General features: G+C 50.4%; 44 protein-coding genes across 44 annotated transcripts in view; 24 read left to right on the top strand and 20 right to left on the bottom strand.

Moving 5' to 3' along the window:
• Window positions 1-2,504, top strand: part of BU24DRAFT_429203 (uncharacterized protein) — a 2,698-nt gene extending 194 nt beyond the window's left edge. Inside the window, exons 3-7 of the mRNA XM_033529680.1 lie at window positions 60-123; window positions 191-553; window positions 617-857; window positions 927-1,061; window positions 1,116-2,504. Of these exons, the coding sequence (XP_033376943.1) occupies window positions 60-123; window positions 191-553; window positions 617-857; window positions 927-1,061; window positions 1,116-2,474 (2,162 nt within the window). The 3' untranslated portion in view covers window positions 2,475-2,504. The remainder of the gene's footprint in view (window positions 1-59; window positions 124-190; window positions 554-616; window positions 858-926; window positions 1,062-1,115) is intronic.
• Window positions 2,505-3,172: 668 nt separating this feature from the next.
• Window positions 3,173-4,712, top strand: BU24DRAFT_415659 (uncharacterized protein; the record flags this gene model as incomplete). Its single annotated transcript, XM_033526309.1, has 5 exons — window positions 3,173-3,246; window positions 3,298-3,481; window positions 3,532-3,696; window positions 3,751-4,192; window positions 4,246-4,712. 5 exons carry the CDS (start codon window positions 3,173-3,175, stop codon window positions 4,710-4,712), a joined length of 1,332 nt encoding a protein of 443 aa, XP_033376942.1.
• Window positions 4,713-5,214: 502 nt separating this feature from the next.
• Window positions 5,215-6,003, bottom strand: BU24DRAFT_468718 (polysaccharide lyase family 20 protein; the record flags this gene model as incomplete). The annotated part of the gene is made up of 1 exon (XM_033532548.1): window positions 5,215-6,003. The coding sequence occupies one exon, from the start codon at window positions 6,001-6,003 to the stop codon at window positions 5,215-5,217; it is 789 nt and encodes a 262-aa protein (XP_033376941.1).
• Window positions 6,004-7,324: 1,321 nt separating this feature from the next.
• BU24DRAFT_94016 (uncharacterized protein) lies at window positions 7,325-7,734 on the bottom strand. Its single transcript, XM_033534826.1, has one exon. It carries the CDS (start codon window positions 7,649-7,651, stop codon window positions 7,406-7,408), a length of 246 nt encoding a protein of 81 aa, XP_033376940.1. The 5' UTR covers window positions 7,652-7,734; the 3' UTR covers window positions 7,325-7,405.
• Window positions 7,735-8,172: 438 nt separating this feature from the next.
• On the bottom strand, window positions 8,173-9,290 carry BU24DRAFT_429202 (uncharacterized protein). The gene is made up of 4 exons (XM_033529679.1): window positions 9,176-9,290; window positions 9,091-9,125; window positions 8,704-9,026; window positions 8,173-8,648 (listed from the first exon to the last, which is right to left on the bottom strand). Exons 1-4 carry the CDS (start codon window positions 9,230-9,232, stop codon window positions 8,410-8,412), a joined length of 654 nt encoding a protein of 217 aa, XP_033376939.1. The 5' UTR covers window positions 9,233-9,290; the 3' UTR covers window positions 8,173-8,409.
• A 2,600-nt stretch (window positions 9,291-11,890) lies between these two features.
• BU24DRAFT_456136 (uncharacterized protein) lies at window positions 11,891-13,966 on the top strand (the record flags this gene model as incomplete). Its single annotated transcript, XM_033531420.1, has 4 exons — window positions 11,891-11,934; window positions 11,986-12,057; window positions 12,108-13,012; window positions 13,089-13,966. 4 exons carry the CDS (start codon window positions 11,891-11,893, stop codon window positions 13,535-13,537), a joined length of 1,470 nt encoding a protein of 489 aa, XP_033376938.1. The 3' UTR covers window positions 13,538-13,966.
• A 771-nt stretch (window positions 13,967-14,737) lies between these two features.
• BU24DRAFT_429200 (squalene monooxygenase) lies at window positions 14,738-16,938 on the top strand. The gene is made up of 2 exons (XM_033529678.1): window positions 14,738-15,400; window positions 15,458-16,938. Exons 1-2 carry the CDS (start codon window positions 15,058-15,060, stop codon window positions 16,660-16,662), a joined length of 1,548 nt encoding a protein of 515 aa, XP_033376937.1. The 5' UTR covers window positions 14,738-15,057; the 3' UTR covers window positions 16,663-16,938.
• A 287-nt stretch (window positions 16,939-17,225) lies between these two features.
• BU24DRAFT_93940 (uncharacterized protein) lies at window positions 17,226-17,673 on the bottom strand. The gene has a single exon (XM_033534825.1). It carries the CDS (start codon window positions 17,580-17,582, stop codon window positions 17,355-17,357), a length of 228 nt encoding a protein of 75 aa, XP_033376936.1. The 5' UTR covers window positions 17,583-17,673; the 3' UTR covers window positions 17,226-17,354.
• A 488-nt stretch (window positions 17,674-18,161) lies between these two features.
• Window positions 18,162-20,785, bottom strand: BU24DRAFT_402810 (CTP synthase-like protein). Its single transcript, XM_033525540.1, has 6 exons — window positions 20,640-20,785; window positions 20,546-20,555; window positions 20,320-20,360; window positions 20,205-20,266; window positions 19,678-20,149; window positions 18,162-19,622 (listed from the first exon to the last, which is right to left on the bottom strand). Exons 1-6 carry the CDS (start codon window positions 20,685-20,687, stop codon window positions 18,489-18,491), a joined length of 1,767 nt encoding a protein of 588 aa, XP_033376935.1. The 5' UTR covers window positions 20,688-20,785; the 3' UTR covers window positions 18,162-18,488.
• A 1,114-nt stretch (window positions 20,786-21,899) lies between these two features.
• On the bottom strand, window positions 21,900-23,746 carry BU24DRAFT_93849 (uncharacterized protein). Its single transcript, XM_033534824.1, has 2 exons — window positions 22,762-23,746; window positions 21,900-22,704 (listed from the first exon to the last, which is right to left on the bottom strand). The coding sequence occupies exons 1-2, from the start codon at window positions 23,619-23,621 to the stop codon at window positions 22,032-22,034; spliced, it is 1,533 nt and encodes a 510-aa protein (XP_033376934.1). The 5' UTR covers window positions 23,622-23,746; the 3' UTR covers window positions 21,900-22,031.
• Window positions 23,747-28,041: 4,295 nt separating this feature from the next.
• BU24DRAFT_93825 (S-adenosyl-L-methionine-dependent methyltransferase) lies at window positions 28,042-29,750 on the top strand. Its single transcript, XM_033534823.1, has 3 exons — window positions 28,042-28,360; window positions 28,545-28,703; window positions 28,793-29,750. Exons 1-3 carry the CDS (start codon window positions 28,327-28,329, stop codon window positions 29,470-29,472), a joined length of 873 nt encoding a protein of 290 aa, XP_033376933.1. The 5' UTR covers window positions 28,042-28,326; the 3' UTR covers window positions 29,473-29,750.
• A 4,718-nt stretch (window positions 29,751-34,468) lies between these two features.
• Window positions 34,469-35,461, top strand: BU24DRAFT_437735 (uncharacterized protein; the record flags this gene model as incomplete). Its single annotated transcript, XM_033530221.1, has 2 exons — window positions 34,469-34,738; window positions 34,940-35,461. The coding sequence occupies 2 exons, from the start codon at window positions 34,469-34,471 to the stop codon at window positions 35,459-35,461; spliced, it is 792 nt and encodes a 263-aa protein (XP_033376932.1).
• A 1,266-nt stretch (window positions 35,462-36,727) lies between these two features.
• Window positions 36,728-38,724, bottom strand: BU24DRAFT_360108 (carboxy-terminal kinesin 2; the record flags this gene model as incomplete). The annotated part of the gene is made up of 3 exons (XM_033524083.1): window positions 36,728-36,898; window positions 36,949-38,576; window positions 38,628-38,724. 3 exons carry the CDS (start codon window positions 38,722-38,724, stop codon window positions 36,728-36,730), a joined length of 1,896 nt encoding a protein of 631 aa, XP_033376931.1.
• A 2,318-nt stretch (window positions 38,725-41,042) lies between these two features.
• Window positions 41,043-41,981, bottom strand: BU24DRAFT_429188 (uncharacterized protein). Its single transcript, XM_033529677.1, has 2 exons — window positions 41,921-41,981; window positions 41,043-41,836 (listed from the first exon to the last, which is right to left on the bottom strand). The coding sequence occupies exon 2, from the start codon at window positions 41,494-41,496 to the stop codon at window positions 41,317-41,319; it is 180 nt and encodes a 59-aa protein (XP_033376930.1). The 5' UTR covers window positions 41,497-41,836; window positions 41,921-41,981; the 3' UTR covers window positions 41,043-41,316.
• On the top strand, window positions 41,972-42,490 carry BU24DRAFT_93739 (uncharacterized protein). Its single transcript, XM_033534822.1, has one exon. The coding sequence runs from the start codon at window positions 42,167-42,169 to the stop codon at window positions 42,446-42,448; it is 282 nt and encodes a 93-aa protein (XP_033376929.1). The 5' UTR covers window positions 41,972-42,166; the 3' UTR covers window positions 42,449-42,490.
• A 1,473-nt stretch (window positions 42,491-43,963) lies between these two features.
• Window positions 43,964-46,660, top strand: BU24DRAFT_93688 (NIF-domain-containing protein). The gene is made up of 5 exons (XM_033534821.1): window positions 43,964-44,420; window positions 44,589-45,808; window positions 45,859-46,008; window positions 46,060-46,158; window positions 46,214-46,660. The coding sequence occupies exons 1-5, from the start codon at window positions 44,312-44,314 to the stop codon at window positions 46,424-46,426; spliced, it is 1,791 nt and encodes a 596-aa protein (XP_033376928.1). The 5' UTR covers window positions 43,964-44,311; the 3' UTR covers window positions 46,427-46,660.
• Window positions 46,661-48,298: 1,638 nt separating this feature from the next.
• BU24DRAFT_415647 (uncharacterized protein) lies at window positions 48,299-49,504 on the top strand (the record flags this gene model as incomplete). Its single annotated transcript, XM_033526308.1, has 2 exons — window positions 48,299-48,329; window positions 48,390-49,504. 2 exons carry the CDS (start codon window positions 48,299-48,301, stop codon window positions 49,502-49,504), a joined length of 1,146 nt encoding a protein of 381 aa, XP_033376927.1.
• Window positions 49,505-50,009: 505 nt separating this feature from the next.
• On the top strand, window positions 50,010-52,045 carry BU24DRAFT_429184 (L domain-like protein). The gene is made up of 2 exons (XM_033529676.1): window positions 50,010-51,079; window positions 51,146-52,045. The coding sequence occupies exons 1-2, from the start codon at window positions 50,372-50,374 to the stop codon at window positions 51,668-51,670; spliced, it is 1,233 nt and encodes a 410-aa protein (XP_033376926.1). The 5' UTR covers window positions 50,010-50,371; the 3' UTR covers window positions 51,671-52,045.
• A 1,938-nt stretch (window positions 52,046-53,983) lies between these two features.
• Window positions 53,984-55,002, bottom strand: BU24DRAFT_429182 (uncharacterized protein). Its single transcript, XM_033529675.1, has 2 exons — window positions 54,053-55,002; window positions 53,984-54,005 (listed from the first exon to the last, which is right to left on the bottom strand). Exon 1 carries the CDS (start codon window positions 54,571-54,573, stop codon window positions 54,328-54,330), a length of 246 nt encoding a protein of 81 aa, XP_033376925.1. The 5' UTR covers window positions 54,574-55,002; the 3' UTR covers window positions 53,984-54,005; window positions 54,053-54,327.
• A 1,903-nt stretch (window positions 55,003-56,905) lies between these two features.
• BU24DRAFT_468705 (uncharacterized protein) lies at window positions 56,906-58,221 on the top strand (the record flags this gene model as incomplete). The annotated part of the gene is made up of 5 exons (XM_033532547.1): window positions 56,906-56,990; window positions 57,041-57,126; window positions 57,175-57,361; window positions 57,415-57,585; window positions 57,638-58,221. The coding sequence occupies 5 exons, from the start codon at window positions 56,906-56,908 to the stop codon at window positions 58,219-58,221; spliced, it is 1,113 nt and encodes a 370-aa protein (XP_033376924.1).
• Window positions 58,222-61,358: 3,137 nt separating this feature from the next.
• On the bottom strand, window positions 61,359-62,723 carry BU24DRAFT_381464 (NAD(P)-binding protein). Its single transcript, XM_033524741.1, has 2 exons — window positions 62,124-62,723; window positions 61,359-62,071 (listed from the first exon to the last, which is right to left on the bottom strand). The coding sequence occupies exons 1-2, from the start codon at window positions 62,411-62,413 to the stop codon at window positions 61,501-61,503; spliced, it is 861 nt and encodes a 286-aa protein (XP_033376923.1). The 5' UTR covers window positions 62,414-62,723; the 3' UTR covers window positions 61,359-61,500.
• A 393-nt stretch (window positions 62,724-63,116) lies between these two features.
• BU24DRAFT_429178 (uncharacterized protein) lies at window positions 63,117-65,106 on the top strand. Its single transcript, XM_033529674.1, has 5 exons — window positions 63,117-63,479; window positions 63,536-63,567; window positions 63,619-63,818; window positions 63,871-64,493; window positions 64,547-65,106. The coding sequence occupies exons 1-5, from the start codon at window positions 63,303-63,305 to the stop codon at window positions 64,952-64,954; spliced, it is 1,440 nt and encodes a 479-aa protein (XP_033376922.1). The 5' UTR covers window positions 63,117-63,302; the 3' UTR covers window positions 64,955-65,106.
• An 832-nt stretch (window positions 65,107-65,938) lies between these two features.
• On the top strand, window positions 65,939-68,153 carry BU24DRAFT_475023 (Di-copper centre-containing protein; the record flags this gene model as incomplete). The annotated part of the gene is made up of 6 exons (XM_033532882.1): window positions 65,939-66,212; window positions 66,270-66,288; window positions 66,340-66,460; window positions 66,516-66,779; window positions 66,830-67,301; window positions 67,355-68,153. The coding sequence occupies 6 exons, from the start codon at window positions 65,939-65,941 to the stop codon at window positions 68,014-68,016; spliced, it is 1,812 nt and encodes a 603-aa protein (XP_033376921.1). The 3' UTR covers window positions 68,017-68,153.
• On the bottom strand, window positions 68,153-69,586 carry BU24DRAFT_93577 (Metallo-dependent phosphatase). Its single transcript, XM_033534820.1, has 2 exons — window positions 68,953-69,586; window positions 68,153-68,902 (listed from the first exon to the last, which is right to left on the bottom strand). Exons 1-2 carry the CDS (start codon window positions 69,473-69,475, stop codon window positions 68,232-68,234), a joined length of 1,194 nt encoding a protein of 397 aa, XP_033376920.1. The 5' UTR covers window positions 69,476-69,586; the 3' UTR covers window positions 68,153-68,231.
• A 582-nt stretch (window positions 69,587-70,168) lies between these two features.
• On the top strand, window positions 70,169-71,002 carry BU24DRAFT_468700 (uncharacterized protein; the record flags this gene model as incomplete). The annotated part of the gene is made up of 2 exons (XM_033532546.1): window positions 70,169-70,297; window positions 70,382-71,002. 2 exons carry the CDS (start codon window positions 70,169-70,171, stop codon window positions 71,000-71,002), a joined length of 750 nt encoding a protein of 249 aa, XP_033376919.1.
• A 14-nt stretch (window positions 71,003-71,016) lies between these two features.
• BU24DRAFT_429176 (NicO-domain-containing protein) lies at window positions 71,017-72,651 on the bottom strand. The gene is made up of 3 exons (XM_033529673.1): window positions 72,304-72,651; window positions 71,411-72,248; window positions 71,017-71,332 (listed from the first exon to the last, which is right to left on the bottom strand). The coding sequence occupies exons 1-3, from the start codon at window positions 72,508-72,510 to the stop codon at window positions 71,064-71,066; spliced, it is 1,314 nt and encodes a 437-aa protein (XP_033376918.1). The 5' UTR covers window positions 72,511-72,651; the 3' UTR covers window positions 71,017-71,063.
• Window positions 72,652-72,812: 161 nt separating this feature from the next.
• On the bottom strand, window positions 72,813-74,562 carry BU24DRAFT_429174 (3-oxoacyl-synthase-like protein). The gene is made up of 8 exons (XM_033529672.1): window positions 74,465-74,562; window positions 74,240-74,406; window positions 74,085-74,192; window positions 73,965-74,036; window positions 73,829-73,915; window positions 73,505-73,771; window positions 73,086-73,454; window positions 72,813-73,029 (listed from the first exon to the last, which is right to left on the bottom strand). The coding sequence occupies exons 1-8, from the start codon at window positions 74,514-74,516 to the stop codon at window positions 72,862-72,864; spliced, it is 1,290 nt and encodes a 429-aa protein (XP_033376917.1). The 5' UTR covers window positions 74,517-74,562; the 3' UTR covers window positions 72,813-72,861.
• Window positions 74,563-74,906: 344 nt separating this feature from the next.
• Window positions 74,907-75,750, bottom strand: BU24DRAFT_468697 (uncharacterized protein; the record flags this gene model as incomplete). Its single annotated transcript, XM_033532545.1, has 2 exons — window positions 74,907-75,670; window positions 75,732-75,750. The coding sequence occupies 2 exons, from the start codon at window positions 75,748-75,750 to the stop codon at window positions 74,907-74,909; spliced, it is 783 nt and encodes a 260-aa protein (XP_033376916.1).
• Window positions 75,751-76,638: 888 nt separating this feature from the next.
• BU24DRAFT_429172 (homoserine o-acetyltransferas-like protein) lies at window positions 76,639-78,759 on the top strand. The gene is made up of 3 exons (XM_033529671.1): window positions 76,639-76,857; window positions 76,971-77,361; window positions 77,422-78,759. The coding sequence occupies exons 1-3, from the start codon at window positions 76,806-76,808 to the stop codon at window positions 78,521-78,523; spliced, it is 1,545 nt and encodes a 514-aa protein (XP_033376915.1). The 5' UTR covers window positions 76,639-76,805; the 3' UTR covers window positions 78,524-78,759.
• Window positions 78,760-79,237: 478 nt separating this feature from the next.
• Window positions 79,238-80,055, top strand: BU24DRAFT_475007 (uncharacterized protein; the record flags this gene model as incomplete). Its single annotated transcript, XM_033532881.1, has 1 exon — window positions 79,238-80,055. The coding sequence occupies one exon, from the start codon at window positions 79,238-79,240 to the stop codon at window positions 79,958-79,960; it is 723 nt and encodes a 240-aa protein (XP_033376914.1). The 3' UTR covers window positions 79,961-80,055.
• Window positions 80,056-80,271: 216 nt separating this feature from the next.
• On the bottom strand, window positions 80,272-81,970 carry BU24DRAFT_429171 (mRNA capping enzyme, alpha subunit). Its single transcript, XM_033529670.1, has one exon. It carries the CDS (start codon window positions 81,921-81,923, stop codon window positions 80,694-80,696), a length of 1,230 nt encoding a protein of 409 aa, XP_033376913.1. The 5' UTR covers window positions 81,924-81,970; the 3' UTR covers window positions 80,272-80,693.
• A 156-nt stretch (window positions 81,971-82,126) lies between these two features.
• On the bottom strand, window positions 82,127-83,473 carry BU24DRAFT_497780 (uncharacterized protein). Its single transcript, XM_033534301.1, has 3 exons — window positions 83,366-83,473; window positions 82,962-83,307; window positions 82,127-82,894 (listed from the first exon to the last, which is right to left on the bottom strand). The coding sequence occupies exons 1-3, from the start codon at window positions 83,432-83,434 to the stop codon at window positions 82,392-82,394; spliced, it is 918 nt and encodes a 305-aa protein (XP_033376912.1). The 5' UTR covers window positions 83,435-83,473; the 3' UTR covers window positions 82,127-82,391.
• Window positions 83,474-84,362: 889 nt separating this feature from the next.
• Window positions 84,363-88,519, bottom strand: BU24DRAFT_93484 (uncharacterized protein). Its single transcript, XM_033534819.1, has 3 exons — window positions 87,946-88,519; window positions 84,746-87,884; window positions 84,363-84,692 (listed from the first exon to the last, which is right to left on the bottom strand). The coding sequence occupies exons 1-3, from the start codon at window positions 88,200-88,202 to the stop codon at window positions 84,687-84,689; spliced, it is 3,402 nt and encodes a 1,133-aa protein (XP_033376911.1). The 5' UTR covers window positions 88,203-88,519; the 3' UTR covers window positions 84,363-84,686.
• A 4,680-nt stretch (window positions 88,520-93,199) lies between these two features.
• On the top strand, window positions 93,200-93,652 carry BU24DRAFT_93461 (uncharacterized protein). Its single transcript, XM_033534818.1, has 3 exons — window positions 93,200-93,233; window positions 93,291-93,360; window positions 93,414-93,652. Exons 2-3 carry the CDS (start codon window positions 93,294-93,296, stop codon window positions 93,569-93,571), a joined length of 225 nt encoding a protein of 74 aa, XP_033376910.1. The 5' UTR covers window positions 93,200-93,233; window positions 93,291-93,293; the 3' UTR covers window positions 93,572-93,652.
• Window positions 93,653-94,368: 716 nt separating this feature from the next.
• On the top strand, window positions 94,369-97,609 carry BU24DRAFT_429166 (YL1-domain-containing protein). Its single transcript, XM_033529669.1, has one exon. It carries the CDS (start codon window positions 94,770-94,772, stop codon window positions 97,482-97,484), a length of 2,715 nt encoding a protein of 904 aa, XP_033376909.1. The 5' UTR covers window positions 94,369-94,769; the 3' UTR covers window positions 97,485-97,609.
• A 755-nt stretch (window positions 97,610-98,364) lies between these two features.
• Window positions 98,365-99,203, bottom strand: BU24DRAFT_429165 (uncharacterized protein). The gene is made up of 3 exons (XM_033529668.1): window positions 99,104-99,203; window positions 98,749-98,996; window positions 98,365-98,654 (listed from the first exon to the last, which is right to left on the bottom strand). The coding sequence occupies exons 1-3, from the start codon at window positions 99,178-99,180 to the stop codon at window positions 98,578-98,580; spliced, it is 402 nt and encodes a 133-aa protein (XP_033376908.1). The 5' UTR covers window positions 99,181-99,203; the 3' UTR covers window positions 98,365-98,577.
• A 313-nt stretch (window positions 99,204-99,516) lies between these two features.
• Window positions 99,517-100,276, top strand: BU24DRAFT_429164 (uncharacterized protein). The gene has a single exon (XM_033529667.1). The coding sequence runs from the start codon at window positions 99,706-99,708 to the stop codon at window positions 100,150-100,152; it is 447 nt and encodes a 148-aa protein (XP_033376907.1). The 5' UTR covers window positions 99,517-99,705; the 3' UTR covers window positions 100,153-100,276.
• Window positions 100,189-101,261, top strand: BU24DRAFT_429162 (uncharacterized protein). Its single transcript, XM_033529666.1, has 2 exons — window positions 100,189-100,795; window positions 100,869-101,261. Exons 1-2 carry the CDS (start codon window positions 100,259-100,261, stop codon window positions 101,073-101,075), a joined length of 744 nt encoding a protein of 247 aa, XP_033376906.1. The 5' UTR covers window positions 100,189-100,258; the 3' UTR covers window positions 101,076-101,261.
• Window positions 101,262-104,228: 2,967 nt separating this feature from the next.
• On the top strand, window positions 104,229-105,986 carry BU24DRAFT_93203 (uncharacterized protein). The gene is made up of 3 exons (XM_033534817.1): window positions 104,229-104,790; window positions 104,990-105,049; window positions 105,125-105,986. Exons 1-3 carry the CDS (start codon window positions 104,591-104,593, stop codon window positions 105,795-105,797), a joined length of 933 nt encoding a protein of 310 aa, XP_033376905.1. The 5' UTR covers window positions 104,229-104,590; the 3' UTR covers window positions 105,798-105,986.
• Window positions 105,987-107,258: 1,272 nt separating this feature from the next.
• Window positions 107,259-109,527, top strand: BU24DRAFT_93162 (uncharacterized protein). Its single transcript, XM_033534816.1, has one exon. It carries the CDS (start codon window positions 107,280-107,282, stop codon window positions 109,398-109,400), a length of 2,121 nt encoding a protein of 706 aa, XP_033376904.1. The 5' UTR covers window positions 107,259-107,279; the 3' UTR covers window positions 109,401-109,527.
• Window positions 109,528-110,321: 794 nt separating this feature from the next.
• Window positions 110,322-111,166, top strand: BU24DRAFT_359882 (short-chain dehydrogenase/reductase SDR; the record flags this gene model as incomplete). The annotated part of the gene is made up of 2 exons (XM_033524072.1): window positions 110,322-110,542; window positions 110,623-111,166. Coding segments are annotated over 2 exons (765 nt in total), but the record flags the coding sequence as incomplete, so codon positions are not given.
• Window positions 111,167-112,961: 1,795 nt separating this feature from the next.
• On the bottom strand, window positions 112,962-114,236 carry BU24DRAFT_474988 (uncharacterized protein; the record flags this gene model as incomplete). Its single annotated transcript, XM_033532880.1, has 3 exons — window positions 112,962-113,724; window positions 113,781-113,910; window positions 113,966-114,236. Coding segments are annotated over 3 exons (1,164 nt in total), but the record flags the coding sequence as incomplete, so codon positions are not given.
• A 1,697-nt stretch (window positions 114,237-115,933) lies between these two features.
• BU24DRAFT_468684 (uncharacterized protein) lies at window positions 115,934-116,397 on the bottom strand (the record flags this gene model as incomplete). The annotated part of the gene is made up of 2 exons (XM_033532544.1): window positions 115,934-116,067; window positions 116,118-116,397. 2 exons carry the CDS (start codon window positions 116,395-116,397, stop codon window positions 115,934-115,936), a joined length of 414 nt encoding a protein of 137 aa, XP_033376901.1.
• A 3,034-nt stretch (window positions 116,398-119,431) lies between these two features.
• Window positions 119,432-125,110, top strand: BU24DRAFT_456109 (uncharacterized protein; the record flags this gene model as incomplete). The annotated part of the gene is made up of 11 exons (XM_033531419.1): window positions 119,432-119,743; window positions 119,992-120,157; window positions 120,469-120,487; window positions 120,568-121,019; window positions 121,195-121,669; window positions 121,726-122,586; window positions 122,620-122,714; window positions 122,772-123,848; window positions 123,969-124,483; window positions 124,547-125,032; window positions 125,085-125,110. The coding sequence occupies exons 1-11, from the start codon at window positions 119,614-119,616 to the stop codon at window positions 125,108-125,110; spliced, it is 4,302 nt and encodes a 1,433-aa protein (XP_033376900.1). The 5' UTR covers window positions 119,432-119,613.
• Window positions 125,111-127,376: the final 2,266 nt, after the last annotated feature.

Here is a 127,376-nt window from a genome sequence, read left to right as displayed (position 1 = left end):
AGCAGCCGAGATTAGAGAAATCAATCATTGCCTTTGAATTGTAACTAAATATTGATCAGGGCACGGAGACGCTGCGCGTAAATCATTCCAATGTCCGCATTGCCAAGCCAAGTTCGCTCGCAGGTGAGCCTTTGTAACAGTCCCTCGATGCAATGGAAGAAGATTTCTGGTTCTAACTTGGAACTCGAAGAGACATATGTAAGCGGCATGCAAACAGATGTCAAGAGAAATCTCTCCAGCAATCTGCTTCCTATCAGTCCGTTACGAGGGCATCGTCCGGTGGTGGCATCCACTCACAATCCGAGCCCCTACAGAGAGCTTCGTCGGAGAGCGAACCTTCTCCATCCTCAAAGGCTAATGACCACAATCTGCGCCGGAAGAGGCGGAGACGATCATCTTCACCAGGCATTGAAGCAGCCGTCGTTGGAAACGGAGATGCAGAGGGACCGGACGCTGACGCCTCGTGGCATTTGTATACCACGCCCCATCTGTCGGAGCCGCAACCTGCACGTAACTCAGAGGCACTTGTCTCTCCCGAATCGATCAGCCTTGGGTGAGTCATGATCAGGTGCTTTTGATACCGTAAGCAAAGTCACAGTTGCTGATTCTGTTTCAGTACAAGCAACAACTCAGTTGGCTTTCTAGTCGGGCTGTACTTTGCTTATTTTCATGCCTCGCTGCCAATCATTCACAAAGCGACTTTTGAACCAACGACAGCCCCTCGGCCACTGTTGAATATTATGGTGGCCATCGGTCACCTGTACTCCATCAAGGACTTTACGGACGAGCCAGCGGCCACCACTGTTGAGCGAAGCCGCAGGCTGTGGGCTCAAGGTGTCGAAGAGCTTGAGAAAATTGTAGGTCAATACTCTTGTGATATACAACACTCAGCATTTCCAAAGGGGCCAAATCGCTGATATCTGCAGAGGTCATCGGAGTGGAGAGAACTTCGGAAAACCTGGGTGATGCAAGCGTGGCTGTTGCATATTGTTTATGGGGTCTATGCGGATGTATCAGCACAGGACGGTACAGCGCGGCGGATGCTGCGGCATCTCGTTGATGTAAGAAGCAATGCCTCAGTACCCGTATCGATGCACTGACGTTAATCCGACAAGGCCGTTCGAGACCTTGGGCTGCTCAATTATGCAGTAGCAGCTACGATGTTCCCTCGTATAGATGATGAGATGATGGCATCTTTCAACTCAAGTGAACTAGGCTGGCTGGAGGATACCTGGAGAGCGTACCTCCACGAAGAAACCTTGAAACTCTCGCTCCAAGCATTGATGTTCTTAGACCATCATGTCTTTTCCTCATGCAACATGCGTCCCCTCCTTAGTCCGATCGAGTTCGTCTGGGAACTTCCACTGCATGAGGAACTCTGGGAAGCGAAAGACGCGCTCTCCTGGCGGATAATATTAACCGACAAATATGGCGAGTCGGCTATGGTTGGAACTACACTCAAATGGCCTATTCCTCTCAATCGGGGATCCCACACCATGTCAACATCCCTCGCCACGCAGTCACTCATGTCGGAATCGCCGTGCCCACAGCTGATAGAAACCCTCTTCGCCTCGCCGATGGCAACACTTGCCGTGCTGACCAACATCGAACTGCTGATCAAGGACTTCACACGCTGCTACTACCAACTACCACCCAACCCGTCCGATCCATCAGCATACCACATTTTGACGCAAGGTCAGAACCAGCGCATATTTGCCTCACTGAAAGTACTCATAGACATCACGTCGACACAGGTCGTGCACGAGACGCACAACGAGAAACCGCTCTGGCGAGCATGCGATATGACTGCGCGAGCAATCAAATTGAGTCTCTGCAGACCGGATGACTTGCTGATCTGCGGGATCGTAGAGAGCAACGTTATCGCGACTTTGATGACCGCGACCCATCTCACGCTCGGTAGTTATGTCGCAGCCAGACGGTCGACGCAGTCGCTGCTAAAGAAACGATCCGACGACGAGGGTGCGCTTGCCATCACAGAAGACCTGGTCTCAGCACTTACCAGCATTATGGGTGCCAGTCCGAGACTCGCATACTGTGAGGGCCCGTGGACGACGGCCATCAGCTACCGAATCCTCCTACTCATCTGGAAAGTCCTGCGCTGGGCCGTGGGAGCGATTCGTGAGAAACTCACCGCTCGCATAGCAAACGATGATATAATCAATTTACCACGCTCGTTCGGGTCATGCTCGTTGGTTCTGAACTCTCTTCTAGAAACGATATTTAACGGCGAGCCCGAATCGACGGCTGCTGCGTCTCGACAGAACAGCCTCTGGGCAACGGATCTGCAGAGTTTGACGGCCATTTTGGATCATAGCGAGGCGGATCTTACCAACCTTATCATCAGGATATGTAAATCGCGGCCTGTCTGGGCGATTGGTTCTGCTATGGTGTCGTCAATAGAGAACATCACAGCGACGACGTCGTCGAATGTGCCTTTGAATATATACCTATAGCAGTAGCTCTAATTCCAAACTCGATATCAGATCAAAAAATACTCTTTGAGCCTACAAGGCAGTGCTGTGAATTTTGAACAGGTCACTGGGTCTAATTTCTCATTCTACTTTGAACAAGTAAGATGTCATACACAGCAACATCGGATCTTTTCGTACGAAATACGGCAGGAAGACTCCAAATCAATCTTTCTTGGATAAATATTGAATCATTGTATGAGTGCAAATCCACCGTTCAAATGTTGTGACGTTATCCTTTCTTGGTCTATATGAAAAGAAATCTACAATAAGACTACCTATGTTTACGAGACTTACAACAAGAGACTAGACTAAGGGTTTTGCGAAAGTATGCTAACTCGCTGCTGATCATTATTTCACAGATATGAATTCTACAGCTATTCTGTTGTTATTATATGACACTCGTGTATCGCATCCACATAGGAAACTCTGCGTTGTTTGCTCACGTGATCCCAAAACAAGTGAAGGAGAAATGTCAATAGTGAGTACCTTTGAACCAACCACAGGTGACCATGGGCCCAAATGACCACTTTTTAATCACTTCCAACGCATAGACCTGGGCTGCGTCTGGTAATGGCACTGCAGTGGGCTTAGCGTATCTTTTCCGCCATATGCATTCATAGACATGGCGTAGACAGCAACGAGTGAGTCCACAACCTTACACCTTAGCTATAGTTGCAACTATGTTTCTCTCCCATGCGCACAGAGTTAGCCTAGCATCTCGACTTCAATTTTCGAACATGCCAGGGCCCATTTGGTAAGCCGACACAACTAATCAACCCAGCTTTGAGTTTGCTAAATATGCTAGGAACCAAACTCCCGCTCATTGGGGAAACATCGACGAGAATGGCGAATCTATCCTTGAAGAATACATCCTTGGCTACCCGAGCAAGCAAGAGCAAGAGAATCGTAGGCGACGCCCGGCATCCACCACGGAACCTGTCGGGTGCAGGGGATGCCACAAGATCTTCAGAACCCAGCGCGAACTAGCTGTATGTTATCAATCCACATACTAAGAACCACAGATACTGACATCTTGTAGAAACACTTCAGGTCCACTCTTTGTGGCCACTATCGTAGCGCCAATATCTCATCTACGCCTCGAGGGTCTAAGACAATTTCGCATCAAAGCGATCATCAGAAGCCGGTCTTTGATTGGCAGTGCAGGCGTTGTGGATCTCGTTTACATAGTCACTCCGCAGCTCTTGTGAGTGTTTCTTTCTCGTTGCTTCTTATACGACAAACTAATATGTTTCTTTAGCATCACATAGCCCAGAAGTGCCGGAAGTCTTGTAATGAGTGCAAAGCTTCCGGTCGTGCAGACAGCTGCAGGGCGCGATCGAAATCAGGACCTTGCGATCGTTGTGTACGGTATAGAATCGAGTGTTCCAAGCAAACCGCGCCTGTCGAGAGTTCCAGTCCAGTCATGGCTAGACAGCCCAGCACCATCTCTCGGTCATCGGAGGCGAAGACCTCCAAGAAGCGCAAGGCAGTGGATCAGCCTCAGTTGGGCCGGAATCAACAAGAATCAAAGAGAATCCGCGAAAGCATCTCCAGTGGCGAAAGTTCACGGAAGGCAGCCACACTTCCTCAAGCACCGAACTCAACAGTGCCCCAAAAGCCTAGGATCGTTGATCAAGCAGGCCTTCTTGAGAACATGGGACCGTCAAGGAGAGTCGAGCCTGAACACTACAATCGGCAAGGTAACTCCCACCTATCACCAACTTCATCGTGGATTGATGCTAACCATCTGCAGTCCAAGCTCATGACTCCACACCTCCATCCTTCTACCTAAACCCAGTCCACAAGGAGCCTCCATCAGCATCTACACCAGTCACAAACAGCTCGGTCCACAAAACTCCAATCGAAGCCAATATTATGTCACCATACGGCGCCATCCCCGACAAATTCAAAATGCCTTCGACAATGAATACACCGGAGCCGTCACCAAACCAATACGCATTCCCAGGACCTTCAACTGCCCTTCCGGTGATTTATTTCCCAGTCTATCCCTGGCATGTGGCTCCCCAACAGCCACCCGTCCAGGATCGTCAAGATTCTTCGGTGCAAACTTCCGGCGAGAAAGGTGCAGATACAAGCGTCAATGGTGCGGCCAATATGCCCCACGAACTACGCAACGAGCATTCGATCGACCATAGCGAGTTTCCAGACTTTACTCCAGAAGATTTGGGGATAGAACATCTATTTAGTGGACAGCCTTGAGGATTGTTCAGTCCCTTTCGGTGTGCATGGGCATGGCTGCTAAGCGTGGAGTATAGCCACAAAAGCACACGGGTCTCACGAGCGGATTGTGATCGAATGCCGGGCAGTGAAAAGAAATGATCATGAATAAGAGACCAACTAGACCATATCTATTATACAATAAAGAAAGGAAAACCTGAGCACTTGTGATTCATTGATCAGAGAAGTTGGTCTTCAATTTTGGTGATGGCATCAATTTTGGTGATGGCAGAAGGAATGATTTATGGCCTGTAAACACAATGAAACTTTCTAGCATTTAAGATTCGAAAGTTTTGTTTCGCTGATTTGGTTTGTCTGCTGTCTTCTCATTACATGATTATTTTCCAATAGACAACATAATTGACATTCATATGACATGAAATTTAAAAAGAAAATCCGGAAAAAGAAAAAGAAATGATTGAAACGTTTCACTAATATATTTACAGGAAGAAAATGAAGCAGCTTTCAGATACACCAATTTCCATCACCACTGAGCCGGATCAGCATCCTTAAACTCCTCACCAACAGCAATCTCATCAAACCAAATCTGCCTGAAGCTCTGCCCCTTGTTGGTGCCCTGATCATGCCACCCATTAGCATAGAGGCCGACCCTGAACATAAACTGCTTGTCATTGTCGACCGTGGTCTTAATTCCCGAATGCTCAACGACCTTCTCGCCATCATACCAGACCTTGAACAAGCCGGTCGAGTCCGACCTCCAATTGACCTGCATGACAATCTTATGCCACGCTCCCGCAGTAACAGTAGCCAAGTTCCTGAACGGAGTAGTGATCTGCGCAGAGGTCGGACAGACACTGCCGGTCTTGACGCGGGAATGGAGCTGGTTTCCCTCGAGCCAGAGCATGCTGGACGGCATGAATGTCTCCGAGCACTGGCCGCTGAAGTCGGCGATGAACTGCGCGATGTTGAAGGACTGGCCGTCAGAGAACTGCCAGTCCTCCGAGAGGCGGAACTGAAAGCCGTAGAAGCGGTTGTCGCCGCGCTTGTAGCCGCCGACGCTGGTGCCGACTTCTGAGTGGTAGCGGCCGGTCCAGGAGGAGTCGTAGGTTTGCGTCATCTTAAGGGCGGTCGGACCCTCGGAGAAGACGTTGGTGACTTCGGTGATTTTGCCGTTGCGTTCGGTTTGGAAGTGCGACCAGCCGTTGGTGCCGCCGTTTTGGTTGAGTACGCCTTTGTTGCTGAAGAATTGGGCGCCTTCAGTGAGGCCGGCAAGGCCAAGGAGGGCAGAGTACAAGAATGTAGAGCCGATCATAGTTGCTATATGTTTTTGAGGCTAGGAATTGGCTTGAAATGAGTTGTAGAAGCTATGTTCTGAATACAATGTTTGACGATGGATCCGCTGCTTCTTATATTGACATTTTGACAGACGTAGTGACCAAAACAGAGCACAGTGAGAACTTACAGATACCTATAATGGAAGTAAATAAAATCACACCTACATCGAGGTTCACAGCGGTACGAAATTGGTTGTTTCAATCAGTTCCACCAAACGTTGATGTCCCACAGCTAGGCTGGCGCCAGCACACGGGTAACCCTGCAATGAGCTAGACATTTGCACCTCAGAACGTGATTGCAGGGCGAGAGGTCACACGAGGATTAGGAACCCAAAGTAGAATATGAACACAAGTAAGTAGGGAATACAGTCAGGAAGATTGATAATACTACTTGAAGGTCTGGATGATGCACGGGATGGGACGGCTACCGCACCTTGCTGTCGGGTGTTGTCGAGCACTACGACCAATAGCCCATTACTATTGCCCTACCTTTTCGAACCAATAACAATCATATGGCTCAGCTTCAAGAAGTCTCGGCATTCAATTCGTGGATATTCACAGGTCACAAGCGGGGTTGACCAGGGCGCCATCTGTATCACGAACAAGACGTCGTGTAATACCATCGAACTTCCCAATACGGTTAGCACCATGTATAGGGTTGTAGATGCTGGCAACCACTATCTTACCGTGGACCCTGTAACCTACGAAAGGCATTTCCAAAATCGGTCTGCGATGTAACCTATTCTTCGGATTGAGTTGGGTGCGGTCTAGTTTCTGGTAGATTTTGGTCGGCCGAATCATCTAAGACAAGTTGGTTCTATGGAATGTGCGATAACCGAAATCAAGTAAAGCTAAACTGCAGTTTTCGAACATCTTTCGCCTCTCATTTCATACAACGGTACTGCATGAAATGATCAAAATTGCATTGTAACGTCGGAAGGTTGGTCGGGCTGGCAGCTGTGGAGATAAAGAGTTCTTATTCCCATGCAGGACATGTGAATGGCGGATGCAGGGGCGATACAACAATGGCCAATCCCAGGATGACCAGAGTGCCTCAAACATAAGGCTCCTTAGTCAAACATGGCATTTGACAGCTATTTCGAAATTGTGGCTTTGCGCATACACTGTCCGATTTGGCAAAGTCGTTGTTACGGATCAGCTAGGATCCGACGATTTGGCCTCGTATTCGTTCTCGTTTGGAGTCCAGCCCTTTCGTTGAAATGTACTCTCAACTTTGGGCGACATTGAGAATATGGCCAGAGTAATTCCAATCATAGACGCAATGTCGATCTTAGAATAGCCCAGTCCAATGTCACCCTGATGCGCAATTAGTCCGATTTGTGTAAGAAACGATAGGACGATTCGTGTTCAAAGTCCCCTTCATTGCCTTGTGACTTTGGTAATGGTACTCATAGATAAAGCCGATGATTCCGTCGTATTTATTATCGTCCTTTTTGGGCAACACCGCCGTCTTGTTCTATTCGGTGTGTGTGTATACACCAGATACGTGCAAAGAAGTGCTAGAAGCCTGAGGGGTAATTGTTTCAAGACCAGGCATTCTAGACTTAGCGCGAATGGCGAATAGGAAGTCCGAGCATACTTCGTAGAACGCAGTCGATTGCCCATAAGCCTTGAGGTGAACACATCAGCTGCGGCTCGCGACGTAGAAGTCTGTCAGTATATGACGCTGCCGAGGCACTCGTCGCGTGCTACATTAGAAGCGATAACGATCTCGGCTCGGGTTGACCCGCATACGATTAGTGTCTGTGGCGTAATCAAATCGAACGGCAAACACATGTCCAATCGTCAGCTATGTTACTAGAACAGCTTTGACACATCTGTCAGGAATACTCAAGCGGATTCGAAGTAGTATCCTGATGATAATGGCACCATCAATCAATCACACGTTAGCGGTATCATGTAGTCCGATCTCTCCCTAAATTATTTGTTCATGCGTCAGTTCATATATTCTCCCAGTGGTGGGAGGTCCCTAGCTGTGTAGGGTAACGAAGATCATCAATGATTACCACCCATTTGTCCTCAAAGAGGAGTGTCATGCAGCCTCGGGGCCGCTGACGAGGGCAAAAGCTCGCCGGCTAGCACAGGTCGCAGGTGTTGAAATATGAATTGAGAAGACGGAATGTCATTGCTGCGATGCTGTTGACTAGAGCACAACATGGAGTGCATGCGACCAATCTTGTGTCGGGCGAAACTTCCTTGCCGTTCCCGTACCAGTTACATATCAAACCCAACAACTAATCAATTGTTGTCCATCTAAATTCTATCTAGCTCTTCGAAACATTTCGTAATCTTTAGATTTCGCCATTCGCCAAACTGTAAGTGATTCAAACCAGCAAAGACTTAATTCAAAGTTCACGAAATCTTCAGAACTTCCATCGTTTGGCAAGCTCGATTCCTTCTGCTATTGTGCCCACGCGTGCATCAATTGCATATCCTTCGCTTTCGTATTTCTTGCAAAGCGCCCATAAGTCCTTGAGCGGGACAGCAAACGTCTCGATGAATTCGTTGTCTTCGAGTTCGGGTTGAGGATTCTGGTTTGCGGGGTTCGACATATCGACGGTGATGTGCACCATGCGGAGGTTCGTATTGCAGAACCCTGGGTCTATGGAGACAATTAGTACATTCCGTGCACGGGTCGTTGCATATTGTATTCTCACCATTGAACATGATGGGGCTGACGCCAAATCCGGCCTCCATGACAGTGCCAATGTATCCAGTCTCCTCCTTCAGCTCACGTATCGCACATGTTTCCGCCGACTCGTTGGGGTCTATCAGCCCGGCGGGGATCTCGATGACTGTGGCATCGACAGGAGGCCGCCATTGCTTCTGGAGCAGGATCTGAGGGTCCGCATCAGGCTTCGATGGGTCCTGTAGAATAGCTACAACGCCGACTCCATCTATATCGGAGCCAGCTGGTCGTGTCAAGCGCTCCCCAGACTCCCATGTTCTCTCCACGCCTTCAGGGTCGGAGTAGGTAATCCTGGTGGCATTAAGTAAGCATTAAAGACTTTTGGAAAGCCAATTGGGGGTAAGGGGAGCCATACTTCAGCAGGGTTGCCCATTTCGCATCTTTGTAGTCCTGAACGGTGTCAGGACATGGCGCAATCAGCGTGGAGCAATTGGACTGACCAGTGGCTCGGTTTTGAGGACTTTAGATTTGTTCGAAGACTTTTCTGGAGCTGTCATCTTTGAAGAGGGTTTCTGATTGAATTTGCTAGGTGAATAAAGTGTCAAGAGTAGGAAGATGGAAAGAAGGGAGAAGGTACGTTGCAGATGTTTGTGTTGTCAAATAGTGGGGCAGGAGCCAATGACGAAAAACATCACCAACGCATCGTTGCCAAGAGCCTCACAATTTCTTCTCTGACATGGCATTCTTCAATTGAACACTTCAGACGTCTGGTACAACAAGTCACCATCAGCTCGCTCGTCTAATATCGGCATCGGGATCGTCAGTCTTTCATCTCGCCGAGACGCGGAGATACGAGTGGCCTAAATATACTTGATCATCGCTCCCGAGTTCCCGCGATCCCATCATATTAGCGGCACATCAACGCACGCTTCCAACCTGCAGATCCCTACGATCATCGACGCACGTCTGTTTGACTATCTTTTAATGAAGAATGAATAAGTACCTTCGCAAGCAGCGCATTTCCACAGCTTTGAAGACCGTATGTCCCTGTCTATGCCCCCAACAGAGTAACGATCCATCGAGCACATGATGCACGACGAGGCCACTGGCGCGATAAATTCCAAAACGATAGTCTGTCTCGTTGCGCACTGTCGAAGTTCGACCTGGCCAAGAAATACGGAGAAAACAATAGTGGGGATCGCCATGGAAGAATGGTGTATTGGTGGGCGTGTTTGCACTACTCTGAGTTTCAGACGACTACACTGCCGGTGCTTGTTTTAGATCTACGCCGGCTTCTATCGCTAAACTCTGCTCGACAAACAAAGGTCAACAAACCGGAAAGTTGATGCCTCTACAATCGCATTGTGCAATCCGTGAGAAACATCGCAATGAGCACGCCCGATGACCGCGCGCGAATGTCAAAATAAACTGCTTCTCAGCCTCCTTTTCACTCTTATGAGTTGGACGCGTCGAACAGACATCCGTGGGACGCAACACAAGGAGCAGTAAGCTGCATACCGTCTCTTCCTTTCTCAGCTCCTTGCATCTGAATCCGTGACCGATGCAGCGAAGGGCAGGCCAAGGGGCAAATAGCCAGAAATTCGCGTGCAGGCTACCCTCGACCTCCTGTAACCCAGTACGAGAATGAACGAAAACCTACATGCCGACGAGAGTCTCGAATTATCACGCCGCTATGTATTGCATGAACGATCCATGTTCTTCGCGTGATTGATCCTGATGAATGGAAAAAGGCATGCAAAGGTCCCAACAAACCACCGTCATTAACCAGGTAATGTCCGCAGGCTCAGCACAACAATAAAAACCGCGTATATGCAGAGTTATCAGCTTTCTGACTCCTCGGGTAAGTAGATTTGTTCGCATCGATGTCGACGACTTCAGGGAGTAAACACAGAGTAAACAGGAGACCGTTTGAGTTGTAAAACATTGGACCAACCACATCCAAGCCACTTGGTCACGGCGCGCTCTACAGAAAACCCTTGGAAACTCTTCTTCTATCTGCGTGGGGCCCGCCTTGCCCTTTTACGACTTTTCAATGGAATTCTAAACGTCGGAGGTCTTCAAAGTTCCCCTGCCAAGGAGTGGATGGTCGGTGGAGACCTGGCAGTTAGTGGCTGCCGTTGCCAGCGCCTTGCCCGTTCCTGCATACATCCCCCGCAAAGGGTCAGGGCTTGGGGAGGCCTTAGACGAATCGCGCCCGTAAGCTTTCTAAGTTGAGCAAGTCGAAGGGCTCGCCGCCCAAAACGATGCAATCTACAGACCAATGCTGTATGATCAGCTTACCCGTCGCGATCGCATTGTGGACGGGCGATCACCATCATCAATTGCTCACACCAGGGGCATACTTGGATTCTGTTCGTAGTCGTCTTCAAGTATTCCGGACGTATTGAGAGCGCACTTAACAGAATGTCGCTAAGAGCTTCCCAGCATTCGAATCGCGACTCGTGAACCATGTCTGGCAACTAGAAGAACAGTATCCATACATACTATTGCTGCACGGGGTATACTGTTCAAACAAGTGAGACACCAAAGGGGTTAGCCCGATATGGGAGACGTCCAATTTAGGATGAATCCACTATAGTAACGACTCAGTTATTGGCCGGATTCGCTCGCTTCGCGGATGAGCATGAGCATACAGGCTTTGATTCCGCTTTTAGATCGAAAGCTTCAAGGTGCGCTCAAACGTGAGAACCTTGAACCGTCTAGATGGCGTCGGAGCACTGTGCCAGTACGGGTTTTTCTCTTTACACAGCCTTGCTCCCACAGCTCTCGAGTCCCGAATATCAATCAATCCCTTTCGCCTCAGGTGTCTTCGATTCTTACGCCAGTCACTCACTGTGTTGTGTGGTTTCACACGTCCTTTCGTTTCTCACCATTATCCAAGAACCTATCGAATCTTGAGCATTTCTCTGTTCGGTTGTTCACACAATCCTTTCACAAGTACACTCTACCTCTCTACAAAACGTCTTTGTCGAGAGCCACTGTGCGCCTTTCCGGTTCGAAACCGCTGGAACAATATTGACAGCTTTCCACTGGTTGGGATTTCTTCTCTCCCACGCCAAGTTTGAATCTGAGTCTCACACGAGCACTCTTCCACTCTCCTATCTTTGATCATATTTCCTTTACCTCGGGCTTGCCCTTAGGCACTTCAGTCACTCTTTTTCCTTTCCGCCTGCACATTAATAGTAGTAATCACAATGGGCAACTGGTTCGGCGATCTCGAGCTGGCATACAAGTACATGTAAGTAGTGAACCACCAAGTCGACCGCTCTTTGTACTGATGGGAATGTAGTGTTATTTTCCTCTCGTTACTTGTATTGGCCATACTTGCTGGTATCGTCAAGGTTCTCATTGTTCGCCGAAGGTAAGTCACTTTTCCTTGGTGCTGGTCAAGACTATACTAACCATCCTCAGGCTCAAGAAGCTCACGAAGAAGCAACAAGATGAAGAGACTGGACATATAAATGACCCAGAGGAGATGGACCAGCGACCGAGGGATGAAGGAGACCTTTTTGGGGTTCGTGCTATCGAAGCCGGATTCTACGCAGGCATCCCTCAATCAAGGCCGACTTCCAGAGCTGGTTCGTTCGTGGACAGCCCAGCGATGAGCTCGCAAACACTTGTTGGATCGATCCACTCTGTCAAAGCCAAAGGACACTCTCACAATGACAGCGCCGCCGGATCAATCCACTCCCTCAGAGCTCAAGGGCACTCTTACAATGACAGCACGTCCACCTTGCCGGTTCCGAACACAGGCCGCAGCAACCGCGATTCGGAAGCTCTTGGATCAAATTCTCCTGTGCAGATGAAAGAACGTCCAGCTCTTCGGCTTGCACCATCCGAAGCCGAACTCAGCGGACGACTCAATCATAGTGCCATTACCAACATGAACCTACAGGCCCCGCCGGCTCCCGCCGTTACCAGAGGACCTGAAATGCCTGGGTTCGGTGGTCTTGATGACGATCAGAGTGACGGCGAGATGTCCCCACGACTTAAGCCCGATTATTATGTGCCCGCTACGCCGTCGACTCCTTTCCGAGAAGCTCTCCGTGGGGTCGTTCACTCTGGAGAAAGTCACAAGTCTCTGGCTGGATCGTTGAATATCGCATCTCCTCTATCCCCTGGCTACTCCCCGGAAACGAGACTACCCACTCTCCCTGCAAAGGCATATCGCGAGGAGCCTCGTTCTTACCCCGACCAGAGAAGCGCATCGCCCGAGGCGCAACTACTCACTCTCCCCGCAACGGTATACCGTGCGGAGCCAAGGTCTCAATCCAACCACAGAAGCGCATCGCCCACGTCAGAATCGACACCACCGAGTATGTAAAGCCCCAGTCGCATTTTGTTTTTGTACATTAGGCACGAGATCATGAACAAGAATCTGACCACGCGAAGGCACGCAAGCAGAACAGCCACTGTCACCTATCCTTCTTCAGCCAAGAACCTATCAACCTAACTCGACGCACTACCGCGACGATAGCAATGCAAGCAATTTTCACAGCAGCGCCAACAAGTCGAAAACACACCGGCCGAAACGCAGCAACTCGACCGACTTCTCTTTCAACTTCGCGATCCCGAACGCCGGACTAAACCTCACTACTTCATCAGACCATGATGACAATCGCCGCCCGTCCCTATCAAGTTCGCTCAACGTCCCAGGCATTCCCCAACCTGGGCAGGCTAGTGAGTCGCGATTGAGCGGACTGAGCGAGTTCTACGATGCGTACTACCGACAGTCGCAGCTCAGCATACCTGCCAAGGAACAGATGCGACCGCAGCATCACAATGTCGTCGGAAGCCCCATCTTCGAAGTGGACTCTGCCCTTCCTTCGCCCGCCCGATAGATGTCTCTCAAGGTGCCGGATGAAAACGAGTGCGTCAAAGGGAAATGGCCATGCTAATTGTGAATGGCTAGCAGTAGAAACTACCTCTTAGGATCCGGGCTGTCCTCTCCTTGACCCGTTACCAGTCCGTTCGATAGTCTCGATATTGATCAATGCTTGTTCATGGTCATTGTCGTCTTCTCTTGACGAGAGACCCAATCGTGCTAGTCCACGATGGTGAGGCTACAATCAGGAACGCGGTCCGGTCGAGACTGGATTAGGGCTGAAAAAGTACTACTTAAGCTTGCCCGGAACGGGAAGGCGTCCGAAATCCATGACGCGACGATGAGAGAAAGAATCGGAGAACAGTTGAGGCGACTATTACAGAAGTAGAATCGACTCGGTGGAAGAAGAAGAACAGTAATCACAAAAAAACGAACCCATTTATCGATCTCAACACTCAGAGGAAGATGGAGACGACGGTAACGGTTTTTCTACACGAGCCATACACGGCTCGACCTTAGGACGACACCTATCTCCCTTACCTCGTAATGTTTATTATAATTATACCATGGTCGATTTGCTAGGCTGGGACGACGCGTAGGTGTATATCATTGTAGCATTATTGTAGCATTTCATTTTGGCTTACTCGTACTCAATCCTCCGTAGAGGATGAAAAGCAGAAATACCCCATTTTTATTCGTAGTATTACTAGCATTATTATATTTTCATTTATCCAATTGCTTTACCAAGACTCTAAATGTGACTTGCATGTGAAAAGGACATAGAGAGTGTGATAGGCAACAATATCTGTGACAGGCAACAGTTTAACATGAGGGAATAGTTGATACCAGGATGCAGTAAACATTACGAGTAGTACACACCGCAAGATTGGACTGACTGATCAACGGAGAGAGTAGGAGATGGAAGGAAAAACTGCAACTGTCCATTAGCATGTGAAGGAATCGCGTTGGAAGGATGGGGACGGGATGGTCTGATATACAGTGCAGTTAAAAGGAGTGAATTAGGGATGAAATGACCTTCACGTGTCGGTGGTGCCATCAATTGGACCGTTTTCTTCTTCCCGCTGTTGCCCCTGGCAGAAATTGGCCAATCACAGTCGACCTACACCAAATCTCGGCCACTCACCGCCCCGTCGATGAACCCCTTCTTTCCCTTCACTTTTCCTACTAGACTAGACTATTCCCATCCTTTGTTCTAGAAGAAAAGGAATATCACCGCATAGATACGATACTTATACAATAATACCCCTCCCCTCCATTCTACTCCTCTCCTCAACTCTCACGGGCTTCGTATTCAATTAAATCACATCTGTCATTGCAATAATCAATCGATTGATTGTTGCCTACTTGACCTTTAAATTCCCCAGCCCGGTTATATACGCAGCACGATTGCGTAGAAGGCGGCGGCGACGGCGAAACTGCGGTAGATAGATTATATTAACCTCAACCTCAACCTCGACCACTACCACCACCACCACCACCACCACCTCTCTCCCTACATATACCTCCTCATTCAACATGTCGTCGACTGCCACTACCACGACAGCCACCACCACACGAGTCACCGCCCTCGAAGACCGCCCGCAATCCATGACCTCCCGCCGCAACAAGTCCTCCTCCTCCCCCCTGCACAACCTACCCACCGACGCCGACTACCGCGAGTACCGCCGCCGCGTACACCATGAAGCCGACATCGTCATCGTCGGCGCGGGCGTCGTCGGTTGCGCGGCCGCCGTCGCATTCGGAAAGCAGGGGCGGAGCGTCATTCTGCTCGAGCGGAGCATGAAGGAGCCGGATCGCATCGTGGGAGAGCTGCTGCAACCAGGAGGTGTGAATGCGCTCGAGAAGCTGGGAATGAAAGGTATGCGACCAATTGGTAGATTTCGGAGAAGAGCGAGAGTACTGACATTGAGTTAAGACTGCCTCGAGGGAATTGACGCCGTCCCATGCTACGGCTACGAAGTCACATACCACGGCGAGCCCGTCAAGATCCCCTACTCGTCCATTGTGACGCCGGAAGAATACGCCCACAGCAAGCCAGAAGGACGGTCATTCCACCACGGTCGCTTCATCTCGAAACTTCGCGCCGCCGCGATTGCAACCCCCAATGTCACCGTCATCGAATCGACCGTGACCTCGCTCGTGCACAACACCTACACCAACCAGGTGCAGGGAGTGCAGGCGATGACCGCCGGAAAAGAGGACTACTTCTTTGGCTCCCTGACCATCGTGTCCGACGGCTACGCCTCCAAGTTCCGCAAGGAGTACCTTTCCCACACGCCCGAGGTGCGCAGCAAGTTCTGGGCGCTCGAGATGATAGACGCAGACCTACCCGCTCCCAACCACGGGCACGTCATCCTGTCCGACGCGCCCCCGATCCTAATCTACCAAATCGGCACGCACGAGACTCGCATCCTCATCGACGTCCCGGAGAACCTCCCGTCCGCGTCCGTCAAGAACGGTGGCATCAAAAACCACATGCTCAACGTCGCGCTACCCACCGTCCCCGAGTGCGTGCGCCCCTCCCTCAAGCGCGCCATCGAAGGAGGCAAGTTCCGCAGTATGCCCAATTCCTTCCTCCCCTCCTCCGTCCAGAAAACACCCGGACTCTTTATCCTCGGCGACGCCATGAACATGCGACACCCGCTCACAGGCGGCGGCATGACCGTCGCCTTCAACGACGTGTACCTCCTCTCGCAACTCCTCTCCCCCACCACCGTCCCCTCCCTCGAATCCACCGACCTCGTCCTAACCCAACTCTCCCGCTTCCACTGGGCCCGCAAGACCTCCTCGTCGCTCATCAACATCCTCGCCATGGCCCTCTACTCCCTCTTCGCCGCCGACGACTGGCGCCTCATGACGCTCCAGAACGGCTGCTTCCGGTACTTCCAGCGCGGCGGCGCCTGCATCGCCGAGCCGTGCGGCATGCTCGCGGGCATCATCTCGCGCCCCACGACCCTCGTCTACCACTTCTTCGCCGTCGCCTTCTACGCCGTCTGGATGCGCATCCGCGCCGCGCCGTGGTACCTCGTGCCGTGGGCGCTGTTCGTGGAGAGCGTGCTCGTGATCGCGAAGGCCGCGTTCGTTATTGGCCCGTATTTGCTGTGGGAGGTCAGCAAGTAGGAAATATTCCCCGCCTTTTTTGTTGCGTTTGACGAAGCGAAAGACTTGTTTTACACTTATTTAATCCTATTACTTTAATTCAGAGGACGAAGAATCAGCGCGTTTCGGCGTAGATCAGTTTTCCCTCGTTTTTTGCATGGGTTGGGCGATTTGGCGTTCGTTGATAGATACCGTTGTTCGATATGAGTCGAAATGAACGGTGTTGTTGTTTTCTATTTGAAAAATGGGGAGTGGTGGTGAATGGTAATATGACCACACCATGCGGGAGAGAAGTGGTTAGAGGGTGAAGAAGGGGAAGTGTATATCATGACGAATACAGTAAATATATAATACATGTTAGTGTATAAAACAATCACAATCTACAATATCTACGACATCTACGGCTTGACTTGACGTGACGTGCTCATACATCTACGCGGCCTACATTTTTCTAATTGTCAGAGTATACGATGGTGGTTCGTTTGATGGAGCGTGGTACGATGTCGTTCAGTTCGATGGAACATAGTCTGGCGTGGTAGTAATCCTGGGCTGCATTTGTTGGGACTGAAGTGAAGAGATGCAGTGTGTATACGACATTGAATACGTCAAACTAACCATAATTGTCTATTTATCAGTCTCCGTATTCCCGAGTTTGTGCTTCCTCATCTTATCTCGAGACATGGTATAACACATGGCATACTTTCTCGACCGTTTCAACCGACCTGAAAGACCTGACGACAACAAGAGCACAAGAAAAGATACAGCCAACCCCATAGCAATACTCCCTTTCTCCATATACTTGATCTACGTACACAATTCACACACTTTGATTCTCCCCCCGTTCGGCACCTACACCCGCCGTCCTTGTTTTCTTTTCTAGGGCTTGGGATATACCGCTCCCCCGTTACCTTCCTTTCGCGACTGACACGACATGACACCATAGGACTATCAGACTATCAGACAAGGGTGCAAAGTGAGGGGACGAACGTGTGGTTGTTGGGGGTTTTACGAGTTTCTCTATAGCTCACTGGCGCTCTGGTGTTTGGTGTTGGGATATCGCTCGCTTACATGGACCAAGAAATGGCGGATACCAAGATGAACATCAGTGTTAATGCTTGGACTTTTACACGAACAAATTGAAGTCTCGGGGGGCGGGGGGATCGAAGTAGCGCTGAAGAATTGCCTGCTGAGAGTTAGTTCTGGGAAAGCATGGTTTCACTCCTTCCAGTCTGTCGAGACGGATCTTTGGGAAAACAGTCGGTGATGCATGCATGGCTTTCACCACTGCTAATGATGAAATGACGTTTACAACCATAGACTCGATAACAACAGAACAGAACAAGCTGATGGGGGGTGGGTGTACATCAGAACCTCAACCTCAAATTCCCTCTCTCCACATTCCCACCGCATCTCCCCATTCCTTGAGCGAACCTCGCGCATAGATCCCTATGCATACACACATTGATACACGAGAGACGAAGGATTCATGACGTAGTGGTATATTCGTATATTCCCCTCGTAAAACACTGCCTCTTTTATATCTGCCTAATCTAATCTACAATACAAATAAATAAAATCTGGTTTGTCTAATCTTTCAAGTTCGTAGCCCTAAAGTAATTTTTAGCATAACTGCCGCCGCCGCCGCCCAGGAACCTTCCTCTTCTTCTTCCGTGGTTTTCCCTTCACTTTGTCTCCTCCTCCTCCCTAGATGCGGTGGTAAGGGATGATGATCAGTAATTAGATTTTGGTGTTTGACGTTTTGAGAGGGTTTCTGCCTCTGGAATTGACATTGCACATATTCCCCCGACTCCCTTCAACGTTCACTCGTCTCGACTACGTCCTGACGCCTAGAACTGCGAATCCCCATTACTCCCATTCACCGCCAATCCATCAACGGCCCCCCGCACCGCCTCATCCTGGTACTCCCTCGAAATCCTCTCGAGCTGCCCACTACTCGCGGCGACGAAGCCCAAGTACGGCCTCGAGGGGTCAAGCACACGCGACAAGTACTCAGGATGGAACTGCACGGCCACAAACCACGGATGATCCTTGATCTCCACGACCTCCATCCTCTCGCCCTTCTCGTCCTTGCCCACGAAGTGAAGTCCCCCGGTTTCGATCTGGCCGATGTAGTCGGGGTTGACCTCGTATCTGTGGCGGTGCCGCTCGAGAATCTCGTCGGAGCCCGCGTACAGCGCGCGGAGACGCGACCACTCGCTGCCTGGCTGGAAGAGGGTTGGACGCAGCCCGAGTCGCATGGTGGCGCCCATCGTCGCCTTGTCGACTTCCGGCATGAACATGATGACCTTGTCCGCTGCGTCGGCGTGGAACTCCTCGGAGGTTGCGGAGGTGATGCCGCATACGTTGCGTGCGTATTCGATGACTGCGACTTGCATGCCGAGGCAGATGCCGAGGTAGGGGGTTTTGTTCTCGCGGGCCCATTTCGCGGCTGCGATCATGCCTTCCGTGCCGCGGTGGCCGAACCCGCCGGGGACGAGGATGCCGGATGCGGTGCAGACTTCGTGCCAGGCTTTGTGGAATTTGGCGGGGTCGGACGTCCGGGTTTGGGGCTCGAGGTGCTCGGCGTCGACCCAGATGAGGTTGAGCTTGCGTTGGCAGCGCATGGCGGAGTGCTCGAGGGATTTGATGACGGAGAGGTACGAGTCGTGCAGTTCGATGTACTTGCCGACGAGGGCGATGGTCACGGTGTCGAAGTAGCGGTTTTCGGTGTTGGTGAGGGATTTCCATTGGTTCCAGGTGTTGATGCCCTTGGATTGGAGGGGGGAGGAGATGGTGAGCTTGTCGAGCGCGAGGATGTCGCGGAGCAAGGGGATGAGGCCTTGCTGCTCGAGGAGGAGCGGGACTTGGTAGATGGATGGCATGTCGCGGACGACGATGACCTGGGACACGTCGACGAAGCAGAAGTGGGCGATCTTCTCGACTGCTGAGGGTTCGAGTGGGATCTCGCAGCGGCAGGCAATCTACTCGATAGTCAGAATACTTTGATCACGACATTTTAAAACACGGTCAACGCACAAGATCCGGTATCAGACCGGCACTCCTGACCGCCCGGATGGCCTGCTGTGTGGGCTTCGTCTTCTGCTCGCCGTGGATGACGGGCACGTACGAGACGTGGATCTGCAGGAAATTGTCCTTGCCGGCGCGTCTCCTCAGCTGCGTCATGGCCTCGACGAACGGCATGCTCTCGATGTCGCCGACGGTTCCTCCCAGCTCGATGATGCAGACGTCGGGCTCCTCGCCCGTGTCGTCGACCGGCGTCCGCGCGACCTTCTCGATCCAGTCCTGGATCGCGTCTGTGATGTGCGGCACCACCTGCACCGTCTTGCCGAGGTAGTCGCCCTTGCGCTCGCGCTCGATGACGTGCTGGTATATCTTGCCCGTGGTGATGTTATTATCACGGGTCAGGGTGATGTTGAGGTAGCGCTCGTAGTTGCCGAGATCGAGGTCGACCTCGCCGCCGTCGGAGAGGACGAAGACTTCGCCGTGCCTGTGAGGAGTTTACTCAACAACGTTGTTCTTGCAGGGGAGCGGGGAGGCCGTACTCCTTCGGGTTCATGGTCCCCGCATCGACATTGAGGTACGGGTCGACCTTGATCGACGAGACGTTCTGGCGTGTCAGCAGGGTCTTGAGAGCTGCCGGTTCGAGGGTGCACCTATCTTGAGTCCAATTGTCTTGAGTAGCAGTCCGGTGGAGGAAGCTGGAAAGCGGGGTGTCAGTTTTGTTCGTGCTATGACTCAAACGCGCTCGTGAGGTTTGCGCTGGCTCAAACTCCAGCGATACCCAGGTGGTCAATCGTCCGACCAGGAATGGACTCTGACGCATTGAGGGACGTCCACTGGATCGCTGGAGTTGGTAGCCTTCTGTGAAAGTCGAATTGCGTACCTATAATACCCTGGAGAGAGTGTGACGCGGTTAGTCGAGGATCTCGAGTTTTTCTTTACAATTTCTTCTGGACGCGCGGGGGAGCAAGACATACCTTTCCAACGCCACTGATGACACCACCAGACACGAGAACGTACTTCATGGCTGTGTGCGTTCTGCTGCGTGGAGTGAGGAGGGTATTGGGAGGGGTTTGTGGTGTATATGATATGATATGGGAGGGAGGGAGTGAGGAAGTTGAAGATAGTAGGTAGGTAAGTAGTGGGAGAGAAATAAATCTCGAGAATAGAGTAACAAAAATTTGGGCCAATAGGAAGAAAGGCGGGTGGGGGACCAGTAGGAAGACGCCTCGAGGGTGGTCAGTGGTGGGTCTGCCCTATCGATAAGACGGGATTAGCGTCCGCCCTCGTCAAATTCTCGAAAAAAGGTGGATCCCCAATCTTCCATTTGATCACAAAGGAGAAAACATAAGGAAAGGCGGAAGGCCATTAAGAAGAAACCGGATTAGTCCCAAATGCCCAACCTCATCTCATCATCCTCCCGAGAATTGCCAATTCCAACCTCACCTCTACCTCTCCTTTGCTTTTCCTGTTATCCTACTGATCCAATTCGTTGAGTTCTTACAAGTACTGACATAGGAAACCTTGTCTCGTACACGGCGCTGTACATTCACACACCACCACATCACGTCACTACCATACACCTATATACGGTAATCCCGAGAGTGTAAATACTTAACAGCATATCAATTGGTATCGTGCTTCTGATGCTTTCTGCTAAACAACCTCTCACCTCGTACTCTCATATTCAGAAGAAGAAAAGGAACATGCATTACTCCATTGGCCGCCGCCCTTCGTTTCCTCCCATTTTCCCTTTCCTTCCGCCTTAGACATATCCCTTTCCCATCCTTCCACCCTAACAAAGAGAAACTGTTCAGGTCCAAATACCCCATCCATCTCCATCGTGAATCCTCAATTCTCCCTGACCTCCCACCTACAATTGTCGATGAACGGCATTGTACTTCCTTTTTCCTCCTCCCTCCCGCACGCCGAGTCGTGTCGAAAAACTAATCCGCAAGACTGCAGGATCAAACAAAAAGTGGTCGTGAATATGGTCGTGAAAGGATATGCCGGATGTGAGGAACAATATAAACCAGCCAGAAAAGACAGGAGATGAGTTAAAAAAAAGAGAAAGAGAAAGAATGATGAGAAGCCAACAAACACCATGATCGTCGGACATCTGGGAGAATACCGGCAGAAACCAATATTCCCTCCCAGATATCCCGAAATTTTCAGAGATGCCGCCCAGGTTGCTTTCTAATCGGAGAGAGAAAGGTAACTAACACAAGGAGAATTTCGATTACAAGTAGCGCCGCCCAAATGCCTTGGCCCTCACCTTGCTTGCTTGCTCCAGCTAGCGGGCTGAGGCCATTGGGTATTATGCAGGTTTTCCAGTCGCCCAGGGGCCCAGACTCGCGTGGGCAGGACCACTACTCCTTGCGCCGTCGCTTTCCCATTTCGTCGTCCTCGTCGTGCTGGAGGAGGTGTTGCGGGTGGTGATCATGCTCTTGGCTGGCCGTCAGTCGCTTGCGCGCCAGCGCCTTCTCGTTGCCCTTCTTCACTTGGATGTTGCATCCTTGCAGCTTCAACGCCCGCGTCAGAGCACTGCTCGGCCGCATGCCGGGGAAGTCCTTCGCAGTGTAGACGGTGAAGACGTCGCTCAGCACCTCCGTCAGGATCGGCGAGTATCCGCCCACCACTAGGCTCGCCGTGTCGATCCGCATCAGGACGAAGCGGAGTCGGTACTTCCCGTGTGTGCGGCACGAGAGGTCGGGGAAGCAGAAGAAGCAACCCTCGACGTCGTGCTCGTCCTTCGCGACTGAGGGCGAGGCCACGAGCTGGCCCATCAGTCGCCGCGTCGTCCGCCTGTCCGGTTGGATGAGCGCCGTCTCCTCATTCGTCCCCTCGGCATTCCATAATGTGCAGTGCACCACATTCAGCGAATACCGCAACTCCTCCTGTTCAGCCACGCCCGTCTTAGGATCCGTGACGAGCAGCTGGATGATTGGTGGCGGGTCGATGACTCTGCGGTCCCTCTCCCCGAATCCGCATGCTCGAGCGGCAATCGGCTGTTGGCGAACGACGAGCTCGTAGTTGAGATTCCTGTTCCAAAGTTAGTTCGGGGTTCCCCTTCCCCATTCAGCCCTCCGGCATGCTTACAGTTTCTCATTGAGCACTGGCTGTGGTATGGACCCAGGTAACGGGATCACTCGAGGCTCTTGCCGCGGCGGAGGCCCACTGGTGGGAGCTTCAGCATACGCCGCGGGTCCCAACGAAGCAGTTACGGAGCCCCGGTGCGATTGGGGGTGAGAGCTCACGGACCCTCGGAATGGTGTGCTACTAGACGCATAACTTGGCGTGTAGCTAGGTGAGGGCAGTGGGGCGTACGCCTTCTGCTGCTGTTGCTGGTGCTGGTGCTGGTGCTGGTGCTGCGAGGGTTCCACTGGCGACGCAAGGGAGGCATACGATTGCTCATGGTGGGTTGGGTGGGCGGCCCGAGAATCTTCGTACGGATAACGTTGCTCAGTTGGTCTCCTTGGTCCCCGATTGTCGAACTCGGAGCGGGGTGATATTGGCGGTCCATACTGCTGAGGGGAGTAGGGTGGATCGGACCTGGGAGGCGTGTAGGGATTCGAGTGGAGGAGCTTGTCGACTGGCGCTGCCCGCGGTATGGACGAAGGCTGATGCTGATGCTGGTGGTGATGCTGGTGATGCGGCTGTTGCTGTTGCTGATGCTGATGCGGCTGCGTGTATCTTGGAGGAGGAGGGCCTGGCTGGATGGACGGTAGTTGATTGATGGGCGAGCGGAAAGGGTAGTCCGACCGTGGTGGTACAGCGTCTGGTGGGATGTCCACCTGCAACGGCGGCAGCTGGACCGGCTGGGGCAGTCGTCGATGGGGATAGAGAAATCCAGGAGGAGAGAACACTGGCAGCTTCTGAGTTTCCGTCATGTCTGGAGTTGAGCGAGTTGTACTGAGCGGATGCAGCGGAGGCGGAGGAGGAGGTGGTGGTTGGGACATGCGTGTATAATATTGTTTGCCCGCGCTAGGACATCTGCACCCATCCACATCTGGGGGACTCAATGACCAGTTCTCTGTCGAAGTTTGGGTGCCAGGGAGTCGTGCAAAGGTCGGACAGGATGGCAGGAATGTGGGTTACTGCGCGATGCGGCGGCAGGCGAGGATTAATAGTAAAACGTCCCCTTGTAGAAGTCCCTGCACGTATCTGGATCGCCAGCAAGCCAGATCGCCCGCCCGGATTCTTCATTCAGTTACGTCGACGTTAGGCGGATGCGCTCAGACTCAGACAACAACCGGGGAGGGATGAGGGGAGGGATGCATAGTGGAGCACACTTTAACTTGCAAGCCTCAGACCAAACATTTTTGCGCGCGACCAGCCCAGTCGGACCATTGAACAGAGAGTCATAAGCGACCGGGTCTTGTCTTGCTGCCGCCATTGGAGATGTTCGATGCGTTGACCCGGGTGGGCTTGTGCGGCACAACGACAATATTCTTCTGGGAGGCAGTTTCAACGTGATGATGCTCCAAAGGCTCATGGCGGACGGGTTGCTGTGAGCTGTCTACTTTCAAGAACAACAACAGAGAAAACACATTACGAGCAGCCAGACATCTTGCCCTCGATCAGGTTGATGCCCGCCTAGAGCTGCGTCTTGCAGCAACAGCGGCGGCCTGCATCCTATTGCACATCGCCCATGAGCCGCCACCGCTGACACCCTGCTGCCGCTACTTCTGTTATAACAGTTGCTATTGCTTCTATTACTGCTCGTCCGCTAGGCAAGGCCTGGGAGCGGGAGACGCTAGTTCCCAGGGCTGCCGGTGCAATGTACACGCTGTCGTTGGGGTCTCTCGTGGGCGTGCCGAAAGAGAATAGGCTCGCACCCGGATAAAACAAACAAGCAGCAGTTTCGAATCAGGTTGCCCCAGGCGTGGTACATGTGCATCCGGCGGAGGGCCAATATCGAGAAATTTCGCCAGATTGGCATATGTAACTCCGCCAATTCAAGGACGCCGCCCAGCGTAGCATTTGGGGGCTTCGCTCTTTTGCGAGCGAGATCCCGCCCGGTCTACCTGGCCTGGCTGGGCAGGTATACCAGCAGCAGCGACGGTGGCAGCAGCAGCAGCAGCATGCAGCGGTGGAAGGAAGAGCACGGCGCGGACTGGTGCCCCCTCGGGGCCCCAGGGAACATCAGAGGCTTTCTTGTTTGGGGTGAACATCGCTGTAAGCGGATGGACGGTGGCTAGCGAATTACCAGGAATCGATTGATCTGTCAACGTTGCGGTGCCTATCGATGCTCTCCATTCGTCGCGGCTAAAAGCGATCACAGTCGCCCTGCCTGGCCTTTCCGCCATCCCTCCCACCGCGCGAGGCAGTTGTGGCGTCAGATCCACAGGCGCTCCCTGGGCCGTTGCAAGGGCCCTGGGAGCGAACGTTTGGCCGTGCGTTCGCTCTGACGGGAATATCGCCAAAAAAAATCCTCCTCGCTTTCACACCACTAAAGGTGCTCCACCAAATCCCAGGTCTCCGGATCCTGCATGAAACGGCGTTGATGCGCCGCAATAGTTGGCAGGAGACGATGGCTGCGTAAAGAGACAGCGGCATTTGCAATGCAAACCCTGGCTGCCGGTCTCATCCACCCCTCATTCCGCTGTCGGACGCGACGCAAGAGTCGGTCCAAGGACTCTGTGGCTGCTTAACTTTCAGGATAGGGTGATGTTGGTGTTCTGGTTGCTGCCCGTCGCGATGCTGCCATCCCGTTATCAAGGATGAGAGCATCACACCTGCAGTTTGCAGCCGCCCCTGCCGACGACCAACATGACAACCCGACCTGTAAATAACTAACTACGGGAGATTGGGAACCATTCGAAAACATCTGTAACGGCCATGTTCCGCTCGAGGGCAAGCGGTGAGGTCGAAGGCATTGGCATGGCAGCAAGGCAAGGCAAGGTAAGGCAAGGCAGGGTCAGGCAGGGCAAGATTGAGAAATGAGTTGCAAGTCATGGGGTATTGTCTGCGATATGGCTTTCGCAGGCATGACCCAGAACTGCAACCTGGAAGGGCGGTGGGACTGCCGATTTCAGCCGGGGCTGTGGGGAGGAGGAACGACAGCAATTATCCTCTGCTGGTTCTGTACGACGGCGCTTCCTGTACATGGCGTCCAGCCTGAAAGCAGGAAGCCATATTGCAGCAACGGATTTCTCCTTGGTGACACAGGCATCCTAGGAGTTGCAGTCTGGGTCTAGAGAGACTGATGCAATTGGATGTGTGGTGATATGATATTCGGGCCTGGTACAGATGATGCGGCGGGCATTGGCAGACATTACTATTGCATCAGCAGGTGGGGAGCAGATCCAAAAAATTGGAATGATTAATTGGAGATGCCACGATTAGATTGGTAGATTCCAATTTTGCGTTGGTAACCCTGGATGATGGTTGGCACATGTGCAGTGGGAGCGGTGCACAGGAGGAGTACGAGTTCGGGAGAGACGAAACCGGGGAGGCGATTGATGATTTCCAATTGATATGATACGACACGGGTACTGGTAGGGAGGTAAATTCGGGCAGCGGAGGAAGGACAAGCCAGCGTCATGTCCAGGGGTTTGGGCGTGTGGAATTGAATGGAATTGGAATATTGGGAACCGTCGTGAGTGTCTGTGTGTGTTGTGTATCTGCAAGTGTCTCTCCCTGTGTCCGTGTGTCTTCCATTTTAGGGCGACCGTTGACCGTTTGGTGGTGCACGGTCTCGGACTCTCACGCCTAATTCGAGACATGCAGATGGACGGTGAGGGTTGTCTTGATTCTGTAGACTGCGAGGTAGACTGTGAGTCTGTGAGTAACTATGTAGACATGTACGGAGTACTCCGTACTCCTTGATGAGATTGGCGTTATCTGAGGGGTGAGTTCGGACGGTTCGAGAATGGAGGAAGCCTCAGAAGGTACGGAGAACTGTGTACGGACTACGGAGTATTGACAGGCAACAAGGGTGGTCGAGATTGGGTTTGAGTGTTAACAGTTAGAGTAGACCCAGTAGAGCAGTGAGGATCCTAGTATGAGGGTTAGTATGAGGGGATGGTTTAGGATGAGGGTTAGTCTGAGGGGGTTAGTTTAGGGTTAGTTAAGGTTAATGAGGTTAATGAGGTTAATGAGGTTATGGATGTGGATATGGATATGGATATGGATATGGTAGGTGTGGACACTGTGGAGACCTGAATTAGGTCATGATGGTCCATCTCACCTGATAGATCGACAGAAGGATGAGTACAGGTACCCAGATTGGACGAATAGATACCTACCAGGTACTCCGGCGATTAGTAGTGCATAGTCAATGTTCTTTGGTAAGAGTGGAAGTGAAGATGAAGGTGAAGATGAAGATGAAGAGAAGAGAGGATGAAGAGGATTAGTGATCGAGTACGGGGTTGTTGTCATGTTGGCAGTGAAGAAATCCAGAAAGGGAAGGAACGAGGATGCGCCTTCTTCCTATTCCATCCACCTATCCGTTGAGTACCTACCATCTACCTACCCATCTACCTGACTTATCTAGTCATTGAATGTATCTGTCAGGTACTATTAACATCACCATCGTCACTATTATATACACCCTCGTTGTTCACTATACTGTGTAGGTAGACCTACTGGACGATTGACTGACTGACTCTTGACCTCCACCAACTCAACACACCACCACCTCAACACCAATCCCATCACTTGTCCATCATCACCATCGCATGATCCCAGCTACTTACTCACTTACTCACCTCGAAAGACGGTCGACCCCATCTCATCTCATCCCGTTGCATTGCATCGCGTCGCGTCGCGTCGAGCCAGAACTCTGGGCTCCTTCCTTCCTTTCTTCCTTTTCGGTTCCCTTCACCGCCATCACCCTTCACCCATCATCCATCATCCATCACCGTATGCATACATTCACTCAACACCACAACCCAAGATCATCCACCAACAACAAGCCACCTCAACAGGACAAAGACATTCACTCAGTTCAACACAACCTGTCGGGGCATCATATGGACTCACTGATTTATCCATTCCCAACGCTACGAAGCCGGCATCCGTACTTCCGACCGTGCACACCCGTCTTCCTCCTATCCTTCCATCCTTCTTCTCCCTTCTCTACTGTATAGGCGAGATCCATCCGAACTTCGTCACGTACATACATTTTCTCAACTAATCACAGCAAAACTCCCTTTTCCAGAACAGCCACCGCCGCTACACCTCACTAAACGGTCACAGTATCTACCTGCCTAGGAGCACGCTTACTACAAGCACTCATACGCTAACTGGTTCCTACTTTACTAACAGATGACAGACTAGCTACTCCGTACTAACTAGCACCTACAGACTAGACTACAGTACAATACGACACCGCCCGCAACAACACACAGACCTTTCACTCAGAAAAACATCCCGAGGGAGGATCTACACCATTGCCGTGTCCATCTTACCTTCTTTTCTATCATTTTTCTCTAGTCTCTCTAGTCTCTCTATTCTCTCTATCTGAATTTCTCTCCTCCCCTTCTTTCATTCGCTTTCAGTCAGCAGATAGAACCCGAATCACTCATTTCATACACACAAACACACTCCATATCACCGATACTACCATACCTCCTCCGTCACCAGCACGACTCAGGTAATACCATCGTACCATCGTTTCCAATCATCTATCCCTCTTTCGCCATTACTTCGGCTGATCTGATGGCGACCACAACGACTTGGGGCAACTATAGAGGTATATCCGCACCGTTATTATTGCACTCCATCATGGATGGCTCTTCACTGCCCCATCTTCCCTCCCGTCTCACACACACACCTCACGGTCCTCACCTCTCACATGCCCCCTCCCCCCATCCTCTTCCCTGCAACTTGTCACTATGATCGTCTACTAAGTCCGTGTTCGTGCTCCCACCCCCTAGATTATCAAGGTCCTGCAAACCAGAATCCAGGTTCGGCTCCATCTATTCACGTCCGTGATGTCCGTTTGACCCTGCTCGATAGCTTGCTTCCCGGTCTGTTCAATGCCAAGAATTGCCTTGACATCGGTTGCAATGCCGGGAGGGTCTCTTGCCAACTTGGTAAGCTCAAGGAGGGGGATCCCCTGCCTAATCCTGCAACCGATTATACCTCCACCTTACTGATATTGCTCCCTCTCTCCCTCTTCCAGCTCTCGATTTCGGCGCTGCTTCTGTCACTGGCGTCGACATCGACACTAAGCTCGTAGACCAGGCAAGCAACCTGCTGGCCCTCCGTTCCTCACGTGTCCGCCCTGCGAACGCTCCCGCAACCGCCCACACCAACGCCAATGTCAATGCCAATGACAATGCCAGCGGCGACTGCTCCGATTCCGTCGTCAATTACTTTCCAATGTCCGCCATTTTGAATCATGGCTATCGATTCGAACCCCAGGGGAAAGGAACACGCCACTCGACGGCTTCCGCGCCTACCTCTGGGCCTGAGACAAACCATCGCGTGCGATTCGTCTCCGAGGATTGGGTCGTGTCATCTAACCCGGCGACCGATGGGCCTTACCATGTGATCCTGGCCTTAAGTGTCATCAAATGGATGCACTTGGAACATGGCGACGAAGGGTTGGTGAAGTTCTTTCGCAAGTGCGCAGCGTCGCTCGCAAACGGCGGCTTCTTGATCATCGAGCTTCAAGATTGGCAGTCATACCAGAAGGCCGTCCGCTCGCAAAAGGGTCCACACTACCGCGAAAGCCTGGAGAAGCTGCAATACCGGCCGGAGACGTCTTTCACAGAGCTATTGCGAGAGCAGGGTTTCACATCCTGTGCGACCTCTGAAGAATTACCCCGCCGCATCAGTGTATATTGTTTGAAAAAGTGATGATGGCGAGTACTCTGCCTGCGGGGATGAGGAAGATCAGAGGCGGGAGGATTACCCTTCCCGCACACCGTTTGTGCAGTCACGGCCGTTGGCCCAACCCATATCCAAGAACTCCACCATGCACTTCATCTACACTCGTTCTGGGTTTGATTGACTCTGTCCCGGGGATTTTCGATACACCCAACCAATCATCGAACCATCCTTCGGCAATTCGACCAGCCTCCTCTTCTCTCTACCAATCATCTCCTCTGAAATGCATCATTCGGCAGTTGAAATTTAGTCCTCGTCCCCCGAACCAGGAAGCTCGCTGTCTGGGTGAAGTCTTGTCCAACTACAAGTCTGTCCATCACGAGACATGTTCAGACAAAGAGGAGCCATAATCTCCATAATCTAGTATGCGCCGTGCATGATCTGCAATTCGCTTCTGTGCGCTCCAAAGAGCATCCACTCATCACATACATTGAGTTGCACCTTCAATTAGCGTGGGCAACGGAGATGTTATTGACTAGCGCAGGCCAAGTCACTTCACGCGGGCTACCCAGCATTATCACCTAAATGGCAAAGTATAAGTACCTTACAACATGTCTCAATATCTGCTACATCCTTCGTTTTTACAAGCCAGCTCCTTGCTTGCACGACGTCTTCTGCTCTAGATCATGCATCGAACATCGCACCGGACCTCCAACCTGGTCCTTGCAGTTTAGCATGATGTGCGGTGTAAAATCTGCATTTCCATCGGGAGAAGCGGCCCTCAGCTGCCGTACGGGATGTGCTCAATCAATTCTTCCGTGAATTCGAATTATGTTGCACTGCTGCCACACCAGCGATGCTCCCAATTCAAATCCTGCATTCGAGGACAATGCATTTCATTTCCTCCCCACTATTATCTGGGGACGACTGAATCGGGCCGAATCGTAGTAATGACTTGCCTCGTCAGGCTTGGCGGATGTGCACTTATGCATGCATTCGATAATTGTCAACATAGCACTTGCGCCTGAAGGATCAGTTACGTTTCGTCACATGTATGAAATGTTCGGTTTGCAAGCGTCCGGATCTTCGTCGTGCGCTCTTGCTCCTCCACATCCAATCGCTGCCGATCTCCGAATTCATATCCGTAAATCAAAATGCTCTACTAAACCGTCCGGCAGTCGCCCTAATTTCCCTTTCTCAGATGCTCCGATCATCAATAGATTGTTGCAATATCGGACAGATGGCATCTTCTACAAGTGCCACGAGTTTGGCTTATGCATGTTATATAGAGGAAATCTCGGTTACCTGCGCGACCGGGAAAACCAAACACAAAGACGTCAATGTGGTGCGTTTGTCACGGGCTAAAGAAATTCAACCATCGCACGGTTTTCCCGTCCTATGATTCACTTTGTTCACCCAGACCGCTCATGCACAGAAGTCGGGTGTTTTCCAGAAGTATCCAAATGAGTGCACAATGAACGGTAAAAGTCTCTTGCTTTCAAAGTGATGCGTGCTCATTCGGCCTACGTGAGCGGCTCCGCATCAGTCATGTCAATTTCAAAACCTTGCTGATAGCATCAAGCAGGTGAAGCTGCAGATCATCCGAACGGTCGTGCATGGTATCGTTTACGGCTACTTTGCGTCTCTGCTTGTGACATTGCGCACGCCTCTATACATCGTCCCTTGCAAGCGAAAGCACATATGCAAGAATATTGACGCTCAATGCTGCTGCTGCTGCTTAGAGGATATGCATGCGTACATTTTTTCTTGAGAAGGTGTCAACATACAGCCGTGGACCAGGTGATAGTCCAACATGCGTTGAAGAAGTTCTGTCACCGTATGCAATTTACATACTACAGAGACATGGTACCACAGGGTCACATCGTGTTCGCTGTTGTGACTTGGTCTCTTGCTTCGTTCAGACTTCTTTCTGAAAGTTGCAGGAGGATAAAGCTATTGAATCCACCATGATGTTGTCACAGGCATACGACAGCGGCCCGAGGCTTGATCCTTCGCAACGTCAGACTGGACTAGGGGATACAATGCTCACCTGGCATAAAAGCAGATACCCCAATCTGCAGGTCCGAGTAAGTCCGAGTTCCTTTGCAGGACCAACTTCGAAGTGATTTCACAGTTTTGCGGCCATCCATGACTGCAATACAACAACATCGGGACTGTCGCAGCCGTGTCGTTCAGCAGCAGACCTAACATGGATTCATCCCGAATGTCGGATCGTGCAAGAAACATTTGGTGTCATCGGAACTCCTCTTGTTTTGGGTCCCGATTCTGCAAATACCTTGCGTACGCTAGATGCGCTGCGTCTGCGAGGATCGCCGGAATCGCTGCCCGAGGAAGTCCACATGCGAACTGGTCCAGCGCAGGAAATGCAGTAGATCTGTGCGTAGTGCCCTGAGGGATTTCGAGAAGATATTGTTTCCTGTCTGAAAGCTTATTCTTCGTCTTGTGCAGATACAATGAGGTCAACGTCCTTCCCCATCTGCCATCACGGAGGATGAAAACATCTGAGACAATCGGTCACCACCACAGCAGAGAAATGAGTTAGAGTCAGGCACGTTCATCCATATGCATGAAGAGCAAGCCTTCAGGACCCACTACCAGGCAGAGGACACCAGTGACCGTTACCTTGGACCGTTCCGTGCAAAAACCTTTTTTTTGAAAACTTTGCAACTTGAGAACACAGTTGCAACACAACCGTACCCATAGACTTTTATCTCGATCTTTCGATCCCGCCAGGGTTGTTCTAGGGTATTGTGAAGCCCTTACAACTGTACTCTGTACTGGCAAGGTTGCATCCCATATCCCGTGCTCAGGAACAGGGCGTGATTGAGCTAGTCAAGGCACACGTTACCCAGCTTTACAGTCGCCCGAAACATGCTACAACGGTATGGCATCGCAGCATTGAAATGATGGTGCAGGTCGAAGACGAATTCCATGACACTGTCCTCCCTTGGATAAGGGCACGACAGGCAGAATTCTGATATCACACCCAATCAGGGCAATGCTGGATTCCTTCGGAACCACAATTCTCGCTTGCTCCAGTGGTACGACATCAGATTTGTAACCGTCTTGCTGCAAATTCATAAAGGCAAGTGACGACTCTGTCTTCACGAGGTCTCATTGTACGGTGACCGGGGTACAAGTAACTCATGGCGGATGCGTGAACACGTACAAGGCCGTCATGAAATTTTGTCCCAGATAAATAGCACGCTGTACCTGAAAGTACAGAATTCGACCCAACCCTGAGCCAGTAGACCACGTCGGGTTGGCATACCCCGTCGTGCGTATCTCCGTCATACATTCTGTGTTGTCTACGGGTCACACGAAGGTCTCGCTCGTCTCATGATAAAGCCATCTTTTCATCCCGATCGATGACGATGACGGCAATTGAACAGACGACATGCGAGGAGTTTGGAAATGGATTCGTGCACACAGCATGATAAGGAAGACGAGAGAGAAAATAATGATGAAAAATTCTAATCAAGCTATGAATATATTTTTGCCATGAGAAGATTTACGGTGCCGTCGCTCAGACGCGGGAGGCAAACGTAACCGACATGATTGGCACCAAAACCTCCAATGAAGAGGCCTCAATCGGCTGCATGATGAACATGTTGCAGACGACCCCCCCTTGCGCAGCTGCAGAACATCTCTTTGCCCTGGTCGTGACACTGCGACAGCTCACCACTTTGGCCACAACTGTCCCTCTCCCGATGCACAGCGTCCAAATCAACCACCTTCGATGCAACTGATTCTGCACCACGCCCGAAAGACCGACTCCCCGCATCCTCTCGCGCAGATGAAGGGGCGGTTTCGACGCTCATCCTCGAGTGCCACGTAGTGGGAGACGGCAGCGTGCGCCGACAGGTATTATTTTCTCAGCGCCGCGGTTCCTCTCGCATCTCGCCTCGCTGGGCACGCGTCGGCAGCACCTCCTTGATGTCGAAGTCGACGACGCCGTCGACAAATACTCTTCTGCCATCTCAAGCCCTCCAGGATGGAGGCCGCACGATTCCAGGGACCTGACGCTTCCGCGCAGCGATGGGGACGCATGGCAACCAGTGAGCCCTGACGACTGCGTGGTGGCGGATCGTGGTTCAGCTTGGATGGAGCACCATTGACACCCACCGCCGGGGCCAAGGGTGCTGGCAGTCGGTCGCCATCACGAAAAGGAGTATTTATATATCACCCCAGGCCGGTGCTGTGTGTGCAAGTGCGTGTATGCGTGTGTTGTCGATAATTCCATTTCGCTGCGAGACAGAAAAGCACATCATCCTGCGGGACGGGGCGATTTGAGACACACTTCCCAAGTACAAACACACTTCGCAGGCCCGATTTAGAGCTCAATCAATTATCCTTCTGGTAAGTAAGCAACCGTCCAGCGCTGGCGTGCAGGCACGCGTGCGACCCTGACGCCAGCATTCCCCGACGAGACCAAGAACGTGGACCTGACAAGCCACGCGGTGGATAGTGGTGGTTGCGATGGCCGACTCCAACGTTCTGACTGACTGTGACTGACGATGATTGTTAGGGACTGGAGAGAGAACGAGCCGGCCCATGCTCGACCACGATCGTCTTGCAGATATATAATAATTAGCGGAGTGGCAGATTGGCCCTTTTTTTGTTTTCTCTTTCTGCAAAAAAAGCTGCGCGTGTCAGCTTACATGTGCCATCATCCACCATCCTTGCCGCGACTCTCACAGTCGAAGCGAATGACCTGCGGACCTACGTCGTACAGCCCGAACTAAGATACCCAACACCATTCGGCACGTCAAGCGGGGGGACAGAACGCTATACCGAAGCTACATATATTACTGAGGTGCGGAGCCATCGCGCGGCGAGAGCTTTCGAAAGAGACGGAACGAGCGCTTGCTCTCCCAGGGTCCGATCCAACGACGACCGACCGACGAGCAGAGCAGAAGCAGAAGCACGGCACGGCACAGGTCGCGTCGCAATCGCCGTCGCAGTCGCAATTGAAAGCCGCGTGCATTTTACAAAGAACGACGCGATGCCTCCGGACAGGTCGTCGTTCACGGCGCTCAACATCCCCAATGACGCCGTACCGGAGTGGATGGGATCGTTCACGCTTGCCGCGCCGCCCAACACCGACCTCTGGCGCAAGCCCCCGAGCCGCGACACGTCGACCGCGCCGATACTGTACACTGCGCTGCGCCATCCTTTCGTATTGGCTGCCGTGACGGTGTCGGCCGACTGGGAGCTGGAGTGGGATCAGGGCGGACTGGTGATATTCGCAGGGGCGCCGCCGCCAGGACGAATCGTTTCGCCGGGCAACAATTCCAATTCCACCTCGACCTCGTCGGTTTCGACTGCTGCCAGCAGCACGAGTAGCAGCACCTCCCCGCCCGTCAGCACTGCAGCAACTTCCTCTCCCCCGAGCGCCAGCTTAAACGTCGCGACGGCCCCATCACCGGCATCCATCACGAGTGCGGGGCAGCAGCAGCAGCAGCAGCAGCAGCAGACGGGGCAACCACACGTTACACAAAACGCAGCACCACCTCCCGTCACCTCCTCCTCATCACCAACACCCTCCCAACCTCCCCCCGCTCCCCCTCCCCCTCCAGCGTACATTCCCCCAACCCCCCCATCCTCCAAATGGGTCAAAGTCGGCCTCGAATTCTGCAACAACGCCTGCCACGCGACCTCCGTCTGCGCGACCTCCGACGGCGCCGACTGGGCCCTCACATCCCTCCCCCCGCACCACGCCCGCCGCACCGACCTCCGCGTCAAGATCGAACGCATCGGCTACGCCCTCTGGGTCTGGTACGAGGACGAGATGTCCGGCTGGCGCAAGCTGCGCGAGGTCACGTGGTTCTTCTGGGGCGTCGAGGACAAGGCGGTCCGGGTCGGCGTGTACGCTTCGAGACCCGCGAATCTGGGCGGGGCCACGATGTATGAGAGGAGGAATGGAGGCGGGACGGGGGGGCAGGGGGTCACGCAGAGGAATCTGTGTGTGGACTTTGAGGGGCTGGAGATTATGTAGGGGATGGAAGGGGGAGGGGGGGGTTGACTTCTTGTATCTTTGTTGTTTTGCTTCATATGAGTTCCTGTCTACGATTGATTCTGTTTCATGGGGTTTTTGTTTTCTCTTTGGGGATTTATTTTGGTGGGCGTGGGCGTACAGATATACCTTTCTTGTTCTCATTGCGTTATGTTGAAGTTTTGGCATTTTTATCGTTTGTATTGTTAGTTTTACCCTCTTACGTTTTTTTAAACTTACTTTTGGTTTTGGTTTGGTTTTTGTTTACATAGCGAGTTCAAGTTCATATCAAGCCCAATCGAAACTTTCAACACGAGATCCTAGACTTTGAGTGTTTATTGTTTCTTTTGAAAAAGGGCCCGTCAACATTTGATGACATGAGAGGAGGAAAGGAAAAACTTTTGCATCTCCGCATCTCCGTGCCCATACTTTCGAAGAAAACAGCCTCCGTGAACACGACTCAAGTACTGATAACATGCCTCAAAAGGCGAGAAAGCAAAAGCCTTGCTAACTCGCACATAGACAGTAGGAACCTACATACGTGCAAACGCTTCACAAGCAAATCTAAAAATCTAGTTGATAAGGGAGTGAGTTAAGTTTCGATTCGGTTCGGTTCGGTTCGGTTCGATTACAGTTCAACTTATATGCCTTGTGCACGAGGGGAGTAATAATTGATATTAAAGAGGAAATGGATGTTCGAGGGAGGAGTGGATGTCATGTTCTCGATATCCAGTCTCTCAAGTCACGCACGTCCATGGTTTTATCTTTAAACTTTGATTTGATTGGCATTTAATGCTCATGAAAACTCCCCCAATATACCGCCCATCCTTCCTCCAATCGAGGACATAGCTGGCCAGGCAAGGGAAGGGAAGTCAACCATACACCAAGACCATCAAGACCACCAGGTCGAATAAAAAAACCCCTAAAATGCCCCAATGTGTCCTTCCTGTCTGTACAAAAAACACCCAGGAGAAGACATGACCAGGGTAGGGGGGGATCTCATAGAAATTACACCAAAGAAACATTCGCCCCTTCCATACTGAACCAATCTCGTTATTCTTTCCCAGTCCCCACGTTCATACGCCCCCGCTCCTGGTTCAGATGGTTGCAATTGATTGATTGATTGATCCAAAAAAAAAACTCCACACACATGCAATATAAGCCGTACAAAAACAGATCCCCGAAACACCTCGTGTTGACATAACTTCGTTGATGGGGGGTCGATCCATTCGTTCAATAAAGGATCGCCCGGGTGGTCGAATCGCCTCCTCAGCCGGTCTTGGTCTGCTTCTTCGCGGTGCCGATGTGCGTGTTGTACACCTTGGTGGCGAACTTGAGACTGGTAAGGGACTCCTGGAGATGGGCCTGGAGAGGGCTGACCATGACAAACATGAGCGTCTTGGAGTTGCCGCCCAAGGAGTATTGGAGAAGGTATGTCAACTGTGTCATATCGTTAGTGCAATCACTTCAAATGATGGGCGGAGACAAACCTTGGAGTTGCGGTACGGGACGTGACCTCCCTCTTTCGAGCTTCCGAGAGCGTTGATGACGTCGCCCAGGCAGCTGAGACTCTTGTTGATGTTCTGCGTCTCCTTCAGACGGGCACCCTCGACCTTGGAATGCTCGAGACGCTCAGAACCAGCCAAATCGACCAGGTTGAGTGTACCCTCCGACCTCTCGCCAGTGACACTATTAACACCCACGAGCTTGAGGATGAAGACAGAGTGAGAGCGGGAAGAACGCGAGTTGGCCCTGGTGGCAGCGACAGAGCGGTTCTTGTCTGCCGTCCTCATAATCTCCGACACACGGTCCGGGCTGTCGAGCAAGACGCTGACGGCGTTTTCGATGGTGGTCGACTTCTTTGCGGAGTCATGTCGAATCTCAAGCTTCTTCTTGTCGAGATCTTCGGAGCGACCGAGCAGATCGTTGTAGGTCTCGTTGTATACTTCGACGAAATTGCCCTCGATCTGGTATCGCCAACCTTTCTCTTCGAGTCGCTCAGCCTCGGCGTAAATCTGTCTTGTAGCCCGGGGAATCATACCATCCTCAGAGGACATGGTAAAGGTCTTTCCGGATCCGGTCTGGCCATAACAGAAGATGCAGACGTTGTAGCCGTCAAGTGCGCTCTGCACAAGCTGGCTGATTTCTTCAAAGACCTCGTTGTTCTGGGACTTGGGACCGAACACACGGTCGAACGAGTACGCATAGTTGGCTGTGGTGACAGTGCCCATGGCTGACTTCTTATCCTGTCCCATGATGGTGACTTCCTTGCTGTCGGTATTGGAGTCTGGGTACAATATCGTGGCCGGGTTGTTCTCCGTGTCTGGGTTCGTTGGACGAACACGACACATGACTCGGATGTTTCCTTTGAGCTCTTGGACCTGGTTGTGGAGCCTGCGGCGTAGAGCCTCCTCCTGGCGGAGCTTCTCGTTGGCTGCCTCTGCCGCCTCGATGGCCTCCTCCATCCGTCGGTGTAGATCGTTGAATGCTTCTGACTGAGCTTGGCTATCCGATTCCAAGAAGTCGATCTTCGCCTTCATGGCCTTGTTGGACGCATCCAGTGTCAAGTTGAGTGCTGCTGCCTCGGAAAGCTGGTGTTGAAGGCTGGTTTTAACACCCCTCTCTCGGTCGAGCTCGGCTTTTGTGTTGGTCAATTCTCCCTTGACGAGCTGGTTCTCGCGCTCCTTGGTGTCTGCTTCGAGACCTGCATTCTGCAGCTTGAGCTTGAATTCAGACTCGATTGCTTGAGCCTCCCGTGACCTCCTGCCCTGTTCCTCCTCGACCTGCGACTTTAGCTTCTTCTGGACCGTTTCCAGTTCATCGGCATGCATCTTGAGCAACTTGTCGATCTGAGCCTCAAACTCTTTGCGCTGCTTGTCAGCCGCTTCTTCAGACTGCCTCCTCAACTTGTCAGCCTCTTTGCGGTACTTCTCTTGGAGATCCTCCATATCATTGCGGTACTTCCTGCGCATGTCGTCGACCTCGAAGGTGTGGTTCCGCCGGGTCGTCTCTAGTTCCATGTTCGCAGTTGCCATATAGCTCTTTGCATCCCTCAAATCTGACTTGAGTTCGTCGTTTATCGCCGTGATCTGGGAACGTATCGCCTCCAATTCAGCCACTGCCAAACCGTTAGTGCCAGTCAGACCTTACAAGTACGACGAAGACCCACCTCTACTCTGCAGAGTCTTGATCTCTTCTTTCAGGTTCGTCGCGTCCGAAGTGTCGCGTTCCATGCTCTGCTTAAAGGCATCGAGTTCTCGCTCCATTCTCGCCAATCGGTCTTCGGGGTCGAACACTGGAGCACGATCGTTAGTATCCTTTCTCAAAAATGGTGACTGAGGCGGAGGCTTGCGCTGACGGCGCTTTGGGGTGCAAGATTGAGGCCGATGAGAGACAAGAGGAGGCGGCTGGACAGGAGTCTTAGGCCGTGGAAGAGAAGAAGGAAATTGAGAAGAAGAGTCCGAGTCCTTGCCAGAAGCTATTCCACGCCCCGAGCGGCTACTACTGCGGCCATCAACAGCTGAGGCGCCCAAAGTAAGGGCGCCCAAAGCATCGGTGACATCGTCGTAGCTTGCACGGGTAGGGCTTCCGAGCGCGGGACTGGCAACAGGAATTGACGAAGAGAAAGTATGAAAGCCTGAAGTCGGCGTGGCAGAGAGAGACCTCTTGAGGAGCGCATCAGGGACAGAGGCGACCCGATGGAGTACAGGGCGAGGTTTGAGGGGCCTAAGAAAACCATCGTCGAAGATTTGACTTTCAACTTCGTCGGTTGAGACAATAAGAGAATTATATGCACCTTTTCGTTCGGGCCTGGGATCGTCGTCATGTTGTGCGTGCGAGGTGAGCGGGCGCTGGCCTTGGTGATGGGATTTGCTTCGAGCATGGCCGTACGCTGTTTTGGGTCGGCCGTTGGTGGCGGGCGCTCGAGCTGAGGGGCCCATGCTACTGCCAAATGAAGATGCGGATGTGTTGCGAGAGGCGTTGCTGTTGGCGGAGGGCACGCGGGATGTTGACTGTGAGAATGGGCGCGTGCCGTTCGCAACGACACCCTTCACTGCGCCATTGACGGGGCGGGTGCTCGAAGGTGCGGCGAGTCTCGAGTGGGCAAACTCCTCAGCGCGTTCCTTGAGAGTTTTCCGATGTTTGTTGGGAGGTTCCGGAACTGCTGGTGTTAGTAGTTTGCAAGGCGCGGATCTAGAGGTTCTCACGACTAGAGGGTTTGTGCTTGATTGAGCCGTTGGCAGACATCATTGGAACTCTTGAATTGGCTGTTGCATCGGTCATGTCGCCGAGTGCAGTGTTCCGTGATGGCGAAGAGGGAAGCTGAATCTTTGTTGGCGGACGTAGACCCGTTCGCGGCGCCTGGGAATTACTTTGTTAGTGGGCGGACGAAGCCTAAACAATCGCGTACGAGGGAAGGCGCCGGCGTACCTGATTTTCGTTGGTAGTGTCCATTGACGTGACGAATGATGGCGATGAAGAATGGGTTTGCTGTATCTTTTTCCTGCTGAATCAACTTGGTCAGTAAACCATCTCTTCGCGAACGCAAAAGGACGGCGTAGTTGATTGACGAGAGAAGTTGGGGTTGGCCGTGAGTTGCTATCCATAACGGGGTCGGAGCGGCGATCGCTGTTGCCCGAGCAACCACAGCAAAGAGGGCCGTGCACCATTATCACCTTTACTATGGACAACTTCGAATACTTGATCATTGTTGTAATCATTATTGTAGTTACTTGAATAATTTTCCTAAGTCCTTTTCTATGGTGGGACATTGGTATTGGTTTCAAAGGGTGTGGATGGGCTCCCGTTGATGTCATCTTTCATAAAAATCTCTCTCCCAAATACATCAACGTCTGCAGCAATGATAGTGAAACTAGTCTTTCGACTTATTAAGATCTCATATCACAATATCCATTCATATCCTACTCTTTACCTAAGAAGATAGGAGGAATCGGTCTACCAATCAACATTTTTGACATGCAGAACTTTCCTGCTCTGCTTCTATAGTGACACATTGAAGCTCATGCTCTGAGTTTCCCAGCTATCAGTATCTAATGTAGAATCGGAAAGGGTCGGAAAAGAGACAGACAGAGGCATAGGTAGAAGGCAAAAGCTACTGATTCACAAACAAAACTGTACACGACTACATCGTCGCCATTCTCTTCTGAGAACCCCAGGTTAGCAAAGTGATCCTTTTGAGGTATTGATGCTTAAATGGAGAGCAAATGTCTCACGTGCTATGTCTAGTATGTTAAGCATGCATGTGTATGTCAATGAGGAAAGGATGATTTCGCTGTTAGATTGTGCTTTGAGTTAGACCTTGGAGGCAGTACACCGTGTTGCGCATATGTAGACAATCATCTTGGAATATTCGGACGGAGAGGGGGCTATGTGCTTGCAAGAGAAGTAGATGACAGCGGAAGAGTGCATGTGTACATGGCTTATCTTGGAATGGTGGGTAATGAGTCGATTGGATGTAGTCTGTGTAGATAGCTAAATCCGAGAGAAAGTCTCTGTACGGAGTATAAGATGGAGGATAGAAAGGTGAAGATAGGGATGGAAAGGGTCTTCTTCCCCCGTACGCGGCGGGTATGCAAGATGGATGGATAGATGAATGGTCAGGGATAGTAGAGCAAAGGCGGGCGAGTGGGGTGAATCATGACGTTTGACCTGCCATATCCTATATCGATGTCTGAGAAGCGATCGACGTTTCAGACGGTACCATAGCGATGTAGAAAATGCGCATGTGACAGCTTATGGAGATACATGATGGCATTCTTCTGGAATGTGGTGTGCTGGAAATGGAAGCAAACAGGCCGACACGCGGGTCATTCATTGATTGAAGATGGGTCTTGTGGCTATTCTGGCTGCAAGGTACATGGTGGGAGAGGTCGACGAGTGACCAAGTGCACCGATTCGTGTGGCTGCACAGAAACGGCTACGGGGTTGAGCAGCAGACGGGCGGGTGTCGGGTGGCAGTTCGGGAGAAGCGCCCGCTGTGATGCTTGTTGTCGTACAGGTTCGTCGTTGTTTGTCATTTGTATGTGAGTGAGACAGCAGCTTCTCCGTACTGTGTATCTGATAACATCAACATCATTCAAGACTATTGTTAGGACATGGTACAAGACTACGAGTATCAGTCAATGGGTAGTACGGAGTACTGTGTATGCTCGTGGAAGCGCCAAGGTACTCGTAGGTACAGTCGAGTACACCTAGTGCAATGTAGTGCGGCAAAGTACATGAGGGATACTTGCAGATACTCCGTAGTTCCATACGGAGCCCCAGCATATTGTATCTCTCATAGGCGATCTCACTAGCCGGTACGTCGAAGCGCGCCGATGATATCGATTGCTATAATTGGTGCATCATCACATCAATCTAGCCCATCAGTCAGCACCCCTTTCCGATGGCGAGGCTATCGTTGACAAGTGCGGAAGAATGTAACTATTTGTATTTACTTACCGACATAGTCGAATAAGTGTGTGACGATGTGATGAGACTGTTCGATTGGGTTGGGGGAGGCTGGAGGCTGGAGGCTGGAGGCTGGGCTGGTCTGGGTGATGGATGGTTAAGGTGCAGTAGAAGGGTCCCGGGTCTGTGCGCCACCAATCAGGGTGGAGTATGGAGAACGGGTAGAGAGACTGTGGGTATTCATCAAGGCTCACGGCGCTTCAAGACAGGTCGGACGTCTACCATGTACTCCATACAATGACTGTCCTGTATGTCTCTCTCTTGTTAGTGGTCCATCATCTGGATGGTCGCGAGGCGGAGGTCAGTCTTCCCCAGGGTTCCATCCGGCCGCCTTCACGGCCACATCTCGTCCATGGCCGCATCCAAGGCCATCCTTGGACTGGGGATGGGGTGCAGTCTGCAGATCTAAGACAAATATGTGCTAGAGCCGAAGTAGCCAAGTCGATAGAGGTGGGAGACGAGATTCCATCCGCAATTCATCCAGAAGACCACAGCCAACGCTCTCTTCCTTCTTCGTAACTCGTGTGTGTAATGTGAGGGTAAGCCTGTGAGGACGAGAGCCACCCCTGTCGGCTGGGTTGGTGTGGGTGCCGGCCAGAAGAACTATTGATCAGCCTTGAGTACGAGGGGACAGGACTGGACGGTAACGACCAATGGCACAGCACGGCACTCAGGAGGTGGGTGTGTGCATGTATTCCTCGCTACCAGAGCTGTCTTCGACAACGAAATGGATTCCATATGTACGAAGTTCTTGCGTCTGGGTACTAGGTAGAAGGGAACTGTGAAATGACTGTCCATGTCACGATTTGAGAGTCGAGAGTCGAGAGAGTTCCGGCGGCTGGCTTCAAGTGGATACCATACCATTGATGGTGTTGTTCTTCCCGCTATGCATATGGATAGGATCCGTCCGTAGCGGCGTGGAAGGGTAGGGGACACACATTAGGGATAGTTCTGGGAGGTGCATCGGCCGGAGGCTGGTGTGGGCGTGGGATGGGGGGACAGGATGAGAGGGAGAGGAGACAGAAGAGGTGGAGTCTGGCAGTCCAGTCTGGCGCATTGTCGTGCTTGATTCTGTGAATTGGCGGCGCTTTCATTTCCGCCCGCTCATCGTCTAGTCCAATCCAAGTCCCAGTCCAGTCCAGTCCGGTCCATGAACCCCCTAAACTACCTCTACTGTCTAGGGACCTGAGACCTCTGTTGCGAAGATATCCAGGCACTTCACTGGTAATCCGTGGATACGAGTGGTGACAAGGACATGTACTCAGTACCTACGGATCCACAGTGCTGGCTATAACATACCTTCCACCAGGCGAGTAAATCAGATATAGAAGAACAATGATAGTTAGCAAGAGATACGGGTATAGTAAGGAGTGGTACTCCGTATTAGTGCAAACATAACCGGTTACTATTAGTGTGTTGTTGGTGTTTGCTTGAGAGTGAGAGGAGGAGTGGATTGTATACTGTACTCGGTACTGAATTGGAGTGTACAAAAGGGTAATAATTAATACAGACATTATTGCTCATCTCCCATATCCTCCATCCCCCAGCATCTTCTGTGTAGAAAGTAATACTGTAATAGTGCAGTCCAGCAGTCCAGCAGTGCAATCCAGTGTCCACCCACGCGCGCTTCCAGCGTCCAGCACCAAACCAAACCGAACTGAACCAAACACTCATCTCCCATCCCATCCCGTCTCTTTCTCTCTATCGCGCTCTCTCCATCTCTCTTACACCCTCACCCTCTCCTCCTCCTCCCTCTCCCTCCTTCATATCCTCCCTACCTCTCCAAACTCCGCCTCATTTGCGCGCCTCTTCCACTCACTCCCACTCTCGCGCGCAATCGATCTGTGTGTCGCCATCGCTTTATATTGCCGTGTCGTCCAGCCCATCAGCAAGTTGTCGCCAATTACCCATTCGCGTTCGCTGTCGCATACCACGATTATATACCCATACAAACGAGAGAATCGGGAAGCTCAGATAACGGCCAACCCACCATTATATTATAGTATCGCCCTGCCTCGCCTCGACTTTCTCTACTACTGTGTACCTACCCGTACGTAGGAATATATCGTGTTGTATTGAAGGGAAGGGAAGCCAGGACTTGTCATCGGATCGGATCATCCATCATCCACGAGGGTGACCTCCAAGTTGGCAACCAACCAACCACGCGAACCAACAAAAGTAAGGAGCCATCCACGTCCACTCCCTCTTTCACTCTCTTTCCACTTGCACTTCGCATCGCATCCCATCGCATACCATCATACCTCCTCCCCCCAACCACTACATCCACCACCACCATCATTCCCCCCCTCTCCTTTCAATTCTCCATCCCTTGCCTGCTCTGCCCTGACAAGGCATTCGCATCCAGGACTGCGCTGCGCCGCCATGAGCAGCGACCCAGCCGTCACCTCTCCTGCCGACGCTAGCGGACGGCCTCCGCCCCCCGACAAGTCTCTCGCTGCAGACGATAGGTTGGAGCAGCCAAACGGCACTGGTAAGTCAATCATTCGTGATGCATCATTGCGTCCATTCAATTCGGATGATGCAAATCCCTGGCATCTCCGTTGCTATTGTCGCCTTCCACGCCGCCGTCGCCATTGTTTGTTGTGGTTGTTATTGTCTTATTGTAATGGACCCGCCGCTAATTGAGTCGCCCCATTAGGTCTGCACCCTAATTCATCCGCCAACTCCAACTCCATCGTTCCCCCTCAACGCTCATCCTCGCGCGGCGCTTCCTCTTCAGACGACCCCCTACGAAACGGCTCTCGATCTACCCAAGGTGGCGAAGGCGCATCCAGCACAGAGCCAGAGCCCAAGAAGAAGCGATCGTTTCTCAGCATCCCCAGGTCGGGATCGCAGTCCAAGGACGAAGAAAATACCCCCACCGGCACAGGATTAAGCGGAGCAACCGTGGCGGACTCGGAGAGCATCGGACGGGGCTCCAAACGGAGCTTCGGCAAGCGAAGGGCTGGCAGCACCGCCAGTAGCAAGCGCTCGCAGCAACAGCAGCAGTCGACACAGCCCACTGGCGCATCCGATCACGCGGAGAAGGTGCCCCCAGTCCCTGCCGAGCATCGCGAGGGTTCGACGAGGAGTAGGTCAAAGAAGTCGGGCGGAGGTTTGCTCTCCTGCCTGCCCTGCTTTGCACCCAAGGTTGAACGCTCTGCGGACCAGGAAGAACCGTCACAGAACGCCAAGCAGGCAAGCAAGCCTCGATCGGTCAGAACCACCCAGGCAACCCCCACGAAGAAGTCCGACGCAAACGCTGTAGAATCGAGCACCGCAGACTCAAAAGAGCCCTTCGATGAGAAGGCGCCTGAGTCGGAGAAACAGCCCGTGCAGGGGGATGCAACGGTAGAATCCGCTTCCGAGGCTACGCCCAAAATAATAAGAACGCCATCGAAACGACATGCTGACGATCCTCTCCCACCTCTCCCACAATCTCAGCCCGGCCGGTTAGACACCAATTCCATCCCCCAGATTGGTGTCCAAGGCCCGACTCCCGGAACCACGCCCGTGCAGCCGCGACCGTCCGTCGAGCAGGAGCAAATAATACACGATCAGACGCCGCATCAGGCAGAGATTGATAACGACCTTGAGATGCGCGATGTTCCCATCTCCTCAAAGGACGTCCAGACAGATGAAGGTACTTCTACATCGACCGAGAGGAATGAGAAAGAGTCACAAAGGCTCCCCGACCTACCGCCGCCACCTCCGCTAGAGCAACGACAGATCGCGATCCAGGAGCAACAGGTCAGAGATCCCGAGGCGCAGGTACCGAAGAAGGAAATCAGCCTGCTGCCCCCCATTCGCCCCGAGTTCCAAGGAAAGAAGTGTCTTGTCCTGGATTTGGATGAAACGCTCGTGCACAGTAGTTTCAAGGTAATGCATCTCGTATCTCTTCTCAGGCGCGTCACGACTAACACGTTCAGATCCTGCAACAAGCCGACTTCACGATTCCCGTCGAGATCGAGGGCCAGTACCACAATGTGTATGTCATCAAGCGGCCCGGCGTTGACGCATTCATGAAGCGCGTCGGTGAGCTTTATGAAGTTGTTGTATTCACTGCTTCCGTCTCCAAGGTACGTCCATCCAGCCCCAATTCCCGTTGCTCTACTGACGCGTTCGTCTAGTACGGCGACCCCCTCCTCGATCAACTCGATATCCACGGTGTCGTTCACCATCGATTGTTCCGTGAGAGTTGTTACAACCACCAGGGTAATTATGTAAAGGTAATTTCGCACCACTCCTAGGTTAGTGACGGGACCTAAAGCTCATACTTCGTAGGATCTCTCACAGATTGGCCGTGACCTGCGCGACACCATCATCATCGACAATTCGCCCACCTCCTACATCTTCCACCCGCAACACGCCGTCCCAATCAGCAGCTGGTTCTCTGATGCCCACGATAACGAACTTCTCGATCTGATACCCGTCCTTGAGGATCTTGCCGGCCCCCAGGTCAGCGATGTTAGTTTGGTACTTGATGTTGCATTGTAAGAGGAATATACCACGCCACTACATAGTTTTGTCGCTCTCCCCGACCTTCCTCGGAGGCCCCATCGTCGACCGCGAATCATCAGGAGCGTTTCTACCCGTCTTTTCGACCTTCGAAGAAAGCATTCTCTAGGCTTCTTAGATGTACCTTTGTAATTCCACACTTGTAATCTGCATCTTTGAGCGAGCCCCGCAATCAGCGGTTCTGTTGAGTTTGTTCCTCTGCATCTCCCTCCTCTTCCTCTCTCCCACCTTCTCCTTCCCCTCTACCTGTCCAGATTTCCTCTGTCTCACACCCGGCTTCTTAAGGTTACAGAGAAGGTTGAATGTCATGTCGCGCAAGATTGTCTATACAAAAAAGTACCTAACCTTCTGGCCTTTCCCCCGTGGATGGTCCTCTATTTATTTTTCCTTGTTACTGTTTGAAATTTCCGAGAAAGAGGGTGGTTTGAAGAAAGATTCTGATCGTATATGGACGGTGCTGGGTGGGGAAACAGACGGACAGGCGCCTTGAACCGAAAGAAAACAAAAGGTGGAACAGAGGGCGAATACCGGCAGGACTCGAAAAGGGAGACTTACAGACTTAATTTCTCAGAGCATACCTATTCATACCCCCATCTTAACCCAGAACTCATTTCTTTTTCCTTTTCCTTTCCATTTCTTATATACACACAACTGGTCCGTTTGTTTGTTGCTCGGGAGACATTCTTGGTATAGCATTTGCCCGCCGGCGGAGGGGAGGGCTCAAATTCATCATCTGTTTTCGAACGCTTTTCGACACCCTGCGCGGTTTTGCTTTCTTTCTCCCCGGACCATTCGACATCTGTTCTTTCCTGCATAGCGGGGTCTGCTTCTTCTTGCAACCTTGTCCATGTCAGGCTCTCTGTTTGTCTGTTCTGTCTGGTCGATGATGGGCATCCACTCTACTCCTCCAATACATTTTCCTTTGTCTATTCTAATGCCGTTGATTCCCCCTCTCGTATCTGCCTGTTTTCAGCAGATGACAGTCTTCGAAAGCAAAACAGGCATTATCTGGTGGGCTTGGAGATGAGGCGAGAGATATGCTTGAGTCAAGCAAAGTACATTTCTATCTTTTCATTTCCTTTCTTTTCCCGGATCCCCCCGACTCAGAAGCATGTATGTAGTGTTGTAGTAGTAGCTGTTCCAAGGCGCGTGAGGGCAATTAGATGCAAATATAAATAATTCTTAACTCCATTCACAGTTGATGTTTACATATGTACGTGCTATCCGGTGCGGCTGTTTCAGCCATGCAGCAATGATTGTCTCAAAGAAGAAAGGCACAGCATTCTAGAAGGAGGATCGAAGGGGATCTTGCATGAGGAGCTTAAGCATGAGCATGAGCATGAGGAATAGTCCAGGTTGATAGCTTCTAGTTAAAGCTTGCTGGAGAGCTTGAGCTCGGTCCAATTGGCTATGACATATGACGATTGATGGATGGCCGTCACGCTTGGCGGTGGGCGAATTTCACATGCCACACAAACTCGCGTCCACCTCATCTCATCCCATCCCCCATCCTGTGACTTTCATCGACGATCAAGCTTCTGTGAGCTGAGCAAAGACAAGTCGTCCCAGATACGGTGACTTGCAGCCGCCCTACGCGTCAAAAACGAAGATTGGATTGGGAAACCACAGTCGCTTCAAGCAAGAAAAAGAGTCTCTGCCAGGGTCTTCAACTGCCGCCGCTAACCCAGTCCTGCCAACAACCTGCGACCACCGTCCGTCCAACTGAGGATTAAATATTACACCCACTCTACCTATACGGAGCACAACGACCGCTCCCCTCCACCCCACGGTTCCGTTCACTCCTCATGGACCGGTAGTACCACACTTAGCGTTCATTGCCATTACTACAATATGGAGAAATACTCTCAATTCAGGGACAAAGGTCAGTCTCCCCTCCTACGCCTTTCTAACCAGGATCAAGACTAACATAACATCATCGTAGGCACTGCCATCGCACCCTTCCTCCCCGTCCCCACGCCCACCTCCTCCGCACTCTGGACTCCCGTCCACATCCTCCTGTTCCTCGTCCGCCTCCCCGCCGTAACCTTCCTCTCCTTGTTCTATTTCACCTTCCTCGAATTCCTGCCCGTGGGCTCGTTCATCAAGACATGCGTGCTCTGGCTCATACTCGCCATCCCCGGCGTGTGGTGGGTAGACCTACAGGTTGACGGCGTCAAGCGAGGGTATGTCACTAACATCCATTCCTCCCTGTACGGCTCGACGGGGGCGCGGGCGCTCGCCGCGAACTTCTTCGCCGTGTCGCAGAGCACCAAGGCTGAGCAACGTGCGCGGGACAACAGGAACCTCGCCAACGCGAAAGACCACCTGCCCTACGCGGGCACCGTCATCGCGAGCAGCTTTACCAGCCCGCTCGACCCCCTCTACCTCGCCGGCATCTTCTCCCCCGTCTTCACGCGCTCCTACCCGGGCTACAAGAAGGTCGAGCAGATCTCGCTGCTCGGCGCCATACTCCTCGCGTTCGCGCCGCCGAAGCTCGAGCCGAACAACCCGGACAAGCTCGTCACGCTGCAGGAGCTGAAGAAGAGGAACCCGGGGTCTATCATCTGCGTGTTCCCGGAGAGCACTACGACGAACGGACGCGGCATCCTGCCGTTCAGTCCGAGCTTACTGACCGCAGACGAGAAGACGAAGGTTTTCCCGGTTAATCTCAGGTACACGCCCGGAGACGTGACGACTCCTGTCCCTGGAAACTACTTCTCGTGGTTTTGGAGGTTGCTGTCTAAGCCCACGCATGTGATGCGCGTCAGGATCGCAATGCCGCATTACATGGTGGCGGCACCGTCGGACAAGTGGGTGGATGATGTTGGCAATGACATGGGGTACGACACGAACATCTTCGACGACCTGAAGCTCAGAAACAGGACGGTGGAGAAGGACACGAGGAACGGGGAGAGCGAGGGCGTCGGCGAGGCGGAGCGGAAGGTGCTCGATCGCGTGGCGGAGGATCTGGCGAGACTTGGGAGGGTGAAGAGGGTTGGATTGGGCGTCGTGGACAAGATCGAGTTTGTGAAGGTCTGGACTAGCAGGCGGCGGTAGTAGTGGGGGAGGATATGAGGGTTTTTTTCGAGCAGGTGGCGAGATGTGTTGTTTTGAAGATAGGCACAGTGCTCGGTGGAGTTGCCATTCGGCGGAATACGCATCATTAATCATTCCAACCCAGCATACAGTTAGTCCTAGCATTAGAGGTACGAGAAAGTACAGCGTTGAGAACGTGAAGATTGGGGAATGGAGATTAGTGTTAGCAGTCACGATGTTCACAATTGAAACAATCAACATCCATCCATTCATATCTGTGTGTATGTTGAAATTTGAACAAGAATATTCACGATTGTTTACGACGATGAGATATGCTGTGTATTGATTGGTGCATGTGAATCCCCCACTATGTGCGTCGAGCACGAAGAAGCTGAATCCTTGCAGCGACTAATCACGAGCATTACCACTTCCCCGTAACTATTATAACTACTGTACTACAACTACAATGAATTACCAAAAGTAGCATTTGATTGCTTTTTCTCGACTGATCTGCATACAGAAAAGAATACAGTACTACCTCACTGCATGCACGTACATGTCCACGGGAACAAATAAGCTTTTCGCACTTCCGACACTTGTTTTCGTAGCAATCGTTATTATCTAGTGTCTTTCTCTGCTTGCTTGCTAAGCTCTTCGTCATAGTTAAGCGGGCGGATTTCTTTAATAACTTTCGAAACTTTTGCCTGAGACCACAACAACACACATTACACAACTCCACTCAAGGCTAACACAACGTCTGCCTATTTACGACACCCTTCCGTCCAAGACATTCGCCGACCACAGCCTACGCGTATATATATCTGAAGACTGCTCTGCCATAACGACCTTCTCCGGCCAAAGGATACCTCTCACGAAATCACCGCAGCCATGAGCAGTTCCGAACCAGCTGCCCCGCCGCACGGTGAAACCGACCCCGCGAGCACAACCACACAAGCACAACCAGAGACAAGCACAGTCACAAGCACAGATGCACCTCCTACCACGACAGCCCCCTCCTCCCACCCCGAAGCCGAGACCAAGGAAGACAAGCCCCGCGACAGCAAAGGCTGGGACGGCAAACTACGCGTCGTACGAGGCACGTTAGGCAACGGATCGGGCGACCCCAACGCCAGCGACGATGAAGGCCCCTCCGAAGACGAAGGCCCGCCACCGGAGCAACTCGCCGCAGACGAAGACCTCCTCGACGACGTCGAAGACGACGAAGAGCAAATCGACCTCGTGCACTTCCGCGTGTCGAGCATCCCGGCACTCAAGCTCGAACGCTTCACCAAGCTCCAACGCCTCTGCCTCCGCCAGAACCAGATCTCCGCCATCGAGATCCCGGACGCCCTCGCCCCGACACTCGTCGAGATCGACCTCTACGACAACCTCATCTCGCACATCAAGGGCCTCGATGCGTTCGTCGAGCTCACGTCGCTGGACCTGTCGTTCAACAAGATCAAGCACATCAAGCGGGTCGACCACCTGAAGAAGCTGAAGGACCTGTACTTCGTGCAGAACAAGATCAGCAAGATTGAGGGGCTGGACGGGCTTGACAAGCTGCGGATGCTGGAGCTCGGTGCGAACAGGATACGCGTGCGTTCCCTCCGGGAATATATCCCCCCCCTGTAGAATATAATAGATACTGATGAATGGTCTCAGGAAATCGAAAACCTCGACACCCTCACCTCCCTCGAGGAGCTCTGGCTCGGCAAAAACAAAATAACCACCATCACCAACCTCACCCCGCTCACCAACCTCACCATCCTCTCCATCCAATCCAACCGCCTCACCTCCATCTCCGGCCTCGAATCCCTCACCGCCCTAGAAGAACTCCACATCTCGCACAACGCCATCACATCCATCGACCCTTCATCCCTCGCGTCCAACACATCCCTCCGCGTCCTCGACATCTCCGCCAACCCGATCGAGCACCTGACGGGTCTCGAGCACAACGCGCAGCTGGAAGAGCTGTGGGCGTCCAACTGCAAGTTGTCGAGCTTCGAGGAGGTGGAGCAGCAGTTGGGAAACAAGGAGGGGTTGCAGACGGTTTATTTCGAGGGGAACCCGCTGCAGAGAGTGCAGCCGGCGCTGTATAGGAATAAGGTTAGGTTGGCGCTGCCGGGGGTCAGGCAGATTGATGCTAGTGAGTTTATGATTTCCTTTCCTTTTTTTGGTTTTGTTTGAGGGGTTGCTGATGATGCGGGGTTGTAGCGTTCGTGAAATGAACTACATCGACGAGGCGGAACGAATCGAATCGAATCGAATCGAAATGAGATAGAAGTCACGACGCAACACAAGAACTACATGACACACCACCGATAAGATAGCAAGAGATTTCCCAGTAGGACCATCGTACCATTTTCACAGACGACCATAGACCGGAAACAAGTCGGCAAAGAGGAAGAATGAAGATGAAGCAGAGGGGGGGAAGGGAAGGCTGGAAATATGGGTTCTCATATGTCATAGAGTGAAGGAGAGTAGAGTAGAGTAGTTATTATACCCCACATCTTACCCCCACAAAATCATGGAAACTGAAATGGAAATTGAAATCGAACAGAGATGAAGACTTCGTTCTGTAGATGAACTTTGTGTGCACTTGTGATGAAAACCTCTCCGTCTCCAGAATCCCCGTGAAACTCACACTCGTCCGGATCCAGATGTCCTCTTGTAATATGGAAATCTCCAAGAACCCTAACGTAAACTCTCCCCAACCCCACCGCAAAAATGTACACTTACTTGCCATTTCAAACTGGATGGGTTTCAGAATTTCATTCCGCTGCCTCTCTCTTTTTATCTTCTATGTTGCGTGAGACTGCTTGTGCGAGAGACGCGTAGCGCGTAGCAGGTGGTTCGTGTGTACATGTCCAGGTATCTCTGCGCAGAAGAGGGAGAAGAGGGATTGTAGAATCCTTCTCGCTCGCCGTTTTATGGGGGCGCTGGAGGGTATGTGGAGGGTTGAGTGTTTGACCTTTTTTTTTTTATCTTTTTTTCCCGTTTTTTAAGGGACGGTCTGATTTATTGTTCTTTACGTTTCCACGTACGAGTTGAGTAAGAGAGAGAGGAGAGGGGAAGTCAGGATAAGGGACATGGTGATGAGACGGAAGACTGTCTTGTATAGTTCGCCAATCTTGCTTTAAATGTTATGTTCGTTGTGTGTCTAGGTCTTACAAGGGAGAAACCTGATTCGAGATGGGCTTGTAGTAATTTGTATTTTGGTTTGATTTACGCGGTGATGGCTATTGATAGAACAGCATGTAGTTGAGATGCGTGAAGATATATACAGGGAGCTAGAGAAGGGGCGTCTGGTTGGTGGGTGAATGTGTGGTAAGTCTCTATCTATATCTAATTGTTCTCCCCGTACTGTGTGTAGACGAAGGGAGGATTTACAAGGCGTGTGGTTTCGACATGTACGACGAGTACTGGATCAAAGCTCGCCGGTGAAGAATGTGCCGCAGAGGAGGGGATTGAATGTATACGTTTGTATCAGGAGGATGACTACTGTTTGAGTGAGGCGGTTGGTGTTTTTCGTTTTTGCAGGAGACGACAGTGATATATCATAATATACGTTGGTTTTATTCAGTGGACTCAAGGGAGAGATACGCAGTATATATCATAGACATCCTCTGACAGGTTGGTTGTACAGTCAATCCATAGATACACTGTCCGTCTGGACGAGTATTCCTTTTTTTTATGTTCTATTGTCTCATCCTTGGGGGGTATTTCTCGCATTTTAACGGGGACTAGCGTCTACTTCTATCTAAGCTGTAGGTTGAAGTTCTTCGTTTCTGTTTAGAATAGACCCTAGAGTAGAGAAAGAGTTGTATCAGGGATGGGAGCTCTGGTGTAAGCTCATGATCTTGTATGTGTGCGCGTATCTATGTTTGTATAGGGCGTAGATACACTGAGCTTTTAACGAACTTCAGTGATGCCATGATCCGCGATGACTCCAATTTACAAACGTTGAGAATGAAGAATCTAGATCTCCGAATTTTGTTCAACTGTTTGTCAGTGCTCTCGCGCACATTGACAACCACAGCCTCGCTGTCGTCTGGACACTGGACCCTTGAGACACGAAGAAGAGGAAGAGGAACAGCAACATCAAATCGACTGCAACCCCCCCGACCCTGGGTTGGGTTCACAATTTAACTTTGCCTCCCTCGTTACGCATCGACGTCTATCCCGCAACGTCTTCTGGAGAACCGAACAGGGCAGGGTGGTCGAAGGATTAAGGTTTACATCCTAATGTTGAAAGGTAAAGAAGGTATGGGGGTAACGGGCTATTTATCACGAACCTGGACCCATGGAATGGCTGGAGATGGTATGCTTTGCCGGATATGTCTACAGGTAGATGGAAGACCCACCGTGCGTGAATGTGCTGAGTGCTGATCAAGTACGTACAAGTACATAGTACGGAATCCCCACCGCGATGCGAATTCCTTCTAGACTGTTAGACGGCACCAACCCTTCAACCCTTTACGTACATAAATAGTACAAAAGGTTGGTCACTCCATGCATGTCACTGAGTCGTAAGTACAGAGAGGCGCCACGAAGGGTACGATAGCGTACATGTGATTCAGGCGGGATTGGCATCGGCCGGTCGGCCGGCCATGGCGATGCGATTAATGGTTACGCCAGCGACCTGGATCTCGGTTGGGAGGGGACGTGGAGGCGTGCACGTTGAGATTTGGGTGATCTGATGGCTTTTGATTTGCTCACGCGAGTCTTATATTGTGAGCCTGCAAACTTGGGGGTCCTTTGTTTTGCAATCTTGAACTTTTGGAGTTCATGGTGGACGATTCGACTTAGGAATTTCTTTGATAGATCAATGCTGTTTGAGAAACCTAGGGTCCCATTTGGTCGTAAGGAAATGCAACGAACGCTGTAGATAGCTGACAAACAAGCGAGCCTGCAGGCATTCCTGTGGCGAGAAGAAAGGCCAAACCGTTTTCAAGAGTGATGGGAAGGATGAGGTCGCGTTTCGCATCTGCTACTGCAGTGTAGGTCGAACGGACGAGTGGAGTACATGGGACTGGTAGGTGGTGAGCACTACGCACGTGCGCAACCTTGGTACAACCTTCGGCGCACATTTCCCATAACCGTGCAATGCCCGAAACGGACTGGAGACTTATGCTGTAGGTTTCTAGGTAAGAATTGACAGAATTCGAGATGATTGACGGTGGCTTTGATTTGATGTGGCTCTCGAGACGATCAGTATGGTCTGTCAATGCTGCTTCGTTTCTCCCAGTGTTCGCGTCGCGTCCGTTTCGATAACTTCATGGAGACGTCAGAAGCGAAATCAAGCGGAGTCACTCCACCATTGTTCGATGGATCCTTCTGTGCAGAGAAACTATCGTATCGGATAATCCTAAGATTGAGATGGCGGCGGCAGGGCAGGAGAAACACATCCACCGTTCGGCGAATATCTTGGTGGACAATGCCGGCAGTAGACTGTAAGACGAGCTGGTGTACACGACGGATGCATGAGCTCGCCAGCACTTACACACGTAACTCTTGTCGATTATACCCTCTGAGGTATAGTACTACAGGCGCGCGTTCCTGAAACCACAGCTGCCGACGAAATAGAGTTTGAGGGCACGCCTTAAGCGACCTCAAGCCTGAGTTCAACAGTGCGGGCGTGCACTTGCCCTTACCCCCCATCTCCACCTCCCCACAATCTCGCAATCACCAGCTTGCAGACTTATGAAGTTGGAGAATCAGCCTCAGAGGATGAGGATGGAAATTGGTTTCGCTAGGGTTAGGTAATAATTGAAGCCGAACGCGTCTAGCAAGCTCGCCAATTGAAGACGAGACCTTTCAAGACAATACATAACGGTTAACCTGCATGGCCACAGCGTTATGGTTAGCGAAAGAGTCCCTGTCGTGTCATGAGTAGACGAGTCGACGAAATGTATCTTGTGCAGGTTGGTAAGTGTACGAGATATGGGATGTTCCGAGAGTATAGAGTAGGCTGGATGATATCAACTGCATCTGCGCCTGCGTCTGTCGCGAGTATGCGTTCTGAATCCCCGGCTAATTGACCTCATAATAAAGACAAAACAGTTAACGGCAGGCAACGGCGACGAGAAATCTGCGACGAATGGTCGTCATCGCCACCTGTACTGCCACCAATTCCTACCTTAGCACCGATGGGCAGCATTTACACAATGGACTGGCGGGCGACGACTTGCTACCGTATTCACGCAGCATACGAGCCATACAATAACGTACGTTTTATGACTCGGATCGGAACGATCCCTACCAAGAAGAACTATCAAGCGAGGGCGTGACAGTGACAGAATGACAGGCCATTGGAAGATCCACTTAGCACCCTCCAATTGCACGTGAATACCCACCGCATTCCTGGCCACCATGCTCGCTCTGGCATGAATCCAAACTCCTTTGAGCAATTCCAGCGGTGGGAATGATTACCACTGGCTGGTCAGCCCTTTGGCTTTCTGTGGGGGTGTCGCTCCGGATATAGCTACTCTCTTCCATTCTCCCCCAGCCTCTCTCCTAGCAGCATTTGCTCAGTCTAATGCATCGCAATGCACTTTAGCCTGATTCACAGTGCCTCGAGACTCGCTGTGACGCTTGAGAGACAAGCTGCGCTGCAGAATGTGCCATTGACCATGGCTTGCATCTCGGTACCAGAACAAGGTGCTCTAGCATCTGCGTCCTCTGGATAGACCACGGATGATGGATGATATCATGGCCATCAGAGCCTTCGACCACCTCCATGGTTGATGACGGAAACCGGCTTGAACTATCCTCAATGCGTCACGATCATCACCAGATTTTCGGAAGGTCTTCCCATCCCATGTGTCCGTTGCATCCACGTCGAATCATTGAAGCGATGTGGAGCGACTCGCCTTCTCCGTCCAGGCCTTGCGACACACGCTGAAGATTGCCCTACGAGCACCCTGGATTCTTGGAGAACTGAGGACAGATCAACGAGGGGTCCAGTCGATCAGCATGGGCTTCTTGATGCACGTTAAATATGCTCCGCAAAATAAGGTTCTTGCTTCTTTCCATGTCTGGTCAGATTTGCCGGCTCGCTCGCTGCGGCCTCAATGTGACGGGTGCAGGGCCGATAGCAATTGCATGGTAGGAGGGAACTCGGCGGAAAAAGGGCTGGCCGCTAGTACCTGGCAGATGGGATGCTCTAGTACCAAACTCTATTGCATCTTGATGCCCTTGAAACAAAGTACGCTACGACTCTGCGAGCTGGGGCTGGACTCAATCTTTCATGTCTTGGGCCTGGCGGCCGTTTAGCTTCCCCATATCCCATCCCATCACCCAAGTTTCTATTTAGATACTGGGAGAACCCTTGGACCGAACTGATCTTCAGTATCGGCCCTTTCACGCTATATTTGCTTCTTGTCTCCACCTGTTTGCCTCTCACCATAGTCGTCGTCCATTATGTCTGCCCTTCCAGGGACTGCGGAAGAGCAGAGGAATCAAGACGCCTGCACAGGCGTTTCGACCGCCTTCACCGTAGTATCTGGTCAGTGATTGATTCTGTCTGTGGACATTGTGAAGCTAACGAGTTGATAGTCACGATCGTGGCATTGCGAGTATATACGCGTGCTGGGATCATCGGCACGTTCGGAAAGGATGACTTTATGATGCTGGGCGCACTGGTAGCATTGCCCGTTCGACGGTTTGATATACTTGCTAACGAGTTGCAGCTATTCACACTCGCATATCTTGTCGATATCTTCGTCCTTCGACAGAATGGAATGGGCTTCAGTGGAAAGAGATTGAATCTCGACCAAATGACGGGCCTGATCAAGACCACCCTATCACTTCAGATCTTCTACTATCTTGTAGTCTATTTCATCAAGATTTCCATTTTGTGCTGTTACTTGCGTATAGGTAAGTCTAGGAGCTGAACTTTCTGATAATGATCGTACTGATTCGTGTTGTAGCCGTCGACAAAAGACTTGAGAAATCGTGCAAGTACACCATATACTTGTTGACCGTCTTTGTGGTTATCTGCATAATCGTATGCGTAACGCAATGTCTTCCTCTCCACAAGATGTGGGATCTCACCGGCCAAGTTCCAGGAACTTGCATCAACACCACGGCTTTCTTCTATTGTACTTGCCCATATCTATCGCAATATCGTTTCAATCACTGACCAGCCGATAGCCACAAGCACCTTCAACATTCTGACCGATATCTGGATCATCTACCTCCCCATCAACACACTCCTCAAAATTCAACGACCACGCCGCGAAAAGCTCGCTTTGATCTTCGTCTTCAGTCTGGGGGTGTTCTCCTGCATCGCCTCCATCGTCCGCCTCCACTCCATCCGCATCTACACCGAGTCACCCGACCCATTCTACGACTCCGTCCCCGTGAACATCTGGTCCATGATCGAGATCAACATCGGCATCTGGTGCGCCTCCATCCCCGCCCTCAAGGCCCTGTTTATCCGGAGTCAGAGGGAGAAAAGCAGGGCAGCGACCGGGTACCACTACCACAGCCGCGACAAGTCGAATAGCAAAGGGGCGACAGCCAAAATCGGCGCCGGCGCAAGCGATAGCGATCGCTCACAAGGCACCGTCATTGGCCATGGCGACCGAGACTCCGTCCTCCTCGACATGAAGCCCATCGCCTCCGTCGCAATTGGACCACGGCCAGCGAACTTAGAAACGCAGGCCGAGAGAGACCGCGAGAGGACGGGCAGCGAGGACCGAATCTACTTCCCAGGCGCGGATAATAGGGTATAACAGCCCTCGTACTATTGCGATTGGCGCAGCGTGCTGGGGGAAGACGTACTGCACATCTGTCTGTCTACATATGCGTTATGTATGTACCCCGCGATATGTCGGAAAATTTAGGCGTACCGGTTTCTGGGTATGCGGTGGTGTTATTGTGGGTACTTTTTCACGAGAGGGTTCGTTTTTCTGCAGGGCAAGACGTCGGGAGGTTCTGATTTTTCCCTCTTGGTCGTTCGGATGGCGGGTGATCCGATGTGGGAAATCTGCGAGGGGGTCTACCACTGGCAGAAGAAAAGGGTTGAGGTTACGATGAGATGCTTGGATGGGTCCTCATGCAGGTTGTCTTTGATGCTCTGTCACGCTAGATGACCCCCTGTCTCTGACGGTCTTTCTGTTTTATTGCTTTTATGCTTATGATATCCCCAATGCTCTAGCTATACCAATTAGGCGGTTTTCTGATTTTTAATGAAAGCGCAATTAATACCAATCTCATCTGATATTTTTCTGCAAGCTGCACAGTGACTACTTAGGCTGCGGGAACTTGGTAAGTACCACGGCCTCACTCACATCGATAATATCATGGTACAAGCCGGTCGTCCAACGACAGTAGTTCTCACCCAGCAAACTCAAAAGCTGAATGGAACACGCCGAAATACATGGTATCCCCCTGTGGCGCACCTTTTACCAGCAGTACAGTTCAGCAACCAAGGGGTGAACAAGAATCCAAAAGCCAAGACGGTTCAATTCACCCATAACCCTTCACGCCATCCGCCTCAGATCCCCAATACATCCAATGATGGCGTCCGCCACAACAATTCATCAACCGGCAGAAAATAATCTGCTGCAAACTTTGCTGCAAACAAACTTTCTTGAATACCCTTAAGCTTTCGACATTCGGATCGGCGTCGTGGGTTTACTTGGATACAGTGTAAGCAGTGTCATCATTGTGATATCCTGTATACACTGTTCCCAAGCTTCTCTCGGCTTTGACAGCTCGAGATTGGCTAGTACTCGGAAAGGTCGACGGGCATGCGTCCTCAATGGGACCTTCCAGCACCATGCGTGACGACCAAAAAGGTCACAGTCCGGGGGCAGGGCAGAATGCGGGGTGCAGATGCAGTAGGCTTTTGCTTGAATTGCTTTTCTGGCTCTTGTGCAGAGCTTGCGTTCGCACGCATTGAGGAAATGATCATCATAATTCAGCTGTTAATGCTCTCCCTCTTGTATGGCTCCAATAATGGGGAGTTTATATCCCAAGAATATGTGCATATTTTCAAATGAAGAGACTCAACAATATCTGATCCAGCCGAATGTTGTTTGGCAGTGAATAATGTCATTCTTGTTCAAACCGCCCTGGACAAGTGCGATTTGTTTCCTGAAACGTTATACACTACACTTTTCATAACGATAGTATCCCCAACCGGGATATTTCCCCCTTCGGCGCGGACCGAGAACTAATGCTGGCCCCCGTCGCTTGCCCCTACACAGGTTCGCACGTTCCCGACTCCCCGTCCGAGGATATATGTATTGGCTTTTGTTACCTACCTATCCTGTATGCTCTCTCACTGGCTTCTGTGCCTGGGGGTCGACTATGTAAGAATTGAAATCCGAGGCATTGAAGAACGTGCGTGTGGCTTAAGCACTTCAATCAGCCTTGATATTCGCGTATTCATAGCGATATGCGCACAAGTTCGTATGTCAAGTTCGAGAATAGAAATGCTGAATGAATGGGAGTTCTACACACAGCAATGCAAGTAACGTATGATACTGAACATAAGGTAAACTGTCGGTGAACAGATTCCCTTGGTCCGCGTGCGGAGTCTTTCTCGTTTCGTTCTTTTCCTCTTTTCTCTTTTCTTCGATGTATGTCCGCGTGGATTGGGGCGTTAGAACCTGCGTCTCGGAGACGAAGAAAAATCTTGTTTGCGGATGACATGTATGCGCGAATGTTTGGAGATATGGGAGGGGGAGGGAGTGAGCGAGCAGGTCGAGTTTACATGTGAGGTTCGGACGGCAGATTCTGTCAATAGCGGGGAAAACATATTGGTCAGGGATTAGATTTTATAAGTGGCTTGGGGGGAAAAGAAAGGGCGAGTTGACATTGGTTCGTTCGATCGTTGATTGTGTCTCGTGCATGGGGGCGGGGCAACCAGGAGATATCGACATGGTTGTTCGGTTTGCTCCCGTTTCATGTAGGGCGGGAGAGGTGTGATGAGGTTTTACTTGCAGGCGAGGTGGACTGGGAGAGAGTGATTGACGGCCCTGCTCATGCAATGCTGCGAGTGCGAACCAGATACCGGTCATTTTGGAGATGCGGAGACTAGCGGTGTGATGGTTCTTGTGATTGGGGCCGTTGAACCAGAGTTCGCCGTTGCCGATCTGATGTATGTCGTCAACGGCAGAGTGGTCATTGTTATGGTTCTATTAACTTGATTTTGAAGCCATGACAACACATTACGTTTAGTGATATTGCATTGCATCTAGTGCCTCGCCAGGACGGACGATGGGCACATCAGTTTGATCTGGTCAGACAAGCAGCATGATCATACTCAGATCCATGGGTCTGCAGAGCACATGGTCGAGTCGTTATCCAAGAGGAGACACGGCTCGAAAGAAAGCCGAACAACTAGCATTTACAGGCTATGGAATCGACTTCTATGGCCACATGCTATGCTATGTATGTGCTCGCTCAGTTAGGGCGACGAATGGTTCATAGATTGAATTATTCGTTGCCAGAAGTGTTTTAACTTCTCCGAGGTGTGGTTTGAGTGCAGACGATTAGCAATGATGACCGAGGTTGTCAGGAGCTGAGATAAATCAATTGCAAGTATTTCATAGACGACAGATGATAAGGAAGTTCAACCTCTATGGTAAAGATCCATTGATTGGTGAGCCACGGCGGGGATTGAACAGGAGTGAATCGCCTTGTCGATATGGAAAGTATTTCATTAGAGATAACGTAGTATGTGGGAGAAAGAGGTCGCATGTTGATCAAGTTAGTGTTGTCGAATGGACGAAGCCTCATCACTTTCAAATTAACCCTGACGTCCAATAACAAACATCTTTGGAGTTCTGTCTTTTGATTCTATAAATCCAATGTTAAATTAGTAGCTTCCACATTTAGTGCATCCAGCTAGCTTTCACTTGGTTGTAATCCTTTGTCAATTGATTGAAATAATTAATGTAATTGGACTTTTAAGGAGACTCCTATAACTAAAACGCTCCCATCACGTTCTGAAACGTTGACTTCCGCGTTTCAAAGCCGCACCTTCACTCTAAACGAAACGTTTATTTATGGTCTGTATCGGTGGTGATTGCGTTCCATTCCTTCAACAACGCTTCGGTTCTCTCGAGCTTGCCTTTGATGTAGGGTGGTGAATCGGATCCTAGAGCCACACGTTCTGGAATGTCCTTCCCTTCGGCTTTTCCAGAATGGGTCAAGATGTCCACTATCACTTTCGAACCTTTGATAACATCGCCAGGCTGGTTGTTATCGGTGGCGTCCAAACCGGCCCTGACCTGACCAACCAGAGTATCGTCGTACGCCTTGATGCGCTGCTCAGAGTTGACTCTCGCTCCCGCATTGAGAAATCCAGTCCTGAAGTATCCAGGCTCAATGACGGTGACTTTGATACCAAAAGGTTCGAGCTCTGCTCGCATAGATTCGCTGATACCGCTAATGGCCCACTTGGTGCCGCAGTACAGGCCATAGCCAGGACCACCAGACCAAGAGGCAATTGATCCGAAGTTCGAAATCGTCTTTTCGCCTTCCGTGGCGCGGATATATGGTAGGAAGGCTTTGCTGACATTCAATGCTCCAAACACATTGGTGTTGAAAGTGTCGTAGTCTTCTTGTGGTCTACGGCTCGTTAGTGACCAATTCTAATCCTTTTCATCAGTTTATTACTTACGAAGTTTCCTCTACTGCACCAGCGAGGATGTAACCAGCAGCGTTGACAAGATGTGTAATGTGGCCATATTTGTCATTGGCCTCTTTCGCGACTTTCTTGATTTCCGGCAGAGGTGATGTGACGTCGAGGACCACAGTATCCGCCCCCTTTTCAGCAAGGTCTTGGATCCTCGACGTGCTTCGTGCACTGGCGATGACCTTGTGGCCGCGGGAGAGAGCCTCTAGAGCAATGTACTTTCCGAAGCCCGAACTGGCAGCAGTGATGAACCAGACTGGAGTTTGCGAAGTCATTTTGATTGAAAGGTGAAATGGATAGGTGTATAGAACAAAGGATTATTGGATGTTGTTTAGATACTCTTGTTGATTGTTGATGGAAGTGTTTGGTATGAGTTTGGAATGAGACTACGGATACAAGTGCTGACGCTGTACATTTATACTTCGATATACGGCATTCTTTGTCCCCCGCCCCTTCAACATCCTAAGGGTCCTCCGTGACGTTAGGTCCGCCGAGAAAAGTTCTGTCGAAAGATATCGGACCCATGGTGGCACAGATTACGGATCTTGCTTCCCACTCGATCAATCAATCAATTCACCTTGTAAGGCTGACTTTCGTCGTACAAAGTTGGGGGTGTAAGGAGTGGTGATAAGCTTAACACCGTGCGCTAGTCCCAATTTGGCCAATTATGGCCGATTTTAAATGCGACGTCCACAATCCGACGGCCTTCGGAACACCAGATAGAAGTCGGATGTGTAAAATCGGCTTCGATTAGTATTTTCTTGATGGCCAGAGAGTTTGTAGAGACTGGTAAGGGAAAATCACTTGCAGAGACATATTACCTCGACGACGGAGTTAATTGCAGTGGAGGGTAAAGCTACGTCATCTACCTAAAATAGCATTTCCTACAGCGAGACCTATTCACTATACAGTTCGTTCATCGGTAGCAAATATCCATATTCATTGTCCTCAACAATGTACTTGGAAGAGTTCTCAAGCTACGCCTTCATTCTGTGTCTTCATCCTGCATCTTCGTGAGTAAGGCATCGACTCGCCTACCCTGGCCGCGCCACCATGCAGCACACGTTGTGTAGCCTCGTCCAGGCACCTTCGATGTTATTCAAACCTGTACTCCGTACAATATGTCTCCTAAACACTTTCATTCACTCGCAATAATCTCAAGAGATGGGTGTCGATCCATTTGACAATTGGTACGAACAGCACCTACGTTCCGGTAGAGATGTGAACTTCAAACCAGACGACTTCAATTTTGGACTTCTCAGGTGTGATGTGGGATCTGCAGATAACATCAGGAAGGAGGATGTCACAGCCGAAGAACTGCTTCAGTGGACGGCAACTCGTGTAAGTTGTAGAGTGGATTTCGAAGCCGCAACTCTGAATCGCAATTGACGGCGTAGTCTCCACGTCAAACGCCAGGCATAGACCTAATGTGAGCTTGAAGATATACGTAAATACAAACATTTTCAGCTCACCAAACTAGAATCTGCCAATATAAATTCTGCGGCCTCAGGGATTATTCCTACACATCGCTACCCCTGCGAACATCAGAGATGATAGACATCTTTGGAAAGTTGCACCTTCCCAAGCAATACCTTCATCTTCGTGGGATAGGCGGCGCGCATTCCGGCGCATTCACATCCTTCATCGATCGGGACTCTGACGGAAAGGTTTCACAGATTCGTGCGTAATACTCATCGTCCAGCTAAGCCACAACATCTGAAGATCTAGGTAGAGTTTGTGATTCGAGTCGGCCATGGCTCATCAACGGCGTACTCTTCGATGTGGTCATTTGCTCTCAAATGGGATGCACAAACTGGCCGAACTGACGGCTTTCTCGAAGGCTTTTCTCCAGCATCGCTCACTGAATTCACGGAACACATCAAGTCTTCTTCAACATATCTAGGCCACGGCCTTACTCTTCCAGAGATACTCGTGCATATGATCACAACACAGCTAAATGACCGTATGAGAATACCGTGCGAGGAGCTGTTCTACGATGAGGAGCGCCGAACTGACCTCTCTAACTTGTCATATCTTGGGTCTAAACGTCCAGCTGCGCTCCAGACGTGGAGCTTGGATGAAATTCAGGGAATAACTACACGAGCAAACAGATATATAACGACAATGGTATACCTTAAAAGAAGATTTCGGTCCACGGCACAGATCACGCACAGGCTGTTGTCAATTTTGGAGGAAGTCAGCCGCATTGATCGCACAGATTCCGACGCTTGGACGCAGGATCAATTAGAGGACGACCGCAGGAAACAGAGACTACAAAATCGCGTTGGGGTTCTTGAAGGGTACGAATACCAAACGGAGTGTATGCTAAAACGCATTGAAAATCTGAACAATGTGGTGAGTAGATGAATGTTAGGACCATTGCAGGTGTGATGCTGATGCCCGGCCAGCTGTATACTGTACTCGCCCAAATCGATAGCAGAAATCAGGGCCGCCTGGCGAAAATCAATCTTCAAATCGCCCAAGCCGTTCGGAATGACAGCTTGCCAATGAGAACCATCGCGTACATCACCCTGGTACTTCTGCCTGGTGCGTTTGTGGCCGCCATCTTTGGCATGAACTTCTTCCAGTTCGATGAAACGACTCGCGAGCTTACTGTGGCCCGCACCTTCTGGCACTATTGGGCAATCACGATTCCAGTCACAATCCTCGTGCTCCTGGTGTGGAATGTGTGGAATTACAGGGAGAATAGGAAGGGGATGGACGTGCATAAAAGCATGCAGTATCTGAGTAAGAAACCCCAGGTTGATGACATGGAGACTCTAGACGTGGATCCTTCTGCCTATTATCAACGATAGGAGATGACAGCTATGATGCGCATATGTCACGCCTGGCGAATGGGATTGGATAGCATTATAGCTTTATGTTTGCGGGATGTAGCGCGACAAGTCTGCAGGTAGAGATTCTCTTATATACAAACGAGATAAGCTGCAAATGTTCAGTTCCACTGCTCTTGTTCTACCCGCATGCTTGAACGTATAAGAGACATATAAGGTTACCCTTAGAGCATTATCCTTAAATCATCAATGGCCACGGAAAGGGATAATGTGAATACACGGGGCGATGCGGGTACCCCAATCCTGTCGCAGAATTGTTCTCGAAGGCCTTCAAGCACTCGCATAAAGTGAGTGTTCTGATGGGCTGTGCAGACGAATTGGTCACAATCCCATCATCACACACGAATTGCAAGGGTCAACACAGTCAGATCAACAGAGTAATTTCCTACCACGATCCTCCCGCGTTTCCCGTGCCCAATGACAAAGCTTAAAATCTCAACATAGCGTATATAGAGATTCTATTATATCTACAACCAAACGCGAAACATCGACAGGTGATGCCATATTTTCACGACCACGTGAGGAACGCGGTATGCATTGATCTCCATCACCTTCTTTTTGGAGTGGCTGCTGACGCTTTGGATCCCATTTCCCGGTTCAGCTCCCTGTCGACCGCACGAACGACCACGCGCCTTGACATCTAATTTCGTGAAAATCCTTGCATTAGGTTGAGCTTGTAGGGACGACATGGTGGCCATCGTCGCCTCTCAAAGGCGTGCCGTCATGTGTTCATGTCTGTTTCTTGGGGTTGTTGGTGGCATGAACATTGGCATAATCTGAAGAAACATGACTAGCAGTAATCATATCAGTGGTTGATATTGAAGTTATCCACAATGTCTAGTATAAGTATCCTACGAAGCGTCGATCATGTAGCCTTCTTCTTTACCAATACCTACCAGTCCTTCCTTTGATTTCTATCGTCATTGTCATTCTCTTGTATACAACATGAAGTCAACCTCACTCGCAGCGCTTTCGCTGCTGTCTACATTGAGCTATGCCTCACCTCTCCAATCAGTCAAGCGTGAGCTTCTTGAAGAGCGACAAGCTCCAGGCCCCGGGAACTATTTTGCCATCACTGGCGCCACGGGCGGTGTCCATCCCCGTCTCGAATTGAGGGATCTCGAAGCCACTGGGGACATGTGGAATCTCTTTCTTCTGGCCATGACCGATTTCCAGGCTATGGATCAGGATGTGATTAACTCTTGGTTCCAAATCGCTGGTATGTGGGACATCGAGCGTTTGCTATATATGACGTGAGATACTGACGGGTTAACAGGTATTCACGGGATGCCATGGTACATTTTCTCCTCCCGATTTGTCATTGATCATCACTAACACATCACAAGGACTTCTTGGGACGGTGTAGAAGGCAACTTCACTGGCCGACAGGATCATCAAATGGGCTACTGTCCGCATACCAATCAACTATTCGGGACCTGGCATCGTCCTTACCTGGCTCTCTTTGAGGTACACTCTAACAACGACTGATAGATACAATCTGTGGCTGACTTGACATTGACAGCAACAACTCCAAACCGTAGCCAACGGTATAGCAGCCCAATTTCCTGCATCGTCCCGGTCAAGGTACCAAGACGCAGCAACTAAACTTCGCATACCATACTGGGACTGGGCAAAGAATATCCCCAGTTCTGAACCCGTCATTCCAGTCTCCATGACAGAAGAGAAGGTATCAGTTACGTTCCCCAATGGCACGGCTGCTCGGATCGACAACCCCCTTTACGACTACAACTTCCATCCCCTCGACAACCGCCAGATCAACGGAACTGTGAGACTTTCCCCATCATCCGTTGCGTTCCTCCTACTAACAAGCATCAGGGCTGCATAACGAGAGGAAATCAAGGAGGAGTAGGAGGCGGGATTCCTGAAGTCTGCGATACCATGAACCACACAGTCCGCAGAGACTACCCAGTCTCCGACCACGACTCCCTCAACGCACGCTTCCGCGCCATCCTGCCATCCCAACGCGACAGCCTCTTCCGAATCCTCAGCCAGTGGGGAACCTTCGACCGAGTCAGCAGCGGCGGCGGCACCCATTGCCCCTCGAGCGCCGGCGGCGGAGGCGACCTCGAAACGCTGCACAACCCAATCCACGTCGCCAACTTCCCAGGCCACATGTCGCCCCCCTCCGTCGCGGCCTTCGACCCCATGTTCTGGCTCCACCACGCGACCGTCGACCGCCAGATGGCGCTGTTCCAGGCGATATACCCAGACTCGTACGTCGAGCCTTGCGAGAGCCGCACGCCGACATACACGATCGAGCAAGGCGAACTTCTCACCGCTGACACACGTATGTTTCGTCCCCATCTTTGATACAATGTGACACTGACACGCAAACCCCAGCACTCACGCCCTTCCACCGCAACGCAGACGGCGACTTCTGGACCTCAGCCCTCGTCCGCGACACCGCCGTCCTAGGCTACACGTACCCCGAACTCATCGGCAGCCCCTCGAACGAAACGCTCATTGCGAACGTGACGAGCCAATACGGCGCCGCTACCTCCACCGCCGCTGTGACTTCCAACAAACGCCAGGCCACCGGCAACGAAACGACGACGACGACGCTGTACTTGGCAGACGTGTCGTTCCCCGTGTACGGACTCAGTGCCGAGGGCGGCAGCTCGCCGTACAATGTGCTCGTTTTCCTCGGCGATGTGGACGCTGAGCCTGCGGAGTGGTTGTTTTCGAAGTCGTTTGTGGGGTTGGTGTCGACGCTTGGTGGTGGGGAGCATGCGAAGGATGTGCAAGGTACCGCGCAGATTGGGCTTAAGGGGGCGCTTGACAAGGCCATTGCGGCGGGCGAGACGACGGAGGAGAATGCGGAGGAGTATTTGAAGAAGAATGTTCATTGGAGGGTTGGGTTGGGTGATTTTGAGATCGGGAGGGATGAGGTGCCGGGGATGGAGGTTAAGTTGGTGGGCACGCAGGTTGAGGTTGCGGAGAAGAAGGGGGAGTTTGATCGCTGGGTCGGAGGGTTTACGGAGTATGGTCTTGTTGATGTTTAGATCAGACTTCAGGGAGTTACCGTTCCATGTACATATTGGAGACTTGGACGTTGGGTAGATAGATTAGTAGATGGAATCCCGCGAGGGCTTGTTTGTAATGCTACATTGCACTTCTATGTACCTGTATATAACTGCACCGTGTGTTGATTTCTTTGTATGAATGACCATGCTAATGCCGAATAACGCCTGGAAATGCTTAATATCAAACGGAGTACTCAAGAATCTTCCGGCGGTAACTCTTTCTCAGTGTAGTTGGTTTTACACTTGATCTGTACGATTTTTTGCTTGCCAGCTGCATCGATGACCATTGCTGTGAGCTTGCCACCCCGGACACAGTTGGAGTCCAGCCCAAAGGTGTATTTGTTGATGTTCAGCCCCCTTTTCGCGTCATGGCCATACGCGACGGTCAGTCTCTCTTTCTTGGGGAGCTTCTTCTGCTGGTGATTCCAGAACTTCTCCCAGTGGGTATGATCGCGGGACTCGGAGGGTATGCGTGTCTTCAGATCGATAGTTCGCATATTCATACACTGAAATGGATCCTGCTGTTCGAGTGGCATATCTGGAACCAATCCGGCGTGAACTACCACGAGATCACCAATGTCTGGTATGTGACCAACTCGCAAGATAACGGGGCATTCTTTCAGCCATCCTATCTGCTTCTTCGAGAAGGATTTTGCGAACTTCCGCAGTTTATAGTCTCCATGTGAGAAGGATTGCTCTTCAAGGAAGTCGGTCTCACGATCGGGATCTTCATCTGGACCTTGCAGGCCAGCGTGACGATGACTACTCTCCTGGAGAGACAGGAGGACCTTGTCTTCGTGATTGCCGCGCACACAGGAAGCACCTAGTTTCTCCGCCAGCGAAACGACACCCTTCGAGTCTGGTCCTGCAGTTTGTCAACACCTATGCCATTTGACCTCAGTCAAGTCTGCTTACCTTTCGCGATGATGTCTCCAGTCAGAATGAGGTGGTCGTTCTTCTCATCGAACCCGACCTCCTGCAAGAGCTGCTCCAACTCTTCCTTACAACCGTGTACATCCCCAACAATCACAAGCCTCTTGTCCCCCTTCGGAAGATGTTTCTCGTCCAACGTTTTCATATGTATCATATCCTTGAACACGGGCCTCAGACTCGTTCCGTATGCCGCTTCGGGCACTGTGTCCATCTCCATAATCAACTGCTTGCGCTCAGCGTATTGCGGACCGTAATGTATCTTCCAGGTAATCCAGGCCACGAGCAATAGCACTAGGCAGATGGCGGAGAAGCGCTGCACTCTCCGCGGTATCTTTTGTGAGGTTTGCTGTGCGAGCGCCCGCCACTTCGGGTGGATTATGTAGTCGTCGTCGTCGTCGTGGCGGTAGAAGGAGTCTTCTTCGTCCGAGGCATAGACGTTGTTGTCGGGGATCAGGTCGATCAGGCGGAGGCTTTCTGGTCGGCCGTCGAAATTGTTGTGGTACATTTGAATATAGAGGCGTCAGGGAGCAAACGGGGGTGTGAAGTGTAATCGAATGCTATCGTCGCGAGCAGGTGGAAGTCGTGAGGTGTTTAGAGGCCTGAAATAAGGCATTCAATCAAGTGTTTGCGCGGCGTGCAGAACCGGCTTGCGTGGACAGGACACCTAGGGAAGAGGAATCGGCGTACACGAGGAGTTGTGAAGAGTTGGAAAGGTCGCGACAGTGATCATGGAGGCGCATCATAACCATAAGCCAAGAACTAGGAACCGTTGCTGGTTCCGGGTCAATGGTCCCATCCCAATCTTGGTCTTGTTGGTCGCGGCTTTGTCGGAAGTCGGAAGTGATTACCTGGGGTTCAGATTCAGAGCGATCCTGATTCAGGCTTGGCGGCTTCTCTGGGGGTTTGGACTATTGAAGGGGACGCGTCATGGACGTACCCAATTATGGACAGTGTATTAGATTTTGTTCGTATCTCCTAAGTGCATATACGGACATATTTACAATAATACCAAGTTAGTCTCTCATATAAAAATTGAAAGGTTGAACCATGTATAAGGTTGCATGGCCCTTCATGCCCAAATACAGTTAGCGCCATAAGGCAAGGCCTCCATCTCAAGAACCTCCAGATAGACAACACATAGTAGTCAGGTAGTCTATGAAACGTATCTCGCAATATTGTGTTTACAGTATCCCCAAACATGCGTCAAGTATCGAGTATCCAGAGATTACTTCGTAGATCCAATGCAAATGACCAAAGTACCACTCGTGGCTGGTTCGTGGTAGTATTTGGAGAGCCAGGCGTAGGCAAAACGTGCTTCACTGACATGGTAATGTGCTCCTCTATTTATATAAAACCGTATACAATTATGTGTATGTATGTATTAGTTTCACTACTAACACAGACAACCCAGTTTCTAAAGGGCGAGCACTTCCAACTCTACGTGCCTAGCGCTCAACCCGAAAGCAAGTTCATCCAGGTCGGCAATGTCAGACAATGCATATTCCCCATCGACCTGAGCACCAGCGTGTACAGAGATCCCCAGCACGGCGTACACTCCAATATCTTCTTCGAGAGCTTCATTAAGAAGGCGGGTGGGTTTGTCTTGCTGTATGACATCACCGACAAGGCTACATTTGACTACATTACCACCAAAGGCTATTCTCGTATCGTTTTGTCCCGTGATACTGAGGATGAGTATGGTGTGCCGTATGGGTCTGGGACGCAGCGGTTCGGATGTGTGCTTGTGGGGACGAAGCTTGATCTTGCTGCCAACAAGCGGCAGGTTGATCGAGCGCTCGCGGAGCAGTGGGCAGAAACTCAAGGAATCGCTTTTTATGAGGTGGACAAGTATCAGAGAGATGCGATTGATGCTATCATGGTGGACGTGGCGCTTTCTTCGGGCGAGGCCGAGAAACGAGATGCAGAAGATGCGGCAGAAGCAACAGAAGCAACAGGCGCCGTGAAGCCATCAAAATCGAGAGGCATCTCGAAAGTGGTTCATATGTTTCGAAAAAAAGGCCAAAATACATAAAAGATCCAGACCATCTATATGCTTGGTTGAGATGACATGGGTTCCATCCCATATGCTTGATTCAACTACGCCCCGCCGCCCCCGCAGGTCCAGCAGCATCAGTGTCTTCCACTGGGTGCACAGTCACCTCGGCATCTCCATTTCCTCCCTTGACAGGCTCGGGACGGGTCACCAAATCTTCCTCGTCCTCTCGCTGCCTCTCGATGCTTTGGTCCAGAGTTTCAAAGTGCGCGTTACGGTTTCTCTTCCTGTCAATGCGACGTCGCCAGGGCTTGTACAGCAAAACGCTCAATCCGCCGAACACGACAAAGCAACCACATATGGCTCCACCTACGTATCGTCAGTTAAGAACAGTTCTTTGAAGTTCGGCCACATCGTTAAGCAAAAAGTCATCATGGTAGTACTCACCGACAATGTCCCACTTCTCACCCAACCTCTCGACACCGTCCCAAAACGGCCCCTTTGGCTCCGCGACATTGAGCGCAAGATTGAGAAACTGCACAACACCGATGACCGTAGCAACAACTACCGTAATGACCGTAAGAACGATGCTGTAGTAGCAAATCGCAATCGGATCCCTCGCAAGCTGCGTGCTCGTGTACAGGCTCATCATCAACGCGCCATCGGTCGTGTCTAACAAGCACATTCCCGCAGTGAACAACAAGGGAAACAGCAGAATGAGCCAGATCGAGGTCCCCTTTGCAGCTTGAATGGATGAGATACCGAGGATCGCGATCTCAGACGACGTATCAAATCCCAGACCGAAGAGGACGCCTAGGGGATACATTTTCCACGGTCGATCGATCAACTTGAACATCTTCTGGAGGACGTTGAAAAGAAATCCGCCGCCTTGGATCTTGAATTCTTGATGCTCGGTCCCGGGCTCGCTCGCGATCAGCTTACGCATCTGGACGATCAGTTTGTAAAGAATGTAGACGTTCATCAGGCCAAGGAGGAGAAGAAATGCTGCAGACACAGAAGTCCCAATGATGCCGCCGATACGAGAGAAATTGTCGAATCTGTCAGACACGGCTGCTGCAGTGCCAGCGACCACAAGAGAGGTGATGATGACGATAGTCGAGTGACCCAGGGAGAAGAACATGCCCACTGTTACGGGTCTTTGCCCAGCTGCAATCAGACGGCGGGTCATGAGGTCGATCGCCGAGATGTGGTCCGCATCAAGAGCATGTCGAAGACCGAGAGTCCATGAAAGAATCGCAGTAGATATTAAAGGAGTATGGAAATGCTTCATAGCGGTCAATTAAGGTTTTCATTGGAAACTGAACCTTGTGAATACGTACCAATACGACGCCAACAGCCGCCCATGTAACAATGTTAATAATAATGAGTGTTAAAATGATTGCAATAGCAGCGAGTGGCAACTTTGAAAGGTACGGAACTCTTGCATGATATCTTGACGCCTTGTTCGACACGTTCACGAGAAAAGACGGTTTGCCTCCATCCGCATCTACCGATCCGTGCGGAGATGAGGGGCGTGAACTTGTCATTTTCGCCTTTTCCTTCACGCAAGCTTCTATAAGAGCACAGCAACCGCACAGAGACTATGACAAGACGATCCTTGAATTGTGTAGATGAAGAAGAAAGATTTGAAGCTTCAGCTATAATTTGACTCTAGACTAGACCCTTAGTGGGGTTTCCCGCCGTTGGCCGATGGTTTTTTGACATGATGGTTCCTTCCTTATCTATTCGTGGTGGGGTAGGTAACTTCCCTTTTCATCCAGTAACGGAGCTATGACCAACCCATATATGTCACTAATTAGGGTACCCATAAACGATGTACGGAACTCTACCTAGTTCATGATATTCATAATATATAAGCTTCTACAACTACTAATACATTACATTTTGCTGAAACACAGTGATGCATTGGTCCCCCCAAAGCCAAAGCTGTTGGAGAGAGCAACTCTGACCTCTTTCTGTTGTGCGGTGTTGGCTACATAATTGCAATCGAAGTCCTCCTTGGGATCCCCAGGGTTCTGTAAATTCAATGTAGGTGGGAGAGTGTTCTATCCACGTTAGACTTCATGTCACGAAATCTCCTCGTTCTCCTAAAAGCACTTACATTATACAAGCCGAGTATCGTGAAAATGGCTTCCACACTGCCGGCAGCTCCGAGCAAATGTCCAATAGCACCTTTCGTGCTGCTGATGTTGATATCAGAGGCGTTTTCTCTACCCTCCTCTCCTAGAAGTAGATCCTTGATGGCTCTGTTTTCTGCTGCGTCCCCAAGAACGGTACTCGTCGCATGTGCATTTACATAGTCGACTTGGCTAGGCTTGATGCCTGCGTGTCGGAGTGCATGCTTCATTGCGAGACGCGGGCCCTGCCCGTCTTCTCGAGGCGCTGTCATGTGGTGGGCATCGCTGGACAAGCCGTAGCCAGCAAGTTGGGCGTAGATCTTCGCACCACGCCTTTTTGCATGCTCGAGTTCCTGTTTACTATTAATATCGTTGCATAGACACCAGATTGGGATAGGAATACTTCTAGCACAACAACACCAGCCCCTTCTCCGATGACAAAGCCAGCGCGGTCTCTGTCAAAGGGTCGACTCGATTCAGTGGGTCGGTCGTTCCAGTCTGTTGCAAGGCTTCTCGCTCTTGCAAACCCTGCAATGGCAAGTGGGTGAATGCAAGACTCTGCTCCACCAGCTATCATGACATCGGCGTCTCCAAACTGAATGAGCCGAGCTGCATCGCCAATGCTATGGGCACCCGTGGTGCACGCGGTTGTAGCTGCATGATTAGGTCCCTTTTGTTGAGTTCAGTGTCAAGACGACAGCCAAAGCCTCAATACATTTGCACATACCTGAAATCCAAAGCGCATAGAGACATGACCAGCGGCAAGATTGATGAGGAGACGAGGTACAAACAACGGCGACACCTTCTTGTAGCCCTATAAATGATAAGCCAGGATCCGATGAATTCGTTGAGGATTTGTATACTCCATGTTCATATGAAACAGTAGTGTCATAAACATCATCTAAACTCCCAATTCCAGACCCCATGTAGACGCCCTGGAACATGTCAATTGGAAGCCCACACACGTGATATCAATGACATACCGTAGCCTGTAGATCCTCATCTTTAGTAGGCAGCCAATCTGCATCTTTAAGCGCCTCCTCCGAAGCGACCATGGCATACTGAGCAAAGCGAGCCATCTTTCGTTCGTCCTTCGATTGCTTAGCATCGTCTTAATGGGTGATTGGTGTGAACTAACACCAGGACTTAATAACTCCTTTGGGTTCCATTCGCCTCTTTCTTTCGTACCCGAGGGCACGACTGCAGCGACTTGACTCGGCAGAGCCGCGAATTGCGGACTTCTATCTCGGATGGAGACAATGCCGCTATGTCCATCTAAAAGACGACTCCATGTTCGGCGGACACCTGGAAAGATTGTGAATTAGAAGCGACTCAAAGGTGCAAGCCAGCATCAATGCAGTACCTATTCCGAGAGGGGTCACCAGCCCGAGACCTGTTACTACCACTTTTCGCATGGCATCTTTTTATGACAGTAAAGTGATGGTTTGGGGGAATGCTTTCGAGATGGAAAGATGAAAGGTTGAATGGTTCAGTCTAGCTGCATTGGCTGTTGGTGAGTGGTCTGTGCTTCTGTTCATATGGTACTCTACGCGCTTTCATCATTTGTAGGTTTTCACGATCGTTCATTTCAACATATAATTTTTTATTCAATTTTCAGACTATCAGAAACTATTTTTGCGGTCATGAAGTCCTCAGAAGTTTGGATGGGATGGCCTACGAGTTACAAAGCATTAAAAGACAATGTCCGATGGGGACCGCCACGACCTTTCAAGCATTGCAATACTTTTCTTGTACCATAAACCTATATTCCTGCAGTCTCCTCAGGATCTCATACAGAATTATCTTCATATGCGGTTGCCACCCGGTTCGGACGTAGAACTTGGGCGCGACGAAGGCTCCAACGTCTGACAATCTTCGTAATCGCATGCCTCAGGACAACCGTCAGTATGATCGTATGGTGTCGTCTCACTGATGTGCGGCGTATCAGCCCTGGCTTCACGCTGAGAGTAAAGCTCCCTGGCTATGACAAATTTTGGCTTTTTCCGCAGCGATTTTGAGGTCATTTCCTGGCCAGCGTTTGGCGAAGGAGAGTTCTCTGTCCGTGGGTGACCAGAAAACGTTGGACTGCATGATGAAAGTCGATCTCTGGCGCCGCGGTCGTTTAATCCTCTGCGACGTAAATCGCGGAAGGTTTCCTTGCATGTGGGATCAGAGGTACAATTTTTCTTTTGAGACCATGACATGCCCGACACGTATTCCTCTGAGACCACTTCAATGGAGGATACCGGGTACTGTGAAAGACTCGTGTTCTCCAAGTAGTCAGAATCGTATAAAGTAAGTTTGGAACCCCTGGATCGCTCGATGCCCATTTCGCTTTCTAACTCGGGGCGGAAGCGTCGTCTCATGGGCTGGCCGGCGTGCTTTTCGACATAGGGGATGCGGCCCTTAGGTTCCCGGGCGTCCTCTGGTGATCTTGAAAAGATGCATTCAACTCCCTCCATGCCTTCAATATTGTTATTGAAGAGATAAGGTAGGATACTGAACAACTGAGCCGTAGAGTCAGTAGAGTCGAGGTTTTCGGACTCATGGGAGAGCGAAAGGAGGGCTTCTTATAGACATTGTCAGTGGACAGTAATACAACATAATGTTCGAAAATTCATAGCAGTTACCATACTCTATGGACTGCATGAAAGTGAAGTTTGGCGTAGTGTGTCGGTGACTCGTAATCATGTCATTATTTTGTGATCGTGATGTTTGTTTGAATTCCAAATCACTGCTAGGTATGGCAGATGTTGAAGAGTGATAGTCAATGTGCAATAACACATGACGAACACAAGGTTCTGTCGCATTTTCTAAAGTCTAGAGTTGGAGTCACAGGTTTGAGGAGCAAACACCTCGTACCACGGCGAGGACGACTAGAACTTGAAGATTGGCCTGGTTGAAAGCATAGGCAGAAGCTTATCGAAACTTCGACGGAATACCACGGCTTGTATGAATTCGCAATCTTTTTGTTTAGGTATATGCAAGATCGATCACTTCACCGTTACTCTAATGATGCAAATAGTCTTTGTTACTCAACAAACAGACAGTTTAGGGCCATCGGACAGCTGCATAGCCGAACGACTTGTAAACGAACCTGTTACATAGAACTTGTTCAAGTGGAAACGTCCGCGTCTAAATGCTCCTTGGGTCCGAGTCAACCTTTGTGTGCAGATATGTGTGGCTTAATTTGGCATCTCTACTATTGGCCCGGTTCGACCATATCGGCATGGCCGGACGAATCGGGGTAGCAGACGAATCCGCTTTGATTTGACGATAATTTCTCTAGTTGTGAGGGGTCTTCAAGACCTGAAAATCGACAAAAAGACAGACAATACAAGAAGACGAGATGAATAAAGATGTTGGAAGATGGATCGTAACCCCCCACTACTGAGTAAGAGAGAATAGGCAATTGGACCGAGCACGTCATTTCTCCGCCGGGGATTTCTTATCGATAGGACAGGAACGGCAGATGGAGGGGACAAACGTGAATCCGGCCTAGAATGTCATTAATTTAATTATTATCCATTCTTCTTCATCTTCATGACTCCAACTTAAGTTACCTGCTAAACTATTCGTTAATGAGCTAGTTAGCTGGGTGACTCCTCTCTCACAAGCATGTGCATATACATACATCGCCAATAATCACCACTCTTATTTACCCTCACTTCAACCCCTCTATACACAATTCACCCTCAGTCGCCATGTCCGCGCCCGAAACTCCCACTGGCGCTGCCAATGGCACGCACAAGTACAGTAAGCTTACCTCTTTTGATTGTATTCCTCGTTTTTGTTCTTTGATACTCGTCTGGTCCCTCCCGAGACCGACTTACGGAACAAACAATACTAATCATGAAATGTTTGCACAGAAAGAGTCACAACACAGCCCGAGAACCCCTTTCTCAGTTTGCTTCCCGACCAAACCATTGCAATCATTCCAGAATTCACGCTAGAGTCCGGCGTAGTCCTATACAATGTACCCGTCGCATACAAGACCTTTGGCACTCTATCCCCAGAGGGAGATAACGCAATGGTGATATGTCACGCTCTCACAGGAAGTGCTGACGTGGGAGACTGGTGGGGTCCGCTGCTTGGTGGCCCTGAGAAGGCTTGTGACATCTCCAAGTTTTTCGCAGTCTGCATGAACAGTCTAGGCAGTCCGTACGGCAGCGCGAGTCCTGTGACTGCCAAAGACGGCGACCCTGCCCTAGGCCTGTACGGACCCGAGTTCCCTCTCACAACCGTGCGCGACGACGTCAAGTAAGTTTTCGGATCCTGCACAGCAGCTCGCTACGCTGAGGAAATCACTGACTGGAGTAGCCTTTTCAAGCTGATCCTCGACGATCTCGGGGTCCGACAGATTGCGGCCGTGGTGGGAGGTTCCATGGGAGGTATGCTGGTTTTGGAGTTTGCGTACTTCGGAAAGGACTATGTGAAGACAATCGTTCCAATCGCAACATCTGCGCGCTACAGTGCTTGGGGAATCAGTTGGGGGGAGGCCCAGAGACAGAGCATCTACAGCGATCCCAAGTACGATGACGGCTACTATCCATTTACAGATCCCCCGTCCACGGGGCTTGGAGCGGCGCGTATGTCTGCACTCTTGACATACCGCAGCCGAGATTCGTTCGAGTCGCGCTTCGGTCGCAATACCCCAGATCTGTCTAAGAAACAGAACATTAGTGGTGCAACGAGACCTACAACGCCTAGTCACGAGCACTGGGCAATCCACAATGAGGGTCACAAGAATGCCCGATCGCCACGAACAGCTTCTCGAACAAACAGCTCTGTCGCATTACCGTCAAAAGCAGGAGCAGGCCAGACAGACCTCGAATTCTCCAGCTCGTCCGATCCTGTAACGCCCGTGGAAGGGCCAAAGACGAATGGGCAAGGTGCAGCACCGCTCAAGAAACGCGCCCCTACCTACTTCTCTGCGCAATCCTATCTGAGATATCAGGGAGAGAAGTTCATCAAGCGATTCGATGCCAACTGCTATATTGCCATCACTCGCAAGCTCGATACTCACGACGTCTCTCGCCATCGCTATCCCGAAGGAACTTCCCCGGAAACTCTGGACCCTGTATCCGCACTTCATCACGCCTTATCGTTGATCGAACAGCCCGCACTGGTTCTCGGCATCCAATCCGATGGACTATTCACTTTCGCAGAGCAGCAGGAGTTGGCGGCCTATATCCCGAATGCAGTGCTGAAGACGATTGACTCACCAGACGGACACGATGCGTTCCTACTAGAGTTCGAGCAGGTCAACGGGCACTTGGTAGGCTTCTTGAATGAGAACCTCCCTGAGATCATGAATAGGACGCCGAACAATGCCTCTCTGGAACAGTCCGATACCGGTTTGACAGCAACCAAGTCCAGCACATTCGGTGAGGCAGAGGTCGACGATATCACCGCGTGGTAGAGACAGAGGTAGAGTCAAAAGGCCGAGTCTTATTTCATTGTATCAGCGCAAGGCGTTTGGGAATGTTCATGCATGTAAGTGGCGTCCAGCTTTCGGCATATGCTTAAAAGAAAGCGTTCGTGTTAGAATTGTCCGGGAAGGGCAAACCATAAGGTTCAACTCCTTATGTTGATTAAGTTGTGAAGATGTGGCACCAAGGGCCCGTATGGTTGGTAGCCAATAAATAATATGTAAGATCTTTGGTTCAGTCGCTCGGTTTTGGTGATGTTTTGCTTTACCTCATTCGTTATTCGGTATCAAAATGGGTCATGTGCCCAACATTGGAAGCTCAACATTCTATCTCGAACCAGAGTTGGCGATCCCGAGGGATTGAACCTTGGGATTCAACACTTTCAATTGATTTAAAGGCAACAGTGGCTCCGCCAGTATGCAATTCCTCACAGACTTTCCACTCCATCAGTATCCCGAAACCATCAACGCAACACTTCAGAGTGTATCATCCATCTCCCAACATCCACTGAAGCTAGCCACAGTAGACGATTGACGTTCGACTCAGAATCCATCATCTCACCCTGACTGGCCTCAACACCTTCTGAAGTCGTTCAGTGCCATTAAGCAACTGTCTCAAGGCGGATACAGCACTCACAAGCAACACACTCTCAACGAAACAAATTATACACATATCCCTCAGTACACCAAAGCAAATCTTTCAAGATGACCAGTACACCACCCCCGCCGGCATACACTGCCTTCCCTCATCAAGGGGAAGAAGAAGGGGAGACACAACCACCACCCTACAACCCCATCACCCCAAGATCCCTCTCTCCTCAATCCTCCATCGACCAACTACGATCTCGCGCGGAGACTCTCACAGCCCGCATGCAGGATCTCACAGCTTGCATGAGATCTGAGCTTAATAACAGGAGCCGTCTCACCAGCGAGCGAGCTGAACAACCCAACAACAACGACAATAACGACGACCAAACAATAGACCTGGAGTCCGGTCTCCATCGTCCCTCTCAAGACTCCTCCACCCCAAATTGGCCCTTGCCCTCCCCACCGCGCCCCGTCTCCCCAGCACTCACCAACTTCACAACCACGGTCCGCCACGCAGGTCGTTTCCACACCCCAATCCCCTCAGCACAACTATCCCCCCTCCCAACTGACCCCCTACCACGCACCCAGCGGGACACTACCACCAACAGCCGCCGCAACCGCAACAGCAACGGGAACAGCAACGGCAGAACCTCAAAGCTCCAACACTGCGGCGTCAGCGCCATCCTCCTCTGCACCATCATCGCCCTTGCGCTCATCGCCCTTTGCATCTACGGCGTGGCGTCGGGAAACGACGACAACGACGGTGGCGACGCGTCGAAGAGTGATGGTGCTGGTACGCCTGAGGAGTCACCGTATGCGTGGAAGATTACGCTGATTTGATGGGAGATGGCGGCTTTGGCGGTGTTGGCGGTCTTTTATGTTTCTGCGTTTGTGATGTTTTTCAGGGGATGATTTGTAGGTGGGTGGTGTCTTGGGTGAAAGGGGGTTTTACGTTATGTTCTTCAACTCTGGACTAGATGGTTCAAGATATGTCAGGTTAAGGACGATTAAGTGTCGATGATATCCATCCATAGCCATGTCACAGTAACAATGAAAACAATCGGAAGCTTTATACCACATAGTCTCTTCAAGATATGTTGACTCTCGCGCGGAAATAGTTCAAGTAATGCACGACGAAGTCGACGTTGCCTTGTAATTCATGTTGATCTTATGTTTCTATTGATACAAATACTATCGACTACAGCTAAAACTAGGATCTTTTCCTTTCGAGCCTCCGTGGGTATCATGGTGAGTTTGTTTTGCTTTTTAAACACACAAGAAGAAAGGATAAGCGACAATAACAAGGGCGAAGGAGGAGATAAAAATCTTTCCCTTTCTTCCCAAAACATCAAAAATGTGGAGCCCGTTCACATCCCATCCAAGTCGGTCTATCCCAAGGCCTTTCCAAGTTTCCAAAACGCCGCAGTGAACCCCAAACAAAAAGACAATAAACAGTGCATACAAATGTTGGTGAGAAGTAACCATCCTGCAAGGCGATACTTGCTCACTTCTACGCCGCATATGCCGCGCGCCACGTGAACAGCTCTCAATAGCCAACCACAACTGTACAAGTCTACTGCACGCCGTTGAACTCGCTAAACTTCCTCTTCTTCGACTCCTTCTCCTCGGCGAGCAGGCGGTACACGGCCTCCTTGATGCTCGTGCTCGCGGCCAGGAGGTCCCGCTCCGTGACCGGGTTCTCGATGCTCTCCAGCACGCTGTTGACCGTCGAGATGTGGTTCGCGTCTTTCTTGTCGTCTCGCCAGCGCGGCGTCGTCCCATCATCCTCTTTCTTGTACCGCCACTTGCCGTCGTCGCCCCGGTAGCACTCGATGATCCGCCCGTCGAGACGCTGGTCCAGCGCCTTTAGGTTCTCCCATTCTTCCTCCGTGACGGCGAGGTCCGCAAAGTGTTGGTAGTTGTTACTGTTGTGCTGGACGAGGAGCGAGAAGGGGAGCGGCATCGCTTCGTAGTCCTCTATCATACCCTCTTCGCCGTCCTCGGGGTCGAATGTGGGGAATTGTCCGAGCCGTAGCTTGAAGTCGATGGTGTTCTCGTGCGGCGGCTTCCACTTGAGAATATGGCGGTCTGTTCCGAAGTGGTATGGAGTATTCTTACATGTAAAAATGAGGCCATCGTTGCCGTGCGGCAGCCGAGGAAGCACTTCCTGGAACAGACGTTGTGTGTGGTATGCTGCGTACATTTGCTTCTCCTTCATGCGGAAGGGCTCTGGGATGGGTCCTCGCTGTCGCGCGCGCTCGTACGGGTTGAAGATCCATTCCTTTATGCGGCCGAGGCGCTTGTCGAAGGGTTTGCTTGTGATGTTCTCGCCGTCGATTGCGAGACAATCGAAGACGTAGAAGACGAGGCGGGGCTTTGGCTGTCCTGGTACTGTGTCGTGAACTAGCTCGCCATCGAGGACGGTATTGAAGAGGAATTTATTTGGGTCGGCAGGGTCGCGGTGGTACGGTATGCGCAGCGGCGGTGTCACGTCGAAGTACTGGTTCTTACGATCGATGAGCAGTGTTACTGGCTCGAAAGCATCACCAGCGTCGCGGAAGTAGAGGAACAAGAGGCAGCGGATTCCATCCGTCTTTTCGCACATGAAGTACTCATTTCGCTGCAGCTCGGATATATGTTCGCGGGCGAACGAAACTGGTTGCGCGCCTGGGAAGCGGGTGCTCTCGCGTTCGAGAAGGTCCGCGACAACGCCGCGAAGCTCTTCCGCGTCCTGTGGAGCGACGTGGGTTCCTGGGATTTGCGGGGGCGCGGATGAATGCGTGGCGGTCGCGCTGTTCGGCATGGCGTTATATCGTCTATGGTAGATAATGGGTGGTCGGCCCTAGGTCCTGAAGGTTCTATGAAAGACAGATGTGAGGTTGGAGCCTTGATGTGAGATGCGCTTGCTGAGTCAGCACCCAGATGAACGGAAAGCCGCATAAGAATGCCTACCTAGGTAGGTAATTATATCGATTAAGTGACATTGTTACAAAGATGAAAATATGTGTACTTTTGTGATTGAACTGATCTATAAGCGCCCTCAAGGCAGAATATCATTGCGAGTGTTGGTATAGTATACAGACATACATCTACAGAGCATCAAATAGTAAGTTTGATGGGAGCGTACACCCACCAAGGTGGCCTCATCAATATCGTACAAATCTCATGTAAATAATAGAGGAATACGACCAAAACGACGATACCAATGAGTCGTATCCCCTGAACCCAAATCCTGACGTGCGCATCTCCTTTTCTTCATACAGCACACGCTCTACGCCTTCTCATTCTGCTGCATCATCTTGCTAGGCCTCTTCACGAGCTCTGCAAACTCGCTAGGATCGCCAGAGAACTTCCACAGCCCATTGGCAACCTCGTCGTCAGTGGCGGCGTCCAGCCTCTTGAGCTCCCTGCGCATGTACGCCACGATCTGCGCAAGCTGGACGTAGTCGACGTCCTCCCTCCCAGCGAAAAGATTCCTCCACAGCGCAGCCGCCAACCAGGCATCGCCCTTCACGAGAGCCTCGTCGTACGATAGCAACACGGCACGCCACTGCGCGAAGATGTCCTTGAGGTATTTCTGGCGCAGAGAGTTCGAATTCGTATTGTGCCAGACGACCAGCCGGTCCTCCGCGGCGTAGAAGCAGTGGTTGGTGAGATGTTGGATCCAGAGCGGGGCGTGCGTGCTGGGGAACATTCGGAAGCGGACTTGGAGCATGTACATGTGGATGAAGGTTATCTGGGCCCAATTGATGAACGTAGGTTGAAGTCCCAAAGCTGTACAGATTCAATGGTTAGCACGCGGTTTCTTTGGTCCTGTCAGAGGGCGCGAGGAAGGACTTACTGTCATACCACCACCCCGTTCCAATGCCTATGTGAGCACCCGTCTCATCTGTTGGGATCTCGCCATTCTTCTCCTGCGCCTGGGGGATCTGGTAGTCTCCCTTCTTCGCACACTCCTTGAGTAATTCCTGCGCAGCGCCGTACGCAACGTAGGTCTCCGTCATCAGAGGTGCTTTCTCTCGAAGCTTCTTTGCGAGCCCCGCCGAGAGGCCTCCTGATTTCGGCTGCGGCTTTTTCTCTGCCGAGAGGCTGCTGGTAGCATGGTATGACGATGAAGCAGTCGACGAGAGGCTGCGATGCGACTGTGGGAGGTTGCGTAGGATATTTTTTCGAGGGATCGATTTCGCCTGGAATTATCGAGTCAACTTCAACCCCCTCTCCAGGAAGAGGGAATTTATCTCTCACCTGTCCATATAAAGACGAGGGCGTAAAAATTGCCCTTGAGCAGGCTCTACACGTGTAGTTCGAGGCCATCGTTGTTGTGCTGTGAAATGAATGCTTTTTCGTGGTTGGATCAGCTCTCAAAATTGAGAAAAGTCCCGAGGCGGCGCGCTCAGATTCCGACCCACCGGGGTCCATGACTTCACCACTTCCGATGTCCGTCTACCGCCAATCATGGGTTACATATATCTCGACCTCACTTCCACAATTTGATACGCTGTGCAGAGTAAGCCTTTCAGAATTGATTTCAGGGATGAATCCGCATAAAGTTATATTTCACAGCAAACTTCGATGATCTCAGATGTAGAAAAGAAAAGTAGATTTTGATCAACTGGGCATCTATCCCTAACACATAGCACAGCATGCTCTACCATTGTTGCTTTTGAGTCAAACCCCTCTCAGCCTCCAATCTCTACGGGGAATGTGTTTGAGTGTGTTTGTGTGTGTAATGCGGAAGGAGATAGATACCCTACGAGCGTGTATTTCCTCCTTGTATGTTCCTCCACTTTTGAATGCAGCCGTATCTGAAGCAACACATAACCCCAAGAAAACCCACCAACGAGAAATCGCACCAAACAAGAATTCCTTCCATCGCATAAAACCCCCAGAACCCAAATTCCCATCCAATTCGTAATCATATCGTACAGGCCTGATGAACCGACCAACCGACCTAATCCGACATGAAGAACCAGAAACAAGGTGGGGAACAAGGCCCGAAAGGCGCGTGCAGACGGAAAAATGATAAAGCACGGCCGCCTGTCCTGGGACAAAACGCCGGAAAGTAGGATACAAGAAGAGAGAAAGGAAATGGAATGTTTGAGATGCAAGTGTGAGACCGGATAGTAGCTCCAGGAGGATCAAGGCTGAAGCGAATGTGATGGGAAACGAGAACGCCTAGTTTGCTTGCTAGTGGAAAGGTGTGGTTTGCCGAAGTGCTTGTGGAAGAACGTGCGTGGTCGTGTGGTTCGAGAGGCTAAGGCAGTCCTGCTCCCTTCTCTCTGCCTGTGCAGCTCTTGAAACGACAAAGGAAATGGCGGTGGATGGTGGCAAATCAGAGCCGTTGTTCTTGGGGTGCGAGAAATTGAGACGAGAATGCTAATGCGATATGCTAACACAATTGCTGAAAGACACAAGGCAGACGTGGGTATGTATCGATTCAGATTGATGCATTGAATGTTGATCAAGGGGTTGGTGGTTTCGACAATGTATAGATCCAAAGTATACTTTTTCATGTCATGCGGCGGTGAAAGGTTCTACCGATGACAGCAAGAGGCATGGATGTCAATTACCGCTATTCATCATTAGTACGTTGATGTATTAACCGGCACCATTGGGTTTACTTACTCGTCCACGTCGGCCAACGGGCTGGGCCTGCTGCTGCTGTTGCGGAACGTACATGTTGTATGGGTACATTGGTGCTCCACCCATGCCCTGGGCCATGGTAGCAGGTTGCATCATTGGCGATCCAGCGAACCCTGGAGCACCTCCGGGCGGCATGTTTCGAAATCCATCCATGCCTCCAGCTGGCGGCTGAAAGCCGTTCATCTGGGGATAGAACTGACCATTCCTGGAGGCTTGTGCGAGCAGCTGCTGGTATTGCAACTGTTGTGGGGTGGTGGCGACCATTCCTGGCATGAACATGGGTCCATTGACACCCATGGGGAATTGCTCCAGACCGTTCGAGTCCATGCTAGCAGTGCGCTGAAGTGCAATTGGATCAAAGCCAGCAGGTGCCACACCAGGGTAGAACTGTCGCATGGCGGGATCGGCGTGGGTGCTCGCGGGGCTGTCCTTTGAGGAACCTGGGCGGGTGGCGGAATGGTCACGGTGACCGCTGGCGCCTCCGGTGCGAGTGGACAGATTGACCTCGTCCATCAAACGCTTGTACCCCTGGGCTGGCTGTGCCTTGATGCGTACCAGAACATTGCGGACATTTTGGACGACGTCTGCGCGGATCTGTTCATCAAAGAAAGGAGTGGTCAAGACCTTGAAGATAAGAGTGGCGCCACAGTTCTGGTCCGCGAGAATGTCTTCCAAAACTTGATCGTTGGGCGAGAAGAACAAAGCCTGCAGTATGGTGTCGCGTGCTTCGGTCTCGTTGCGTTGGTTGATGATCTTGAGGACGGTCAAGTAGGCAACCTTGTGTGTGCAGAGATGGACGAGGTGGGGCACAAGGCGAGGTGCGAGAACGGTTCGCCTACGCGGGAAAGTGCAGGTATCAAGGAACCAAGTCAATAGCAAGGCGCCATTGGCATTAGTAGCCAGCTGGACACTGTGTAAAGCAATGGCAGCGGCGACCATACGCTGCTGATCCTTGCTGGCGTAATGGCTCTCCAAGCAAGCTCGCATGGCACGAGCTCCAAAACGGCCTTGGGCGAGATCCCAAAGTCGGTTCAGCATGGCTTCAAAGATGAAGTTGTTCATCGGAGTCTGATATCGGAGGCAACCTTGCATGACGTAGTTGCCGAATTGGTCAAGGAACAAAGAGACTGCGTATGGTCGGAGAGAGTCAACAACCATCTTCTGCAGAGTCGGAGTCCTGGCCACGTCGATGATCTTCTGGGCAGCCCAGGTTCCGTTCTTGTGGACGCCAATCTTGGCGAGATGAGGAGCAATCTCGCGCAACATGGCCTCCTTGGTGGGCTCAGAGCAGTACTCGAAGAGCTTTTGCACCACCGTGTTTCCTAGATAATCAGAGGCAAGCTCTGCAATCTCCGGTAGCATGTTGGTTGCGATCTCCTCGATCTCAGCCGCAGAGCAAGAATTGTTGTCAATGCGCTTGCGAATCTCACGGAGGCGAGGGGCATCGTGAACGCGGCTGTGGCTAGGTTCCTCGATAGGAGGAATCTCGTCAATGTATGTACCATGCTGGATGGCCTGCTCCACATGGGCGGCAATGCTCGTTTGCTCTTCATCAGTGGCGCCCAAGTCTTTCACGATCTGGACGATGTCGGCACGGATGTCGGGCAATTCGGGAGTGGTCAATGGTGCAGTTACATTTTCAGCTCGGGCACCATTGGCGTTAGCGTTGCCTGCGGATGCGTTGGTTGCATTGTCGCCTTGAGCTTTGGCGTGAGGATCTGGGCTGGGGGACGGATATAGGCCACCGGGTCCGGGTGTTGGTGCTGCACTCGGCACTTTTGCGTAGCCAATGCGGACGGGTCCTGCACCGGGGAAGATCTCCTTTCCGTTGAGTGTAGACTTGGCCTGAACGGCACTGTCGATGTTTTCAAAGTTGACGAATCCACAGTTCTTGTGAGTTAACACCCTGGTGGATTCAATTGGGCCATAGTTGTTGAAGATGACGTTCAGCGACGAAACAGTGGTAGAAGATGGAATGTTGCCGAGCCATAGAGCACGGGTTGGGCCCTCCAAGGTGTTGTCATCACCTAGGTTGGGAGTGGACTTGCCACCGAGCTGTAGATTCTTGACGGCCTCGGTAAGATTGTACTCGGCCTCTTCCGTCAAGTCAGCTGCGGTGAGGCTGCTGTCCAGACGGGAAGGAGTTGGCAGATAGCTACGCATCAATCTCGAAGAGGGGGAATCCAAGACACCAGCAGTGCGGGCACGCGGGCGCGATGCGTTCGCCATGTTGGCAAAGGCCTGCACCTCGAGGTTGTGCTGACGGACAGCCTCCTGGAGGGCATACGCTTGATCCGAGGGAGTCAACGTGCCGCTGTAGTTGCCAGCGTAAGCAGGGTCAAGTTCGTCCTCGTCATCGGCATACTTCTCCTTAGCATTGACAGAATAGGAGCGGAATCGATTAGCAGTATTGTTGAGATTTTGACTAAAGGCATTCCTTTGACCCTCGAGGAGAAGTTCGATATCAGAGGGGGCAAGGGTGGCACGGGCAGGCTGAGGTGTGTCTACGAGGCCGAGGTAGTCGAGAGTCTTGACGTCGGTATCCGCGAGGGAATCCCTAGAGAAAGACGAGTTGGGCGATGCAGGACCGTTGGAAGGCTGCGACTGGATGCTCTGCAGAGTGCTGCTCCTCTCTCGGTTGCTGGACCAGCCGGAAGAGAAGATGGAATTGCCAAAGGGAGAGGATACCGGGGGGATGTAGCCAGGTCGCTGAGGCATCGAACCTGCTCGAAGACGTGACAGTAGTGCAGATTTGGCGGCAGCGTTGTTTGCCCCAGCGGGGAAGTTGGAAGCATCACCTGGAGCGCCAGAGCCTGGCTTGAACGGGCTCGTCGAAGGTGTCGGGCGAGCAGTCTTGGGGATGAGAGACGAAGACGGCATGGGGAGCAATCCGCCCGTTGCGGTCGAGGCAGAGAACCTCGATGGCAGGGTGCCAGCGCGGGCGCGACGAGTGGAAGTCTGGGTAGCTGCAGCGGCGTCCGGCATGGTCTGGTTGAAGTCTGGGAAGCTTTCACCATTTGGCGATTCGGGGATGGTCTCACGGAGAGGTGTGGAGTTGCCGCTGGTGGGAGGACCCCATAGTTGAGGAGTAAGCCCTTCCTGAGCTTGGATCTCGCGTGCGCTGTAGTTCGGACGTTAGCCACCAATGTCGAATGGGTTGCCTGTTTCAGGGTGCGACATACCGTTTGGAAAATAACCTGCCACTACCACCGAATTCATGCGAAGGGGACCCCGCACCCAACCTCACACCGGCGGTTGCACTTCCCAAGTTGGCGGGAGCATTCGAAGTAGGGGCTGGGAAGCGAATCTGGCCGCCAGATGGGGGTTCGATGGGCGAGGTAGCCGCGGTGGAGGAGCCCGAACGCGGCGGCTGGGAGGTGAGCTGTGGCAGATAATTGTGATTAATCTGATGCTCCGGTCGTGTAGATGGAGGAGCCATTATGGATTATAGACCCTGTCTGTGAATACGGTTTATGTTTGTTGTAGTTCTAATATTGAGGGAAAGATGGGGGGAAGGGTTCTGGATGAGAAGAAACCTTCGTTTACCAAAACCAGGGTAACGGCAAAAAACGTGTGATGGTACCGGCCAAAGGAGTGTGAGGCGGACGATTATTGCCAGCAAAGACCGGGCTCAGCTAACTTGTGTAGGTGTAGGTGTAGATATGCCTCGTGTTGCGAAAGGTTGTTGGGTTGTGCTGGACCGGTTCGAGGGAGATAAACTGACGGCGGTAGTGGTACTTGATGTTGGTCCAGGCCAGCTGATGAAAGGTTCTCGACAGGAGCTGAGCTAGACGGCGAGGGACCGGTCGATGGCTCGATGGCTTGAAGGCTCGATGTAGGACGGATGGGCTCCGCTAGAGATGCTCTTTCGAGTGTGCTACTAGCAGATCTGATCGCGAGGTTGCGATGACGAGGGAAGACTGAACGCTTTTGTGTGAAAGGGTTCAGTTCAGTTCAATTGGGTTCAGGGCCGTGGAGGAGCGCGCAAGGGAAGGATGGGGAGCCGCGGGCGTAGTAAGCAACAAAGCTGGGTCTGGAGGTGACAGGAGAGCAACGCGCGGTCGACGCAGGCGATGGGGGGGACAAAAAAAGGCCGTGAGGGCTTTGGGGGGCTGGTCAAGGAGCGATGGAGCTGGCGGAGCAGTAAAACAGGCGTCAGGCGGATACGGCGAGATGGGGAGTTGATGCTTTCGTGGCCGGATCGCAGGAGTTTCTCTCTCTCTGTGTCTCTTCTGATTATTGATTGACCGATTGACCGGTTGACCTGGTACAACAGGCGAGGGGAGGGCAGTAATAGACAAATCACCCACGTACTAGGTGTGAGGATGATCTGGAGAATGTAAGGGAAAATAAAGGATTAAGCAAATGACCGATTAGACAGTAGCTTCGCTCATCGAGAGTGCCAGAGTAAAAGGCGGAGGAAGTTTTAGGACGGATAGGTGGATGTATAAGAGAGAGAGTGAAAGAGGAGGGTGTGGATGTGGGTGTGGATAAGGAAGGGTAAGGGGGTGGTTTGGTGGTTTGGTGGTGAATGGTGGTGGTGCGCGTGCGGAAACGGTGTAATGCGTAAATTACTCGTAAGGTGGAGGTCGATTACACCAGTAACTAGGCGTATTTAGCGTTTAGGTAATTAGTCAGTGGGTGAGTCGTGCGTAGGCGAATGCGTATGCGTGTGCGTGTCCCTTGGTTGGACAAATTGATTGAATAGAAGGGAAACTATCAAGAGCAGAAGAAGAAAGATACGGACCAGACCCAGACCAGACAGACAGACAGACAGACAGGAACAGGAACAAACAGGGGACGTCCGAAGGGGGACAGGAATAGGAACGGGAACGGGAACAGGCAGGGGGAAAAGAAGAATTAGAAGAATAGTCAGGTATTATTTGGTCACTGTGTAATCACTCCATAGAGTAATATAGAATAGAGCGAGATGAAATTTATAAAATACTTTGTTCCCTTGATTCTTTGAGGAAGATGAGACGACGTTTCAGTGTTTCTTGTCCTTTTCCCTTCTTGTCCAGTCCTGACCTGTCCTGACCTGTCCAGTCCCGTCCAGTCCTGTCTGTTAATCCTGGGCTTGTCCTTAATCGTCCTCGTCCTCGCCAAATCCTTCTCTCTCTCACGCACCATGGCGGCGGCAGAGGAGGCGGAACAAGCCCACAACGGTGATGGTGACGAGCGACACAGTATCACAGTACTTTATTGACCGGCACCTGGTCTGTCTCTAAGATTGAAAGATGACTATATTATCCACAGAAGAAGGCACGGAGTATGTATCTACTTGTAATCAATTATCCTTTTATTTTTCTCGAGTAACGGTACGTACTCGACTGGATCTACTCTACCTACTGTTTTAGCTTGACGCTCTTAAAACACAGGCACACCTACTAACTATTCACACCACCAATACCATCGCTATATCAAGCATACCACTAGACACTCCACAATCCACAGTAATTAATCATCTACATCTTCTTTCTCGACCAGGAGTAAGCCAAGCATGGCAGAGCATGGCAAAGCACTCACTACGCACTCTAAGGCGAGCAAGGCAACGCGTCCAGAAAACTTAACTGCTCCGTCTCCAGTCTCATTAACTAGTATTACTACTTTTAGGTATTCTTAGGTATCGTTCTTCTCTTAATTCCTCGCTTGATGGAATCCATCAAAGATCCTGATACACTAGGCCTGTCCTGTGATGTGCTGCGTCCTCCCATTGTCCTTTGCTTTTCTCCCCGTCTGTCTGCGCCCTCTGAATCTCGTGTCATAGACTCGTAAGGATGCCGGATCCTCTCTTCGGCGGATGTGCTGATATGGGGCGGGAGGGGGCCGCGGACTGCGTGTTTGGACTTCCGCAATCGATCTACTTCACCGATGAGGTTAATCAACTAAGCAACATGTAACACCGCCAATCACAGCAGTAACAGTAGAGAGTACGGTGCTGTGTATAGCACTCCGTACATACTGTGTACTCGTACGGAGAAAAGACCATCTTGACAGACTTCACATCACCAATCACTCAGCACTTTTGCCTCAGCACGTTTCCCTCATCTCCTCATCAGACGTTAGATTACACAGCCAACTTACCGGCCAGTTGGTAGGATAACTACGAGTACGCCCGTATGCGAAATGTCATCGCATGGATGGCGGGAACGGCATTCCATAGGCAACTCCATGGCATCACAGCATGCGACTTTCGTCGTGAGGCACCGCGCCGCAACGCACCAACCGTAGTCGCACCCGTAGTCGTCGTCGTAGTAATTAATCGGCGCCCAAAGAGAAGCTGAAACGAGCTCCTCTACTGCTGCCATCCATGGTCCGATGGCTTTCTCTCTCCTGACTGGTCCGTTCCGCCAATTGGAGGACCTTACGAGTATGCCCCTGGTCCGCAATCGCCAAAAATATGAAACGTCCCAGGCGCGTCCATCCAACTGTGCCCCATCCCAATCCCCAACCTTTAGTCTGACGTGGATCGCAAGTTAATTAGATACCGAAGTTCCTGATGACCTGACCTGGGAATGCCTGCTTGTGACCTGTCCTGCCCGTCTTGTCTCCTGTTTGTCCTGTTCCACTCTGCTTTCTCCGTCCACCATCCCAATTGGTCTTCTTCCTCGCGAGGATTGCACCGCATCAGCTACAAGTACTGTCGGCCTTGAGCACATCATCCGCCGTCTTGTCACAGAGTATGATAGGACAATAAATTCCTTTCATAATTTTCAGACTTGTGCGTCTCGTTCCATTTCCGCATTGTAGCAGAAAGCGGCAGTCATTCGAATCGAGGAATGCCTACAGTGCTTGATCTTCGTCCGATCAAATCCACCTCTCAAACCACTAGGCTGGACTTGCCCTATCTACCTACACAAGTAACACAACACTCCCTCCCGTAACCATTTCTACCTAGACATACCTACAGAATACATAAGAGGGGCGCGGACCCTTGCAGTTATCGCTCTTGGATTTCATGCAGCACGCGCTGGGCCCTCGTCTGCGGAATACTGCCGCCTAGGTACTTACAAACCTGCAATTATGCACATGCATATTCGTACAACAATCTACTAAAAACATATCCTTCCTCTCTGTGTACGACGAACCACTACGGGTACGCCCCATAAGCCAAGCCACACGCGCTCAAAGTGATTGTAGACGACGACAGGCCTGGCAAACAAAAGCTAAAATAAGTTTATCTTCCGAGGAGAGGACGCCGCAATCCTCTTCTCCACTTGCTGACTGCTTGGTGCTGTGCTGCTGACAGCATGGTGATATCGACCTGCTTGATTATTTTTCGCATCCTACGGTATGGTATCTGAAAGGTTGCTGTTGGGTGATGACATAGTTCCTCAGGCGTGTTGGATGACGCATTGACGGAGTATCGTTCGATCGACATGGAACACATATTCATCCACGGGTATGATGACGACTCAAAAAGAGAGAAAGTAGAGAACTCTGAGGAAGTACACTATGGGTCCTATTCATAGTTCGTAGATCATCTAGTTCCTATGAGAAGGAAGCTTACTGGGGTGGGCCAGCAGTAGCCAACACTGTCTACCCTGCCCGCACGCCTACTTATACCAAATGGCATTCAAAACTTATTGATGCGTTTAAGATTGCTACAATTTTTCATTCAATGAGCATTGTGTTGCGTCTAAGACTATATGATTTTGGAAAGTTGCATGCGTCTTGTACTTCTCACATGAATAAAATTCCCTAGTTGTTCCTCTTGTTGCTCTCAGGAAAGAATAGGCTCGTGGTAGTGGAAGAACTTCTCTACACACATAATTATATCAATCTCATTACTTTCTCCACTAACTACTCTAGAATTTCCTGCTTTATAGTCGATGACCTCGTTCCAAATAATACTACAGTAAGCAGCTGAGATATCTGATATCACTGATAGAACACTGGTAACATTGGTCCAGCGATGTCGTGGCAGAATTTGAAACCTCAGGAACTCTGGTGAATCAATCGTTCGAACAATTGATAAATAGCGCGTATGATTTTTATCAGGATATCGCCTTTACCTACTTATGTCCTCTTAAATTTTCGTAGATGTGAAGATTGCGGTCAGCAAGCCTTCCTAAAGTGTATTTCTTGAGTAAAATCTTGCTCTGCAGCAGGTTCTCTTCACCACACATCATTGAACGATTTCAGTGCTCCAACAATCGATGCATTTGATAATACTTGTCTCTGCTTAACATAATTACTATTTCCCTTTGAGAACATGTGCAAATGATTTGCGACATTGACCTGCATGGAGTACATATTGTGATACTGTTGGTTCAAGTAGGCCGTGAGCTAAAATGCCTACCTACTAAAATAGCACGCACACCAATCCCAGAAGAGCCTAACGTCGCTTGAGCTCGCTTGATAACAAGCAAAACACACACAGCAAATACTACACTACAGAAATGACTCACTACATAAAACAAATAAGTTCTGAAACTAACATCAATTCATCAGGCAAGATGGCCGAGTGGTAAGTTCAGCCAAAACATCTTCGAACATCGCAACATGTTCTAACAGTCCCTCCCAGGTTATGGCGTGTGACTCAAGCGCAAGCTTCTCTGATAACTCAGAGCGCATTCTCATGGGCTTTGCCCGCGGTACGTTCCCCTCACATTAAACATCTCAGCAACAATATACTGATTATTCCTAGTGGGTTCGAATCCCACTCTTGTCAACATCTTTACGATCTTCTTTTTTTGCCTTTTTGGCAGAACCTTTTTTTTCTTGCTCGTGCATCTGCAGGAGGACAGCTGCAGGTTTCTAAGGCTTGTTCTTTTTTTTATTTGTTTAATATTTACAATCAACTAACAAGGCTACTTCTCTGTGCGCAAAGATTATAATTCCTAACCTTGGGCTTTTGTAGCCCTTCGTGTCTGTCGTGTCTGTATTAACTATGACAGCCATGCGCCAACATTGCACCTAACATATGTCTACCCCACTACGTACTCTGTACTGTGAATATAGACATGAATGCCCTCCTTCTTTAATTTAGTTTACGAGAGACACATCCTACTTAAATTGTATACTCAGGTTAACAAATTACAAGATACTAAGTTTATCAGCAAAATGCTTAGATTGATACTTTGTAACTACACTGTATATACACAGGTTGTAGTAGTCTCTCTCAATGTCATTCGTAAACGACTAGGATCAGAATAAATCCACCTAACACAGGTAGATGATGAATTCCTTGCATGAAACAGCTTACAAGTAGACATATAAAGTCAGAAAAATAATCAAAAATTACAGCTGCTCCGAGAAAATAGCTGATGGTGTGCCATGACCTCAGTTGTGGTGGTGGGATTGGTGGACTGGCGGACCACTATGACTATCAATCGGAGACGCGAGACTTGGGTGGAGTTTCAGAGTAGGAGGAGAGGTGGGAGAATCTCATGCATGTCTGTCCAGCAGTCTTAGCTTCATGTCATCTATAGAATGCAGTTAAGATCGGAAACAAGATAGCAATAATAATTAATAGTAGAGTCCTGGGCGTGTGTCTCTCTCATATGCGTACTTCGCCTGGTCTTTCCCGCTTGGCTGCGGAGGTCCCTCACCACTAATGACCATCAATCTTGTTGTTACCTCGCCTCGACACGACCGACATTCACTCATTCGACTCACACAACCTACGTCCACACGCACGCGACATCCACTTCCCCGCCGCATCACATCACCCACCATCCGCTTGAAACGCGCCGGCCTCATCACCTATTCCTCGACCATCGGCTTACTCCCTTCTCCGCTCCGCATCGCCAACCCGTCCTGCAAACACAATCCCAAACCGCTGACCGTTCGAACGCTGCGGTACGCATAAACAACACCACCCATGGAATTATTCGAGAAGCCCGCCCGCACCCCTTGAACGCTGTCTATTATCCACCATCCACTACCCCGTTCCCCGGGCACGCGAAGCTCGCTTTGCTTCAGCCAGGCTCCCCCGGCCGCCTATACCTTCCTTTGCTCCTAGCCCTCGATCCGGCCGACGACGTCAGTACCTGCCGACATCATGTCTCAGGAACCCCAAGAAGCCATGGACGTCGATGAACGCGTCGCCTCTGACCACGGCGATGACGAGGAACAAGTCTCGCGCTCTGAGGAATTGAGCGATGGCGAGTCAGAGCCACCGGCAGACCTCATGGTCACAACGCGCGCCAGGAGGACAAATGCGGGAAACCGCATGGCGACCCTCTTGGCCACGACGGCCGCAGAGGAAGAGGAATGGGGTGAAGAGTGGGAGGAAGCTGCGAATGAAGAAGAGTTTGTGGGAGATGATAACAACGATCAGGCCGATTTCAACCTCGAGTCGTCTTCATCCGAGGACGAGGACGACGGAGATGATGACGACGCCGGCGAGAAAGAACTGCAGAAGGCCGAGCGACAAGAGCGCATCAAGAAGCGCAAACCCGCGGCCAATCCCTTCGCTGCCCGCCTTGCCGCCACCGCTCGCAAGAGAGTCAAGCTCGACGTCCCCAGCGAAGATGCCCAATCCGCACTCCCTCCACGACCCAAGAAGAAATCAGAACGGGCGTCATGGATACCCACGGACGAGGACGGCCCTATCCGCACGTCTTCGCGTCGATTGACCATGGCGAACAAGGAGCACACAATGGCTAAGCTCAAGGCCAAAGACAGGCGCCGTGACGACACACTGGCGATGATGAAGGCCGCAGAGGCACGCAAGTCGAAAGACGAGCCGAAGACAATGTCGCAAGCGGAGCGGCTCGCAGAGGCTGCCAGGGTTGAAAGGGTCAATAGCAAGAGCTTGCATAGGTGGGAGGAGGCAGAGGAGCAGAGGGCAGCCGAGAGACAGGCCAAGATTGACGCGCTTAAGAACCGTCAACTTGATGGGCCCTTCATTCGATTTTACAGCGGGCCCGCCATATGGGTGGACGACAAGCTCAAGTACACCGGAAAGAATGCTCCAAAGATCGAGGATTTGACCGAAAAGTACAACAAAGAGGTCCCGCCTACACCGGATGGCCAGGAGGTCAATGAATCGAAATTGGATGCAGCTCAAGGGCCAGAAACAGAGGGTCCGCACCCAATGAGCGGTGTTCAGGAGCATCCCTTAACGCAATCATCGCCAGCAGCCCCGGCCTCTGCGGCTCAATTGGGGGAACATGCGCCAACTGACCACACTACCACGACACAGGCACCCCTACCAACGGAGCCACATTCTCAACCGCAACCACAACCACAGTCCCAGGCTCAATCAGGGCCACAACCGCCACAGCAGAACACAGCAGAGATACACGTTGCACCACCACAACAGACACATGCTGTTGCATCGGAGTCAATATCGCAGCCTCCTCTTGACGGATCGGAGACGAGATCGCAACTTCCGACTCCGTCTCTGTCACAACCCCAATCACAATCCCAACCAGCTCAGGCATCACAGGAACCGCAGCAGTCGGGGAAGACTGATTCGCAGTCTCAAGCAACACTATCCTCCCAGCCATCAGATAACACTCAGCAAACCGTGCCTATCAAACATGATGAGCAGCCGGTTGAGTCTCCTGCGGTGCCTAATCCTGGCCCAACCATGTCTACACCCCAAGACAATTCAACGTCGTTCCTCTCGGGCATAGAGCAGTATGTTTCGGAGCAGCACGACTCTCACCGGCCCTCCGAACCTTCTCCAGCGCTCAATACGTCTCCGCAACAAAGTGGAGTACAACATGACCAACACTTGCAGGGGCCACAACAGCAACCTTCACTGCAGAACGGCCTCACCCAGGACTCGTCTCAGTCGGGTCAGGCTACGCCCTCGACTCCGCAAGTCCCCCAGAACCCGTTCACCCAACTCCCAATGGGAACACATACCTCTCTCCCTGCAAATCCCTTCGCCTCTCATCCACCCTTCGCACTCCCAGACCTCCCATTTCTTTTCGTAGGATCCGATACCCAGCCCCCGGGCACTCACCTTCAGCAACCTCAACCCGAAAATCCTATGCTTCCCCCGCCACCGCCACCACCACCTCGCCGCAGAGTCATCCGTCGTGCCCTCCGCAACCTCCTCACCCTGTCCTCATTCCCCAACCTCGACTCACCATCAATATCCCACATTCCCCGCTCCATCCGCGCGACCACCAGTTTAGCCAAGGAAAAGGACCGCGTGGCACTGGCGCAGCTCTCCGCTACCCTCTTCAATTGGTCTCAATCCGAAGTGAATGCATACTTGACGACACTGCTGAACGCACCCAAGAACAAAAAGGAGCGCGAGGCCCTCGCCGCAAAATCCAAGAAGGAACTCTGCACCGTCACCAACCTCGAAGCCAGGTTCCGCGACCCAGAGACCGGGATAGCATACAGGGACAAGAAGGCCTACGGAATCCTGAAGGGCGTCGTCAGCGGCGGCTTCATCTGGTGCGGCGGCCTGGGATGTTACGTAGGCGGGCGCCCTGCTCCTCCACCTTCAACAACTACAGACGGCCTGGAAATGGCCAACACGAAGAAGTTCTATGGCAAGGGCATGGAACCCGTCAAGGGTGTTCCCAAGAGGTTCCTCCAGATGGCGGGTTTCCCCACGGAGGCATCGCCGCCAAAGAAAGCGTCCGAGCCTATTCAAGAGGGCAAGAAGGAAGGTGTCTCCGAATCCGCAGCAAAGGGTGGGGAAGTAAGTACCAAGCCCACGGCCACGGCCACGGCCACCACTGCTGGAAGTCATAGACCTGCCGAGGCGCCGGGTGTTGTTAAAGTCGAGCGCACAGCTACGACATGAGGATGTTTGGTATATGTATAAATAGCAATCAAATACTACTTACTGTGCACACATTGTTACGAATGAAATGTAGTATCAACTACTCTCTGGTCTATATACTTGTTGTAGTATCACACACGTATCGGACAATTATCATAATGTTATATCAATGCCTTTCCTCCCAGCTCATATCCAGTATCGTATCAAACGTGCACTCGATTCCCTTGTCACGGCCGCCGCTACCCCTTTTGAATGCAATTATGTACTAAATCATACACTTGATCTAACGGATACATACATACATACATACATACATACATACGCACTCAAGTAACAATACCTACTAAGTATTTCACGACACTTCGAGGAGCATATAGAGACCACGGACGGCCGTCGGAGGGGTGACAGTTAAGAGGGGCTGAATGACCATTCTGGTTTAGGAGATGAGGAAAAGGGGAAGGAGCAGTAAGCAGGAGCGTAATCAGTGTATGTAAAGGTTTGGTTTGGGGTGGGATGTTGAGGGGTTGGGTGGAGCAGGAAGGAATAAGAGACAGGTTCGGTAGTTGTTTGCGTGGGCTGAAGTTGATTGTAGGATTGGGCTTATGGACGCTTTTGTAGAGTATATAAGGAGGATGTTGGATGGTGGAGACGGGGTTGCGTGTGGTTGTAACAAGTGGCGGGGTTGGTTCGCAGGAAAAGACAGCGGGTTGAAGAGAAGAACATAGTCTTGCTTTTGTCATATCGTTATTGTCATATCGTTATGCCGCTAGGATGACCTATCCGGTAGAGTAGAGCCTTTGCCTGTGGTTAGAGAATTGGGTATAAAATGCTGATCAGGTCAGTAGCACGACAAAATCAAGTCACGAAACCCATAAAAATGCTTTCGAAATGTCCATGATATGCATTGATGGTTAGCAGACGAAATGAGATCTCAGAACGCCACCCCATCTTGCTGTCCTACACGCAAGAAGTTTTTTTTCCCAGGCGTTCATAAAATTGGTTGTAGCTGTACACATGGCCCACGGCAACTCCCATGTCACTACCCTGAACGTCGTTCCTCCATAATACCAGAAGAAACAGTTCGGCGAGAGGACCACCCTCAATGGGAAACCGTCTATTTCTTCTCCTTCTTTGCGCCCTTGGTCTTGGCCGTACCCCGCATCTCCTTCGCCCTGTTCTTGCGCTGCTTGCCTGTTCATCCTGTCAGTATGTGTCCATTTGCCACGTAGAGTCTGACGATGCCACCCATCGATGTAGGTATAGAACGTCGAGGGGAGAGACGTACGCTGCTGCCTGCTGGCCTTCTCGATCTTGGAGGCCATGCCGTATCGGACGAGCCTGTAGTGGGGTTCGAACTTCTTCATCGCCTCGGGGGAGTCGTAGATGAGGGCAAAGCCGGTGCTCTTGCCACCACCGAATTGTGTCCTGAAACCGAAGACGGAGACATCCTCCTTCTTGGCCTTGTAGAGCTCACCGAGCTTGGTGCGGAGCTCGTCCTTGGAGACGTTGGCGCGGTTGGGGTGGAGGACATCACTGCGGGTTGCCATGCGTTAGAAATCGTGTTCGACATTTTTCTTGATGACCCGAATGCGAAATTTCGCAATCTGCCATTAGGGAAGATGGTAGGTTCCTGCACTTACAGAACCATCTGGCGACGGCCGAGGAGAGGGTTGCGGATGAACTTGCGCGTACGCAGAGTAACTTGTGAGTCGGCCATGGTGTAGGATTTGTGTCGTCGACCTGGAAAGCGGAACTGTTAGAAAGGCTGGCGTTCGTGAAGTTGTTGGAGAGACTTTAGAGACTGAGAGATTGGGATAGACGCACTGGGACAGATCAATCGCTCGTGATCCTGCTCGGTGTCGATGGGGGTTGTTGTACTGGTGGCCGCAGGATGTCGTCGATGAATGTCGACAAGCGAAAAATCGAAGGTGTGCGATGGGCTTGGCGCGCTTCGCGTAGCTGGCACGGTCTAACCATTGTCGGTAGGCGGGGAGTGTAGATTATATAAGCAGGACTGTTCGATGCAACGACGACCACACACTAAAATGTTCAACGGCTTCCTGCGCCTTTGCGGATGAAGTGTAGATAGAAATGTACAATCTTTTTCTCTATTCCTTCGGTACACTGCTGCAGTAACAAATTGAATCAGGAGTGCGAGCTCACACACCGACAACTGGGATTGGAACTACGTCAATTGTCTAGGCTCTAACGAATTTTCCTTCTTCTCTTTGTATTTATGAACATGGATCCGTCGACTCTTCCTGATTTGATACTTTTGCGTCGCCAGTATTTCCAACTGGTCGAACCGATACAATTGAGATGGCCGGACTTCCAAGTGCTCAAGAGACCTGAAGTACAGGACTGGATCTATAGGAATATGTTTGACAGCAGCATCGAATCTGCACCACCGGATCGTTATAAGATGAGAGTTCTAAAACCTCTGATATCGAAATTGGAGAGGACAATTGAAAACCCTGAGGAGGATGTATGGTCTCTACTTTCTTTGATTTCTTCAATTTTCTTTTTCTCTATGATAGGTTCATTATCGGTCACACTTGGTCATTCGCAGATCTCAAATCTACGAAAGCACCGCCCAGGGGCAGTGAGGTTTACGCAAGTTTCAATGCATCACTCTTCGATCTACAGAAGCCTGTCGGGTTTTCCGGAGTACCTACCTTTCCTCTGGTGATTTGCTTCGTGTCGGCTCGACTTGGCCCATCGTAACAGACTGCGTATCATCTCCACTGTACTGACGCTGACGACTTCTACAACAATAGGAAATATCAGATGATCTCATGAGTGCACTGTCCGAACTACTAGGCTCCGCACTCCCAACGGAGTCCACATCCGCCCAACAGAAAGCGTATGTGACGTACACTTATCCCTTGCAAGGCGCCGACGGTACAGGCAAAGGCGTCCTGGATGACGGTGCCGTAACGCTGCTTGAGTCTCGATCAGTCATTTCATCATCTGGTACGACGGGTCTCCGGACCTGGGAGGCAGCGCTGCTCCTCGGAAGCTATCTTTCGTCAGAGCAAGGCCAGAAGGCCATCCGGGGAAAGAGGGTCTTTGAGCTGGGAGCCGGGACCGGCATGATCTCCATCCTCTGCGCGAAACACCTCGGTGCGGCGGGTGTAGTTGCGACCGACGGAGACGAAGCTGTGGTGGACTCCATCAAGACCAACGTGTTCCTGAATGGACTAGACACAAAGGAGTCGTCCAGGGTCCCGATCCATACGGCGGCTCTGAGATGGGGATATCCAGTGAATGGAGAGACTTTTGCAGAGGATTATGGGATGGAAGCGCCGGAAGTGCTGCTGGGAGCTGATGTCGTAAGCCAATGCCCTGGAGGAAAAACCTCTCCCCTCTGCACAAAGCAAGCGAGCTTAAAATAGCGGCCTTTAGACCTACGATCGATCCGTGATTCCACGCCTGGTGACGACGGTGAGGGAATTCTTCGACCTGAATGCGGACCTCGAGATTCTCATCGCCGCGACAATACGCAACGAAGAGACATTCAGGGCATTCGAGAACGCTTGTGGTGGGTCATACCAAAAAGTCACCGACTTTTTTTTGGATGGTTTCTGGTCGATTCTACGACAGTTGGATTGACGAAAGAGAAATGCGTACGCTGACTTTTGTGGGGTAATTGATTTTAGGGCGAAACCGGTTCCGTTTAGAGCTGGTGGACTTCCCAGCAGTGCCCGAGCACCTCCAGGTAGGACCTTTCTATCCAACGACGACTCCGATCCAAATCTGGCGAATCACTCAGCAGAAGGGGTCGGAGGACCCATTTGCACTTTGAGCACTTTGTGAAGTCATGGACACGAAGCAACACGTGTCGGCGCCGACTGCGATGACTTGAGCGATGGGATGGGGCGGGCGGCGGGCGTACCTGGGAGGAGGGAGTACTGTGTAGGTTCCTGTTGGTAGGTCGGTAGGTGGTGGAGTGGAGTTTTCTTTAAGGTTTCACAATAATAACAATGGAGCTGAGGTCTAGAATGCGTACTGGACGATGGTGCGAAACAGGCACGAGGAGAAGACATTGGCTGGGGAAGGGGGGAAGTGGAAAGGGGCGGGGATTTACCTGCCTGTTGACTAACAATTAATTAATGAATTTTTCTTCTCTCCAGTTACGCGTGTTGTGCTATTCTATGTGCTATTATGTTACTGTGTAGTGCAGTCAGGTAGTCAGGTGTGGATGCGTGTAGAGTGTAGAGTGGATGTCGTGCACGAATCGTAGGCTGTGGACGAGACTCATGGGTCAATTGGTCAACGAATCCAGGAAGGTGTTTGCGACACGCAGGGCAACACTCAACAAACTTACCTTTGTTTGCACGCGCCCCATGGATCCTCGCCCAGCTGTTGGTTGTAAGTTGTACTTGTAACAATGATTGATTAAATCGATGTGGGGGGGAGGGAGGGGAAAGTGTCGGGTTGAGTTGCCTTGAGGAGGGGAGGGTCGTACAGGGACAAACAAAGGAGCAGGACAGGGTCTCAAGAAAAGATGAGATGAGGTGATGTTGGGGGCAGACAAAACGGCAGTAAGCTTATAAGAATAATACCATTATTGATGGTTGCGGGAAACGGTGATGAGATGGACGCCGCAGCCGGAGTCGGAGGGACAGGAATGAATGAATGATGGATTATCGTTGATGGCAACTGGGAATTGCTAATCTGCACCCTCTAATGGCGAGCAATGTTGCAAGACCAAGCAAGCATGGCATCTGTCTAGTACACAGCAATTGTAGAACTTGTACAACAGTCGTAGTGCACATTGCCTCGGTGGCCGTACCCGGCGTGTACCTTTGTCTCCTTGTTCAAACTCGGGTGGACTCCCGTGTGTGCATGTGTATACCACAGTACTCGTACTACCAACCTTGATTCGCCATTCCCCCTCTTCTTTGGTCAATAGATGGCCACTTTGCAGAGCAACCCTGATGTCCTTCAGGTACCATTCATTAATTCGACATGGGGACAGTATGCAGTAGGGTCGCTGAGCGGCTCCGCTATCCATAGAAAAGAGGGGAGAGCGTTGGTAGTATCAATTATTATTACTATTATTATTGCACGTTGAAACATGAACTGTGCTGTACTGCATCATGGTACGTACTAAAGAATACGTGAGGCAGATGACTACCTATACGGTATTGACTTGGTCAAGAGGTCAATGGGAGGGTTCGGCTCTACTTGACGATGGTGTGCTTGATGGAAGTGATGGCTTCATTCAAGCTCGCCATCGATCCATGAATTCCGACTGTGGGATTATGTGCTCTTACACACACAGTCAAGCACCTTTGGGTAGGTATGGGTCATAGCTACTTTAACCTCCGTGGTTACGTATTACTTGTTGGATATTTTCGCAGTCAGCTTCAGCTAACCCAGTCATATCCGTTCCCCCTCCATCTCCATGCCATACGATATGTACCAAAGAATCAAAATCCACTCTCCCCCACCTCGACCACCTCGTGGGATGGATCATGGGTGATGGAGGGTGGATGAATGATGTGCTCCGATGGTGTCTTTTCATGTCTTCCCTCCAACTACCTAGTGCGCAATCCGGGTGCTCCATTATCTATTCTTCCGGCCACGGCCATCCTTGACTCAACATTAGCTACTTGTACCATTCTCTTAACTAGGTACTTGTCTGTTAACTTACCTACCTACATAACCAACGACGAGTCCACAAAGGTCCATGTACTCAGTAGTGCTCGGTCCATACACAGTACATATACTCGTACATACAAGTCCATACCCATCCTACCTGCCTGCTACCTAACCTATCGACCTACTTAATTCCACGATCCCTCCTCTCTAGCTCTCTCCCTTCCCGCCGCCCCCTCCTCCACATATCAGTCACAGTCACAGTCACTATCACTATCTATCGGGTCTATTCTCAATCTCAATCTCAATCTCGGGCTTCAGCTTGCCACTACATACTACAAACAACAACTACGACCACCCCTTGATCCAATCCCTATCTCTCTCTCTAGGTATCTCTCTCCGATATTGAGGGATTGCCGACGTGAACCGATTGACCCCAGGAAAAGCGCGGCTCTCTCTGCACTTCGGCAGTAGTCTTATCGCTCCCGCCTCTCGTCCCACCTGCATCTCGTCTCCTTGTCTCCCTCCATTCCACCCTTATCGGATCCGATCCGGCCTGGTCTGGTCTGGTCCCTGGCCTGTTGTTCCACTTGCAGGTCTAACTCCAACCTTCGAGAAGGTCATTCCCGGCCGTGTTCGGAGTATCAATCAATCATCAATCATCCAAGGAATCAATCAATCAATCAATTCATCCTGCTATCATTGCCGAAGAAGCATTGTAGCAACATTCAATTGCCTTGTCGTTCTGCATTTACCGTGAGTACATACTATCTCCTATAATCTATCCATCTACCCCTCTACCCTACCATCGGAAGCGTCGCACGGATATCTGCCCTGCCTATTGCATTGCTCGTCTCGTTCTCGTAGATAGCAGCCCGAGATAGTAACATATCAAGGGGGGCAATGGCATGGATGATCGCGCGCTTGATGGCGTTCCGTGGCGCAGATCTCGTCGAACCTGCTGAACACAAACAATCCATCAATTGACTATTGACACAATAATGCCACCGCTTGAGCTCCGTTCCTGGCTAAATATTTACCATCGCAGGGGCCACTGATAAGGATTTCTATTCATATCATCATATTCTTCGGACACAAAAAAACCAATCCCATCAAATCACACAACAGGACGGACAAGGGCGAAAAAAAGGATTGTGTGACTCCTGTTGTTCGTCATCATCATCATCATCATCATCCTCAGCAGCAAAGCAGCAAGTAATCCCTATCCTCCTCATTCTCAGCCCAGCCCTGGTAAGAGGCCATTGCTTCTTCCTGCGCGCACATCATCGCACCCATCCGGCTGTGTCACCGATCCCCTTCCCATTCCACCCCCCAACGCATCCTATTCGCAACTCATCCCATCGGGCCCATCCCCATCGCTGTAGGGGAATTAATTCACTCATCTGGCCTGTAACAACCCTACGGACGTTGTGCCTGCTTGTTGCACCGTGCCCATTCTATCTATCCTGTTCGAGCGCCATTGCTCGTTTCCTCACCGTCTTTCCAACCACACACACGTCTCAATGGCCACGCATCACAGCCGCCCGTCAACCCACTCTAAAAGGCCGCTGCCGCCTCATGCTCGCCCCTCCAAACCAAGTACCCACTCATCCAAGCGTTCGCATCTCCATACTGCCAGCAAGAGCGGCCACAAAGCCGTCTCTCCCAAGGAGGACGACTTCGAGGACGAGGAAGTGATGGCAACGAGTTTCTTACAGTATTGGTATGTCATGTCCTCGTCTATTCTTGTTTTTGTCTTTATCGTTGTCGCTGTCGATGTCGCTGTCGCTGTCGCTATTGCTATTGCTGTCGCTATGGTTGGTCGCATCAATGCTATCCAATCCCCCTTCTCCCTGTCGCATCCCCTCCCATCATGCACCATCATGACGAGTCCAATGCTAACGGAAATGTCGTTCTTGTAGCACTACTTGCGAAAAGCAAATCATCGTGCCCAATAACTCGGTTCTGTATTGCTCAGAAAGGTATGCTGACATTTATTACCATTTACGGCAATTCGGCCCCAGCCACAACAGCAAGCTGACATGCGCATGCAACAGTTGCCGCAAGAAGGACAACGAAAAAGAATTGACCTTTTCGCTCGACTACTCGCCGCCACTGAGTCCTTTCACCAACTTCACATTCGACGACATTCATTTCAAGGACATCGTGCCACTTCGCTCGCCCACAGCAGCCCTCTCGAACCGCTCATCAGTCGCCTTCTCGGAACTGTCCTCGGACGATAATGCCACGTCTAGCGACGACAAATCCCGCCACAGTTCCAATGCTTCGCTGTATCTACATCAAGTCCAATCTGGCAATTCCTGGGCTGACCTGACCAATGCCGTGCGGCCAGCCAGACCACGGTACAACCGTGCTTCAACATCCTCCGCCAACTTCAGCGCTGCACCCTCTCTCTCCCACACCCCAGGCTCTACGACCAGCTTCTCGATGCCCTATACACCTGCAACAACGAGGCCTCTCCCACCCAGGACGAACCCTCACACGCATAGCGCATCCTACCATGCCAAGTCTGTCGATCTAGTCACTCCTCTTACCTACACCACGAGCAACAGCCCGCCTCAATATTCCTTCAAGGCCCTTCCCGTATCGACAACATCGAAAGGAACGGTCGAAGGCGAGATCCTCTATGAAAAGTCGCCCATCCCGTCCATCTCGCCCGCCAACAGTAGCTTGAGGCAATTGTTCGCTTCTACGCCTCGTTGCAGCTAGGCTTGTAGTACCTAGTACAGCGGTGTCGTGTCGTCAATGATACCAAAGTCTCGGTGCTCGATCATCAATTTGCGTGGTTTTCTCCCATCCCCTGTTCACTGCATTTCGGGGCATCGACATCCATCCTGGCGGCATCCAACAGTATCATATTTATGAGCCTTTTTATTTTCCATTCTCCTCCAATCCACGTGCGTCATTGCCCTACCTCGGATCGAACTCAGATAAATAGCGCAACCCGACGCTAGTTGCGTTTGCGCAATCGCATTCCATAATGTGTTCTGCTATGCTGTGCTGTGCTGGCGTAGCACAAAACCTTATCTTTGGAGGAACCATCATCCCTTATTCCCATGCTCATTGAGCCTTTTATTTTCTCTCCTCATGTTTTACCAAATCATCGGCGCAAGTAGAGGGATTTTCCACCACAAAAGTTATGGATTGGGCGTTCTTCCTGCTTGTTCTGCTTGTTCTGTCTTTTCACTTTCTACCCCATTTGATTTTTACTTTCATCCAAATACGATTCCACATGTTAGTAACGACAACAAGACATTCATGATTGTTGCGATTACATCCACGAACGACCTATACATGCGCCATATACCACCACAACAACGACATTTTACATTTACCGAGTGAGCTGGGCATCATTACCTCATAAGGGAGGAGGACATTCGAGTTCCCTTTTAGATTTAGGCTACATTTTTTTATCCTACCTATCACATCATATCTTAATATAGAGAAAGCTTAAAGTGACCATTTTAAGCCATTGAATAATATAGACCACCCCCCCATCATCTAAACTCCTTCATGTTGTTTGAGCCATTTTGTGCCCGCTGGATTGAATTAGTCACTTGACTGCAGTTGGAATCGTGTCATGCCGACAAACTGTCTGTACCCTGGTTCTCTAGTGAGTCTTGTCGCTTCTCTCTCCAATTGATTGACCTGATTTCTTATTTGGACGTACTAGATTATTAAAAAAACGAACAGTAGTTATTATTAGGAAGTGCTTGTATTCTTGCTATGTGAAGTGTCGTAATTAGGTATTCAGTGCTTTCATTAAGCTACATCTCCCCAACTACAACGAGTCCTAAAAATTTGGCTTGATATCAAGGTCATCTTATACAAGCATCTAGACAATTCATATACTAGCAGGCTTTACTAAGAAGTACTGGCATAGAAACTGCTGCGCAAGGTCAGGGAGCTAAAGACGAATCGAACCAGAAGTTGAACATACTTACCACTACATTTCCCAAATCTACACGATGATTACAGGCACGTATCAAGAACGAATCAAACCGAACTTCAAACGGATTTTGGAATACGTCGGAGTTTTAGAGAACATTATGGCCTGCCATATGGTGCTATGGTAACATAAGTAGTAGTAGCGTCCGCTAGTTTTTCCTCCATACTTATAAGTTATAACTACATATAGCCGAGACGACAACCGGGTTCTCGAGAGACCTCACCTTCCCCTCACAATGCATCATGACCGAACACCCATCATCGCCTCCTACAATTCTACAGGCCACCACCCCCCGAATCCGTGCCTCCAAGGCTTGTCGGAGATGTCACGACAAGCGTGTCAAATGCGACGCCAGTGAACGCGGAACACCATGCACTCGCTGCGAACAAAGGCGAGAGCCCGAATGTACACTCATTCAGTCACGAAGGGGCATATACCCTCGCAAAGCACGCCGACAAATTCAGCGTTCCACTCTCGACAAATCACACAACACGGCCACCATTGGATGTGATCCAAATACTGCTCCGACCACAACCACCTCGGCACGGGACACCAATGCTGCAAGCAATACGGAACCTCTCCGTATGCCAGTAGTAGTGCCAGACTCTGCTGATATCACCACGCCCAGGACCACAGTAGAACCAGCTGCGAGCAGTCCACATGCCACTCATACGAACCAGTCAACTTCATATCGTGAGGTCAGCTGGGCAACTACGTTCAATCACTTGCTAGAATGTCATCACAGTGGAGGTGATGTCTTGAACAAGCATTCCATTACTTACATTGGTGAGGCCTCTCCTCTTGACATCGTCCTTAAAGATCTTAGAAGAGGTACTGGGCGTCCTCAGCTTCATCACCCTGCTCCTCCGTTTGCAAGTGAGGAAGTCGCCGATTCTCCTCGTGTCTCGCATCCCGCAGGAATGCAGCCCGAGGAGATTGCCTTTCTTGAAGCGAAAGAGGCATTCACCGCCCCGCCTAACCAAACTATGGATGCACTCATGGATATTTTCTTCGAGCGTGTCTTCCCTCTCTACCCAATCGTCAATCCACAGGAGCTACTCCGGCAGCACAAGGCACATCAGATCCCCTGGATGTTGCTACACGCTCTCTGCTTTATCTCTGCCACTTATTGTCCTATGCAGATCCTCCGCCGTGCGGGATTCGATAGCAGGCTAGAGGCGCGATCTTTATTTCATGGAAAGACAAAAGCTTTGTTTGACATCGGCTACGAGGGGAACAAAATTGTAGCCCTTCAGGTCTGTATTTTGATGAGTTTCTGGGGCGGAGGTCCGAGCAACTACTGGAACTTTTACACATGGATTTGCACGGGAGTGACTATAGCCGAAACCTTGGGTTTCCATAGGTCCATGGCAGGGGCCATGATCGAACCGCAAGACAGAAGTCTGATCAAGCGTTTGTGGTGGGTCCTAGTCATAAGAGACGCGACCTGCGCTTCTCTTGTAGGCCGACCCTTCCGGATCAACCTGGACCACTGTGATGTTGATCCATTGACCGAGGAAGACTTGCGGTATGACGGGTCCTCGACTGAATTCCTGCAAAGTCCTCACGTACAGTGTTCTGGCCTCTACCAGATCCATGCAACAAGGCTGTCGTTGATCCTCCGCCACATCATCACAACTCGCTTCTATCCCCGCAAGCAATTCGCAACAGAATCCTTGCAGCAGATGCTGTTAGATTGGCGAAATGACCTCCCTGCAGAATTGAGATGGTCTGACTTCGCCAGCAATCACCTCAACGTATTTGCATCAACACTTTGCATCCTATATAATCACAACATAATTTTAGCACACGTCAATGGACCCACGGATTCTGCCCCAAACGATCCAGAAGGAGCAACCTCGCACACATTCTTCGGAGAGGAGGTTGCCAGTGACGCAGCCCAACAAATTGCGTCTAGTGCTTGTTCCGTCGTCACTGACCCAAACGCCTTACTTCCTCCGCACGAGCTCTTCCACGGCCTCTTCATCGCATCGGTAGTCTTCTACATGCAGACAAAGAGCGACAATAGAAGCACTGCTAGGCTGGGCATGTCAGGCCTTACGAATTGTAAGATGGCCCTCCACGCTACGCGCGAGACATGGGACGCAAGTCCGTGGATATCGCAACTGTTCGACAAGATCTTGTGTATCTCCACGGCCAACCGTCGAACCAATACAGAAAATCTAGGCAACGATACGGATACGCGGGCGGAGATTGACCCCAGCATCGGCTCCCTTGACCTGAACGGGTTTCCGCTTCCAGAGCCCAACGAGTGGCCCAGCCAACTGTTCTTGGGTAATATTTTCGACATCCCATCGAACTCGACCTTTTCAATGCCGTATCCGTTCGCTGCCATGATGTAATGGTTCTTCTTCTGGTTATCGTAATGTCACAGTCCTTCGTTTTCTTGGCCACTATCAAACATCGTATCTATCGTCGAACTAGGGTGTTAATAATCTTCGAGACCCCAAAACCCCCACTTCTCCTTATGTGATTGGATCATGAATCAATGCTGTTGTAGCCAGTGCGTCGGGTCTGTCCTAGTGACAGAAGTTGCATGGCTTTTGATAGTGTGTATGATCGTGTGTGAGCATAAGGCAGTTGATGCCTTCACTGTATGTTTGTTCTGTACTCAACAACCAAGGAACGTCAATCACAGCAAATCTGGGTCTACCATCTCTCGAGACCGCTTGAGACAGCTTTAGGATCTGTGTGTTGCACTCTTGCTGCAACGCGAAGGTCTTGCAAAAAGACAGCCACCTTTCTCCTCACCACGCCTAGATGAGTACTGATGGTGTTGTGGTCATGATTGCTAGAGACTTTAGCTTAGACGCCCATGGTCAGAAAATACGAAAGCTCTGCAAAACTATCAATGAGATAGTAAGGAGCGCAGGTTCGGTGTTTCGCTGATGGAATAGGCCCCTCCGTAGATGTTTTTTGTAACACAACGGCCGGTTGGTTGGCCACCGCGCCATTCGGCTTCTTTGGGGACAACCCAGAAGCATATAGCCGCACTTCATCGAGGTAGATGCAACACTATCCATTTTGGATGCGCCAATAACCATGACGCGCACTCTTGTTATAAGTACTCCCTAGGATAAGGATATAGGGTCATCTGTTGCAGCACTTTAAAGAACATTACGGACAGTCCATTGTGCTAATCAAACTGTATACCGTTGCAAGATGTCTCTACTACTACTCGAAAACAGGGTGATTATGTATATTCTCCCCCGAGATCCACACATTCCTCAATCTAAGGAGACTGTACTAATGGCGGATTCCAAAGTATCACAGGGAGTAGCTCAGGCATTGGGCGCGCTACGGCCATCGAGTGCGCGCGCCATGGCGCCAGGCTCGTTCTACACCACATTGGAGACGAGCAATCACGACAAGATATCAAAACACTGCAACATATCATATCTTCTGATCGAAGTGAGGTTCAGACCTCTGGGCAGAGAGCAGTCGAGATTGCGCTGGACATACGAGATGTCGATGCTGGGCAGCGGTACGTGATGCATACCCCTTCTCCAAACATACGAGGGCCAGCGAGCTGTAGTCCTTGGCTGACGCGTCTCTGCACTTCAGTCTTGTCGATAAGGCCATCTGCTCGTTCGGCAAGCTTGATTCCATCGTGCACAATGCGGGTATCTGTCAGTTCTCAGACTTCATGGCTGTGACACAGGAGCAGCAGGAACGACATATGGCGATCAATTACACAGCTGCCTTCCGCATCACGCAGAGTGTAGTAGAGCACATGATATCCCAAGGAAAGGGAGGGTCTGTGGTCAACATCGCGTCTGTGACCGCGACGGCAGGCTCGTCACAGCTTGTGCACTATGCGGCATCCAAGGCCGCCCTGCTCGGGATGACAGTGAGCAGTGCGGTGGCATTGGGCAAGTATGGCATAAGAGTCAACGCGGTGAGCCCGGGAACGATTGAGACAGCAATGAATAGGGACGATCTGAGTGGTGCAAAGAAGAGTGTTATGGAGCAAAGGGTGCCATTGGGACGACTCGGGAAACCGGACGATGTTGCACGGGCTGTCGTGTTTTTTGTGAGTAGCTTGTCAGAGTATGTCTCGGGGCAGAATTTGATAGTTGATGGCGCTGCTACAATAAGCTATCAGTGAGAGATATAATTGATGCAGGTTTCAAATACAGCCCAATCATGAATCTGGGTTGTACATATACCATGCAAGAGTGTTTGAAGACATTTGAGAGCTAAAGCCGTGTACGACAAGAACGGTTGATTCTATTTTCACATGGGTAGGTAGATCGAGCTAAGCAAAAGTACACACTGTTGTCAGCGAATGCCCTTCATCATTTCCATCTCTCTATTTTGTTTATAGGAACAACTGGGCTTGACACACTGGGCTCTTTTACATCCACCCGAACAAACTGTTGTGCTCCTGCTCCGCCTGGTATCTGGAGCAATCTGAAAAGATTCGTTTATGGGTCACCAAGAATCTGGGTTTGTGGCGAACAATACACAATAGGGCTGTCACCCAGGGATTGCGGTCAGCGATACACTATGAGGCAAAGTACTCTGTTGAATTACCCTTCGTATATCGTGTGTTATGCCTGCGAGACTCACCCTCTTCATACTCAATTGTCAATGTTATACAAGCCAGAACCACGTCTAGTCGTCATTGGTAGGAGAGTTTCTAGTATTCGCGCAGCTATTCTATCAGTGATGATCGATTACTTAGAATCCTCTTTCAGAGGATTTCTATCTACTTCTACGAGAAATGCACAGACATGACTAACTTGGTAATGGCACCATCCACCCATGTACTGCTGCGCCCGCATTCCAACGTTTTCGGGTGGATCGTCGATCATTGTCCTGGGTGCCGATGTACTCAGATTGCAATTCGCAGAACTTTCAGGACTCGGGCCCTCGGATCTCCTTCCACGGCAAAGAAAGCGAATTGAGTGGAGAGTTCGTTGGACGGGCGGCCATGTATGAGGTGAGGAATTTCGGCCTTGAAGCCGGTTCGGCTTTCGACAGTGTGTTATCGAAATGTGTCCGACTATCATATATCTGCATAGATTGGCGAATCAAATGTTATGTCACATCATTTCAATAGACCAAATTGTGCGATGAAAGCTATGAATATTTCATGTGATGTATTAATGACGTCCTCAACGGCAGGCATACGATGCTAATAGATAATGTAGTCGTTGGTGTCACTCGCAGCCAATCCGGTCGTGTACCATATAGCCGGATTCCCATCAGTCGGGGACAAACAGTATTGATTTAAGAAGCCGAAGAAGACTCCCGCATTACCAATTCGAGCACAACATTGGATATGTGCCCATTATGGAATAATTCATCACACTGGGGGTCGATCGCGTACTGTAATACTTCCTTCAGTCACCTACATTCAATGCTTCCGCCGCGCCTACGCTCGTAACCCTCTTCTAATATTCTACTTCATGTCGTCAAATTGAATCTAGAACCACGATGACTAACACTATTGCAGTGCATACCTGACTATAGAAGTGACTAGTTGTTGAAAGATTCACTACTTGATTTTCTACCGTTGACCAAGAAATAAAAGACACTACTATTGCCGGTGTTGTTGGACTACGCAAGACAAAGCGAAGCTACAGCAAAGCCGCACCGTTGATTTTTATTAGGTTTTCGCTGAATGATGTTGTATGTGATACTCAAGATCTATGATTTGAGTGCAGTATATTGACGTTTATCCACTGGCCCAGAAAGTGACCTTACACACACATAAATGTACGCTATATGCTGAGAACATATTGGATAACTTCGAAAGAGTGGGGGTTTCCGGGAAAAAGATAAATAACAAAACTCGATCAATTGTGGTGAGATAACTCAATCAACCCTTCTTACTTCGGGAGGCCACAATACTATAGGAGACCCTATTCAATACGGCATATCATTACTGAAGCGTACTATAACCAAGCTGATACAGGTGGCAGCATTTTTGCAGTTCTCATCCTATCCCACGTTATGATATAACCCTTGACTGTGTCGATCTCCTCCGCAAATCCAACCGCACGGCTTCTGCTAAGGTCATATTCTCTGTTGAAATCGAATTGTACGAGCATGAAGTGCACATGGCCCCAGTTCTGTTCCTCAACGACCTTTTCCTTAAGCCCATATTTGTCCACAAGTACCTTCCATGCCTTGTCGTTACTCTTAACGAACGTCTCCATTGGGACTGTGTTTTCTATAGGACCTTGCCCCTTTAGACCAAAGTGCTCGGCCAGCTTGGGCCAAACTTGGGCCCAAGTGACAGTCTTTCCGTCCGCGACATTGAAAACACCGCCATTGCCGCACTTGTCAATGTTTGCTGCGGCATATATCTCCATTTTCGCCAGTATGTCTTGAAATGTATCTGTATGGGTTGAGTGGTAGCCATGCTCTTCGCCTGGAAACGGCACAACAGCATCCTTGCCATGAACCTCTCTGTAGATTGAGAGGTAAAGAGCTATACCTTGCGCCATGTTCATTGCATTCGATGTCGGTGTAAAACCCACAATGCCATCGGGTCGTACTTCAGAGAAAGTCCATGCCTTCCCCTCGGAAAGCTTGGCAAGAAGATCGTACTGGGTATAGTAAAAGATCTTACTGGCGTAGGGCTCGGGAATTCGAGGCATGTCCTCACGGAGAGGGGGATGAATTCCGACTTCCTTCGGAAACTCCAAGCCATAGCTATAGTGTTTATTAGAAGCACATCTTGATGGTAAATGGGATCAGGGGAGATTTACCCTTTACCCCCAGTCTGTAGAATGATTGTTTTCAACTTAGACGAGACCTGTTCAACAGCTTCCACCGCCACTTTCAAAAGATCGCAATTGATCTTCTTCAGACTCTCGAAATCTCCAGTTTGTATGTATGCTGTTGGTAATATTAGAATACCGCCAAAAAGTATACTACTGCAAAGAGTTCATACCTGCGTAGAAAACGTGTGTAATGCCCTCTGCGTCTTCAATTTTCTCTTTCAACAGTCTCGCAACTTCTTGAACCGGTTTGGTAAGATCAATGCCGTTGACAAGGTTGTATCTAGAATCCGTATGGAGTTGGGCTTGTTCAAGCGTAAGAGGTCGGTTTGATAGACCAGTGATCCTGGAAAATGTAGTAGGGCTGGGGTAGTCTTTAAGCTGGTTGAGCAGAGACCATCCCGAAATACCAGAAGCTCCAAAAACCAGAGCGTGAGACATGGTGTTCCTTGAGAAAGTAGCTACAGTGTCGATGATTACTCGAGGCGTATGGGGTTTGAAGCAAATTGTTGGTCGCTTGGTTGCACAGCATTTATATTCTTGCGCCACACAGTAGAAAGACAAGGCCGGGCGTTGCTCTAGCAAATAGCCGGCCCTGCCCGCAATCTCTCTTTGCGATTGAAGTCATGGGACCATCAGTCGAAATTTCACCAAAAGGAAGAATTTTTATATCTAGGTTTCTTATGTTGTAGGATTGATAAGCAAGAGGGATTTCAGTAACCGAACCCCGAGTAACCGATATCAACCCTGGATACGCAAGTTGCCGAATGTCTCATTACACCGAGGAGAAGAAACCTAAAGAGAAGTTAGGTGAACATAAACATACTATCGATTATGATATTCAGTCTATTCATGGTTCACATGAATGAAATCTAGCTAAGAATCTTACAAACGATATCGGACTTGTTAGATTTTTCTACTCAGAAAGTAAATATTCTCCAGCAAATAATATAACAAAAGGACACGTACGACAATAGCTGGAAGATTAAAAACAAAATGTTCAGCAGGAACGCCAGAAACGAACGCTAATCAAAATTACTACCCATCGAAGAAATCCAAGCAAGATATATAATGTGATAGAGTAAGAAGTGGTACGTTACATTATCAAGGATATCCTCCTGGTTATCATGTGTTATCTTATGTTGCTTCATTTCTGTCTAGTAACTCTACCTACGACAGGCCTTTTTATGCTATAAACATAAATGATATTCTACCTAGGTATGCTTTCATATATGACATATTCTGATTGTTATGTAACTACGTAATTGCACCCTACCTATACTTTGGTTTAATGCCCTACTTCGGAAACCAAGTGCATGTTAGCGATAAACGGGTTTCAAGGTTCTACGAGTAGATAGTAGAAATGCAACGTTCGCACGTAAGTATCAAGGTTGTCTTGAATTAGTTGTAGTATTATCACTATTGGGTAGGAAATCTCGGCCTTTGTCCACGTTAGAGGTGGCTATTGTGAAGTCCTGGGCAGGGAGGTGACACGTAGAAAATTCCGAGGAGAAAGAATTTGCTGTTCTCCTGACTGAGGAGGTTTTCCTCCCTGGATAAGAACCTCTTACAGTTGAACGCATTCCCATAATGTACAGACCTACTGCCTTCCCCCTCTATCTAGGAGGAAGCTTCTACAAAACATGTGCACGACGGCTCATTCTCCATGACTGACCAGAAAAGGATTAGAGATGACTGTATCGGGAGTATGCAAGTAGTAATCTTACGCAAAGTGTTTCCATGGACACGCCTCCACATTACTTAAAAGGGCAATGGGAGTGCTATAAGAGATCACTGTTGATACACGATGGACTTTCATCACGGTTACTGTCTGATCCTTCAGATCATCCAATAAATGCCGAGACTTATTTCCATGAAGTTAAAACATCGCGAAGCTGCAGGATGAATGTTTCTCAAAAATCAAATACTAGCAACGCGTCGGTCAATCCAACAGTCGAGGTATATGATAAAATTGCAGTGAGTGAGCGTGGCTGGTGACAAACTTCAACACGTAGCCTCCTGAGAATACACGAGGTAAAAGTATATTGTCGTCGCGGTCTAATATAATGAATGTGATACTTGATACCCCTATTCAACCTACTACAAATGGCACCCCAATACGTCTGATCAGAGCTCACCACTTAGCAACTGTAGATGAAAGACTTCGGGCCAGTTGGGCGGGGGCAGACATCCTCAGAAATGAGGTCCGTGGTGCACACACCAATCTTAGCAACGCCGGCTGGTTCCTTGCACTCAGTATCCGAGTAGAGTGTAACTTATCATGCTTAGCGCTGGACTTTTATATACAGTTGTACTCAAACTCACCGACACAGCTGTCCTTCATTGTAGCTTCGGGCGTGAATGCAGCTGAAACGCTGCCAACGGGGTATTTTTTGTCCTGATGCAAGGTGCGACACTTCTGAGTGTCTTGTTGTAGAACAACATACTGCATCGAGAACCCGTTGAATATCTGGTCCTGACACATGCTATTGCCATAGGTAGTAACCTCAATTTGAACTGGGTTTGGCTCTTGACGGCTCTCGAGAGGAGCCGCTCCCGTGGCGGCGAAGGTAGCCAAGGAGACGATAAGAGTAGTGAAGTGCATGTTGGTAGGATGATATTGTCGTACGGGAAACAGTTGAGGTAAGGGCCGAATAGTTGCACGCGATTGTTGAGTTCAGCAGCTATGAGAATTCTTCTCATATTTATATGTTTGGTTCAACCAGCCTCCGTTCCATCTGACCAGAGAGCAAACTTATTTCGTTGTGTGACTGCTATAGACAGAGAGGAGGCTGCAGGTCCAATACTCAACAAGACAAATTATTCCGCCAACAAGAGGTTACAACCATTGATTTTCGAAGCAACACATATGAAGCCGTAAGAAGGCACTGTCAAACAGTCTCTACCATATGACTTTTCCCAGCAGGCTGAACTGCTTGGGCGTAGCCATGCATCTATCGACTTCTTGGGATCGTGTACCACTCTGGCAATGAACCCTTGTTAGATAATTCTTCCGCCGATCTCGTTGACTGCATGGATGGTGGAAACAACAGCATTCCACTCTAAATCAATACGTCCAGTGACTTCGTAGTTTCTCGTATCGCGTATTCGCTTCACGATCAGTGTAAGATACAATAGAGTTGCAGCCGAACACACGGCTGCCTTTCATCCGGGGCTCCATAACCCGACTATGCGCGAATCTGTATTTGGAAAAACCCTCCGGTCATATGCGTTTGGTAATATAGATAAGATTGATTGGTGGGGAAGTGGGAGTGGATGTGGGGGAGAGGTGGAGAGAGATAGAACTACGTAGACGCAAATGGGGATACAACAAAAGTCCTCAGTTTTACAGAGCTACTCGGGATAGAAAGATTTTCGATATACACTCAATCAGATGGTTTTCTAATTTCCGACCCTTCGAATCTAAACCTCGGCGAAGAGGAGTAGTGTCTCTGAGATTTGGTTATTCGGTGAAGATTTGTTACCACCTTAGCATTTAGAGAAGTGTTGATTTCAGTTAGGGCTCCTAGGTGGTAGGCATTAATAATATTAGTAATGTAACAACCTATTCGTTACTTACCTGTTTCCGTAGATAGGGTTTGTGGTAGATCTAATTGGTTTAGGAAGCCGATTACATTTGTAAAGTTAAATCAAGATGCTTGACTGCCATTGCGTGCGAGATTGAGTAAGCCCATAACATGAGAACTAATAATCTTGAATGTCCCTTTCTTGCAGATTCGAATTGGGCTGCTTAACGTCTCGGATTTTGTCCTTGATCGCCTTGAACATCGCAAAGCTGACCCTCATATCTGACCGAATGCCCTCCTGCCTTGTTCTATTCCTACAGGTTCCCGCCTGGTAACAAATAAGTGGAAAACATTGTTGAAAGGCGCCCGTTTTTCTTTTTGAAGTTGGAGGCGAACACTAGAGTAACAGCGTGCGGCCTCGAAGAAGAACACTACTCGTATGATCTTGGAGCCCCAATCCCCTGCAGAGACCATGGTTGCATGGTTACATAATGTGCTCATTCTGCACGTGGCAGTAAAATCCCCGGACCAATGACGATTAACCCTAACGAATGATAATGTAAACACTCGAACACGCAAAGTAGAGGAAAACAGCCCCTGTCTATAATAGAAAGTCCATTATTGAAAGGATTTAACTCATTCTTGCAAGTAATTGTATGAAGTTTCCCTACAGTAGGCCGAGTTGTACCCGAGACTCAGGCGCCGGAGCTATCATAAGATTGGGCATTGAGGATAAATCCGTAGCCCATTATGTACCATCATGGCTACGTAGACAATAACGGTATTGTTGGAAGATATCGGTGATTCCATAATCAACTTGCCCATTTAGGAAGTACCAGGAATGTTGGGATGCGCTCATGTGATAGTGAACACTGCATGTAATAATACCGTTCCAACTTTTCTTGACTGGGCGCACTCGTTCATCTTCCCTGATTCAATGAATTGGACACGGAGGATATGCCGCCGTGTACATGTGCCCCCTGTATGCCGCAGACAGGAATGAATGTACGATTCCCGCTAGTAGAAGGTAAGGGGGCCTACAGACTCCAGGAAGACTTTCGAATGCAACGTCTTCATTTATCCGGCGAGAGAAAGCCACGAGATCAGGAGAACCGCAAGCCTCTTTCTCCTCGGAATCTTTTACCATCATGCTTCAAGATTCTTGCTCCTAACGTGGAAAAAATCAATATATTTCACTTAAGAGGATGGTTCCACTGCTAGCCCAATAGAATCTTGATATCTGTGTACATGATTTCTTTGTCTACGGGTAGAATGTTATATCGCGTAAATCGCTACTGTGCACAAGTTTCCTGAAGCAAAGTCTTCTTTACAATAACTTATTAACAAGAATGATTCCATATTAATAGAAGTGCGTGAATGCACCAAACATAATAGCTGAACCAGGAAAGATAACAGCTTCACTTACAGTATGGACAGAGGCGTATCGTGGATCTAACTACTGGTAACGAGAAATAAATACAAAGCAATAGGTGTTATATCTAAGAGAGTATTCTTAAATCATACTGATGCGTGGCGTACGTCTGTTCAAATGATTCCATACTGTGACTTACACATGAATACATAATTCTAACTTGGTGTTCTTCGATGGCTAGCATTATCTTGAGCCACCAATTTGTCTTTGGTATCTATTTGCCTGACATGACGTTTGACCGACTTCTATACATTGCTGGCAGCTGGCAGGCATGAACAGAGCATGGGCCGCGAGCAGTTGGACTTGAGTGCATTTTCGGTGACAGCATGTGTTACTTATCGTTGTTACCCGGAAGTCGTAGGCTCACAATAGGAAGAAGCTGCGCACCTTCCAGGACTCCGTTGGCTTCGTTCTAGCTTAGTTGCGAGGCAATTATTCGTTAGTAACCCCAGCCGAAGGAATGCGATAGATGGCGGAGAAGTGCTGCAAATCCAACCCACCTCATAAACGAAAAAGTCAGGAATCAGATTGTCTATCGATCCAAACTGACCAAATGGCCAATCATACTATGCCAAGCCATATGAAGCAGTCATCAAGGTCTGTTCTCTGCTGTTGAAAGTCAGAGTGCATGCTTGTCCAACACCGGATTCCCCCCCTCACCCGGCCCTACACAATCAATGTACGTAACCAGCATCTGTAGAACCTTATCACTCACCCACCTTCTTATTTAAACATTACCCCCACTACTACTCCTGCCGTAGGTGTAATTCATACTTCTTCTACAAAGAGATCTTTCACCGTCGATTCCGCCAGTCCCTTATTCATTCCGGATCTGATAGAAATTGCTCCTTCAATTTGCAGCATGTCGGCTACTACGCATCCTTACATTACACCTGGAGATCATAAAGCGTTCATGGAGTACGCCGTGGTTCAGGCTCGACTTTCGCCACCAGGACCGGACAAGTTTTGTGTGGGCGCCGTACTTGTCGACGGTAAACCCGGTGCGATCCTCTAAACGGGTTATTCAATCAAACTCCCCGGCTACATGGAGGGTGACATGGGCAGCACACACGCAGAGCAGTGCTGCTTCGTCAAGATTGCCCAAGGTCACGGCCTTTCAGCTGTGCGCGCCGAAGAGCAATCATCGACCAGCTTCCTGCCAACACACTTCTGTACACCACTATGGAACCTTGAAATGTAAGACTGAGTGGCAATCGCACCTGCTGCCACAGAATTGTAGCTCTAAAGGAGAAGCTGGAGACCGTTTATGTGGGTATCCGAGAGCCGAACACGTTCGTTGTCGACAATGATGGCAAGAAGCGTTTAGAGGCTGTGGGCATCGGATTTGAGATGGTTGAGGGGGCCCATGACCTTTGCTACGAGGCGGCTATGAATGGTCATGCTAAGTAGGCTGAGGTACTCCACAGAGTCCTCACAGCAGCATGATCTCTAAGGTGTTGGATGTTGGGTATCCCCATTACTCCGTTCCTAGTGGACTATTATTATTTTTCTTCGAGATAACGAATGAAAAGAGACCGCCAGTTGATCCACGTCATATGGACCATGCAGTGTCCAGACGCCACTGCCGTGCGTGTATGCGTGTGCGAGCGGCTTGGCTCACCAGACCCACCGACCCGCCTCACTGCTTAAGTTGCCTGGCCTGCCACAACTACGAGGTGTCTTGTTGTTGTATCTTGATTCTTTCTTTACCCTGCAGCCCCGCTACACACTGCACAGTACGTTCTGCCCTGCACAATTTCCAAAGTTAGAGGCTACATGGGCCCAAAGGTCATCATCCATTCCTATCATGTCGTAGCTAATCGTTCTGTCCTTCCATTCGATGGATCCTTTCACTGCGCTCACCCTGGCAACTTCAATCGTCCAATTTGTGGACTTTGCGACTAAAATAGTCCATGGAACTCGTCAGATCTATCAGACTGGTGAGGGCGTAGCAGAAGAAAATGCAGACATAGAGTTATGCGCTTCTGAGCTACACAACCTTTGCACTTGCCTGGATGTCTTGAAATTGCCATCTCCGAGAAGCGCAGACGACGATACACTTTGTCGCATAGCAGATCGCTGTATATCCGTCTCGATCGAGCTTTCGTCTCTCTTGGAAAAGGTCAAAGCAAAAGATCCGCATTCAAAATGGCAATGTATGGTTTCTACAGTCAAAACTCAGCTTAAGAAGAGCGAAAGGGACGAGATTCTCGCCAGGTTGTCTCAATTCATGGCAGAACTCGACAGCCAGCTTTCCCGCCTGACCCAGTAGGTCTATCTCCCCCTTCCTAGCCAAGAATGATAATTGACGCCAGTATAGGATTGACAAAAAGAGCTTTCAGGAGCAAGTCATCTTGTCTCTTCAGTCGAACGATCAAGCTTTAGGAAACCTTGTCAACCACATTCAAAAGCTGAGATCTAACGTTAGCATTTCGTAGTTGAGCCAATATGCCGAAATACAACTGCGCCAAATATTCACTCTCCCAGAGAGAACTCAGGTGCTCATCACTGACCGTCGAATCATCAATTTGCTGCTATTCGAGGACATGAACGAGCGGTTCGTCGATATCTCCAAAGCCCATGGAGGAAATTTTGCTTGCGCTCTAAATGATCGGAGCATTCACGATTTTGAGAGTGAGATGAACCTAGAAAGACACTCACGAGATGTGCTAACTTCAACGCTAGACAAATCGTCCGCACAAGCTCATGATTCAGTCGAGGTGCTCGTGAAACCGTTGTTGCCCATGAAAGAGCATGATTCGGATCTAAATTGCGATGAGAAAACCGTGGATAAAAGTAGTAATCTTCCCTACTGGTTAGAAAGAGGTGCCGGCATTTTCCACCTTACTGGACCTGGTTCCGGAAAGTCTTCTCTGATGAAATACTGTGGGACCATCCCAAGACTGCATCATACTGTGGTACTTGGGCTACACCTCAGAAACTCGTTATGGCAAGATACTTTCTTTGGAAACAGGGCACGAGGAAGCAAGAAACTACAGGTGGACTCTGCCGGCCTCTTCTTCACGATATCCTTGAAGAATGTGCCGAGTTGATCCCATTGGCTTTGCCAGAGTTATGGAAACAAACAGCATCTACGCCGTGGCAGGTTGAGCTCAAGTACCAACTACGAAAGGAACAAGTCTGCCGAGCCCTTACTAAACTTCTTTGCGATCCCACCAATAGCCACACTCATCATTTCGTCATCTTCATCGACGGTCTTGACGAACTGGAAGAAGAAAACTCTGACTATGAAGACCTCATTGCGCTGGTTTTTCAGTGGATACAATCAAAAACCAAGCATGTCAAGCTGTTTGTCTCAAGTAGACCACTTCAAGAGTTTGTAGACGCATTTTCTGAGGACCAGAGGCTTTGCCTAGATCAACACATTCGTAGAGATCATAACTTGTTTCTTCTTGATCGGCTTCAGGCTTTCATCTCGGCAGAAGACCCGCCGCTTCCTAATCAGTCACAGCGGGATGTCGAAGGCTCCAGAGCAGAACTATCAAAATTCACAGATCGTATTACTCAGATGTGCTCTGGCGATTTCCGAAAGCTATTGTGGGTATGGAAAAGAATGAGGCAGCTGATGCACGCCGGATCAGACCCCATCTCAGTCACAGGGAGACTTCCGTCGCTATCATCGTCTGACATAGGTGTCTTAGTGAGGAACTTGGACACACTGGAGTCTGCTTTCAGTCGGGTCAATTTGGATGACTGGTCTGAACATACGCCTGGGTTCTCGGGTAAACGGTCACTCATTAGTTCAGGCAGGGTTATAGATCGCGATGCATTTCCAACTGGAGCCGCCTACCAGTTGCTTACCGATACGGAAACCGTAGGTCATGAATAAATACTACGAAGAAGACAGATGCGTGAGATAGAGACGCATCTTGAAATATATGGCGCCTTGGAGGACGATCTTTTCGCCGCAAAGGATGCACGAACGAAAGGGACCTGCGAGTGGTTCTCTTCTAAGCCATCATACTGCCGCTAGCGCAATCTCTCATGTTCAGACTCAAGGTTGCTCTGGGTTACAGGAAAGCCTGCAGCGGGTAAATCCATCCTTGCTGGGAATATGATCGAAGAACTCCAGGGTAATGGCGAGGGATGCAGTTTCTTCTTCTTCAAGTACGCTGATCTATCTCAATCACAGGTCAGCACGTACCTGAGATCACTTGCGTCCCATATGGCCAGCCAACAAGCATCGGTTAGAGAGAGCCTATGGGAGGCTCTCCGGGAAACTGCTGGACCCGTTAGCGACACCAACAACGAGCGTTTGCTTTGGCATAAGCTGGTCGTAAATGCCATCTTCAAAACTAGCCTAGGCAAATACTTTTGGGTTATAGATGGCCTAGACGAGTGTGAAAATGCCGCCACCGCCTTCAAAACTTTATTGAGCGACTTGGATGATGAGATCCCGCTCCGCATTCTGGTGACAAGCTGGGACACGCAGACGCTGCGTACAGCATTTGCCGAGCTAGGGTCAGAACGTTATTGTCACGAATCGATATCAACTATCGACACGCTTCCAGACATCAGGTGCTTTGTTGGAGCAAAGTCTAAAGCCCTCATATCCATGAATGACGAAACTAGAGCCGCTTTAGTTGAGAAAATTGTTTTAAAATCCGAAGGATCGTTTCTGTGGACTTCACTTGTGCTTGGGGAATTATCCCACTCTTACAGTGAAGATGAGATCAATCAAGTTCTTGACGAAATCCCGAAAGACATGGGTCCACTCTACCGTAGGACGTTAGATATGATGTCCCAGTCTGCAGGCGCAAAGCACATTACTAAGTCGACTATCATGTGGACAACCTGCGCAACAAGGCCACTTAAGTTAAATGAAATTCAAGAGGCGCTCAATTACACCGGTCACGACAGAATAACGAACCTAGAAGCAATGCTCCAAGCAACTTGCAGTCAACTGCTGATGGTTGACCGACATGGGAATGTCCAACTGGTGCATGAAACGGCACGCGAGTTTCTTTTGGGCGAGAGCCTTGATTCCGAGTTCGCGGTTCGCAAAGTAGCGGCGAATACACAGCTTGCGAAAGCGTGTCTACAGTACTTGTTAAGTGACGAAATGAAGAGACCTCGGTCAGTACGGCGTCTGAATACCAATGCGACCACCAAGAAGCAGATTCCCTTCTCTGACTACCTTTTTCAATTTCTCAAGTCACCTGGTGCAGGCCGATGGTAACTTGTCGAGTACCTAAGCAAGTTTCTGGATACGAACGTCCTGACCTGGATCGAAGTAGTTGCTCGTACTCGTAACCTCAGCAACCTTGTTCAGACTTCCAAACACCTGAAAGAATACTTCGCGCTCTGTACTGCCCCTATGGATCTTAATTTTCTACAAACGTGGTCCACTGATCTCATACGTATCTCCGCTCGGTTTGCGGACGCACTGGTCGCATGCCCACCAGCAATATTCGCTCTGATCCCTCCACTATGCCCAAATAACTCGGCCATTTACAATAGTGTGCATCAAGGCCGCGGATTTAAGATTTTGGGCTCTTCGAACTCCGATTGGGGGAACCGACTTACTTGCGTCGACTTCCGGTCTCCGACAAGCTCCCTATGCCATGGACACGACTATTTCGCCGTTGGTTTACGGAACGGCGCAGTAGTACTGTATCATGCTGGAACAGGTCAAGAATACAAGACTTTGCATCACGGGGAAACAGTGAATATCCTCTGTTTTCTAAACAGATCCGGTTTGATGGCATCCTGTGGGCCAAAAACGATCCGAATTTGGGATATTGCTGATGGGAAGACATAATATACCTTCCAAGTACCGCAAAGATGCATTGCTCTCGCATATGATGATGCAGTTCTCATAGCTGCCTGCGATAAAAACTATCTCGCTTCGTGGAACGTCAATGATGACGGAAGCCGTCAACCAGACAGGCCGTGGCATGCTGGCGAAGAGTTCGCCGACAGTCAGCTCCGTCGGCCACCGTCCGCTGTTTCCATCTCATTGGAGCATAATATGGTGGCAATAGCTTCGCTGGGGATGCCTACAGTTCTGTGGTCTCTTGATGAAGATGACTACTACGGGACATGTGGCAAGAAACTTGCCAATGGCGAACCGAGCAAACGTTTAGTCACAGCTTTGATTTTCAACCCCAATTCAGCATTGGAACTACTTGCAGTATCATATCTCGATGGCGAGCTTGTTCTATTAGACTCCTTCAATGACAAAACGCTCCACACAGTGCGTGCGAATTGCCCAAAACTTGCCGCAAGCCCCGATGGTCGTCTCATCGCTGGAGTGGCAGGTGCGGGGACCATAGACGTATCTAGGTTTGAGTCATTGAACCTGGTGTACAGGATCAAGTCCTCGAATCCTTATGTGAAGCAGCTAGATTTCAGCGGTTTTATCTCTAACATGTAGGATACTAGGTATCTCTAGGTACTCTATCCCTAATAGACTGTGACGGTTGATCACTGGGATCAATCACTATAGGACGATAGAGTATCAATATCAGATGAGATGCCTTTCACCGCTGGATCAGATAGAGGATATGGCCTCTGCACTGCTGCCTATCCTACTATGTAAGGACCTTTTCCTCCTACCTTAGATGTAACGATAGGTAACTTACTACACAAGGTAAGAGGGGTATATCGCAGAGGTTTGTATAGGGTAAAGCGAGTATCAAGACAGGGTAATAACTCTGACTTATCCAGGGGGATAAGCTACTATTGTACTGGTAAGGTAATTCTAAAAGATCAGATACAATTTGTTATTGACTACAAAGAACTCCTACATATGAAATCTGGCAATCTTATATATCCGTCCTTCCTAGCCTTTGATCAAGCTGCTCAACCTCTTGGCCCATGCCGAGACCTTGATCACCTTGATACTTTGTTCACGTGGTGCTGGATCACGTGACTGGTCCTTGGGTGTCATCGAGCCCTCTGGCCACGATCTCCGACTTCCGTCCCAAGTACTTGACGCCTTCATTGTCCTCATAGGTTCTGGTATCGTAACATTAGATAGCTTAGTAGCTTATTATCTTTATTTTAACTCTAGTACTCTAATTATAACCAGCTATTAATTTATAATAATAAGTAAAAGAAATTAAATCTTTATAACGTATTCCACAAGCGAGCGCTCCACCCAAGCGAGCGCTCCCCCTAAGCAGCCTTTACAACGTTTAATAAGTAATTACTCTACAACGCGATAAGATATCTATAAGCTATTACTTATCGCCGAATCAGAGCTATCTTCTTCTTCTTTCTCACACGTACGAGAGTTATGCCCCGGCTCGCCGCAGCGTCTGCAGCGCCTTTGTTGCGGCGCGTTGCCTCTAGCGCGCTGCCTACTCTGGCGCGTTTCTCCTTCAATCTGCTCATCAACGTTGTTTTGAGCAATAATCTCTGAGCCTTCTGCCTTTGTTAGGCTACCTCGCTGCTGGATACGCTTCTTTTGTCGCTTTCTACGTCGCGTTGCGGCTTCATTTGCCTTTCGCAGGTTCGTGATTTCTGCCTGTAATAGCACCCCTGAGTGTACCATCAACTCAGCACCTTTAGCGAGCCGATTGAGCGATTCAATAATAGAAGTTGGTGAGCTATTTTGATGCTTTTGAATCCGATCACGAATTGGGGCTGTTTGAGAGCCTAGTTCAGCAGCATTGCTTGGTGTTTTCGACTCCCATTGACTTGCCGCTGCTGGTAGAGGTGATGGTGTACGAAGCTTAATATCGAGCTTAGCAAGCACTATATCTGGATCGAATGGTATAAGGCCTGCTCCTCGGAAGCCTGCGCAGATATTATTGTGCGTAAATGAGTCGTGATAGGCTTTGTTGAAGGCTGGTAGGAATTCAAGCTTCGTGATGTGGTTGATAGAGTTGCGCATCATATCCTCAACACAGCGCCCGTACGCCTTCTTCAACGGCGAGAAGCAGCCTACGTCGAGAGGCTGCAATAGATGTGAAGAATGCGCTGGCATACAGAGCGTAATAATCTGGTATTCCTCACAGAGCTGGCGAAACTCATGCGACTCGTGGCTCTCGTGGCCATCAAGAATCAAGAGACGCCGCGCGCCTATCGTACGATCCTTTGTATGCTGCTGAAAGTGCTTCAGCCAGTCAATACCAAGCTCGTTTGTAGTCCAGCCATTCTCGCTTAATGCGAGCTTGAAATCTGCAGGTATATCGTCGCCTTCGTACCATGCAGAGAGGTGGTAGGTTCCTGCAAAGATAACGTACGGTGGAATCGCCCATCCTTGAGAATTGATAGCTTCAATAACTGTTACCCACTCGCGGTTGCCAGGCTGTACACTCTTTGGCCGCGTACGTCTCTCAGAGCCAGTGACAACCTTGCTTGTCGAGATAACGCCCATTTGGAAGCCTGTCTCGTCAAAGTTGTAGATATCCTGCTCAGCAATCCCATGCTTCTCAATCGTACACGACGTACGAGCTGGAACCAGCCTCCAATAACCTCAGGATCCTCGCACTTAGCGCGCTGATAGTCGTACTTGCGATTAAATCGAGTTTTAAGCTCAGCTGTTCGACGCACGAAGTTCTCTGGCCAATTCTTGCCGACCTTGCTAGCACCGCGCGCAGCAAGCAGTTGATCAGCCATATCTCGTACAGCTTGAAGCCTGGGCGGAAATCCACG

Source organism: Aaosphaeria arxii, assembly GCF_010015735.1.
Source record: "Aaosphaeria arxii CBS 175.79 unplaced genomic scaffold BU24scaffold_17, whole genome shotgun sequence".
Taxonomy (NCBI): Eukaryota; Fungi; Ascomycota; class Dothideomycetes; order Pleosporales; genus Aaosphaeria; species Aaosphaeria arxii.
The sequence above is the reverse complement of the archived record's forward strand: the minus strand, read 5'-3'. Positions and strand labels throughout refer to the sequence as shown.

Coding starts and splice junctions, on each gene's coding strand:
- BU24DRAFT_94016 (XM_033534826.1), bottom strand. CDS start 7,651: ATGGGCAATCGACTGCGTTCTACGAAGTATGCTCGGACTTCCTATTCG.
- BU24DRAFT_429202 (XM_033529679.1), bottom strand. CDS start 9,232: ATGACAGCTCCAGAAAAGTCTTCGAACAAATCTAAAGTCCTCAAAACC. Junction 9,027..9,090: donor AAATGGGCAACCCTGCTGAA/GTATGGCTCCCC, acceptor TAATGCCACCAG/GATTACCTACTCCGACCCTG. Junction 8,649..8,703: donor CAGCCCCATCATGTTCAATG/GTGAGAATACAA, acceptor TTGTCTCCATAG/ACCCAGGGTTCTGCAATACG.
- BU24DRAFT_429200 (XM_033529678.1), top strand. CDS start 15,058: ATGTCGTCGACTGCCACTACCACGACAGCCACCACCACACGAGTCACC. Junction 15,401..15,457: donor CGAGAAGCTGGGAATGAAAG/GTATGCGACCAA, acceptor CATTGAGTTAAG/ACTGCCTCGAGGGAATTGAC.
- BU24DRAFT_93940 (XM_033534825.1), bottom strand. CDS start 17,582: ATGGTGTCATGTCGTGTCAGTCGCGAAAGGAAGGTAACGGGGGAGCGG.
- BU24DRAFT_402810 (XM_033525540.1), bottom strand. CDS start 20,687: ATGAAGTACGTTCTCGTGTCTGGTGGTGTCATCAGTGGCGTTGGAAAG. Junction 20,267..20,319: donor TCAAGACAATTGGACTCAAG/ATAGGTGCACCC, acceptor ACACGCCAGAAC/GTCTCGTCGATCAAGGTCGA. Junction 20,150..20,204: donor GGGACCATGAACCCGAAGGA/GTACGGCCTCCC, acceptor AACTCCTCACAG/GCACGGCGAAGTCTTCGTCC.
- BU24DRAFT_93849 (XM_033534824.1), bottom strand. CDS start 23,621: ATGTCCCAACCACCACCTCCTCCTCCGCCTCCGCTGCATCCGCTCAGT. Junction 22,705..22,761: donor CCAGTGCTCAATGAGAAACT/GTAAGCATGCCG, acceptor ACTTTGGAACAG/GAATCTCAACTACGAGCTCG.
- BU24DRAFT_93825 (XM_033534823.1), top strand. CDS start 28,327: ATGGCGACCACAACGACTTGGGGCAACTATAGAG. Junction 28,361..28,544: donor GACTTGGGGCAACTATAGAG/GTATATCCGCAC, acceptor CCCACCCCCTAG/ATTATCAAGGTCCTGCAAAC. Junction 28,704..28,792: donor GAGGGTCTCTTGCCAACTTG/GTAAGCTCAAGG, acceptor TCCCTCTTCCAG/CTCTCGATTTCGGCGCTGCT.
- BU24DRAFT_429188 (XM_033529677.1), bottom strand. CDS start 41,496: ATGACAAACAACGACGAACCTGTACGACAACAAGCATCACAGCGGGCG.
- BU24DRAFT_93739 (XM_033534822.1), top strand. CDS start 42,167: ATGACTGTCCTGTATGTCTCTCTCTTGTTAGTGGTCCATCATCTGGAT.
- BU24DRAFT_93688 (XM_033534821.1), top strand. CDS start 44,312: ATGAGCAGCGACCCAGCCGTCACCTCTCCTGCCGACGCTAGCGGACGG. Junction 44,421..44,588: donor GGAGCAGCCAAACGGCACTG/GTAAGTCAATCA, acceptor TCGCCCCATTAG/GTCTGCACCCTAATTCATCC. Junction 46,009..46,059: donor TCACTGCTTCCGTCTCCAAG/GTACGTCCATCC, acceptor GCGTTCGTCTAG/TACGGCGACCCCCTCCTCGA.
- BU24DRAFT_429184 (XM_033529676.1), top strand. CDS start 50,372: ATGAGCAGTTCCGAACCAGCTGCCCCGCCGCACGGTGAAACCGACCCC. Junction 51,080..51,145: donor TCGGTGCGAACAGGATACGC/GTGCGTTCCCTC, acceptor GAATGGTCTCAG/GAAATCGAAAACCTCGACAC.
- BU24DRAFT_429182 (XM_033529675.1), bottom strand. CDS start 54,573: ATGTGCGCCGAAGGTTGTACCAAGGTTGCGCACGTGCGTAGTGCTCAC.
- BU24DRAFT_381464 (XM_033524741.1), bottom strand. CDS start 62,413: ATGACTTCGCAAACTCCAGTCTGGTTCATCACTGCTGCCAGTTCGGGC. Junction 62,072..62,123: donor GGTGCAGTAGAGGAAACTTC/GTAAGTAATAAA, acceptor AACGAGCCGTAG/ACCACAAGAAGACTACGACA.
- BU24DRAFT_429178 (XM_033529674.1), top strand. CDS start 63,303: ATGGGTGTCGATCCATTTGACAATTGGTACGAACAGCACCTACGTTCC. Junction 63,819..63,870: donor CGGAAAGGTTTCACAGATTC/GTGCGTAATACT, acceptor AGATCTAGGTAG/AGTTTGTGATTCGAGTCGGC. Junction 64,494..64,546: donor TTGAAAATCTGAACAATGTG/GTGAGTAGATGA, acceptor ATGCCCGGCCAG/CTGTATACTGTACTCGCCCA.
- BU24DRAFT_93577 (XM_033534820.1), bottom strand. CDS start 69,475: ATGTACCACAACAATTTCGACGGCCGACCAGAAAGCCTCCGCCTGATC. Junction 68,903..68,952: donor TGGAGACATCATCGCGAAAG/GTAAGCAGACTT, acceptor GACAAACTGCAG/GACCAGACTCGAAGGGTGTC.
- BU24DRAFT_429176 (XM_033529673.1), bottom strand. CDS start 72,510: ATGACAAGTTCACGCCCCTCATCTCCGCACGGATCGGTAGATGCGGAT. Junction 72,249..72,303: donor CGGCTGTTGGCGTCGTATTG/GTACGTATTCAC, acceptor ACCGCTATGAAG/CATTTCCATACTCCTTTAAT. Junction 71,333..71,410: donor TGAGAAGTGGGACATTGTCG/GTGAGTACTACC, acceptor GACGATACGTAG/GTGGAGCCATATGTGGTTGC.
- BU24DRAFT_429174 (XM_033529672.1), bottom strand. CDS start 74,516: ATGCGAAAAGTGGTAGTAACAGGTCTCGGGCTGGTGACCCCTCTCGGA. Junction 74,037..74,084: donor ATGAGGATCTACAGGCTACG/GTATGTCATTGA, acceptor GACATGTTCCAG/GGCGTCTACATGGGGTCTGG. Junction 73,455..73,504: donor CTGGTGTTGTTGTGCTAGAA/GTATTCCTATCC, acceptor AATAGTAAACAG/GAACTCGAGCATGCAAAAAG.
- BU24DRAFT_429172 (XM_033529671.1), top strand. CDS start 76,806: ATGTCCGCGCCCGAAACTCCCACTGGCGCTGCCAATGGCACGCACAAG. Junction 76,858..76,970: donor CAATGGCACGCACAAGTACA/GTAAGCTTACCT, acceptor ATGTTTGCACAG/AAAGAGTCACAACACAGCCC. Junction 77,362..77,421: donor ACCGTGCGCGACGACGTCAA/GTAAGTTTTCGG, acceptor TGACTGGAGTAG/CCTTTTCAAGCTGATCCTCG.
- BU24DRAFT_429171 (XM_033529670.1), bottom strand. CDS start 81,923: ATGCCGAACAGCGCGACCGCCACGCATTCATCCGCGCCCCCGCAAATC.
- BU24DRAFT_497780 (XM_033534301.1), bottom strand. CDS start 83,434: ATGGCCTCGAACTACACGTGTAGAGCCTGCTCAAGGGCAATTTTTACG. Junction 83,308..83,365: donor CCTCGTCTTTATATGGACAG/GTGAGAGATAAA, acceptor CGATAATTCCAG/GCGAAATCGATCCCTCGAAA. Junction 82,895..82,961: donor AACGGGGTGGTGGTATGACA/GTAAGTCCTTCC, acceptor GAATCTGTACAG/CTTTGGGACTTCAACCTACG.
- BU24DRAFT_93484 (XM_033534819.1), bottom strand. CDS start 88,202: ATGGCTCCTCCATCTACACGACCGGAGCATCAGATTAATCACAATTAT. Junction 87,885..87,945: donor GGCAGGTTATTTTCCAAACG/GTATGTCGCACC, acceptor TCCGAACTACAG/CGCACGCGAGATCCAAGCTC.
- BU24DRAFT_93461 (XM_033534818.1), top strand. CDS start 93,294: ATGGCGTGTGACTCAAGCGCAAGCTTCTCTGATAACTCAGAGCGCATT. Junction 93,361..93,413: donor TCTCATGGGCTTTGCCCGCG/GTACGTTCCCCT, acceptor GATTATTCCTAG/TGGGTTCGAATCCCACTCTT.
- BU24DRAFT_429166 (XM_033529669.1), top strand. CDS start 94,770: ATGTCTCAGGAACCCCAAGAAGCCATGGACGTCGATGAACGCGTCGCC.
- BU24DRAFT_429165 (XM_033529668.1), bottom strand. CDS start 99,180: ATGGCCGACTCACAAGTTACTCTGCGTACGCGCAAGTTCATCCGCAAC. Junction 98,997..99,103: donor GGCCGTCGCCAGATGGTTCT/GTAAGTGCAGGA, acceptor GGCAACCCGCAG/TGATGTCCTCCACCCCAACC. Junction 98,655..98,748: donor GAAGGCCAGCAGGCAGCAGC/GTACGTCTCTCC, acceptor CAGGATGAACAG/GCAAGCAGCGCAAGAACAGG.
- BU24DRAFT_429164 (XM_033529667.1), top strand. CDS start 99,706: ATGGATCCGTCGACTCTTCCTGATTTGATACTTTTGCGTCGCCAGTAT.
- BU24DRAFT_429162 (XM_033529666.1), top strand. CDS start 100,259: ATGAGTGCACTGTCCGAACTACTAGGCTCCGCACTCCCAACGGAGTCC. Junction 100,796..100,868: donor TGCTGCTGGGAGCTGATGTC/GTAAGCCAATGC, acceptor AGCGGCCTTTAG/ACCTACGATCGATCCGTGAT.
- BU24DRAFT_93203 (XM_033534817.1), top strand. CDS start 104,591: ATGGCCACGCATCACAGCCGCCCGTCAACCCACTCTAAAAGGCCGCTG. Junction 104,791..104,989: donor ACGAGTTTCTTACAGTATTG/GTATGTCATGTC, acceptor TCGTTCTTGTAG/CACTACTTGCGAAAAGCAAA. Junction 105,050..105,124: donor GTTCTGTATTGCTCAGAAAG/GTATGCTGACAT, acceptor CGCATGCAACAG/TTGCCGCAAGAAGGACAACG.
- BU24DRAFT_93162 (XM_033534816.1), top strand. CDS start 107,280: ATGACCGAACACCCATCATCGCCTCCTACAATTCTACAGGCCACCACC.